Source organism: Alosa sapidissima, chromosome 10, assembly GCF_018492685.1.
Source record: "Alosa sapidissima isolate fAloSap1 chromosome 10, fAloSap1.pri, whole genome shotgun sequence".
NCBI lineage: Eukaryota > Metazoa > Chordata > Actinopteri > Clupeiformes > Clupeidae > Alosa > Alosa sapidissima.
The window spans coordinates 28,159,777-28,303,955 of record NC_055966.1 but is presented as its reverse complement, the minus strand read 5'-3'; the positions used below and the strand labels follow the sequence as shown (position 1 = coordinate 28,303,955).

Here is a 144,179-nt window from a genome sequence, read left to right as displayed (position 1 = left end):
GCTATTTTGTTGCTCTGATTGCCCCCCCCCCCCCCCTACATTCTGACTAGAATTGAGTATGGCTACGTAAGGCTAACTGCCCTCACCAGGAGAGGAGGGGGAAAGTGTATGTTACCGTGGATTACCAGAGTCACACGATCACACAGACAAACACAGTCAGGGCAGGATGTTCTTGTAATAGTTTTTAGACAGAATCATAACACTGATCTACAATGCTTTTGTCAGTCATTCATCAATGTGCAAATACTCATAATTGACCTTGTGCAAGAGCTCACAACATGTTATATACCTGCAAGCTACCGGCAAATAATAAATGCGAAGAATGACTAAGATTACAGACAAGTGAACCTGACTTTGCAGACTTTGCAAGAGAGTACATTCAGAATGAATATTGGGTGGTCTGGGGGTGGGGAACTGACTGCAGGGCTCACTATGACTAACTGTAAAACTATGTCTGCAGCAGGCTCAGATGAAATGCTTTACATTACACACAGACTTAAAATGTGTGCATTGTTGTGAATATGTACAAAACATCTATATCGAATTCATAATTCAATTGTTAATAAAATGTTTTCCCCATGACACTGGCCTGTGTTATATAAATATCATTATGCAGTTCCAGTAACATTTTGTAGTTTTAAATGTAATTAAAATAGATATATGCATTTCTACTTATCATCTCACCACTGAAAGGACAGAACACATTGACCTGGGATAAAAGGGTTCTTGAAGTTACTTCCTCAGTATTGTGCAATCTAATATCTCTACGTCTTTTTCTCCATTTCTGTGGTAAAACACAGAGGATATCTCTCTTCTTTTGAAGTCACCAGCATTTGATGAGGAAACCACAAACAGCACCTACAGGATACACCAGCCCAAAACCATTCTTTGGATCAAACTACCAGATACTTCAGGATTTCTCACCTCCTACACTTTCAGATTACTAGAGAAAATGTCCTTTGGTAATACCTACTGTCAGAAGCTTTAGAACTTTACCATGCTTTTCATTGCTTTGCTGCTGAGCTCTGGTTCGTTTCAAATCTAGACTTTAACAGATGATTTCTGTTAACTATATTTCTATTTAGTTTTGATGTTATTTTATCTTCTTTATTAATCTTTTATTACACAGTGTTATAAATAACTATTCCAATGGCAGTGAAAGAGGAATATGGGGATTGATACGTAAAAACTGTATATGACTTTAGAGCAATAATTTGGGTATTTTACTCAACATGCCTTGCCTCCTTAGTCCAAGTATCCTCTGAAGAATGTGTGCACATGTATGTGCAGTCTGTACAATATGCGCATAACCTGGAAAAATCCAAACTCATTCACCAAGTGAATAGAGTTTGGTGACTCATGATTGGCCAAGAATTCCTGCTTTGCATCTCGATGGGCACTAACTTTGAGTGTGTGTGTGTGTTGTGTGTGTGTGTGTGTGTGTGTGTGTGTGTGTGTGTGTGTGTGTGTGTGTGTGTGTGTGTGTGTGTGGACATGCATATGTGTATGTGTGTTTGTGTATGTGTGTGTGTCTGTGTGTGTGTGGGGGGGCAAGGGGCCGTGTGTGTGTGTTCTCGCCCATGTCATATTGCAGTGGAGCGCTCGTCCACACTGGTGTTGCGGGTAACGGAGTAGACGGAGCCACTGGCCGTGCTGAGGTAGGCCTTGAGAGAGCTGCACCTGAGGCAGGGGCTCTTGCTGAGCAGTCGGAGCAGGTGCCGCCTGAACTTCTCGCCCACAAACACGTAGAGCAAGGGGTTCAGGCAGCAGTGGGTGTAGGCCATCACCTCGGTGATCTGGAGACTCAGGAGCAGGGCGTTGCTGGACTCGCAGTTGCAAAAGTAGCCCATGACGTGCAGCCCCCAGAAGAAGTTTGTGACGTTGTAGGGCGTCCAGCAAAACAGGAAGGCCACCATCACCACCATGACGAGGCGTACCGCCTGGCGCTTGGCTGAGCGGCTGTGCAGGAGCGTCAGCAGGATTCGGCTGTAGCAGAAGATCAGCATGGTCAGTGGGATCACAAAGCCCAGGACGTTCATCTTGAAGATGGCCCCGGCGCGCAGGCCACCTTTGTCCTCGTAGTCTCGGCCGCAGACATTTTTGGCCGTCGCGTTGCTATTGGATAATTTCACTGCCAGCACTTCTGGGAACGATGAAAAGATGGCGGTGATCCAGACGACGATGCTGGCGAGGATCCCGTAAGAGCGCGTGCGGACCCGCATGGCGTAGATGGCGTGTACGACCGCCAGGTACCGGTCCACACCCATGAGGGCGATGAAGTAGATGCCGCTGTAGTAGCCCACGTAATACACACTGAGCACCAGCTTGCACATGGCATCGCCGAACACCCACTCGTCTCGGGCCTGGTGCGCCAGGAAGGGCAGTGAGCTGACCAGCAGGAGGTCGGCCAGCGCCAGGTTGAGGAGGCACACGTCTGTCATGCTCCGCAGGCGCACCCCCATACTAATGACCCACACCACCAGGCCGTTTCCCAGCAGCCCCAACACAAAGTATATGGAGTAGAGCGCAGGAAGGAAGCTGGCAGAGTGACGGGTGTAATTGCATACCCCACTGTTGGCCATTTCTTCCGTATCAAGTTCGTATCCATAGTCTGTGTTTGAGATTGTTTGAGCAGAACTGAAGGGAAACAGGAATACAATCAGCACACTTGTCAACAACTAAAACAAACAAAACTTCTGAAAGGAACTATGTGTAGTTTCTTTTAGTTTAAAAATATTTAGTTAAAAAATAACCTAGAAAGAGTAACAGAATGTAAAGAATCAACCATTTTAATGTAATGTCAAAAACACCTATATGCTCTGTGTGCTGTCCAGATATCCAGTGAAATTAGTATGCAAACCATCTAGCACCAGGCCAGCGTTCTTATTATACCACCTTGCACCATGTGATGTGCTGTGTTGAATACAGTGCAAGTCAATGGATGAGGGCTGTGTGGCTTCGTTCAAGACAACTCGAATCCTAAAGAATTCCACTATTCCACACTTCTTTAAAGTAACACAATGTAGGAATTCCCCCTTTTTGTCATTTTCCACGTGCTGAGTATTGATTTACTGTAGTAACGGGGTGGCCAATTCACTGACGAAAAGGGCCATGCCCTTACCCACAAAAACAACATTACATATATGCAATAACAGTCAATCTGGGTATGCATCAGCAATTTCAGAGAAACCAGTCTCCATATTATCAATTAGTATAGCATTACAATGAGTTTGAATGAATTTATCTTAAATTATTATTAAGTAAAAAAACGTGTTGCTTTAAAACCACATAATTTTCAGTGTCCCGCTGGCGGGACGGTTACCCCCCTCCCCCACCTCCCCCCAACATTCTAAATCAATTGTATGCACCATATTGCTATGTAGCATAGTAATGTTATACACCATTTCAAAGCTTTGACTCTTGGGAATCCAAAAATGACAACTTTTTTCATGTACAATCTCTATAGTGCTTTACATTCTCAGATTAATCTTATTATGTCTCAATTAAATTTGATCCAAAATCCCCCCCCCCCCCCCCCCGCTTTTGGTGCTACCCTGACTTCTAGCTGCAGCACAATAAGTAGATGCAACATATTGGGTATTGAAATATTCACAAGAATCCATAGAAATGGAATTTTCATGTTGTGTTATCCAATATTAGTTCTACAGATGTATAGTCTATCTTATACACACTCATTGAACCAACAAAGTAAATGCAAAAATAGAGACTTTTTTGTCATTATTCCATATTGTGTGTAGTCAGTCTATATCAGAACAACTGACATACAATCTAAATAGTTCACAAGAAACCTCAAAGTGTTACCTTTCATTTGAGACCAGAATTATGCTTCTACGCAAAGGGGTTCATGTGCAGTAAGCATTTGATTGTCAGTATGCATTTTGGATAACAAAAAGTCCTATGGGGAGTTTCCATAGGCATTTTACAAAACGCATGAGCATACCTTGGCAAATAATAGTCTAAAGCACTCATATTTTTTCATTCTATATTGATCTACTTTTGCACACAACTTCACAAGACCTGGTGCTAGGGCTCAGTTGTGTTTCTAATTGATATTAAGTGACCTAGAGGGTCACACTGAAATGTGGTCAGTCCAGAGATGCTTGTAATCCGGCAGAAAGAAAAAACGATATTCTAGCCTCTGTAACTCTTTCTGAGTACATCACACATTTATTTTGATTTCCTATGAAAACTAGAGGTTCTCAGCTTTCTATAGAGGTCCAACATTTGATGGTAGGCCCCAGAAGAGGTGGGAACAATGCCCTTGTAAATAGGCACAGTGCAATTTCAGGCAAAAACTTTAGATTTTAAGATTAAGAGTTTCTTCAGTATGACATTTCTACACAAACACATGGCCCTTGCTGTAGCCAGGTAAAATCCCAACAAGATGTACTTTGTATCCATTTATCTCTTCAAATGTTCAAATAGGAAATACCCAAATGACTGATGCATTAATATTTTCATTGAGCAGGATTCAGTATTTGGGGAAAGTGTGTAATTGGCTAATCCACATTTTCAAGACTAGAACTGCAGAGCACACAGAGACAAAACATGTGTTGACCTTTAAACATCTGCTGAGATTTTTAAGAGATCACCTGAGAAGACGTGTTGATCACTCAAATGATTACAGATAAGCTGTACATTAAAGCTCTATGTATACTGTACAGCTGTTTGAGGATAGTAAGTGGTCGATGCAACTGGTCTTACCTGTATGTGCGAGTGGAGAAAGCACTGGCTGTGCTAGTCAGCAGACTTTGAAGCCCATCATGAGTGGAGAAAGCACTGGCTGTGCTATTCAGCAGACTTTGAAGCCCATCATGAGTGGAGAAAGCACTGGCTGTGCTATTCAGCAGACTTTGAAGCCCATCATGAGTGGAGAAAGCACTGGCTGTGCTATTCAGCAGACTTTGAAGCCCATCATGAGTGGAGAAAGCACTGGCTGTGCTATTCAGCAGACTTTGAAGCCCATCATGAGTGGAGAAAGCACTGGCTGTGCTAGTCAGCAGACTTTGAAGCCCATCATGAGTGGAGAAAGCACTGGCTGTGCTAGTCAGCAGACTTTGAAGCCCATCATGAGTGGAGAAAGCACTGGCTGTGCTAGTCAGCAGACTTTGAAGCCCATCATGAGTGGCACTGCTTGTGTCATTCATTATTACTCAAATACATGCAGTACCTGCAGTAATGCAATACAACAATATAACAACAGATCTGCAGTAATGCAATACAACAATATAACCATTATAACCAAAAGATAGTCAGTCAACGTGATAAAGAGTTAAAAGTGCACTCTGGGGTCAACCTGAGGATCTGACTAAAGAAAATTTGTTACATTGCTAAAAAAAAACACTTCCTTGAATATAGCATGTAGAATATCTCGATGCTGAATAAACAAATGTGCATGGAGTTGAATTATACTTACACTCTAGTCGTACTTGAGTTCTGTAGCGGACATTTACACAGTATGGGTAGAGGGTTTTGGTGGTTTATGTTGCTGTGAACAGGAAATATACTGGGCTAAGCAGAGGATGTGGGTGTAGAGAGGGCTAGGGGCTTGGCCTAATTAACTTATTGTTTCACACTCCTGTTTGAGGGTTTAATGAAAGATGAACTGTAAAGCATACAAATCTACATATCAAATCTAATAAATGGTTAAGACTTTATCATTGCATCACACAAATCACATCACACAAGATATGATACTGCATCACACAAATCACATCACGCAAGATATGATACTGTCATATCTTGCTATGATACATATCATAGCAAAGCCAGTCACCATAATGAAATTGCTTATTGATGCAAGTCGCGTCTTTCCTGTTAACTTAACAAGAAAAACCGTGGAGCTTATCATGGACCAAAATCATCACACACATTGCAACCAAGCTATAAAGCTTACAAATGATGGATCTCATTATCCAGACTTCGATGGTCCATGGTTTCCACATGGCAGGAGTTGTTTTTTTTAAACTTATCATTTTTATCATAGGTCAGTATGTCAAGTAATGGTTAATGCAGTAGGTTCATAGATCAAAACCCACCCTGGAAACACATTTGCTGTCTTTAGTAAGAGGGCTTAATTGATCATAACAAAATGTACAGACTGTAAAGTTTGCTCGGCCCCAAAATGCCCCACACAAGAATGACAGGACATGCACCAGGGCAATAGACATGCAAATGCTTGTAGTAGTAGAATTTGACTTGTCCTAATGGGGCTATTTGTGTTGCAGCAATAACACACACACACACACACACACACACACACACACACACACACAATCCAGTTAAGTACAATAAATACATTGTATAAAGAGTTTAAAATACAAATGCAAAAGAGTGTTTGTATCTGGATGAGTACTGTCAGACAGAATGGAGTCTGCCTTTTTAGCACCTGTGTCTTATTGTATACAGTTAAGACACACTTTTCAGTTAAACACCAGTGACTCAGCTACCTTGATGACCTTTGTTATCACATTTTTCTGTTTCACATTGGTTGAAGCATGCAAACAGATAAGAGAAAAGCTAAGGATTAATTCTATATGTATAAAGCATCTGCACAGACACCTACCTGTATCCACATTAAAGGAGAATTCTGGCGATTTTTCACATACATCTCTGCTTCTCGACTTCACCTGTCGGTACGGAAAAAAAATGAACACGGGGGCTCATGAACATGCCCCCAGAGTATAGCACTGTAGCTGTCTGGTACAGTAGCTCCAGCTGTTGGCTGCAGCAACTTGAGCTCGGAAGAAACGATTGTTTTTTTGTTTTTTTTCGTATTGGCAGTATTCAGTGACCTCAATTAGACATTTGATCAGGGGCTTACTCTGATGGAGTGCCAGCCAGCTAGCTAGAAAAATTGCAGGACTAGGCACTGTTCGATTAGATAATAAAAAAATCAATGGAACACAGAAGTTCTCTTCATTGTCATGTATCGGCACTATTAAACTTGGCCAGACACTTCTGACCTCTCTTATATTAGGCCTAGTGTTCCCATTAAAGCTCAGCTTGCTGTTAATCATAGTCCCCAGATACTTACAGTATATTACTCAACCAGTCCTATTTCCTGACCATTTATATTTGTTTTGACCATAGATTGTGTATAGTTCTATATATACAGTCTATGGTTTTGACAGGATGTAGCATACACTTCACTTCCCAATGTACTGCATTAACATGGTTGGCTGCATTGGATTAGTTCTGCATTTGCTTTTAGTGCTCGTCTTCTCATGCCTCAGTTCAAGATCTTGTCATGACAACATACACTGCACATATTTAATTTATACTACTCTAAACCACCTTCTGTAAATCAACTCTATACTACTGTCTCTGCACTATATTTCTTGATCTGTCTATGCACCACCTGCCTATACTTTGTATATCACATTGCACTTTTCTGCTTTTTTTGCACTTCTGGTTAGACGCAAAGTGTATTTCGTTGTCTTTGTACTTGTACTCTGCACAAGCACAATGACAATAAAGTTGAATCTAATCTAATCTAATAACCAACCCCTGCGACAGTTTCTTTGATTAATTCTATTAATATATATATATATATATATATATATATATATATATATATATAGTAAAGTGTCTACACACAATGCAATCTCAGTCTAGTTTTAGCTGTAGTTCCCTAAAGCTGTAATTAGCAACCAAATGCAATCAGGACTCAGGACCAGTGCACCCCTCTCTATGACAACTTCATCTGTTTCATTGGATTTTCTGTAGCCTATTTTATGATTTGTCTGGATTCTGATAGCTGTCTGAGAGTAAAGTCTGTTTTCTTGTTCTTCTGTAGACCTACTGCGCATGTATTGGGCTACTTTCTGGAATTCCGTCTTCTCCTTTAATGTAGCTTGCCTCCCTCTGGACTGAACATAGCATATGGCTGGACATAGGGGCTAATGTGACCACAACACCAAAGTTAACAACAGTAACCTCTCCTTGTGTGTGTATGTTGGCCATATTATTGATCAGATGCCTTTAGAAATGTTGTTACATTCTTATATCAACATTTGAACTATTTATACATTTTTGGCTTGTTCAGTCACTGTGCTGCTATATAGAAATTAGTGGTGAAGTAAAACCAAACCCAAAGTGATCTACCTTTCCTCATCATTCCTCATCTTACCTCAAAAAACAAATCAAATTTGGGATTTACAGCAATGATACAATAATGAGACATAAATGCATCACATTTGTCCTTTACATGTTGCTGTGAGTGCAATCATTGCATTTCATTTTGCATTTTGCAGACTTGCTGCAGATATGGCTGAGCAAAAAAGACAAAAAAAAACAAAAAAAACAACAGGAAACAGTGCAGAGCTCACAGCTAATGCCTCGCTTCACGACATTGGTGACTGTAACCCTCAAGCCTGGCTGTGGTTAATGCAAAGGTGGTAGTTCAGGTGACTGCTCTGCGACTGCTGTCAGAGGCTAGCGGGGCCATGAGAACAAGTTGAAAGAGGCTGACGACTCCTGCTGCTTTGCCAAAGGTTTGCTGGTATTGGAGAATAACAGACAATTATATTGATAGATGAAGGGCCAATCTTGGAGCATCGTGTTGATTGGCTGACAATGTTTATAGCTCAGTCCGAGGCATTTATTTCCCATTCACAGAGGTAGGGCTGACCAGGGATAAATGCCCTGATAGGCTATTTAAACAGCCTCAAGGATAGTGAAGTGCAATTGGATGCACAATTAAAACGAATGTGTTGAAAACAACACAACTTGCATTGTTTTTAACACATCTCTGTGTCCAGATGGGGACAACACAAGTTTGTGTTGTTATAGTATTTAGTAAGGCCAGCTTTCGTGCTTGTGTCACAACTTCAGAACGGCTTGACGCACATGCTTCAAATTTGGTGTGAACATTTGTATGGACTCAATGATGAAGTCAAATGTCAAGGTCAAACCCACCTTGAGTTAGCCTAGAAATCTAGACGCAGCCTAGCGGCGGCAAATTAATTTGCTCAGCCTGTACGTCTAGTACCAAACCATAGGGATTTCTATTGGCTGACGCCGTGGATGTCATCCAATCACAGCGCTCTATTTTGTTAGAGAGTCTTAAGGCGGGCTTAACAGGATTACGACAGTCCTGCGACGGTGAACAACAAGGAAGGTGGCTATGGCGAATGAAGAGCGGTTGTTTGAATCGGCGTTGGCGTCAACTTTGGAGGAGTTGGATTTGTGCTTTTCTTTGAAAGTTGAGCAACACAATGCACTTAAGTCATTCCTTTCGAAGAAGGATGTTTTTGCTGTTTTGCCGACCGGATACGGATATGGTCGTAGCGCTGGCCTATTGCATGCCTAGGCAGTTTGAAAGACAATTCTCTACCCGCCCCTTGGATTAAGCGAGGTGAATGGTTCGATTCCAGACTATACATTTCAATGATATAGGATGGCCCGCCAGGCTAACCTTGAGTGTGATATCTCAAGAATGCCTGACACAAGGTTTTTTGGTAAGAGGGTTTGTACTCAAAGATTAAGTGATTCAATGTTTTTTTTTTCAGGAATCTCCCCACCAACATTAAGGCAGCAGATTTCCATCCATTCCTCTGGCATTACATTTCTAGTTTCCTTTTTTATTTGTTACACAAAATGTGTTGAAAATAAAATAACACAACTTATGTTGTTTGTTGAACACATCTCTGTGTCCAGATAGGGACAACACATTCGTTTTAAGGCCATAATCGTAACACATAACTTACTTTGACCCCCGTAATCCCGTAATATACCCCCCCCCCCCATATAAATTGTTAGGCTACAGTACCACTCACTGTTGTGCAAACCATCACTTGTTACAAACTGGAAAATGGCATGCTAAATGGTTAAAAATCTGTGAAGAAACTTAATTACTGAGAATTGCCAGGAAAACACTGGCTTGACTTACACAAAAATTCTGTCTTGAGTCATCTCTTACTATATGTGAAAGTTGTACCAACTGATGAACAGATTGGTCATTCTGAGAAATTATGCAATTCCTTCTCTCTCTGTTCTTCTTCTCCTGTAGCATTTCATATGTGCTCTTTTTAAGTTGAACTAGGGTAGTACTTGACTAGGCTACTAGCTATATTTCAAAGTATTGTAGAATTCATTCTATACAAGGCCATATCATGTTCTATTTGATGTGAAAAATATTCAAACCAATACAATGGCACCCTAGATTAAAGATTCTCTCCGCTCTAGAATCTTTGCCCTAGACTAAGCTATTTCAGCTATAAGTCCGTTTTTGGTCCTTTACTCACCCCATGCCACCGTCTATCTCTGCCCAGTTGGCATCATCATGAAAAACAGTATTATTACACATTATTGTTTGAAAGAAAACATATTAACATATCACTCCATGTGTCCGTGCATTTGTACAATGAAATGGCAGGAACTGATTTCACCTGCCATGCACATGTAGTCCCCCCAATGTTGATTTAATGGCTACAGCCTTGTCTCTTCACACTATGGTTCTATTTCTGAACAGTATACAGTACAGGTGCTATGTGGAGTTTTTCAGTTTAAAAAATAAGCATTTGTCACAGGGTCTGCACAGATTGGCCAGGCCTCTTAACATCACACACATATTTCTATATTTAAACATCTCGGCACCACAGGCGGGATGTATGTTCCACTAGTCAGCATTGCGCCACTGTTACACTCAACAAATGTGTTGAAAACAACACAACTTGCGTTGTTTTTAACACATCTCTGTGTCCAAATAGGGACGACACAGCAAAGAGCATAGTTCCTAGCTGCCACAATGTGTAAATGTTTTCTACCATAATATTGTTACCTAAAGCTAACCCATGATATAACATTGTTGGCTTGTCGAAAAACGAGGAAAACTTTGATTCTTACACCTGCACCTTCCTCTTTTTTAGTGATTCTGTGCCAGATATGTTACTATTTCGATTTTAAATATAGGCTAATATGGGCTAGTGCGAGTAGCACTTCAACCACATCCCACCACAGACAGGTTTGATCATGACACCACCAGTATAAAGGAAACGGGCTGAGTGCAGAGCAGTGACCTAGTTGAGGTAGTCACACATCTTACGGATCTGTCAACAGCATTCAAACACTCCTCTGTGCCACTCCATACTGCATCATCCTCACGTCACAGACACACTTTACCAAACTATTGATCTGATCTGATCAGATGTTTGGTATTGGAGAATAACAGCCAGGCACAAATACATCCTGTAAGGTGTCCCGATATACGGCATTAAATAACTTGGTGGAGAAAACTCCACTCTGTTTTGCATCAGGGAGGCCTTTGCCTCCATCTCCTCCATTGTTTCCACGTATCAGGACACCTCGGCGGATGCTATCCCTTACATTCTGTAAAATCCTCATGTCAAATCCTTTAAGTGGTTTTAATACTGTCCTGTAGTAAGAATGAGCAATGAACACCGCTATTAGGTACTCAAGATCATGGGGTCAAAAATCATGATCATATGGGGTCCATATCTAATGGTCTCCCTCGGTATCATATCAGTATCATTTTACAATTTTACTCTTGTAGCACTTGACACACCTGACAATTCAAGGTCCTACTTTTTATTTTATTTTTCAATGTTTTGTTCTAAAATGGGTTTACACCCCATGTTGTCCTTGCAAAGGGGTGATAAAGTTGACAATTTTGGCTCCCTCAATTGATTTTTCTTTTAATTTTTTCCAACTTCAGACATGTCCAGAGGGGATTGTAAAAGAGAAAAGTTGGATCTAACACTTTCAACTTGGGAGCTGAATACTGTATAGGGAATTGCCCAAGGGATATCACTGGACACCCTCCATATTCTTATTGAGTAACCCCTAGACAACAAGAAACAGCAAAGAAAAAAACTTTAACCGACAAAACCAAGTTCACAAGATTCTGGTCTTAGGTTCCAGGACTATGATAATCATGTCATGTTATAGGTATTATATTTAACTGAGTGATGAAAATGTTGCTTATTTGAGAAAAAATGACAGATTTGTCTTAAGTATTTGAAATACTCTAAATACAATCCCTTCAAAGTATTTTGTTACAAACTACATTTGATTTTTTCCAATCCTGCAAAATACAAATTGCAAAATACGCTAAAGTAATTAAATACGTATTTCAAATATATCTAATTAAAATTCAATTAAATTAAATTCAATTCAACTTTATTTCGCCATGTATACAGAGATACTAGGAATTGGATTTGGTCTTCTCCATGCAGGCAACACAAAGTGCAACAGAAAGACAAAAATAAAGAAAAAAAAACACAATACAAGGACAGACAGGACCATTATGAACGATAAATTAATAGGAATGTAAATAGTGCTGTGTTAAATAAAAATAAAGTGCAATGAAGTCCAAGTTTAAGAGTTATTTAGGAGGGCTGTTGCCTGGGGGAAAAACTGTGGCGGTGGCGTGATGTTTGGGGCAGAAAATCCCTGTACCGCTTTCCAGAGGGGAGAAGATTAAACAGACTATTGGCAGGGTGAGAGGGGTCGGCCACAATCTTCACAGGTCTGTTAATGGACCTGGAGCTGTAAAGGTCCATGATGGGGGGCAGGGGCCAGCCGATGATGCGCTCTGCTGCCCGGACGACTCTTTGTAGCCTGGCATTTGCACTGGCTGACGCAGAGGCAAACCAGACCGTGAGGGAGGATGTTAGCACACTCTCAATGACCGCTCTGTAGAACTGTACCAAGATGGGGGGACTGACCTGTAGTCCTTTCAGGTGGCGGAGGAAAAACAGATCCTGCTGGCCTTTCTTCACTAGTTGGGAGATGTTATTGTCCCATTTGAGTGTGTTAGTGATGGTTGTGCCAATGAACTTTAAGTCCTCTACCACAGTAACGGATGAGTTGTTAATGACCAGAGGAGGATGAGTCGGGGGCTTTTTGCGGAAGTCCACTATCATCTCCACTGTTTTGTTGATGTTAAGCTCCAGGTTACTGACTGCACACCAGAACTCCAGGAGACTGACCTCTCTGCGGTAGGCTGACTCGTCGTTGTTGGAGATGAGGCCTATCATGGTGGTGTCGTCCGCATATTTGATGGTTTTGACAGAAGGGTCTCCAGAGGTGCAGTCATTAGTGTACAGGGAGAAGAGCAGGGGGGACAGCACACAGCCCTGGGAGGCACCGGTGTTAACTGTGCGGGGCTGTGAGAGATGTGGGCCCAGCCTGACATACTGTACTGAGTCCTGTTGGTGAGGAAGTCTGTAATCCATGAGCAGAGGAGGGGGTGAATGTTCAGATGGGTCAGTTTGCTGTGGAGGAGGTCGGGATGATGGTGTTAAAGGCAGAGCTGTAATCCACAAACAGCTGCACATGTCTGCTTGTTGCAATGGTAAACATATGTGCTGTGGTCTGCTCCAAGGGAAGGATGTTGCACAAATTGCACAGTGTAATGGAAACCTCCCCTACTCAAATGCAAAGAGTTCTCAGTTGAAGCAGATACTTTCTAATGAGGAGACACAGCACACACACAAAAATCCTCCATAGAAATGCATGGGTTTAGTTTTGCAGTTGTCTACACATATCCCACCCCTTCCGCAGCAAAATGTCCACATGTGAATACATTGAGCCAATCTTGTGGTGTGTTGTGAAGACATCGTGCCAATAATGTGTTGTGATCTCACCACTGGAGCAAGATTGTTGTCGTGAAGCCTTGCGCATGCGCATTTCTTCCGAAATAGATGCCCGATAAGTGCCCAAATAGTGTTGCAATATGACCGCCGAGTGGAGGGACTTGCCTAAAAGGACTTTGGTTGAAGTCTCCTTGAAATGAAATAAGGACAGCTGCAGCAATTTACTGTGACACCCCTCCCCACCAGGAGAGAAAGCTTGTCCTGAGTCTGCTTGTCTGCCTATCCGTCTGTCTGTCGATCAATAAATGTGTACCTTTTGTGAACTTTCCTGCCAACAGACCTAGTCTAATGATCAGAGTGTGTACACAAAATATGGACCCACATGTGTGCATCAGACATCTCCACTGGCTTAAATCATTTCACAGTTTCTAAAAACGGTACAAGAGAGAATATTTTTACTTATTACTATTTTTTTTTATTTATTAGTTTATTTGTCAGGAACAATGCAGTGCACATTATTACATACATAATGATCACAGTCAAAGCCATAACAATATGTGTGATCCATATAAGGTTTCTAGCCAATTGGCTAATTTGCAACCCCTTTGATACTTGGGTGTATCAAAGCCTACTATGCTGTGGGAATCATCCAGAGAGATATGTGAAGAGTTCAGATGCAAAACCCTCTAAATCCGTCTGACCACTTTTCCTTTAAATGAGCATTTAAATTCAGGCTCCTATAGGTTTTTGCCTATAAATCGATATTTCAGACCAGGAAGAGTCAAGTCAAGTCAAGTCGGCTTTTATTGTCAATTTCTTTACATGCACTGGTCATACAAAGAATTGAAATTTCGTTTCTTACTCTCCCATGCAGACATAGACATGCTTTAAATACAGACATAGACATACTATGGACATAGCCATAGACAATAAACATTAAATTAAAGTGCAAGACTGAAATATAGAACATGTATGTATCAAAATAGAAATATAGGACATATATATATATATATAAAAAAATAGAGGTAGTTGTGTTGTATATTTCTATAGTCTTAACAGTTACATGAAGTTTAAACTTGTGCTTGTGTGACCTGTATATTTACATTGATATGCAGTATGTAGTAATTCAAGTATATCAGGCTTGATGTGAAGCAGCAACACGTTTGGCTGCGCAGTCACAGTGCAGTTCCACATGGCGGTGTTGGGGGGGGGGGGGGGGGGGGGTTTGGTAGACAGGATCCTAGTTTCCTAGGTTCCTGGTTGGCTGGTGGGTGGGGGGGGCTGTCAGTGATGGGAGAGTGGGTAGAGTGTTCAGCATCCTGATTGCTTGGTGGATGAAGCTACTTGCCAGTCTGGTGGTGCGGGAGCGGAGGCTCCTGTACCGCTTTCCAGAGGGCAGGAGGCTGAACAGTTCGTGTGCAGGGTGGGTTGTATCCTTGACAATCATTAGTGCTTTGCGGGTGAGGCGGGTGGTGTAAATGTCCTGCAGGGAGGGGAGTGGTGCTCCAATGATCCTCTTAGCTGTGTTAACGGTGCGCTGGAGGGTCTTCAAGAGAGTGGTATTTAGTGGGTTTAGAAGTTAAATTATTTGATTAGCGTATACTATGTGTGGAGCGCATCCCCTCACCATCTTTATCTCATTTTTGACATAGGTGGCATTTAGAGGCTTTTGCATCTGAACCCTTCATGTGTTAACCACTTGAATGATTACAGATGAGGAGTACATGTATATTAAAGCTCTGCTATATAGCCTTTTTATCACAAGCGCATATTGAGCAGTTTTTGAACCCCACCATCAGTTACACTGCTTTTGGTATTCATCCAATACATAGGCCTGCATCAATACAATGCATGAGATCACATACACATGGCCAGTGTGGTAAAGAAATGCCAGAGTAAATACAAAAGGAGTTGAATGTGGTCCACCTCACATCTTACTGGTGCGTAAATTAACACATGTTCATAAAGCTCATCATTACTATATGCTTGGTTGTGCTTTCTGTCATGTAGTGGATATGGTGTGTGCAAAGCTAGCTTCCTGTGAGATGACGGAGGAAGCTCATGGTTGTGGTGATGAGGTAGCGAAGAGGTGGGGGGATGGGTGGCTGGGTGAGGTAGTGAAGAGAGGGGTGGCTGGGTGGAGGGTGGACTTTGTCAGTCTTTGTCAATATGATGCAAAGGTTTCTGGAGATGTGCCCTGTCCTCATTTTTCTGATGTGAAACAACAGTATTTTCTCACTTTGTAGCCTTTGTGAAAGTTTCCAGCACACACCACTCTCAAAAACAACGTGTTGTTTGTCATCTTTCATGGCTGTAGCCTGCTTGGTGGATTGGGTGGATCTGTTTTGCATATGATCTTTTCTCCAAAGAAGCCAAATGAAAGTAAATGTAGACTTTCACATGGCGTGGGGACAACCCCTATGGCCCTGTCTTTGTAGATCTCAACGTTTTCCTTTTGAGTCTACTCATTCCTGAGAGTGAACACCATTGTTACAGTCCCCTTCATAACTGCTAACAACATGTACTGTAGTTACTACTGATTGCAATAACCAGCTTGGTGGATAGGATGGGTCTGTTTTGGATGAACCTAAATGAACCTGTTGCCCAACAAAGCTTAATGAAAAAGCTAATGTTGAAATTTGGACATTCAAGTAGTGTTCTTGTCTCTGTTCACTCTTCAAAGTGAACCTGCTATGTTCATAGGTTTAAAGTGGTATACATAACTGCTATGTTCATAGGTTTAAAGTGGTATACATAACTGCTATGTTCATAGGTTTAAAGTACTATACATAACTGCTGACAGCTGCTAAAAGTGTGGTTACTACCAAGGTAGCAGCACTCTGGTTACATGTGTCACTACTTCCTCTAACCTAATAAAAACACACACATACTGTACACACACTCACACACACACACACACATACACACACAAAATATCACTAAGACTACTTTACTTACGAAGTACAGCAGCAATAAAGCAATAAAACAGTAAAGCAGTTGTTTTGATTAAGTACCTTCACATAGTAGACTTTCTATGTTGTGGCCTAATGGTTGACGACCCATTTTAGGTGTTTCATATTTACCATGTTGTCAGATGCAATATCACATTTTCCTTTAAAATTGTTTTCTTTGCCAATGCATCAAAACACAGTGAATCATTCCCAGAATGAACTGAAATTTAGCTAAATAATATCTTTCCATCGCTTTGCCAGAATGACATCAATATGGTTGGTTTAGGTCTTTAGAGTTTTCAAGAACTAAGAACCACATTTTTCCTCTTCCTGTACTCTGCATGTAGGCTATGTCTTTCCTCTTGTGTACGTGACAGCTAACAGACGTTCATGCACACAAAAATCCTCCATAGAAATGCATGGGTTTAGTTTTGCAATTGTCTACACATATCCCACCCCTTCCGCAGCAAAATGTCCACATGTGAATACATTGAGCCAATCTTGTGGTGTGTTGTGAAGACATCGTGCCAATCATGTGTTGTGATCTCACCACTGGAGCAAGATTGGTGTCGTGAAGCCTTGCGCATGCGCATTTCTTCCAAAATAGATGCCCGATAAGTGCCCAAAAAGTGTCTCCTTGAAATGAAATAAGGACAGCTGCAGCAATTTACTGTGACACCCCTCCCCACCAGGAGAGAAAGCTTGTCCTGAGTCTGCTTGTCTGCCTATCCGTCTGTCTGTCGATCAATCAATGTGTACCTTTTGTGAACTTTCCTGCCAACAGACCTAGTCTAATGATCAGAGTGTGTACACAAAATATGGATGTGCATGTTGTTGCACTTTTTATTCATCTGTTCTCCATAACAATCTTGCATGGAGTCTTTGAGTAAGTAGGTCAGGGTCCACAGCCCACTAGTGGTCAATAAAGGCATTGCTGTTGGTCCTTGACCATGTATTTATAATGTAGGTTTCCTGTGGGAATCACTGTCATTTTTTCAACAGTGGTCCTCAGGTTGCTTCTTTTGTCCAGTGGTGGTCACTGGATCATATTCAGTTGAAAATCCTCTAGATTTTAAATTGCTTTAGATTAACACGTGTGGCAAATGCACAATGAGAAGCTGTATTTGGAACAGATCACGTCACAGGTCAACACAGCATCCTTATTTGAGAGCTAAAACATAACCACAAAAGCAGTTTACCCAGTATATTATATTCTGATTTATTATATACATAGCATATACATTATCTGATAAAACATTCTCAAATATATAAAAAGAACAATACAGAAAATCCTATTACAATTATACACATACAGTACACACACTCACTCACTCACTCACTTATATACAGTATATTTCATAATCAATAGTCCTTTTCTACGTTTTCCAAGCGTGCTGAAGACACAGCTGTGTTTGAGGTGTCGTTGTCTGAAGGTTTCGAGTAAGTGTTTGTGACAGTGTAGGCCAGAGGGCACAGTTTCACACAGAGAGGATGCCTGGCGAACGCCAGGGCGAAGCCTTTCTTGAACTTCTCCCCTACGAAGGCGTAGATGACGGGGTTGACGCAGCAGTGGGTGAGCGCCACGATCTCCGTCACCTCCACCGCCACCGTCAGGTGCTGGGACATCTGGCACCAGCTCCACAGGTCCAGGTCGAGATGCAGCGTCTGCAGGAGCACGGCCACGTAGTAGGGCACCCAGAAGACGGTGAACGCGCAGACGATGGCGAAGATGAGGCGCACGGCGCGGCTCTTCTTGGAGCTACGCTGCTGCCGCACCACCACGAGAATCCTCACGTAGCAGAAGGTGAGGGTGGGCAGGCAGACGCCGAGGCACACGGAGATCTCCGTGAAGTTGTGCACCAGTTTCCACGTCTTGGTGGGGTAATGCACGAGGCACTCCCCATCGCCGTCGCTGATGGTGAAGAGGGCCTTGACCAGGGCCAGTGCGGCGGCCGCCACCCAGACCGCGGCGCTGACCAGGACGCTGTAGCGCAGCTTGCGCACGGCGGAGGACGCCACGGCGTGCACGATGGCGAGGTAGCGGTCGAGGCTCATGAGCGTGACGAAGAGCAGGCCGCTGGTGAAGCCCAGCTGGTACATGCCGGCTGTGACCTTGCAGAGGGCGGCGTTCATCAAGTCCGAGCCCACGCCCGCGCGGGTCCAGAGGGGCAGGAGCAGGGCGAGCAGGAGGTCAGCCAGCGCCAGGTTGAGCAGGCACACGTCGGCCATGGTCCGAACGCGGTGCAACGCCAAGACCCACAACACCAGCCCGTTGCCCAGCAGGCCTACCACGCACACTACCCACAGCAGCACCGGGCGGAAGGCCGTCCCCAGCGAGTCAGCTGTGTCCAGGAAGCAGGGTGTGGAGTAGTCATAGTCGTACTCTGTGGTGGTGGTTGGAAGCACCATGGTACTGCAACAGCGAGGGACAAAGATATGGGTAGAATGCTTAGGCAGGTGATGCAACATCCTGAATGTCTCAAAAGCTGCCATTTCTATGTTGAGTGCTTTTGCACACCTCCTTGGGACAAGTGCGTCGGAGAAGGCCCACAGCGTCTTCACATTTACAACGTTTCGGTCAGATGACCATCATCAGGCTTTTTTTTTTTTGCCTGATGATGGTCATCTGACCGAAACGTTGCAAATTAAAAGCTACAATTGCAAATGAAGACAGTGTGCGGGAGCTTTCTACTTATTTAGTTTGGTAAATCTGGTAAATACATTGTTTTTTATAATTATTGTTATTTCTCATAGTATAGTTATTTCTCATAGTTTTGTAGACTCATAGTAAAATAAACAAACAAACAAACAAAATCATACAAAACATATAATTTCGCATTGACAACAAAAATGACACCCATACGCCCATCCGGTTATGGAGCTGAAGTGTGAAGTAAACTAAACTTAATTTCTATCACGACTCAAGTGATAGTGAGACCTTAATTTTCCACATCTCATGCCTTCCTCCACACTTAACTCATTGCTCTCTACTACTGTACAACAGAATGTATTGCCCTCTATATTACTGTGATAAAAGAAAGAAGTGTCTCTCCAGAAAAGAAAGAAACATCCTCCTTTTCAAAGGGAGAGTGGGGCGTTGGTAGATACTTTAACAGGTGATGGTGCAATACATCAATAAAAAGATTATATAGCCAAGTCCCTTGTTAAGTTCCTTGACTTGTCGCCTCCAATCATTTAGATTTATTCTATTCTATTTCTGTGTTACTACTGTTTACATACTCTTTATGTGACAACAGCATTAACATCACTCTCACTCTCACTCTCGTCAACCACATCCCACCACAGACCGACCCTCAAGGACTTGCCACACTTTTACATTCCACAGCACACCCTCTCTCTCACACATCCTTCACCCAATCACTGTACTGTGGTTTTGATAAGACCACCACTGCTGAGAAGACAGGCCAGACACAGAGCACATGGATTGTAACTCCTTCAGACTAGTTGTGGGAGGCCACTGATCGGTCAAGAAAATTCAATCACTACTCTCCCTCTGCCCTTCCAACTCTGCATATTACTTTGTATATTCAACATCACCTGACATTATTCCAGACATTTGATCCGATCTGACGTTTGAGAAGGACTCACCTCATATTGTCTCTGGTTACCTGGCAGGTCTGAAGACTCCCTACTGATGAAGAGCCAGTGACTAGTGAGTTCCGTTCCTTGTCTGCAACAAAGCCATGCACATTTCCTGTAAGAAGTCCATTCTCTCAGTCTTGCTCTATCTTACCCATCGTACATCAGAAGGTTGGGGTTTTCCTGTGCACAAACTCGCTTGTTGTGAGGCACGGCAGTGACACTGGTGTGTAATGCCTTATGGCACAGTCCCATCTCTCATTCAGGCATCTGAGTCACACACACACACACACACACACACTGCTGCTCTGACAAAACTTTGACCTTCTTTATGTTGGCTTTATTCAGACTTGTACCCCCCACACAGATACTATCCAGTAACCACCTACAGTGGCTAACAGTTAGCACTGCCGAAGGGGATTTCACCACAAAAAAGTGCAGATGTCACTGACCAAAACAGCACTGTTCCAAATTTAGCACGTCAAAAGCTGTAGTGGTCTGGACAGAAACCCCAAATATCAGTGTAGATTTCAGAGAAGATGTGATCTTGTGAGCCTACAGCAAATCTGCCCCATGATCAGAGTCGAAACCACTCCACAGTCATCTTGATATCTGTGGTGATTTGATACTTGATAGACAGCAGAGGTTTGAGGCTTAGAGAAAAATTTAAGACAACTGTTTTTTTGGCCAAATGTTAAATTCATTCTGCTTTGCTTTTGTAAGCACTACTTACTACTTACAAAAACGCAGTATACTGACTGTAAGTGGTGATCAGTGGTTAACACATACAGTTTGGAAGATGAGAAACTAGAGTAACATGTGGCTTAAGCTCTTGGGTTTTACAGCAGGTTTTAATGTCACTGACTGTGGTATTTCAATTTCAGAAACGTTATAGTTTCTCACCTTTATCGCTTGTTTTGGCAAATACTTACTGGAAAAATGAGACAGGAATTTTCCCATGGCAGTTTTTCTGACAGCAAAAATGCATAGCAGGGGAGTTGGGTCCTTTTATATTTGTGAATTTCAAACATGATTTACCATCTGTCTTGGTCTTATCAAATTGATCACATTGTGTCATAGATGGGAAAAGGGACTGCAATCCAAATTAATTGTTCTCTTCCATACTATGCCATCACTGAAATATTAAAGGTCACTTGTGTTGTCACACTTGGAGTAACAGTCCAGTTATTTGGTCAAGTGTTGCTGGAAAACATCTTAAAAATAAATTCCCTATGAATCAGCTGTGATTTTATTTACATAACTGCTCATGATGAATGAATCAAAATGATCTGAGGATCTGATAAGTTTGTTTTTGAGTGTCACATTCTGAAGCTGTGGTATACTCACTGTTGCTTGTGTATGCTTCCTGCAAATTCTGTCTGATTCAAGTGTGATGATAATCTGATCATGTCAGAACTAGTCTATATGACCGAACACCATGTACTGTACCTGACTTTCTCCCTCACACTTCATGTGAATCGTCTGTGATATGTGTATGGGGAACACTTTGTTGTGAGCAAACAATGCTGATACAGTGTTATTTCTATGTAAATTTATAAATAATACAATAAAGCATAATACACAAGTTCACCATATATCAGTCCTCAGAGAGGATGATCTGGACCCAGACCCTGGATGTGGAATGTGGTTTCACATTCTTTAATGTAACATTACCAGATAGGGCTCAGGCGTGAACACCCCAGGATACAGGCATACTGTACATTCCATCAAGTATCAACATATCACACTTTCACACATTTCACACACACATTTCACACTTTCAGATTAAGCTTGTTTTTCTGTTTTTCTGTTTTTCACTGCAAAAACAATGAAAACTTTTCACACTCATGTTGGTTTTTCCAGTGTGACTCAGAAGGTTTGGAGTGACACGACAGAGTTTCTCTGTCCAGAATCCACCCCCTGCACCCCCCCCCCCCCCCTCCCCACACACACACACAGACACACACACTCTCTGTGTGACCTTTGACTCATCTGCCTTCCAGCCAGTCCATTTCACACATTAACCACCGGGGGCAGACACCAGAGTTTGAATTACACTACAATCGGGTGTGTGTATGTGTGTGTGTGTGTGTGTGTGTGTGTGTGTGTGTGTGTGTGTGTGTGTGTGTAAGATACAACAAGAATTCTGTTTGCATGTGTGCATCTAGATACAACATTCTATCCCACCGGTCACTATTGTGACCGTTAACATGTTTACTCATTCTGTAAACACACCAAAGACATTTGAATAATTACAAAGAGCATGTGTACACAAATCTTTATGGTTATTTTAACATACTTTAATAGCCTTTTATTTTGGAGCTTTGAGGCAGCCATCCTTTTCTCAAGGTGGGGTGCAACCAGGAAGTAAACAGCTCTGGTCATATTACCATTTACTCAAAACATTTGACACTGCACACATTTTATTGAAACACTCGTATTTCAATATTTACTCTTTATATTTCAATACTCGTATTTCAATTTCAATATATATATATATTAACTTAGGTAATCCACACATATATAAAATAATATATATATATATATATATATATATACACACAAAAGTAGAGTTATGAGTAAAAAAGTGGAATGGCACAGGGGAAAAGTATTGAACACGCTGAGAAAAAGCAGTACACAAAGGCAAGGAATGGCAAGGAACAAACTGGAACCTATAAGTAGTTAGAGAAATTATCCCTCCTATCTGTGCAAATTGATATAAGCTGGGTTAGTACATACTGGTGAGCTATAAAAAGGTTTTTTGTTACCAAGGTGTCACACAAGAAACATTTCATGATGGGTAAAAGCAAAGAGCTCTCCCAAGACCTTTGCAACCTTATTGTTGCAAAACATATCAGTGGAACTGGTTACAGATGCACTTCAAAACTTCAGCAAGCAGTATTGGAGCAATTATCTGCAAGTGGAAGGAACATCACTGCATCATCAACTGTCCATGCACAGGATCTCCTTGCAAGATTTCTGACCAGGAAGTCAGAAGGATAGTCAGAAGAGTAGCCCAAGAGCCAAGGACCACTCGGAGGTGGTGGTATCATGGTGTGGGCTGTTTTTCATCTCATGGTACTGGCAGACTTCATACAGTTGAAGGAATGATGAATGGAGTCATTTTGTTCCGGGAGAATCTTTACATCCACCAGGATGATGAGGATGAAACATCGATAGACCTTCCAGCAGGACAATGATCCAAACCATTCAGCAAAGGAAACTCTCAATTGGTTTCAGAGAAAGGAAATCAAGGCCCATGACTTCAATTCAATTGAACAGTTTTGGAAGTTAACTAAAGATCAGAATTCACATGGAATCTTCAATATTAAAGGACTATCTGTTTAAAAGAATGGGCCAAAATCACACCAGAATACTGTGACTGATTAGTTTCGTCATACAGGAAATGCCTTAAAGCTGTCATTACGAATAAAGGCTTTTACACAAAGTATTTAAGACATTTCAGTAGGCGTGTTCAATACTTTTTTCCTGTGTCATTCCACTTTATTAAACATAACTCTTCCTATGGACTTTAATGTTTGGATTTTTTATATGGGTGGATTATCAGAGTTAATACTAATGTCTGATGAAAATAGCCTCATTGGAAGTATACTTACTGAAAAAAATGTTGACGTGTTCAATACTTATTTTCCCCGCTGTATATATATATATATATATATATATTTATTTTGGTTAGTGTGTGTGTGTGTGTACTGTATGTGTATGCGTGTGTTTGTTTGTGTATGTGTGTGTGCGTGTGTTTGTTTGTGGGAGCATGAACTGTGAACTTGTGAACTTGTGTGTGTGTATGTATGTGTATGTGTATGTGTATATTTGTGTGTGTGTGTGTGTGTGTGTGTGTGTGTGTGTGTGTGTGTGTGTGTATGTGTATGTGTACAGTATGTGTATGTGTATGTGTATGCTGCTAAAGTTGACTAAAAACCGGTAGAAAATGTGTTGGTAATTTATTGTAATCTCACAATGAAAACAATTAGGAAAAATCCACCCTTAAGGGGAAGCAAATTTACAGTTTTTCTCAGTCGCTTTGGTGCTTTTCTCACATTACTATTAACATTTGCACAGCAGTTAGTGCATTTCTCAAAACAATTAGTGCAAACTGCAAAACCTAGTGGATAACCTGCAAAAGCACGTCACTTGCTCAAAATGGATAGTCAGTGAAACTGCCAGTGTCATCAAAATGAGAAGTCTTGACACCATCATTTATGAATAAGATAGTCAAATGGCTGTCATGTTTTTTTTTTTCATTACGACAGTTCATGCTCTCAGTGTTTTCCCATGCAAAAAAAGGTCAGAACACTACCTGGAAATGCTCAAGACAGCACTATACAGTACTTGTACAGCCATTTGAAAACTTCAGTAAAGTTACAAATTGCTGTAGTTAGGGGAGTAAGTGAGTACAAGACACTGAATATGTACGTTTCACAGTTTTACTGTATATGCTCTTTGCAATTCTACAGCATTGTGACAGAATTTGATAACTAGTTCACCATTTTTTTTATTTTTCAAACAATGAAATGAAGACTATTAGTTTTATTGGGAACGACTATTCAGCATCCATAAGTATAGTTCATTTTGACTGACATGAGAAAGCAACTGATACATGTTCAAAAGCATTTGCAATTTGTTCAGAGGAAGGAGAAATAGCTACTATGATGTGCACAAATGACTAAATGTTGTGGAGCTTGAACTAATAGTTAAAAAGGAGAATCTCATAAATAAATAAATAAATATTTTTAACATCACTCACAATTATTGGCACCCCTGTTTGTAATACCTTCTTAAGCCTCCCTTTGCCAATAAAAATAGCTTGTAATATTCTCCTATGACACCCCATAAAATTGGAGAATAAAATGCCGGGGATTTTTTCGTCTTTACGAACACACTTGTGCATTCTTCTCCTTGACTCACCCCACTGTTTTCCTATGGAGTTTAGATCAGGGGACTGAGATGGCAATGGCCGAAGCTTGATTTTGTGTTCAGCAAACCATATTTGTTTTGATCTGGACATTTGTTTTGGTTCATTGACCTGATGAATGATCCAATCATGACCAACTTTTAGTGTCTTGGCAGAGATTGACAGATGTCCTTGTTCAGATGTTCAGGTTTCTCTTGGTGTTCATGATACCATGCACCTTAATTAGGTTGCCAAGGCCTTTGGGAATAAAAAAGCCCCACAATAGCACAGCCCCTCCACTATAATTCTCATTGGGCATGGAGTTCTTTTCAGTATAGCCATTCTTCTATGTACGCCAAACACACCTAAAGTGTTTCTAGCCAAAGAGCACAATTTTCACTTCATCTGACAATAGACCACACTTCCAGACAAAGTCACTGTACCATTCCGTAACTCCTGCTGTTTACATTGATAATTAAGACTGGACAGGCTTTTTACCTGGCATGCCCTCTAAATAATCTATTAGCAGTGAGGCCACTTTTGAGGACTTGGTGACCCCAAGATAATACCTTTGTCTGTAACTCTCCAACAGTGGTTCTTATGGAATTTTCTGCCTATCTTACCATCCTCCATACTGTACGTGGGGGCAAGATAACCATGGGTCTTTGTCCAAGCATGTTTGTCACATTTCCAGATGATTAGAACCTTTTATTACACGGCTCTTCACAAGGCAAGTAGAACTCTCCATTGACTTGAATGGGATTTCCCAAAGTTGTAGCGGTCATTATTTCCGAGGAAAGGACCTCTGAAAAAAATGATGACCGCTGTCAATGGCAACGGAGTTTGTGCTTCTAATTCAGGTATTTCATATCACTACGCAAGGACTGGAACTTCATTCAAAAGTGAAAGCAGACGGTTGATCAGCTGTGTTCTAAAGAATATTTGATTCAAGTTCAGCGTGTGTTGTTGCGAACTATTTGTTTCAGCAAATGCCACGATGAACGGTAACAAATAGGTTAGGCTATGTAGGCTAAAGTCATATCATGGGGTATGTGTGTGTATTTGTTTGTGGTTGTGTATGTGTGTGTGTGTGTGTGTATGTGTGTGTGTGTGTGTGCACGCGCGCATGTATGTGTGTGTGAGGTGTGAGGTGTGAAGGACAGATGATACCACAGGGGTAGAGAGGAGGGACTGAGAGCTCTGCAGCTGTAGCTAGGCTGCTCTGTGGTTCAAACACACACACACACACACAGTCCCTCTTCCTAGAAAGACACGGATGTGCATTTCACCTCCAGCCTACCCCTCACTTCCCCTCACAACTTTCTAATAGCTCACTTCCCCAAACAGCCAATCAGCTCATTTCTCATCTGAAGCGCTCAGCAGCACTCACACTGATCATCACTTTATGTCACACATGGTTTTTATTTATTGAAAATATATAAAACAATACATTGATGTGTTTAATATAGAAACACTCTGTTATTGGAACCAATATTTACTATGACTTGAAAATAGGTTGGGAACCTGTGGGTGAATAGTTGCTTTGGCTTTATTCTATCTCATCACTATGTATTTACATCACCAGTTGCAGTCACCAACACTCATGCACTTATCATGGGGCCGCTGTGGCGCTGGCCTGTTATAATAAAGGCAAAATACACACAAAAATATACAATAAAATAAGATCATAAAATAAAATCCCTTCATGAGCTTCTGATTTTGTTCATCTCTGATCATCTCTATAATATACATGTCCAGTTACCAGATGACTAAAGAATGCCAGATTGGCACCTGACTGCGGCTGGATTGGTCCCAGACAAACCCCCTAGCAGGGTATAGAATCACATTCATTTTTAGAGCCACCGCAACTATTTCTGATTCTTCTAAAGGGGTGAAAATCAAATAGCATTTCAAACACAGCATTTGAGGTCTATTTACATGTATTAATTTAGGACACTTCTGTCCAAAGCGACATACATATGTCAATTATATTACATATGTGACCAAATCTGACAAAATAAGTCATAAGTTGCATATTCTAATTTTGAGATACAGGCCGATTACTTAAAAAAACATTGAAAATATTGATTTTTCTTTTTAGTTTCATTGTTAAGACAAGTTACAAAAATGTTAAATCAAGTGGGCAAATCATTCCTGTACCTGCCTGTAACCTGTAACTTCAAATGTGATTCTCTTAGTTTTTCAATTGGAAAAAGATGGTGGGATGCCAGCCTGACAACTGATACATTTCCACGATTTTATACTGTGTGTCCATACGTATGTGTATAATATGGAATGCTGTCTCTTCTTAGTTCCTCATTAGGGTACTGAGAAGTGCATTTTCTAAGTACCAATGCAAATAGTGACATGAACTGCTCTGGCCTCAGCTGTGGAGTAGGGGTCCTGTGATCCCCAGCTTCTATGTGTCCACACATTAAAGGGACACCAGGCAACGTTTTCGTGTTAATTAATCATCTTTGTAAGTCGGTATATGGTTAAATGACTCATTACGGGGCGAATGAAGGCTCTCTCGCCCGCCCCTACTGCCTGTAGGAAGAATATCCCGCTTGCAAGTTCGGTGTATCCTACCCGCCGACCGAAGCAGGATCAGTTTACAGCACAGAGGCAGGCTAACGAAATGCTAGAGATTGTTGCAAACGTGTGTATAATGGCAGAGCCGGCGAAGAAGCAGCGAAAACCCTTGACAGAAGACGCAAAGAAAAGGAAAAGAGCTTCAGACCGAGCGAGGGGGAGTTTCGTAGAGAAAAGGCATCAGGCTTGCCTGGTGTCCCTTTAACACAAATGACCTTTCCTATTATGTTCAGGTCAAATCTGAACATAGGACTCGCATGGGAACTGAATGAGTAATGTAGAGGTTCCTGCTAAAGCATGCTGTACAATGCATCATTGGCAAAGATTTTGACCTAGTCACTACTGGTTCTACAAAGCAGTGGCATTAACATGGACTCTATGTATCAAGCTATCTTGAAGTGTAACCAATTTAAAAGTCAGGAGGGAATATGTGTCAAACACATTACCAGCATTAGAAAGCTATTATTGATGAGGCATGATGAGATCTCCCAGTCAGACTGCTCAGTGGGTTTATTTGATCCAGGAGAAAGGCCTCTCTTACATGCTGCATGGAATTCTCATTCTGTGGTCCTAGATAGCTGCTGTTTGAGTCATCATGACTGTTGTTTGCGAATGATTTGTTGTTAGTCATTGTGAAAACTTGCCACACAACTCTAGGATACAATAAATTCATCACTGTATCATACATGCTAAGTGAAACTTTAGTTACTGGAAGTCTACTAATCTATTTGAACTTTTAGTTTTACTCATCAAAGGGCTGCTAGACATGGTAGAAAGGCAGTGTCTTTTTGAAACCCTGTGTGGGTGTACCAGGGTGGTTCATATCAGTTTGGTGCTGGTAATCTCTGATGACCGTGAGTAGACAGAGCTCCGGCGTTCAGAGAACTCCCTAGAAATGGAGGACAGAGGCAGCCACTGGCTAAGCATCTTGACCACCAGCCGGCAGAACTTCTCCCCGGCGAAGGCGTAAATGATGGGGTTGAGACAGCAGTGGGTATAGGCAATAGTCTCCGTCCACTTCATGGCCAAATCGAGGCGGTGCATCTGGTGGCAGTCCAGGAAGTAGCCATGCTGCTTCAACATGTGCAGGAAGATGACCACGTGGTAAGGGGTCCAGAAGAGGAAGAAGGTGATGAGGATGGCCAAGATGAGCTTGATGGCCTTGTGCTTTCGATGCGTCTTCAAGTTGATGAGGGTGGGGATGATCCTCGCGTAGCAGAACACCATGATGGAGAGTGGCACGACCAAACCTAAGACGTTCATCTCTAGGAACTCAAAAGACCGCCACGCAGAGCCCGCGGACATCTCCAAGGCGCACGTGTGTGCTTCCCCGGTCCCGTTGACGTCCACAAAGATGACGTTTGGCAGGGAGGCCACCAGGCTCAAGGCCCACACCGCTCCGATCAGGACCATGCCGACACGCAGCGTGCGCCACACAGTGATGGACGGAGAGTGGACGATCAGCAGGTAGCGGTCCAGCGTCATGACGACCATAAAGCCAGTGCTGGCATAGAAACCCAGCGTATAGAGGAAGGTGACCAGGCGGCACACGGTGTCATCCCAGGGCCAGTGGCCGAGGGCGGCGTAGCGGGCCCAGAACGGCAGTGAGAAGACGAACAGCAGGTCGGACAGCGCCAGGTTCAGCAGGCAGATGTCCGTCAGGTTGCACTTACGGCGGAACCACAGCAGGACGCACACCACCAGTCCGTTGCCCAGTAACCCCACCACGAAGACAAGGCTGTAGAGCGTGGGCAAGAAGACTTGGCTGAAGTCCTTCAAGCTATTAGTTGGGCATGGTCCAGAGTCTGCTTCTGTTTCCAATTCAGCGTAGTAGCCACTGTAGTCCAGGGTGCTTGTGTTTTCTGTAGTATCATCTGTTTTAAGAATATACACAAACACACACATGCAGACACACACACACACATACACACACACACACACACACACTCTCATAAGCCCTCATAAGTCTCCTCTTCTCTAACCCTTCTTCAGTAATATAATCTCACTTTGTCACCAACAAATGAAAAAGTACCTAAAAATAAAAAACTACACAAATTAATTTTGTTGAAGGTGTTTTTCTTTAAATACAGTATAATGTCCTAAATGGATGTTTTAAGTCAATTCAAGGAAGTGGGTCTCTTGCACTCTAGCCCATTGGTGCTCACGGAGCAGGACCTCAGAATCAATCACAACTTTCGGGCCACTTTAGAAGACTGAACCCAGAAAAAGGACTGGAGCACACAATTAGTTACACCGAGCTTTCACTGGTGCTGGTGACTAACGTTTTAACGCGATAGCGCCTTCATCAAATATTGGTTGAAACAGCAAAACAATTTAATAGTGTAAACAACATGTGCAGAGGTTAGGGGGCAGCTCAACTAAAACAGTCACAGCAATACTGAAAGTGGCCTGTCTAATGCTGACAAGGTCTTGTACAAAGAGAGAAGAGAGAGAGAGAGAGAGAGAGAGAGAGAGAGAGAGAGGGAGTCTCTATTACAGACAGTGAGAAAGAGAGGGAGTCTGTATTATGGAGAGATAGAGAATGGAAGTGAGAGAGAGAGAGAGAGAGAGAGAGAGAGAGAGAGACTGTGGGAGGGTCAAACACAGTCAGAAGTGAATGTGACATGTAGGTTAAAAAAAGCTAACCTCAAATTGTGTAAACTAATTCTGCCCTCTGCTGTTGAAAGTGGAGACTACAGGCTGTTTCTGAACATTTTCAACAAGACACCAGTGCAGAGGCAAATATTGCTTCACCAGTCATAAGGTAACAAAGTCATCAATGAAATACTGTGGCTCTAAATGTGTGTTTATATGAACAGGAGGGAATGTGACAGAGAGAGAGAGAGAGAGAGTGAGAGAGTGAATGAGAGAGAGAGAGAGTGAATGAGAGAGAGAGAGAGTGAATGAGAGAGAGGCCACATAAAAGAGCACTAGATACTACGACAGGGTCATGCTAACACACTGCCACATCTGAGTATGGCCAAGTGGCTGTCTAATGATTTTTTTAAGGCAAACAATTTCACACCAGCTGATAAAGATGGCCGCCACATTTTTACGCTACCCCTTTTGATGTCAGACATGAAGCCTAGTTAATATACATTCCTTGTCTTTCTGTCTAAAGTTGAATGCACATTAGTTGAATATTTTGCATTCATATTACATTCATATTCACATTAAAAATCACACTGAAAAAATCTGACATTAAATGTTGCACTTACTGCTCAAGTATATTTCTGAGTCATTAAAGTCCATTGTCCTGACTTTGTCCTTTGTCCTGGAGGTGAATGGAATCCTGTGGTGTGAATAAGTGAGTGTCTGTATACTGTGTGTGTGTGTGAGAGAGAGTGTATGTGTGTGTTGTCCTTGGTCCTTTTAGTGACTCTCACACCAGCTTCTGTGGCAGAATTGTTCTCAGATCCTGTTTTTGTGCGGAGGGTAGGCTCCCCCGCCTCTCTCTAACACGCCGATGCGTGCCTGCAGGCAAGATGAAACAAATCTTATCTCCACAATCTAAACCTGATGTCAAATGATGTCAAAGGACGCCTTCAGACTTCTCTAGTGACCTTATTAGAGGAAAAAGAACCCTAAGCCTATAAGAAAGACAGAAACTTGCTTTTTTGTTGTATTATTATTATTATTATTATTATTATTATTATTTTGTATTCCCTGTTTAAATATAATTACTCTATTGGGTGTTCCTTGCTATATTAGAGATATCTCATTACAAGAGATAATTCTGGATGCAATGGATAACTTCTGAAAAAGCATGGCAAAGCATGGCAAATCTCAAGTCTCAAATGTGCTCGTGCATTATGCCAATATGTGACTGCTACTTGTGGTCAAGCTATAAATAGATAATACACTTGCATGCTGCTATCTTACAAACGTTTTCTTGAGAAACAGATGGGGCATGTATTCAGGTCAAAGAGCGTGCACTCAGTGTACAGGTATGTAGATAATCTGTGCACATGTGCACTCTCACATTGAATGCAAATACATGTACTATAATTCTGGCAACTTATTTACTAACCATAGGTTTACACCTGTGAGGTCAAAAGCCCTTTCCTCGTTTCGAGTTACTGTGAATGGCATTGAGTAAAGACAGCTGTCTGTTTATGGTAACTATAGCAACATCAAATCTAGACAACAAATAAAAAGAAAAGAGAGGCTGATTTACACTCTTAAAACGAATGTGTCACCCTATCTGGACACAGAGATGTGTTAAAAACAACGCAAGTTGTGTTATTTTCAACACATTTTGTGTAACAAATAAAAAAGAAAACAACACAAACTGGTGTTGTCCCCATCTGGATATGTGTCAAAACAATGCAAGTTGTGTTATTTTCAACACGTTCGTTTTAAGACTGTAGTCATTATCATTTTTAACATTTACATGCTTCTCAGGAGAAGCTTTTATTTTGCTCCAGGACTTAACATGTCAGTGAAGCACACTTACATTTTCAATACACCAGTTTTCATTTAAAATTCCGAATAGCACATTAGATACATTTCGTGTCAACTTCTTAAACATGGTAAAACCAGCAGCAGGATTCTAAGATTAAAATCCCGGTTTGGGGTTAACAGATTATATATATTAACATCTTTACACTCTTAACGAATGTGTTGTCCCTATCTGAACACAGAGATGTGTTAAACAACAACGCAAGTTGTGTTATTTCAACATTTGTGTAACAAAAAAAAGGAAACAACACAAACTGTGTTGTCCCTATATGGACACAGTGATGTGTTAAAAACAACAAGTTGTGTTGTTTTCAACACATTCGTTTTAAGAGTGTAGTTAGTTCTAGGTATTTCACATTTCCTACAGCAGGCCTATTTAACTAGCGACCCGTGGGCCAGATCCGGCCTGCTTAAATTTTTCTGTTGCCCACAATCTGCCCTCAAATCTGGCTGCCATGTGTATGCTATAATAAACACAACTGACACATCTCACTCCCTCACACCACAGTTTTCTCACACTAACTTTTCATCTTGACTTTATTCCCAAAATGAATTTGTGACTGAAATGAAGCTGATGAGATCTGTGCTTTAACACAAATGCAAGGGGGATTTAAAACATGCTGGCAGTGACGCTAAAGTGGAGGTCAATCTGCCTCTACCTTTTTATTGTCAACCACTGTATTGGTCGTAATAATCTTCAATCAATGGGCAATGAAAGTTTTCAGCGCACACTCATTCTCCATTTACGAGAAGACATTAAACTCTTGAATTTCCCCTGGGGATCAATAAAGTATCTATCTATCTACATTTCCCTGATAGGAGTCATTTTAGCCATATCATACTTTGAGTGGCCTACAAAGACCTAGTATTTTTCCTATCTGGCCCACTTGATGCAGAAGTTGAATAGTCCTGTCCTAAAGCATGACACACGGCCTGTTCTACTCACATTCTGATGCTTCAGTCTCCATGCTACTCTCCTCATCATGTGCGGCAGACTGCTGAAATAGCTCAGGTTTGGTATTTTTGAGAGATATGTTTTTGGGATGAACCAGTAAAACATTTTTTCTTTTTCTAACGGTCCTTTTCTGCTCCGCTGACTGATTCCTCTTACTTTCATATCTCATAACGAACTGCTAATGGTAGTTTGAGTTTGATAAAAAAGTAATGAAAGTGTTGCCATTTCAATTGCCTGGCCATACCTGCCTATTTTACTAATAGTGAAACATGACTCAGATCACAACAACAACCATACTAAACCCTGAAGTGAATTTCTAAGAAATGTTGAATTTAGCCTTTCCCCTTCTTTAGGTACAATACAGTGATGGGGAAATCGTGGCAAGATCACATCTTCAGCATAGAGCTGCACGATTATCAGGATTATTCACTGATTTTAATGAAAAAAATCTGCTGTCGGTCACTTGGGAAAACCCCAAATTCTCTCTCTTCTTTTCCTACCCTCTTTTTAAAGGCCCTAATCTCGGTCAGCCTCTTTATCTCTCTCTCTCTGGTTTTGGCTGTTGAATTTTTAAATATAATTTGAATTTAATTATATCTTTCTACCTCTGCCTCCTCTCTGCCCTGCACTCACTTTGATTTATCTGTCTATTTTTGTGTTTCATTTGGTCTCTGTTTATGTGCCTTCGGTTTCGGTTTAGTTAGCTTGTGTTTTAATATCAGTTGATAGTGTTCATCTAATTGTAAGTCTGATTTGCCAGGCAAGTCCTGAATTTACCAGCACAGAATCCTTCCGCAAATCCTGTGGCCTCTTAGTGTATGATGTGCTGATGTCTACAACTGAGGGCCTTGAGCGGAAGATTAGCCAGTACCTCCGCAGGTAGCTGGGGCTCCCCTGGAGTCTAAGCAGCATTGCACTGTATGGACGCAAGAACAAACTCATACTCCTGTTCAGCGGTGTGAAGGAGGCGTTCATGGTCACACGTGCTAGGGAGGTACTGCAGTACAGAGAGTCCAGGGATCCCAAGGTAGCTCACTCTGGGATTGTCGTGACAACGGAGAGGAAGGAAAAAATGCCCAGACGACTTCGGCGGTGAGGTGAGGGCAGATATGGAGGACGATTGGGCCACCAGACCAGTGGGGATGAGACAGGAGGGAGCTTGGATGAGTTGGGACCAGGCAATGGGCTGTACAATATAATTTACCGACTTATTTTGGTTGACCTAGAGAGACAGCTCAGGTTCCCAGGGTCCATCACAATGACCACACTGAGACCAGATATGGTCCTCCTGTCAATAACAACAAGACAGGTGGTCATTCTGGAGCTCCCAGTACCCTGGGAGCAGTGTTTCCACTTGAAAAAATTGGTGCCGTTTAAAGTGGCCGGCAGAGGTTTAGTTTTCCGGACATTTTGATGATATGCCGGTAAAATATCCTATTATCGCTTCTTAATTAGTCAAGTTGAGGAGAACTGGAGACAGGCTATGGCTATGTAGCTTAAAGAATGACATAATCAGGCCATATAGAATGCAACATGTGCATTAGCCTAACTTACAGTAAACATGCTTGACTAGTGTCAACTTAAAGATCTAGCCTATCTATGTTGTTTTCATGGACAGCAAAAATCCACTTTGTTCATTGTTTTAAATACATTGTTTGTTGCTGCTACCCAGTGGTTCAACAGTTTTACTTGCTCAGATGCGCACACACATTGAATGAGTGCTCACACCACTACTCTCTAATGCTATGCCTCTTTATTTGATAACACTAAATTAAGAAATATTTTCTATTCTGGAAAATGTTTAGTTTCTTTTTCTTTCAGTCCGCGGTTACATGATACCATTAAATTGTGCCGCAAATTATCCATCCAAATGATCATAGACAGAGAAAGCATGCTCTGGGAACAGAACACAGTTGCGTGTCCAGTGTAGCCATGGGTCTGTCTACGCGGAAAATGACAAGTGTCTTGGTGCGGCCGCACCCCCCGCACCTCCACTTCCAACGTTACTGATTCCGACTGATACCCCCAACATTTCGGCTTCGGCTTTTTCTCTGGTGGTGGTGGAGGCGTTAACGATTTACAATCATCCATCGCGTCTGGCCTCTGAAAAAAGCTTTTAAGTCTAGTCTGCCTGGGCCTGGCCATGTTTGAACTGTCTCACTCATTCGTTCGTTGTTTATAACATTTTAAGCGTGCGCTTTATGCAGCATGCTTGTTTAATAACTTTGAAACAGTAGAGCCTGTTCCTTTAAAACATAGCCAAAGCACAAAGTATTCTTGCTTTAGTATAGGCCTACATTTTAGGCTTATTCTCAAGTTGTCACAAAAACAACAAGAAGTAGCCTTGGCTCACTAGGCTAAAGTTGTTACAGGGTGGTGGCCGTACAGAAACAGATAATGTGCTATTAATATAGGTTGTGTTTACACAAACAGACAAAGGTACCAATCAAGTTCAAGACATAGCTTCTGGTTTCTTTTTGCTTTAAATACAGAGTAGCTGCACACTCTGATCTCTTTATATAGGCTCAGCACCAAAACAACAACAACAACACGTTACATTTATATAGCACTTTTCTCAACACTCAAAGCGCTTCACATGGAAAGGGGGACCTCACTAACACCAGCAATGTGTAGCACCCACCTGGGTGGGAATGAGCCAATTACAGTGGGGGGATTATTAGGGGTCCCAGATTGAATGAGCCAGGTTGGAAATTTAGCCAGGACACCGGGGAATCCCCTAATCTTTGCAATAAGTGCCATGGGATCTTTAATGACCACAGTGAGTCAGGACCTCGGTTTAACGCTATATTTGGGTGTGGATTCCTCCACACTTTTTTTCACCTAACACCTAACAGGCCTCCATGAAGAGGTTCTAGCCCTCTGAGATGATACTTAGGAAGTATAATAAGCCTGGGGCCCCACGTGATACAGCCTTGATATGTGGACATCTGATCTTACCGGAAAAGTGTGAGGCCATCTCTTCACTAGACTATAAACTCTCACCATTGCAGAACCTCGGCCTGCGTTCTCTTAACTTCCATGGAAGTAACAGGCAGATTCTCCGACTTTGTGACTTGCTGGGGTTGAAGATAGCCATGAGAGGCTGGAGGGGCTGGTACAACTGAAGCACTCATTTTCAGATGTTTGTTGACAGCGATGACAGAGAACAGGAAATGGGTATGCCGACTTCAAGACAAAAAAGAAAGTTTGTCAGTGCACTAGTGCATAGAGCCTTTATGCCCTCCGTCACCTTGTGGGAATGTAACCTGCAGCCCCATATGGTGCAGCATCACAGGCCAAGCACAATGGCAAATCTACTGTAGGTTGTGTGAATACCTTCTCTGCTGTTACATGAGCTCAGGCTTTTGTCCATTTCCATGATTTTCACTTGCAGTTAGCTATTCAAGGGGTGAAGTACTGTAGCTACACTCTTTACAGTAAATTCAAATCCCTCACTCTGGCCTTGCTGCACCTTGCTGTCTTACTGTAGTTCCATGGTCCAGCTCGACGTCCCTCTCGCAAGCTCCAGCTCATGGATGAGCGTCTGCTTTGTCGGCCTTCCATCAACACTAAGAGGTCTGGACTCACACTGAGGACTCTTTTCTTCTGTGATTCCTCATTGGTGAAAAGATTTAGCTTTTCATGAATGAACGCTTTCTGATCTAGCAATCTTCAAAAAGCATTTAAAGAGAAACTATGCAGTTTTGGCAATTTATTCGCTGTTTTCTCACTTTTCTGTTTCTCTGCAGAGCTCCCCCTACAGCCTACAGCAGTATATTTACGACAGGAGATTCACAAATGCAAATTCCACATACAAAGTCAAGCATATTTATTTTCAAATCTCGAAAATATATTTACAAAGATACGTTTATTTATATAAATTTGTTTATTTATTTGTATGTCACATTTTTATATTTGTATTTGGATATTTATACATGTATGTATATGTATATATATCCTTTTATATATATTTAAATCATTTTGAGACAATCCTCACTCCATATGTTGTAGCCGGTGCCTGGCGTGTATGTGTATAAATGCAGTATAGCAATTTGTTACACTTGTCACTTCCTGACACTGAGGGCGTCGGCCCGCCGGCCCAACGTTGCAAGGGTGGTTTTTCCACTCACAAGCGCTAGGGGGAAGCGAGATGGCCACCATTCAACCCAAAAAAGTCATATAACCATTCCAATGACTCCGAAGCTGTTAAGTTAACGCATCTGCAATTGAACATATCTACAGCCTATGACAACATGGTAACTAGAATTTAATCGGTCTAGCTGAAGAGCTGGTGTCTGTTAATGTTCGTGGAAAAAGGCTGATTCATGTCCCTTGCATTTCGCAACTGCGAGGTCCATGGCAAGCGCCCCACAGAAATGTTTAATTTTGCAAGTGAGATGTCCACGCTGTCCCCTCTGCGACGCGTTCGCCCCCCAGTTTCAGAGCTATTCTAAATGCAAAATTGCACAGAGGGCCGTGACTGTAGTTAACAAACTAGATCCTAATAGAAAACTGTTAGCTTTCCTGGCTAAATGGTACAGCGGGGAAAATAAATAACCATTTTTTCAGTAAGTATACTTCCAGTGAGGCTATTTGCATTACATTTTCTCCAGACATTAGTATTAACTTAGGTTATCCACAGATATTAAAAAATTCAAACACTAATGTCCATAAGTAGAGTTATGAGTAAAAAAGTGGAATGGCACAGTGATATCTGTCAGTTCAGTTTTATATATTTCAGGGTTGTTTGCTTTGAGTAGAATATAGGCTACAAACAGTTATTTCTTTAAGTGTTTTTGCATTGAAATTATTTTTGTTTTGCTCTGGATAGAAAATGAGTAGGCTAGAAGGTTAATTATTATTAAGTCAATACAGAGCCCTGGAGGAGTCATCACAAGATTTTTTTTCTGCGCACATTTCACCAAATTGTGCACTTTTTTACTCAATTATGATCTCATTTTACCAGATTGTGCATAGAATGTATATTATGCCCTCATTTTAGTAAATAGTGCTCATTTTGACACAATTTAGTAAATGGGCCCACAATTTAGTAAAATGATGCACTATTTAGTAAAAAAAAAAAATTATATACATCTTGCAATACACACACACACACACAAGGCCTATATCAGGGCTCTTCAATTGGCGCCCGTCCTGCGAGGTCATTTGTACTGGCCCTTTAAAAAAAAAAAAGTAAGCTCTAGCAAGCACATGAGCTGTTCTCCACTCTTGCATCTCTCGCTCGCTTTAATCCTGCATCCACTGCACCTCAGCCCATTGCACAAGTTAGACTTCATCTACAAATCTTAGTTTAGTTTCAACCTAAATTGGCACTACGTTGGAGTTTATGAATTAGGCCTACTAATATTTAACAGGTTGCACCACACAAATAGTTTCTGTCAACAATATCGCAAAAAAACCACGGGCACAATTTCTGCAAAACTTGGTGGAAAAGTGGAGCAGATCCGACTCAAAGGGGAATTTCAAAGTATTTCTATATAGTAACCTAGCTATTTTTTTTGCAACGATAGCGAAAGAAAAACTTGGAGTCTCTCTGTGTCCATTTAGTGAATAATGAATTTGTGCGTAGCCTGCTATTGTTGTTGTCCTTTATTTCTTCACGTCTTACAACATAATGCAATAATAGTCTAGTGAAGTCAGAAATGAGCCTGTCTAAAGGCCTCTTGAAATCATGTGGCATGTCACATTAACAGCCCTTTCGTGACAGTTCTCTATGTTTTCCTCATGTGGTTTAGGCTACTCAAACACACGGCAGCAGCCTTTTTTTGCAGGAGATGTTGGTCTCGCTGTTCTTTAGTTCTTACACTAAAGCCTTTCGCTTTTGAGCCCCGCTCTCATATCTTCTTTCCAACTTTTTCTCAAGGTGTCCAACGGAACTGTAGCCAAGGCCGAATGACGTATATTTTTAAAACCTAATTTGACCGTGAACTCCGCATATTTACCCAATCAGCGCTTTACTTTAGATATTTATTTTGGGCCAATGAGGTTCAAGTTTTATTCTCTTATGCAAATTTAAATGAATTATTTTTTTTATGGCCAATGGAGGGCCCCCTGGCAGGCTGGCACACATGGGGCCCCTAGGCTGCATTCATATCTAGCCTATGCATTGATCCACGCCTGCGCGTCTATGTGTGTGTGTGTGTGTGTGCATGCTTGTAGAAATGTAATAAGAACTTTGTGCAGTTTTGAACATGTCAGCCAAAGATAAATGCACATGTCAGCCAAAGATAAATGCCATTACAACTCATTTTCAACTAGGTGGTGCTATACCACAAGTGAGCGCTTATGCAATGGGTTGAGATGGCCCCTTGAGATAAACATACAAAAGGATCAAAACAAAAATCAATGGTTCCTTGTTATCCTTGTGGGGCTACATGCCCACCAAGTTTTGTGTAGCCTACTAAAGAAAAATAATCCAAAAAACTGACTAAACCTATACAGCCTATATGACACGCCACTTTGCCAGCGTAATAATAATATCATTAGGTCAGGAGGAGTCTATTGACCCCTTTACATTCACGTCACAGGAAAATCCAGGTGCATATCGGGGTCAGAAAGATTGACTGAAACTTCAAGGAAACATCAAGAAAAATGCCTATTTGTACTACTTTTTCATGTGTATATACACTGCTGGGATGTCAACCAGAAGGCCGTATGGCGGGCCAACCTAGGCTCTGGATGTTTACAAACATTGAAAGGGTCTATACTAAGCCATTGACCCATGTCACCTTGCAGTTGCAAAAAAAGGTACTTATGGTCAACAGCGCCCCTGTGTGGAGATGTTGGGAACGTTCATGAGCGAGCCATGTGAGTGGGTATTTTACGATTTTGAGAATAGCTCAAAGTTGTAAATTCGAGCTTTCTGCTGAACTGATATTAAGGAAAAGTGTTGCCATTCTGCACTTATCCTAATTTTTGCAAAATGTTGTGGAAATGGCAATGCAGATGGTGATCCCTTGCTGTGGTTAACAATAATAAGCGATTTGGCACAGGAGTCAGTCCAGAAATAGACCTAGTTTGGATGTGTCACCCCTTCTTTGACCATACCAACTGACAAGATTGTGGCTACTGTATGACCTCCTGCTGAAAGGAGACGGGTTTGTACATAGGATAGGCCAATCAGGTGACACACAGCTGTATCTCCATCACAAAGCACGCTGGGAGTGGCAGGTTTGAATATTAAAATAAGAAAGTGATGAACTTTATTCAAACAAATAAACAATGTAACACTGTGTTTTCTAGAGGCAAGTAGCAGACAAATCAACATAATGATAGTCCGCAAAACGAAAAAAAAAGATGAAGCCATAAAAATAGTTATCATGGCTAAGAAACTAACGTGGTTCTTGTGAGTTATCAGAGTGTAAACAAATGGTCATTCCTAAATGCTGTAGATGCTAATTGAAACTTTAGTGTTTAATCGCATCCTCCACGGTTAGTTGAGTCGGTTGCTATCGTAGCCGGCCCGCCAAGCCCTTATGGAGCCCTAAGCAGAATAATGATTGGGGCCCCTCCTACCCTTCTCCACCAATGACACAGAATGTTGTCAAAATACTTCATCATTCACACCATATTTAAGCTAATATATAATTTTAATTCATATTCATTGAGTACATACATTTTTATACTTTATGGTATTTTTAAAATATGATCTGCATGATTAATTGTAGCTCAAAATATTTTGTAATACGGATATTTCGTATTGATTTTAAGTATATTTTTTGGCCTTTTTGCCTTTTAGTCCAGTCATTTTAAGCCAAAATGGGGGTCAAGGTTGAACAAATTGCTGTTTGCCCATGTTAACAAACAATTTCAAAAAACTTATAATACATTTTTTGTTTATCTTGATGTAAGTAATCAACTCAGTAATTTTCATGGTGATATGTGAAGGTTAATTTTTTTCCCCTATTTGCGTGAGAAAAATACTGTATACAGTAGGCGCATGAATAGGGTATATTTAGGTCTTTTTCTAAACTTTCCCCTATTGGGATTGTTCGGGGCTTTTTTCCCTTACTCAGGACATATTGAGGATACAAAATCAGTTAAGTTTGCTTGTGTTGCAATTTGTTCAACCCTTTCTCCTAAAATGACTGGACTATTTATTCATATAGGACAGTGAAGAGTGAGACAGGAAGTAAGTGAGAGAGAGATGGGGTGGGACCGGGGATATGACCGCAGGTCGGATTCGAACCTGGGTCCCCGTGGGCCCGTATATGGTATGAGCGCTGTAGCCTGTTGTGCCACAGCGCCCCCCTCATATTGATTTTTAAACTATTACACTTACTTTTAATATCATCATTATATTGCATTGGTGGTGTGAAAGTCAAAATCGGTGCCTTTTTTCTTTTAGGACATTAGAGTAACTGTCTCTGTGAGGACCTCACTGTCTGTGTTATTTACAGTAGGCTACTGGTGGAAATGAGTTGTGCATAGGTGTGAGAGAAAATGGAATTGAACATTATGTCCAATACTTTAATATGTTGGTTTAATGTGCAGCATTGGGCCCAATATTCAGTATGTGGTTTAATGTTCTGCATTTCTCACTAGTGGGTCACTTTGAAACTAAAAAGTATGATTCTACGTCTGCATCATGACCCTGTGTGATATCTGTACTGTTCTTTTAAACATGATAATGTAAGGCACCAGAGTGGATATCACTTGCTGTTGTCTATTCTGCGTTAACAGTCATTTTCGTCATTGATTAAGGTAGACTGAATGTCTCCTGGCGTTGCCACAGTCACTGTATGATTATCTATTTCTTACTGTCGGGTACTTAAACCCTGGATGATTCTGTGTCAAGTCAGAGACGCATATTCTGGAGTACGCTGTGCTACGGGTGTGCCTCTCTCCTGTATACAGCCTAATAAACCTTGCATCTTGATTTGTACTTTTTCGTGACTGGATCTCATATTTCACTTTGGTATATAATATTTTTACCAACAGGTGAAACAGTCAATCTCACTGACTCTGGCTGACTTGACACAAGGGTAGGCGAGGGGGCCTTGATTAATTTGCGGGGCCCTACGCAACAAAGTGCGCGTATAGGGCGGTCTGGCTCTGTGTGCAAGGACTTTAGTTTTGAAAAAGTGTGATCTGTGCGCTTCAACAGGGTATCTGCAAATGTTAAAGTGCAAATTTAAAGACTTTTAAGACCTATTCAAGACATCTAAATGGAAAAATTAAGACTATACCACGGCAAAAAGATAAATACGACAACCTAAAACTGTTTTATGCAATAGTTATTTTATTAACTTTAACACCCACCCCATTTTGGATGTCTACTGTACAGAAGTTACCAAATATATTTTTTGGGGCAAAGAAAAATAATTGTGTGTGAATCACCTTCACAGCTATAAATGCCCAACTTTAGGGGTCTGCACTGCTTGCTTTTGAAGCTCTCTGTACAAATCTGGTTGTGCTACTGGCTGAGGCTGACTGTTCTGTGCCTGTAGCCTAGGCTACTTGCCAAAAACATGTGTACTGGACTGGATTCCCTTCAATATTTTTTCAAAGGTAGACTAAGCTATTCAAATATTTCAATAGGCCTTAGGCATTAGGCTACTTTACATTTTGCATGCGATTAGTTGTATTGTAAAACCATTGCTTTTTAAAAAACAATGTATGGGAAAAGTGAAATCCCCCACGTTGATAGTAAAATTCTAGCGCTGCTCTCGCTGGAAACGCCATTCATGAGCCCATCTCCGTGCCTACTTTAGTCATGACTCGAGCCTTACTTACCAGCCAATAAAAATAAACAACGAAAAAAAAAAGGAGCCATAATAGCCAATCAGAAAATAGCACCTCTGTAGCTGGGTAAGATTGAACGCAACAACCAATGAAAATCGTTCACATGATTCTTTCGAGTGTTTCGTTGTAGCCTACAGTGGAAACTGCAGGAGCTCATCACATCACTTTGAGCGCAGAGTAAGTCGTCCCCTGTTTTAATGTTACAACAAATTCATAACTTCTTTGACAGAAAAAATTACAAGTTGATTGCTGTTAGATTTTCAATGCTTAGCGTCATTGTAGCCTAAATTTAGCAACAGTTTACCAGCTTGTGCTCTCTCCCTCAAAACACACTCAGACCATGCATATAGGCTGCATGCACACATGCGGAGAATTAATAATGATTTACTTATACTGTAGAGAGAGTCCTGTAAAAGTAGCCTATACTGTTTGTGAAGCTGTCTTACTGTAAAGCTAAACATAGCCTTCTGATAAACTATTCAGAGATGGACATCAGAAAATTCTTCCTGAACAGAGGGAGAGGAACAGTGAGGAGAGATGAGGAGGACGAGGGAGGTATGATAATTGCATTCATTAACGGTAACATTAACATGTATGTCGGTAGCCAGTGCTGTAATTTGATCTATGGTTTAATGGCAAACTTAAATAAGTCTGCTGCATTTGCAAATGTAGCCTATAATAATCTGCACAGAATAGGCTACTGATTCTGTGCAGATTATTATAGGCTACATTTGGAAATGATCACCAAAAGTCAGTATGAAGGCTTTAGTAGGCTATTTAAGCTACAAAGAACTGCAGTATTGCCAGGATGACTATAGGACCCTTACCTGGGAGGGAAGCATATCTCAATTTTGACTAAAAATAAGCTTCCCTTGTGTTAGTAGGAAAGCCTAAATTCATGCAGTGAGTATAGGCCTACTTATGCCTATGTGTTTGAATGTTGCTGGATAGTGGCTGCTACAACAATTGAGGGAGAGAGTGCTGGTCCTAGAGTATGACAGTGACAATAATGGCAATAGGCTAGCCATTTATTTCATATTGCGCGCACATTTTTTTTTTTTTTTTTATGTATTGGGAGTTGGGGGCCTGTGCCCCAGCAAAGCTCTAGATCTAGAATCGCCCCTGATCAGGGTAGCCTATTCACTTCCCTGTTGGTAGGCCAGCAACACACGCTGGAGAGATGCAAACAGATTAACTTAACGTGCCTATATTTCCTCATCCTGATTGCGGAGAACCTTTTTCTGTCGGCCCGTGGTTCCTTCATAAATTGCGTAGCAAATTATCGACGAGTGACAGAAGCACCGGGCATAATTTGACCAGCAGTGTCCGCGTCCATAATTCGTGAAACGCTATGCTGCCTGCGTCCCAGCAAAGATTCTAGAAGCTGCTCAACTCCAAACAGGAGGACAAATGAGCGTCTGCCTTGAGGCTGCTCCGGATGCTGGACAGGGCGTTTAAAATCCGGACGTATGGCCAGCCTACTCAATTCACTCTACCACTCGCGTATGCTACCTGCGTGTATCTCAGGCCACGGCTACACGAACACTACAGGCATACTTTTTCTTACCGTTTTCACACCTTTAACACCAGTGAAAAACATCTTCACTCTGCAACCACTTCCTCCAGTAACCTAGTTCTTGATGTAGATGGATTAATGCAGATGCACCCGCACAGAACAAAATGCTTAATTCCCCCAATGTACTTCAGGTCAAAGGTCCAAATCCTATGCATGATCCTGAGGCAGATAAAGAAGACGAAGCTGAAAGCCTCGTGGGCCTGCAGAGCCCTGCAATAGCCCACTCCAAACTATTGCGAGGGAACGCAAAAACTATTGTGAGGGAACGCAAAAGTATCGCCGTGGGAACGCAAAAGTATTGCGAGGGAACGCAAAAGTGCGGTCTAAAAATATTGCCCACCTTGTCCCCAGGGGGGCTCCGTACAAAGATATCGCAAAAGTTTTTTTTTTTCAAAGTCAAATTTTCACTTCACCATGTACCTTCCAGAATGAATAACTCATTACCCTTATATGACTGTTAAATGTAACTGGTATCGTCACAAATGTTATTTTGTGCCCTATAAACTAGCATATTTCATGACCTTGTGTCATGTAAGGTCGTTGCAAAATCTAGAGGAAGGTGTGAGGTGGTCAGTGGGGTACAGTTGAGACACACATTGTATTGATAGTGTTATACTTGAACATTCCATTTGTATTGTTCGCCATATCTGTTCCTGTGTCACATATTTTGTTCATGATGTATTCCTTTTAACCAACTCTAATTTAAATGAATGAATTTGAACTACAAACACTTTGCAATTGATATGTTTTTATTCATTCAATTTTGCAACTAACGGTTAGTTAACTATACATCATTAAAAATGGGTGTCTCAACAGGCTACTGTCTCAACTGTACTGCCAATGTGTGCTTGTTTTACCAATATTTAACAATATCGGTAAAACAATAACGTGGCTCTACAGTCACTTGTGTCCGTAGCAAGACACCTGCTAGGTTTGAAATCAGTTGGACAAATCAGTTTGAGGGATATGCAATTAACACAGACAGACAGAGCCAAAAGGAGAAATCCGGCGAGTTTTCACAGAGCTCCCAGGCAGCTACAGTGCTACTCTGGGGGCATGTACATGTACAGAGTGTACACTACAAATTTTACAGTGTTAAAACAACTCTGTAAGAGTCAATTTTAACACTAGATCAGTGTTTATTTTGTCCCAATCTTGTCAGTGTTAATGTAACACTCTATCGAGTGTAAATAATCCAACTCGGATAGTGTTGGAACACCTCTGTATCAAGTTAAAATGAACACTTAGAGGTGTTAACTTCCTGTTACACTAGAGTTGAGAGTTAAATTTCAAATCTGTTTTAGTGTTTATTTTACACTAATTTGTGTTGGAACCCCTCTATATATAGTTAACAATTAACACCAGGAGGTGTTAACTTCCTATTACACTAGAGTTCAAATTCAAATCGGCTTATGAGTTATTTTTACACTAATTAGTGTCATTATTTGCTACTGAATAGTTTTGTACAATACTGATTAATACAACACAATTTAATGAAAATAATGGTTATTTAGTTATGAAAGTTATTTAGCTAAAAAAGACCATGCACTGAACTCTTGCAGAGATTTTATTGCAAAATCTAATACCAGTACAAAATATTACATAGCACAGGTGGCAATGGGGGACCAAGTAAATGTTTTCATCAGAATTGTAAAACAATTGCTTGTCAAAAGCTTTGTGGTGAAATAAATCATCAATGCTTACAATATGAAACGATCCAAGTCTCTCTTCTATACCAAATGCGCTGAAATGGTCATGAAACCCCAAAGTCACAACTTCACAAAGAACAAGATAAGCACAGTTATCTTTACTTTTTATCTTTAGTTATATGTGCGTTTTTGCAAACAAAACTAGTAACCTGGCCCTAAGTTCCCTCACTCTTGGCTTTTCTCTGACCATACCAACATCGATGTTGTACACAGCTGTTTGTATGAAAGTGTAAAAACCATCAAGTGCCTCACTATATGACGTTCCAAAAACAAAGTGTGTTTTGAACAGCTCGTCAAATGCTGCTACTGACGTCTGTGCTCTGCATGGAATTGCCTTGCTATCCACGATGATGTAGAACTTCTGTATTTTGTTCTTCTGTTCGCCAGTGCAGAGCAGAAAGGGCTGAGACGGTTCGAGACTGGTCAAGAAGATTTGAATGCTTGCACCAACCTGTAAAACCAACAAAAAAAGGAACACATTATGCATTAAGATATTCTAACTCCATATTTGCACTCAATTATCTGTAGTTTTGCTCAATCGTGTTTATTTTTTCTCAATCCATTTTCTCCACACTATATTTACATATTACAGACAAATTTCTCCCTATGCTAGGGTTTGTGTTCAAATTAACACATAGATAGGTTAGGTCCATGTGTATTACAGAATAATACACATAATGAGTTCGTGGAAAAGACATGTAGCCAACCAGTGCATTGCAATACAAGTCAAATACAAGTTTTGTTATTGACAGATTGTGACATAATGCCAATAAATTACCTAGTTTTACAAGTTCTGCAACCCTTAGTTGTTCTGAACAGGCAGCCTATTTGCTTAGGAAGAACTGTTAACAACTACCTACAGATACCTCACCAAGTAGTCCTCTGCTTGGAGGGCACTGATTTTCACAGACTTCCTATGACCCAGCACAGTGAAGCAATGTCACGGTCCCATCCTAAGCAGTTTAGTGTTGACAAAGTAAGTAGTGTTACAAGTATGAAACAGGAAGTAAAGACTGATAATAACATTTTCAAATGAGCTCAACCTACCACCATCATTTCCTTGTGCAGAGTTAAGGAGCTCCTCAACATGTAGAGTTGGTACTAGCCCCTTAGCATCTTCAGTGATATGTGGTCTGAAAAACGTTGGCCATCTGGCTAAGGACTTCCCTGATGCCTCCTCTCCAAAAAGCATCAGCAAGTCCTGCTCAATCTAATATTAAAACAATAGAATGTTAATACATGGTGCTCGGCCCTTCTACACATAGAGTTAAAAACCCACACTTTTACGGAACTAAGCATTAAAATGATGTACTTGATGACATTCTCCCATTTCTTAAGTAATGTACAATATTACCATGAAAGCACAAACATTTATAACATTACAGTGCAAATTGGGCATGGCTGAGCACATCTTAACATGAACCTTAATTTTTAATTAATAAATTAGCATGATTATATTTCACAATTAAATGTAAACTCACAAGGCCAGGTATGTCAAGAAATCTTGGGAAGGTGTCCAGAACATCTACTGACTTGTCAGGATCACAGACAAGTTTCTGTCTGTGTTCAAAAGTGGCCTTCATTTTCTCCATAACCAGTGCTTCATCGGAATAATGATTCATCAAGGATATTGCCTCTTCGCACTCTTGGTCAGTCAACTGTTGTACGGTAGAAGCTGAGTCTCTTGCAGCCTTTGGACCACCATTGCATTGTTCAACTGCTACCCGAGACCTTGAGCTATCAGATAGGCTTCGTTGTACAGTCTTAAAGCGACGGTTCGGAGTAGTTTCACCCTAGGGTCCTTTGCACCATAACCCCGAGCCAAACACCCTCCCAGAACCTGTTTTCCCTTGGTCGAACCCTGGTCGAGTAGCGCTGTCAGAAACGAATGAGTTTCTGCAGTCGTAATGGTACCAACTTTTATCTCGTAAATTACCCCACTAATAATGCCCTGAATGCTACGAAACTTCTACAGTAGTACAACTATGTTCTTTACTCATAAAACGAGGCATTGGAAAGTTTGTAAGCATGGTTCCATGCTATGCTTGTGGGGCTACATGCCCACCAAGTTTCGTGCACCCTGGTCTTTCAGTGTCCCGGGAATCCTTGACGGAAAATTGCGCATGCGAAAAAAAATAAAAAAATAAATCTGACTAAACCTATATGACCGCCGCTTCGCTGCACGGCGGTCACAATAATGTATGCCTGAGGTGGGCAAATATGGTTTTTTGGAGGGTGATCATGTTTTTAATGCTGTGGGTAAATTGAAAAGAAGTTTACTTTTGATGATTTGTTTTTCATTATTTATAATTGCCCTTATGTCTTGACTTGACATTGTACAAAGCTATAGCTATTGACCTCTAGATGACATTTTACAAACTAACGGAATGTGAGAGAGTGATCACTCAATTCAGGTTAAATGAAATGCACATAATGTTATACTAACTAATACACAGCATACAAAGCCACGTTACAGAAGTCTGCTTACTTGTTTGGGCAGTTTTCATTCATATTTTGTACCCAACATTCATATCCTGAGGTACTGCACTGACCATCACAACCCAACAGGGGGCACTACATACCACCTCTCACGGTACTTTGTTGCCCTACGCTGGTGATCTATTACACTTGTCACTTATAAAATGCACAATGTACGTAGTAATAAGAAAAATACATTTTCTACTAGTTTTAAAAATAATGTGCAAGTAACTTGAAATGTAAAGTGGAATGACAAGTATAGGCCTTTATAGTATAGGCTTCCCATGTAAGCTAAACACCACCCCCTATTTTCCCAGTGTCCTTTGGTATGCAAAGTAACATCATAGTTAACAACAATTTTCATTGACATGTCATTGGCGAAATTGAACATTAGGCCTACTAGAGATTAGATTTGGTGATGGCCTTGTAGTCTGACTGGCTCATATTCAGTGAGGTGAAGTTTCATGCAAGAATTGAGGCTGTCATCATTTAAGGGCAATTCCACGCCAAACTGTCATATCCATAATGCCAACTAAGTACAGTTTTGCGCGGAATTGCCCTTAAACGTGAGCGCAGGTTTGTCTTTATATTTTTCATATGTGAGGAAGATTTCTCATGCAAGTGGAACCGAGCAGGGTTAGCACAGCAATACTAACTCGTTGCAGTGTGCGATATATAACAGGCAGTTCATTTTGAGTTTTCAGAATCAGTCTTTGGATGGAAACTTTCCCATTTTAGCCCACTTGTGCTCGCTCGCAAGCTATGCTCACAGATGTTTTCTTTTTGACTTTTTTGTTATCTAGCCTACAGCAAGCGCACACATCAACAATAGCAATTAAACTGTTCTCGTTGACTGAAATGGAGGCATATCGGTGATTTTGTTTGATATTGACATGGCAATGAACCACAAATGTAACAATATTGTGCAAGCTACGGTTATGGAGTCAAGTGAGGTTGAAAGTTATATTAAATTACTCAGATAGACCTACATATTTGCCACCAACCCATTTCGCCCGAGAGCCCCAGCCATGCAGTAAAAGAGCCACTGGTGGCTTGCGAGCCCCAGGTTCCCGACCCATGGTCTAGGGTGACCATTCGTACAGCTTGATGGACTTTTACAGCTTGATGGACTTATGGGCCCCCAGTTCTCAAATTATGAAACACGGATGTGCAAATGTGTTTCGCACCAACTGCGCTGCAACGATTGGAGCAAAAGTGTCGAGTGCATGACTCCTGAAAGTTGTGACTCACAGGATAGGATTTGTGTACCTGTAAAAAGGATTTGTGAACCCGTAGCCCCTATTTTGTGTTAACAAGATATAAAAAAAATATGTACAACTTCAACTTTACTGTTACACATTTATGACTTTAGTGTGCACATGCAAAATCTGCAGTTAAATGTGCTCGACTTTTGCACCCAATATACCTTCATAGATCTAGCCTGGGAAATCCAGTCCTGATAATCTCGAAAGATTAAGGGTCTGGCAAAGAACAATGTAATGGCCCAACTCGAGGGGCGGTAACAAGCATGCATTTAAAAATCTCACTGCATGCAATTGGAACACTAGACCATGTTTACTCTGAATGATTTCGGACTTCGACGCAATCTGATAACACTACGACCAATGTGTACCGTCCTCCAACATTGCAGCACTGTCTTCATCAGTTTAGCTGGTTCCCCGGAATGTTGGGGTGAAAGTAATGTGCATCATTGCTCTTTGCCAGAGTGTCTCGCAGAGACAATTCCATTGTGCTCTCGTGAGAACTCTGGATTTCCAGGGTACTCTTGATCTGGGTCATGGCACCAATGCCTTGTGCTGATCTGCACGGCTCAGCCCTGCACCCGCCCGGACTCGAACCCACAAACAGCAGCACCTTGGATTTGGGAGTCAAGTGTGCTAACAATCGAGCTAAAAGCCTGGTCTTCTGGCTCTCTTACTAGTACAACTCTTGAGGTGTTGGGAAGGAAGTTCACACAGCATACACACTACACAGATATGTACCAGCTAGCTACAGGTACTCAACTGGAATAGGCCTATGAGCAGACATTTTGGAGTGTCCTCATTTTGGCTAATTTGTCCTCGCTTTATAGATAACTTGTCCTCCTTTTCAGAGGCTGGTTGGTGGTCACCCTAGTTCACATGTAGCCTTATACAGTACTTCCCCTTTTAAACACAAATTATGATTATCAACTGGTCTTGTATTTCTGCACAGAACCACTCACATGAAGTGGAAAAAAATAGGCATCCATTTTAATCTCTAGCTGGGTCGCAGTTGGGTGTGCTAAAAGGCAATAACCCCTTACATTTGACTTCTGGCAAGTTTTGTGCAAATAAATGACAGATTGAGATTTATAATATAACCATCAACACATTTAAGGCATCTTGCTGTGAAAAAAATATGCCAATTACAAAGCATGATTATCGCATATAGTGTGACCCGTGTTATTTAAATGAGGGGCCCCGTTTAGATATCAGGGTGAATAATATAACCTGTTATATGATTGAGGGGCCCTATTAAGACATATCACATAACATAACCTATGACTATGTATGACTGAGGGGCTCTATTCCGATATCAGGGCTGAACATAGTAGTGACTTCACACAGAGGTTTGGGCCCCTGGGCCTGGGTCCATTAGGCCTGTTCAGTAATCCATCCCTGCTCATAAGTTTGCCTGTTTAGAACTTTTGAACCGTATTGGAATTCCTGGTGTGTGATATTCCATATGTAGTCTTATTCGAGTTTTAATAGCCTAAATGTTTGGGATAAAAAAGCTGATTTAGAGTTTTACAAAATACAAAAATACAGTAGTTTATTTTGATACATTTAAAAAGAGGGTATTTGGTATTTTATTTCAAAATAAGCCACGTCCTGATGTATCGTTGCCCATCCCTGTATGTATTGAAACACATAAACAAAATGTAATCAAGTAATCTTCGACAATGTAACGATAAGTCTAATGACAAGTATGAATGAAAAGGTATGATAAGGGATTAGATTCCAAAAATAATTCTGTGGAAATGCATTTCCACAGAATTATTTTTGGAATCTGATCTCTTATCATACCTTTTCATTCGTACTTGTCATTAGACTTATAAATAAACTACCAGTGCTTTTTCAAAGTTCTCAATGTCTCGTTTTAAATGTCAGGGCCCTCGGAAGTCTACCAATGAAGTGTTGAGCTACTTTGAGCCTCGTAAATGGTGTAAAACAGTGATTTATTTGCATGGCTAGCCCCGATGCCCGAGGCACCCCCAATGAAAACCTGTTGGTAGCATCAGCTAACTAGCGCCAGATTTCGGAGTGCAGGAGACGAGCCGAGATGAGCTACTGTATGAGACAAAAGTTCACACTCGGTATAATGTTTCACTTTAGTTCAATATCACACCGAACTTCTCCTTTAAGCAATATGTAGCTTAATACAGTTAGGGCTGTATTTTGGGCTCCAGCGCATGGCGTAAAGCTCGCTATTCACCGGCGCAAAGCTTAATTCGGTATTTTGCACGTTTATTTTTTAAACATTGCGACCAGGGGTGTGGCAATTAACAACCTAGGGAGGGGCCTGGCGCGTAAAAATCGCTATCATACACCACCTAAACCTGGTCAGAAGTCAATGGCAAGTTGTTCATATGCTATTTTAAGAGCACATGTCAACAGTCATATTGGCAGGTGCACGCACCATCCCTCTATCATTCATGAACGCACACCAGCGCACGTCCATGCAAAGCATTACAAATTGCACGATTACAATGGGAAACATAATTAGAATAAAGATATTACGAAATACTGTACATCTAATGATGGGTAGTTATTCACCATCATTTGCAAATTGGTAATGACGGTTAAAAGTGATTAGGGGAGAGGCGAGAGACACGTATGGAGCACAGCTGAAGACGCACCGTCACGAGATATAAGCAACTCCTCTGCAGGATAAATGTTGTTTTATTCAGTCATTTGAGCAATATTAGGGTAAGTGTTGCTTTTTCCAGCCTATGTTTTCGATGACCCATTGTCAGTCAATAGTGAAAGTAACTGGATATAACTGTCTTCGTTGACTGACACCTTGGTGAAGTTAGTTTCACTTTGCCAATGAGTTCAAATAATAGACGAGTGCAAATGCGTGAAGGCTATGCTAGGTTTTAGTAATGCATGGTTTAAGAATGACTATTTCATACGGTCTCGCAAGCAGCCTCCTTCAAATGCGCCGTTGAATGCCAAAATACCGATGCATTTATTTGACATATCGCGCTTTGCGCCATTAAAGGGAATGCCAGATGTCATTCTCATTGGTTTAAAATGATTTTACGCCCCAAACACACCCATATAACTGATTAAAAAACCTAGGAACACCTTGTTGCGCCATGCGCTCCACTTTTGATAACGAAACCCCTCCCAATGTGAACTGAACATCCTACTAAATTTGAATAGACTTTTGATGAGTGACGATGCACTTTAGAATGTCATGATAGGGCCCTGAATCATTCACAGATAAAAGTAGGTAGCTAGTCAAACAACATTAGGAAATAATTATAATTATTTTGGTAATTATAAAAAAGTGTGCAAAGATTTTGATGAATTTTTCAGACATTTTGTTGGTGATCCAAAACACCATCTGGACCTTGTGAAATCAGTGACCCTACAACTTTGCAGGAGATTCTTTTTAGTAATTTCCCGTGCTGCACTGCATCCTACTGGACATGACCAAAGCATGCAAACCTCAAAAACACAATACTACGTTGTATGGTTTGTTTCTTGTTTCAGTTAGTGGTCTAAAAACCATGGATTCGCTCTACCTCAGGAACTGGAGAAGGGTTGAGTCAACCATAAAGCATTGGGCGAAGAGAACTCAATGGAGTCAGAGTCCACTCACGATGATGAGGACATCAGCTACACTGATGCGGCTAGTGGCAGTGATGACGAGGGATGTGACAGAGAGGCTGTGTGGCTTGAATCTGAAAACGAAACAGAGGCAACATCGGAAAGTGATCTGGGGAGTGACTTGGCAGATTGGCCATTGGCTAACAAACGTACCCATAAGTCAGTAAATGAGCTGTTGCACATCCTACAAAGACATGGGCATGAAGATTTGGCAAGGGACTCGAGGACCCTTCTGTCAACTCCAAAAGTAGCGAGCTTGCAGGAGCGATGTAATCGCCGCTATATTTACTATGGATTAGTAGAGAGAGGCACACAAAGAGCACTTCAACAGTCTCCTATATAGACCGAATTTCCTTGTGCATAAATGTGGATGGTGTGCCAATTTTCAAGTCAAGTGGGACTCAGTTCTGGCCCATCCTGGCAAAAGCAAAGGAATCAGAGCCATTCATAGTCACACTTTACAGTGGCAAATCCAAGCCTGAGCCTATACAAGAGTACTTAAAAGTCTTGGTGGAAGACATCAATAATCTCTCAACAAGTTGCGTTCAATATAATGGGGCAATTGTGAAAATTACGGTGAAAGCCTTCTATCTGTGATGGCCCAGCAAGGGCTTTTCTGAAAAACATCATCTATCATACAGGCTATAATAGCTGTGAGAGGTGTGAGGAGCTGGGTGAATAGAAAGGAAGAGTGGTGTTCAACTCAAAAGAGAAATTCCCTAGTAGGACAGATGAAAAGTTCTGCCAGGTAGCCTACAAAGGACACCAAAATGGAGAGACCCCACTGTTAAGAGCAGGAGTACCATGTGTGACGTCATTCGTCCTCGATTATATGCACCTTGTGTGCCTTGGTGTTGTGAGGCGAATTCTGCATTTTCTCTGCCTCGTGACCAACCCCCAGAAACTATCTACCAGGCAGAGATCTGAATTGTCTACAAGACTTGTAGGGCTAAGAAATGAAATGGCAAGTGAGGTGGCAAGGAAGCCCAGGGCAGTCGCCGAGTTGGATCGATGGAAGGCGACAGAGTTCCGCCAGTTCCTTCTGTACACAGGACCTGTGGTCCTTGATGGACTGGTTGATGTGTACGATCATCGTGTACGATCATTTTCTCTGTCTGACAGTGGGAATGTCCATCTTGCTTACCACCAATGCCAACAGGAGGAACACTCTAGTCCAATATGCAGCTGACCTGCTGACCTTTTTTGTTAACAGTTGTCAAGATATCTACTGTATGGAGACAGATTCACAGTCTACAATTTGCATTTCAGTTGCTCTTTGAATGAGATTTCTGCCTTTCCATTTGAGAATTTCATGCAAACCATCAAGAAAAGGGTCCAAACAAGTCATGATCCGCTGACGCAGGTGGCAAAGTGACTGGCAGAGAGGCAGGAACAGGGGGCAAAATCAAAACAGACCAAAGAAAGACTTACCGGTTCAGTGAGGCCCAAGGATGCCTGCTTCGTCCTAGGGAATAAAAGTGTGGCCATCAGATATATTCCCGAAAAGCACACGTCAAACCTTCTAAACCCTATTCCATTTCTGCATAACTGAACAACTTTGTTGTTGAGGTACAGTGTTTCCCACAGAAAATTAGTTAGTCAAGGTGGAGGTGTGTGCAGGGTTCTGGGGGGATGTTAGTCTGCATCGCTAAGAATATCCTGTTGCGCCACTATTTTATATTGTGTTCAGTATAAGTCTGTTGCATAATAACTTTACTTTTATTTGTTTCAGATTATGGCGTTTGCGAGGGCTGTGTGGCAGGAGGGTGATAAAGTTTTTGAAGGGGTGCTGCCAAAAAATTGGATTGACGAACAAAGGAAAGTCATCAGATGGCCAAAAAAGGGACGGGCGTTGGCCTGGAAAAACAAGACGAATCCAGCTGGATACTGGCTGGACTTTCCCCTCATAAAAATGTTATTTACTTCAGGTATGTGATGCTTAAGGCGAGACACGCCAGGTGAAAACATCTATTTTTTTATGACCTGGTCAAATTTGAGATTTTGGGCTAGTTTACATCCATGTATCTTTCACACTGCTATAAAGAAAATGTCCAAATAACACATGTTGGTTGGTTTACATGACTGCAACTTATGACTTTTTTACAGAAAGTGAAAAAGAGTGCATTGAGTTTAACTATACATCGTCAGCACAGACAGATTCAGAAGACCCTCCAGAACTGGGGAAAAGGGCAGTAAAAAGAAAGCAATTTTCTGATTGTATTGAAGGCAAGCATACTTACAGCTGTATGTAATCCATCACATTCCAAATGTTGATACATTTGTATTCCTGGAATGTCAATTAACTTTGGTTGTAATTCATTAGAACCAGAACTATCAGATGAAGAACCCAGAGCCCAAAAAAGTGAGTCTGTGCACCTTTCTTACATTTCTTTGTTTTTGCACATCGCCAGGGTTGTTTATTGTAAAAAGTCTTAAATATGTCTTTGCCAAACAAATATTGTTTGCGACACTTTCTCTGTCTCTATGTAGCCAAAAGCACAGGACTGCTCAGCAAGCCACCAAAGATGACTAATGGTAAGTCAAGTGGACTAGTTAAGAATGTCAAAAGAAATCCAAATCAGTTAGCAGGGAGAGAGTTCAACATGTTTTGGCATAATCATTTATATTTGTTACAGAGACACCCAGTGTAAGAAACCAGTCTGAGGCTGCAGACCTCTTTGGGTGATACCCCCACTCTAGATTCACCATATAGTAAGTTTGCCTAAATGGACTAAAACAAGAAATGTATGGATGAATGACTCAATTCAACATAAATAATTCAGTGGAAATGCATGGATTCCAGTTTCTTCCAGTAGCAGCAACTGGAATCCATGCATTTCCACTGAATTATTTTTGGAATCTGATCCCTTATCATAGCTGTTCATTCTTACTCGTTGCTCGACTTATCGTGACTAAATTCAAGATGGCTGCAAACGCTAAACTTCGTGAAGATACTGTCTGTATAAATCGTCTTGTAAGTAAACTACCAGTGCTTTTTCTGAAGTACTGAGAAGTTCTCAATGTCTCGTTTTAAATGTCAGGGCCCTCGGAAGTCTACCAATGAAGTGTGGAGATACATTGAGCCTCGTAAATGGGTGTAAAACAGTGATTTATTTGCATGGCTAGCCCGATGCCGAAGCACCACTATTGAAAAAGCTGTTGGTAGCATCGGCTAACTAGCGCCAGATTTTGGAGTGCAGGGGACAAGCCGAGATGGTCTATGAGACATACGTTCACACTCATGTTTCAATACACTTTAGGTCAATATCACACCGGAATTCAGGAACCACGATCAGTGAGGAACAGGAGTTACCTCCACTTACTTTTCTCATTTCAGGGTCTCCGACCATAATGCGCGATGGCTGCGTTTTGATGGGTGCAATGTGAGGCTAGTGCAAGGCGGCGGGGCTTGGATTTAAACATGGAAACAATTTAGACATAGATTGCTTTCAGGAGCTTCTGGGAAATGGAGTTGCCTTAATTTATTTAGACAGTGAATAAACTAATGAAACAGAAGTATCGTCATGTAATCCATTGATTTCAACAATGTAACTGTATTCTAAATACCAACTATTTAAATTGTAACTGTAACGGAATACAGTTACTCATAATTTGTAGCCTATTCTGAATACGGTACATGTATTCCGTTACTCCCCAACACTGTCTATGAACCTACTGCATTGACCATTACTTGACATACTGATCTATGATAAATGATGAGTTTAAAAAAACAAACAAAAAAAATGTTATGTCCTGCCATGTGGAAACCACGGACCATCGAAGTCTGGACAATGAGATCCATCATTTGTAAGCTTTGTAGCTTGGTTGCAGTGTGTGATGTTGATTTTGGTCCATGATAAGCTCCACGGTTTTTCTTGTTAAGTTAACAGGAAAGACGCGATTTGCAGAAATAAGCAATTTCATTGTGGTGATGTCATGTTGACATCAAGTTGCTTGCTGGCTTTGCTATGATATGTAATGATAAAGTCTTAACCATTGTTTAGATTTGATATGTAGATTTGTATGCTTTACAGTTCATTGCATTAGATCTTTCATTAAACGCTCAAACAGGACTGTGGAACATTCAGTTAATTAGGCCAAGCCCTCTCTACCCTCTCTATACCCACATCCTTAGCCCATCAACCACCAAAACCCTCTTACCCATACAGTGTTATGTCCGCTACAGAACTCTACAGCAAGTACGACTAGAGTGTAAGTATAATTCAACTCCATGCACATTTGTTTATTTATTCAGCATTGAAATATTCTACATTTGTTATATTCACAAGGAAGTGTTTTTTTTTAGCAATGTAACAAAGTTTCTTTAGTCAGATCCTTAGGTTGACCCCAGAGTGCACTTTTAACCCTTTATCACGTTGACTTTCTTTTGGTTATAATGGTTATATTGTTGTATTGCATTACTGCAGGTCTATGTATTCGAGTAATAATGAATTACATAAGCAGTGCCACTCATGATGGGCTTCAAAGTCTGCTGACTAGCACAGCCAGTGCTTTCTCCACTCACACATACAGGTAAGACCAGTGGCATCGACCACTTACTATCCTCAAACAGCTGTATACAGTACATCTGATTTGAGTGATCAACGCATGTCTTATAAGGTGATCTCTTAAATATCTCAACAGATATTTAAAGGTCAACACATTCTTCTTTCAGCAGTGCATGTTTGCCTCTGTCTGTTCTGCAGTTCTAGCCTTGAAAATGTGGATTAGTCAATTACACACTTTTATACTTTCCTCAATCATTACATGAAAATAAATGAAACTAGAATGTAATACCAGAGGAATTACAATAGTGGATGGAAAGCTGCTGGCTTAATGTTGGTGGGGAAATTCCTGGAAAAAACAACAACATTAAATCACTTAATCTTTGAGTTCATACAAACCCTCGTACCAAAAGACCTTGTGTGTCAAGGCGTTCTTGAGATGTAATACTCAAGGTGTTTTTGACTTTGACATTTGACCTTTGACCTCCAACATCAATTTACTTCATCTTTGAATCCATACAAATACTCATACCAAATTTCAGGCATGTATGTCAAGGCATTCTTGAGATATCACACTCAGAGTGTTCATTGACTTGACCTTTGACCTCCAACATCAACTCACTTCATCTTTGAGTCCATACAAACACTTGTACCAAATTTGAAGCATATGCGTCAAACCGTTCTGGAGATATAATGCGCAAAGCATGAGATATGGCTGTGACTTTTCTGTGATTTTGACACACGGGAAACACTTAAACAGAAGGAGCACCAGATTGTATGTTCTAATTTGCCCGGGAACTAGTCCAGGCAAAGTGAGGTCTGACCCAAAACTAATTGCAACAGAATTTATTTTCACATTTTTATATTTCAATTGATGATCTAAACACCATAGTAAAAGTCCATGAAAATCCAGTTGGTGGAAATATGTTAAAATGAGGGTTGTTTTATGCATTATCCTTCAGCAAATACTGACAAAACTGTAATTAGAATGTTGTAGAATAAGCATTCTAAAGAATATCTGACCCCATCTAACTTAACATGGAATTTTAGAATATTGCATTGTTGAGGAACATTCTTTTATTTTCAAAGAGTTAGTACATTTCTCAGGCTTATTTCAGACTGGTTTGTTGCCAACTGGAAATGGTTGTTGAGTCTTTAAATAGAGCCAGTGTGTTTTTGCATGTAAGTGTTCCACAATGTTAAAGTTGTACAAACACATAGTTTTAACTTAAAAGCATTATTAAGCCTAGGAAAGTGTTTTTGGTGGTCTGATTTAGAGGTCACTGAATCATATACAGTATATCACAAGTATCAGTCCATCATTTTCCAAGACTTATAGTAATTGACCTCTTGCCCGGGGGTTGACTGAGAGACTGTCTGTCCAATCAGAGGGGCCTGTATGATGCCTCTTTACTTTGCACAATTTTGGCTAAAACAGTAATCAGACAGCACAGCATGTTTATGTAAGTGAATGAATGAAGGAAAATTGTAAAGTTAAAGATGGACATGATAATGTCCAAATTCGACAGAAAGGTGCAGATAACTGCAACTAGCCTCCAAAGAGGTGACTATTGTTGTGACGTCTGGCAAAAGGTGCTTGCTATACTAATAAATATAGTTTAAGATTAATAATTAAAATGCATGCCTATGCATGGGTCATGGTTTTACCAAAATCATAGAACAGCCAAAACTATACATATTCTAAAAGCATATGCCCTGTACATGAAATATAGCATTAATCAACGTATGTCCCATCTTCCTCCATACCATGCATAATACATACTCCTCTATTCTGTATAGGTGAATCAAGTGAACAGCTGATACATTTTGGCCTGCACTATTAAGAGAAACAAATTAAACATCATAAACTATATATTTTCTAAAAGCATATAACCTCTAGAAGTGATGTTACACCAATTAGGACATGTCCCATCTTCCTCCATGCAATGCACAATACATTGCCCTCTATTCTGTATAGGCGAATCTAGTGTAAAGTGGACACATTTTAGCCTATACTGTCTATGGAAAACAGATTAAATACTCTAAACTATATATTTTCTGAAAGCATATAACCTCTAGAAGTGATGTGACACCAATTAGGACATGTCCCATCTTCCTCCATGCAATGCACAATACATTGCCCTCTATTCTGTATAGGCGAATCTAGTGTAAAGCGGATACATTTTAGCCTATACTGTCTATGGAAAACAGATTAAATACCCTAAACTATATATTTTCTGAAAGCATATTACTTGTAGATGAGATATAACACCAATTAAGACATGTCTCATCTTCCTCCATGCCATGCACAACACATTGCCCTCTATTCTGCATTGGCGAATATAGTGTACAGTGGATACATTTTGGCATGTACAGTCAAGGGAAAACAAATGAAACACCCTAAACTATATATTTTCTGAAAGCATATACCCTCTAGATGAGACATTACACAATTCAAGACATTTCCCATCTTTCTCCATGCCATGCACAATACATTGCCCTCTATTCTGCAAAGGTGAATCTAGTGTAAAGTGGATACATTTTGGCCATGTCCAGGGAAAACAGATTCATTTTCTAAAAGCATATGCCCTCTAGATGAGATATAATACCAGTTAAGTATTATCTTCCCCCATGCCTTGGACATGGTACATATTCCTGTTTTGCATTTACTCTGTATTAAAACACATTGATTTTAATATATCGCTGAAAAAGGTAGAGCATTCCAAAATGTTCAATGTTAACATTTAAAATCATATTATTATTTCATTTGACCATCATTTGTCCTCAGATTCACCCCTGTGGGCTGAATAGTAATTGAGATATAGGGCTATATTTGTCTAATACGCATGGTCACTATCAAATAGCTTAGGGGTTTGTCCAGTCCACATTGGGGGTGGTTTTGTTTTCAAAAGTCCGGCACCTGGCGCAAAATGGTGGATCTATATGTTTCTTAATTAGTCATGGGTGTGTTTTGGGCGTAACATCCTTTAAACCAATGAGAGTGATACTGTCATTCTCTTTAACAGCAAGCAGTGCGACTTCAAAAAGCGCATCGGTATTTTGATAGTCAGCGGCGCAGTTGAAGGAATCAGTTTGCACCCGAGACCGTATGGAACAGGTATTCCACTAAACCATGCTTTACTAAAACCAAGCAGAGTATAGCCTATAAACGCATCTGCACTCGTGTATTATTTGAACTCATTGGCAAAGTGAAACTAACTTCTCCGTGGTGTCATAGTCAACGACAAAACAGTTATACACAGTTAATTACTTTCACTATTGACTGACAATAGGTTACCATTGACAAAATAGCCTGAAAAAGGCAACACTTACCCCAATAGTGTTTAAATGACTAAATAAGAAACCTAAGGACATTTATCCTGCAGAGGAGTTGCTTACATCTCGTGACAGTGCGTCTTCAGCTGTGCTCCATATGTGCCTCTCGCCTATTCACTTTTAATTGTCATTAACAATTTGAAAATGATGGTGAATAACTTTATGTTCCCCATTGTAATCGTGTAATTTATAATGTTTTTATGGATGTGAGCTGGTGCACGTTCCTGTGGACGAGAAAAGCAGGGTGTAATTGTGCACCCGCCCATCACTGTTGATAATGCACTCTTAAAATAACATATAAACAACTCGCCATGGATTTCTGACCAGGTATTTCTTGGTCAGTGGCGTAATGCGTTTTAGGTAGTGTAAAACCTTAGGCCACGGCTGCCCCCAAATGACCCATTTCTTAAGGTCAGATTTTACTAGATTTTAGTATGTTATTTAGCATGTCTAACAGTACCAGAATCCATAAAAAAACCTTTTGTATCAATTTTTTTTATGTTGAACCCTATATTGACCCGCCTAAAGTTACTCAACTTGCACTGGATCATCTTCCTGAATCTCAATATTATCACAAGTGTGGGCAAAAGTCAGCACCAGTCAGAGGCTACATTCATTGTTTTGCACTTTTACGATGTCATCACATCACCAAAAGTATTGGTTTTACCAAAAATATTTGTCAATATTTTAAACTACAAAAATACATACCTATAAAGTATTTTGATACAAAATACGAAGTCATTTTATTCAACCCAGTCAAATACAAATTACGAATATACAATATATTTTGTATTTGAAATATGGAATACATGTACAATAAATACTGCTCATCCCTGTAGGCATTACTTGTTCTGAGATACCATGTTTGGTTCAGGAGATATAATGAAGAATATAGGCGTAATTCAGTTATAATGGAACATTTAATAGTTGCCACGGCGATCATTAGGGTTTTTTGATAATGGTTTCATATCTGAAAATGTTCAGGGCTCCAAACTGTACAAGTTCACCAAGTTTCATGCTTATATGAAAGAATTTGATCTAATTTTCACATATCCCCTGTACTATGAAAGTTCAATAAAACTGCCACAGGTGCAGCTTTTCGCCATTGACCTATGCACAAATAATTCCAATTTTGACAATGTTCCACCACTTGGATTTTCATGGACTTTTGGTATGTGATATGGGAAGGTTTCATGAACTGAATACAACAAAAATCATTTCTGTTGCAATTAGTTTTGGGTTGGGTGATTTTTTCTCACAGATTGCCTGGACTAAACTTCTCTGGGAGCTTAACGAGCGCAGCAGGCTTTAGGCCATTATGACATCACAGCCATACAAGTCAAATGAGCTTTTTGACATTTTTAATCCCCTATTTCTCAAAAAGTATAAACTTTTAAGAAAATCTGAAAAAATACATCTCTTTTCCAACTCCAGACCGACACAATGGTTATTTCAACATGTCTGTACGTTAAGTGGTTAGAGTCGCATTCATTCTTGAAAAGGTAAAAAGAAAAGGTTATAAGAAGAAGAAGCCAGGAGATTTCAAGATAGTGAATTCCATCCACTATAATTAAAATAATGAATCCTGCTCAATGAACTAAATATTTTAAACTAAAAGAAACTGCACATAGTTCCTTTCAGAAGTTTTGTTTGTTTTCGTTGTTGACAAGTGTGCTTATTGTATTCCTGTTCCCCTCAGGTCTGCTCTAAAAATCTCCACCACAGTGGAATACGAGGATTACACAATAGATGACGAAGACACTGGGGTATGCAATTACACCCGTCACTCTGCCAGCTTCCTTCCTGCGCTCTACTCCATATACTTTGTGTTGGGGGTGCTGGGAAACGGCCTGGTGGTGTGGGTTATTAGTATGGGGGTGCGCCTGCGGAGCATGACAGACGTGTGCCTCCTCAACCTGGCGCTGGCCGACCTCCTGCTGGTCAGCTCACTGCCCTTCCTGGCGCACCAGGCCCGAGACGCGCACGCGCTCTTACGGGATCCTCGCCAGCATCGTCGTCTGGATCACCGCCATCTTTTCATCGTTCCCAGAAGTGCTGGCAGTGAAATTATCCAATAGCAACGCGACGGCCAAAAATGTCTGCGGCCGAGACTACGAGGACAAAGGTGGCCTGCGCGCCGGGGCCATCTTCAAGATGAACGTCCTGGGCTTTGTGATCCCACTGACCATGCTGATCTTCTGCTACAGCCGAATCCTGCTGACGCTCCTGCTCAGCAAGAGCCCCTGCCTCAGGTGCAGCTCCCTCAAGGCCTACCTCAGCACGGCCAGTGGCTCCGTCTACTCCGTTACCCGCAACACCAGTGTGGACGAGCGCTCCACTGCAATATGACATTTCGTGGAATTCCGTTCATGAGGGGATCATACAATATATTAATATATGTGTACATTTAGTGACTGTACATTACGCATGCACACACACACACACTCATGAAAACACGCAAACAGTAGCAGAACAGGCGAGTACAATGCAGGCGACCAAAGTTCGATTCTTGATTGAAGCGTGAATGCATTCTGCTGATAACATTCTTTTTCGTGCAAAAGGCACATTAGGAGAACGTAGCAAAAATTCAATAAAAAAAAAATGTCAAGTCAATGTAAAATGGAAGCAGGAGCAGGGAGAGTTTATAAAGCCTGGAGCAAAACCACCAACTGGAATGGATCGAAGGGCAACGAGCACAGTCGCAGAATGTGAAAAACTTTGTGGTCTCAACACTGCAACGAAATTTCCTGCTATGGGGAGGAGTGACATGAAGGACTGCATCAACAAGATAAACGAATTCCTCCACACAACACACAGATCTTCCCAGGGATTCAACGTGCTGTAAATGTAGACAGTAGAATGTTCATTATTTCAATAAACACGTTTTCTCTGAAGCACTTTCCCTCAGGCATGAAAACTCCTCACCTTTCGGCGAAATTCGCCGTTTTGAATCCAAAATAGGGGACTTACGTGGTTCGTGCAGATCCAATGAGAAAATATTGTAGGGGGGGGTATGGGGTTACAACTGAGTTTACAAATCACGCGCAGACTCGAACACATCTTGATGCGTTGTAACACAAGAGCCCAATTAAAAAAACTTGTCTGATCCAGCAACGATTATGTGAATGCAGGCCCTATGCATTTAGCCTATTTAAACAGCGGAAGCTAAATTTTGCCGCGGATGCAACGCGAACAGAATGCTTGCGCTGGAATAGCCTCCCTGTTTGTGTAACTACAGATGTGTCTGAAATGTCAGCTGGAATGTGAGCCCGGCGAGGAGAGATGCTTATTGATGTCACAGGTGGGCTAGTTGAAACGTTCAACTTCTGTCAGAAAAAAGACGTTGAGATTGGTGTAGCAACGTAGCATAGGCTGTTGTTAAATTTAGCGATATTGAACAGAAATATAGACATAACAAGTTCATTTGATGAAGAATATGTGCAGTTTGAGCCATCTAGATCGAAAAGGTCAAGCAAATAGGCATACTTTTTCCGTATAGCAAAGGCTAATGTGAATAACTAAATAGTTGATTTAAATGCTCCTAAACTGGGCTGGTGCGTTTTGTCGAGTTCAGAGACAAAAACAGTGTTTGACATGGTAATGCCATCTTTTAAGAAACGCTCAGTGGCCTGACACACTATCACAATGCCACAATCTGTAAGTAGCCTAGCTGCAGGTTAAAACATTTCAAACCAATTTTACAAATTAAAGCCTAGTCTACCCTACCCAAGTTTATTTATTGGTTTGGTCCAACAAATATTCAGACTTATTCTAATAGTTCTAAGTGTCCTTTAGGCCTATGAAATGTCTGATAACTTCAGGCACAAAGAAATAAAGAAAGAAAGAAAGAAAACTCATGTAGATTACTGAGGAGGATAGGAGGGCCAGGCTGAAGCATGTTGCCAAACAGCGCAAGTGGGCCCCTTCACACTTAGGCCCAAGCCAAAAAGAAGAAATAATAAGTATTTTTGTGTAAAAATTAGTCATTTTGTAGTTTGTTTTCTTCATAAATCTCTGGTTTTAGGCAACTTCATACTTCATACTCCATGGAAGCTATGCACTATTGGCAACAATGTCACTCGCGCCTGTTTTGCTATCAAACGGCCATTTCCCACTTCGCGCGCCCTTCTCACCTTTTTCACCCCTGACCCGTTTTCATGCCTGTTCCCTACTTTGTCTTTCTATAAGCATATTAAGGAGATTGGGATAGAAAACTGGATTCAAGTACGTAAACTGATTGTTTACTCTACAGTAGGCTATGTTCTCCCTCTCAGGCTGTACAGTACTGTAGGCCTATTGAAAGCAGGCTACTGAGCTTAATACAGTAGACACATTAGCGCTTCCAGCCTAATGACTTTCACACTTGATTTGAATGATTTACAGTAGACACATTACCACTCCACGTGTAGACTGTGCAGAATACAATGTCTGAATGGTGTTCAATGATTTGCCAATATAATAGTCTTCTGCTGGGTTGCATGTAGCCTACATGTTTTCAGCCTTTATTGGTTAAATGTCCATTTTTATTACGAAAATATTTCTAAAGCTTCAAAAAGTCAGTGTCTAAAACTCAATGTCATTCAGACTCAACCCTCTTGTTGCTTGCTTGGTGCTTTGATATCTTTTTCGTTGTCGAATAGAACGTCGGGCAACGTCTACTGATTTCCACTGAATTATTTTTGGAATCTGATCCCTTATCATACCTGTTCATTCGTACTCTTCGCTTGACTTATCGTGACTAAATTCAAGATGGCGCCGAACGGTAAACTTCCTGAAGGTACTGTCTGTATAAATCAAGGGGGCAGGCGAACGTTCGGAGAGCGTAGACACTATGGCGGATCTGAGGCTAAATAGTAGACCAGTTCACCTAGCCATCCCCATTGAAGCCCATTCAATTTTGGCGCCACTTTGACATCAAATAACGCTACCGCTGAAGCGTTTTAAGCCTTTATATTAACTTTTTCTATTTCCGGAGTAATACAACATTGTGTGATTGGCGTCATAACCTCGTAACTGACTTACAGACTGAGTAAACTTTTTTCCGAAATCAATGCTAAAGTGATGTAATAAGCATACAGCCAGAGCGGGTGAAAGCGTCGCACAGGAGCAAAATAACCGTATTCTCTGGATAAGAACGAAAGCATCGGAGCACAACATTTCAGCGAAGTTGACAGATTGACAGTAGCCTAGGCTATGAATGTGGCGAGTGCTGTTTATATTAAATCACATTTATCTACGAACAACTAGGACATTTAGAACAGTAATGTAGACATGGTGGTAACGAAGTAAGTGGCTACATACCCAATCTCTTGATGCAGCTATCACAAGAGTTACACAAGTCAGACTACGTGCCTACGTTACATTTACGTCCCCTGAGCCTGCGCAGAAAGCCTCGTCGACCAACAGGAAACAGTTGAAATTTGCTTCACCCACCTCGTTTGACGTCTATGTGATGACTCTGTCCATATCTTTTACTGTCTATGGTATAAATCGTATTGTAAATAAACTACCAGTGCTCCAGTGCTTTTTCAAAGTCTACCAATGAAGTGTGGAGCTACTTTGATCCTCGTAAATGGTGTAAAACAGTGATTTATTTGCATGGCTAGGCCGATGCCCAAGGCACCCCCTTTTGAAAACCTGTTAGTAGCATCGGCTAACTAGCGCCAGATTTCGGAGTGCAGGGGACAAGCCGAGATGAGCTATGAGACAAAAGTTCACACTCGGTATCATGTTTCAACACACTTTAGGTCAATATCACACCAAACTTTTCACTTTCGTCGTAGAGGGGGCAGGGAAGGACGGTGATGAGAGCTGTTTACGTAATTAAGTGACAGCTTAGTAAATTCCCCGCAATATGGCAAAGCACAGCGTTCGCACTAAAAGATATCGGAACTCCCCCTATTACCGTCGGTCCTGTATTTCCACCGTCTTGCGCGTATGTGTCACTTAATATCCATTTCTATACAAACCAGGACGGCAGACTCCTAAAGAAACACAAGCACCCACACCATAGGTGTATCTAAATTAGCTATGTACCAAAAATGACATTTTACCGTGACTCGAAGAGCTGTAAACAGTGTTGTAAGGCTGCGTGTACACAACCGCTTGGAGCTCCAGTGGAATTTTAATTTCATGACGAGAATTCTCGGTCTAACCGTTCATGTGCCATTAAAACGCCGTAAATAGGTGACCCATCAGGCCAGCACTATAACTCCGAGCGTGGTAAACAAAATCGGATATTTCAGGCAGTAAATGCTCCTGTTAAGAACCAAAACAGATTTTGTTCAAATCTACACATATGGCTACTGAAAAATGTAAGGTTCATTTAGCAAATGTTATTTTGAAGTGTTAAAAAACATCGTTGTTTTAGAATTTCTGAACAAAAGTGGTGATAATTGGGGGTGTTACGATATCATACCTGTATTGCAGCATGTAGGCTAATGTTAGCAGCATTATAATGACATTCTAATGTCTGAAAGGCTAATGATTAGCCTATCGGCTACCTGAAACATTTTTAAACTAGCATTTACGGTGTTCTATTTGATGGTGTATTGGCCCTGACTAAGTTTGTGTGATATATAAACCACAATCCTTGTTGATAGAAGTACCAATGTTCGTCTAGAAAGTTTTTATTCACATTAAGATTTTCGCCATTGGCAGTAAAAGACTCCACCATCTTGGTCAGGGATTTTCGCTGAGAATTTTACGCACTTTCAACCAATCAGAGGCATCACTGTGGGATTGTTCAGGATTATGGGTAATGAAGTACTTATCCAAGACATCGTGAATAAAAGACATTTATCTCAAAACAAGGTTGGTGCCCCTTGAATTTTAGCCCTCTATATGAGCATATACAATCGCTTAGTACAGCCGTAGCTGGTTTTAAGTCTACCATGTATGGTTACGTTTTTATGCTTATACCCCAATTGTCAATGGAGAAATTGTATTGAATTTTTACTTCCGGAATCGGCTGTGGGCGGGACTGTGATGCTCTATAAGTAATAGCGAGAAGGCGAAGCTCAGAGCCATAGAGAGAAAGAGTTGCGACACTCCCATTGGACTCCGTTGTACGCTTTTTGCCGCCTACTTCCGGGGTATGCAGCCTCGCGTAGTTCCAGCTGAGTACTGTGTATCTGATGCTAGTAGAAATAAGGTTTGTTTAATTACACCCTTGAAAGGGCGGTTGGATTGCATGTAGGAATACAAATTATTCCACACAAAAAAGTATCATAAGCCATAATGAGCTTTAAAATGTTTATTACTCAGACAGTAGTGTGACTAATTTGTTCCCCAAACACTGCAGCTGGAGGCGATGACTGCTTGAGCTGGCTGGTGTTGGCGAAGGATGGTGATGGCGGCTGCTGCTGCTGGCGGCTGGTGTATGCAAGAGAAAGTATTTTCTAGGCAGTCCTGAGTGAACTGGCTTGTTAGAACATATTTGTGCCCCTGTCTCAACAGATCTTGCTGGACCACCAGTATCGTTGTTGTGGCCATCACAGGTTTCAGTAGAGCCCCCCCCCCAAAAAAAAGAAATGGTTAGGATCAGGCTTGGAATTTCACCATTTTAGGGGCAAGGCCACTTGGCCTTCAGTTGGGCATATTTGGAGGGGGTACAAAGGCCACATGTCAGGGCACCAAGGCCAAAGTTAACTATACAGTAGTAGCATATAAAAATTATCAAAGTTGTATTTAGCCTATTCACTGCAGTAGACCTGTATCACTGTATAAAACATTACAAAAACATTAAACATGACATATTACATAGAACTGTAAATCATCTGATCATCTAACAATTACAGATATCTAGGCTATATAACATTTATTTTATATTTGGCCTGCTATGAAATCATGTATTTAACAATTTAAGCACAGCTCAGCTTTAAGAAACTCAAATAGCCTAGATGCATGCTTAGCATGTGATCATTAAGGCTACTTTCACAAACTCTTAGCAGCTGTCCTCTGATTTACCAATATCTAGGCGATATTTGTAACATCTGTTTTGTATTTGGCCCGTTATGAAATCATGTGGAACAATTTAAACACATTGTAAAACTTAAACCCCAAATCTGGAGACATCCATGCATGTCGAAATTTACTGCAAATTCAAAACTGGATTACTGGAACAGCTAACTGTACAGGGGACTGTTTCACACCTTTGTGTTCGGTAAGGTCTGCTGTTTATTCTGATATATGGTTTGTCATGTGTTAAAAGAAGGGTTCGTGAAGTATTCCAGCGAGATGAATGGGTAGGGAGATCATGGACGCAAAACCTTCAGTAGAATGTATGATTAAATTGAATTATATTATTTACTTTTCTCGCGAACCGTTCAACACAGCAATTATCGGCTAACATCGTTTAAAAGCTGAGAAAAAGCTTTCATGTGATACTTGTGATGTCTGTGTGATGAGTAGGCTACTTCGCGAGTAGTTCAACTGAGAAGAATGGGTGAATTTGGACGTACTTTCTTTCTTGCGCTGTCACTTTCCACTGCGTAAAAGACTAAATTAATTTGCGCTGTGAATGCTAAAATTATTTTGACAGGCCACAGGCTAAATAAAATCGCTATTAGTAGGACGCAAAGCAGAACATTGAAAGAAGGGGGCACCAAGGCCACCGTGGCCTGTAAACCTCTGATTTTCAAAGGGGCATCACGGCCAATGCAAGGGGCTACGAAGGCCATGGCCCTTGTGGCCGCCGTGAAATTCCTACCCTGGTTAGGATACCTGTTCTTAATGCCTGTTTACACATTTGTTGTTTTTGTTCACACATACTGTACGTATGTTTGTTGATATTATTCATGCTTGTTCCTTGTTCATGCTTGTTCCCATTTTTTTTTTGTTCCACACTGTTCATTTTTATCTTATGCCAGGTACCTTTATTATGAATGTTGTCCTTCCTTTCAGCCCTGATGCACTCTGAAGCCTGATGTATGTGGAGGATTTTTTTTAAATGTATTAATCACTTATAATATTCCTCCCTGTACCTTCACTTTGTTCTTGTTTTTCCAGTTAGATACACACATTTACACACACACACATCTTATTGTCTCACTCAGTATTTTTTATTAAACAATATTTGATTCATTCATCCAAGCTTAATGAGTTGTTATTCTTTAATATATTTGATTCTTTGTGCATGGCTTAGTATTAAAATTATCATGGTTGTGTGGTCAACTCCTGCCTCATCAGAAGAAGTGGGTGTAAATGCTGAATGGACTGTTCTTTCTCAAAAAAGCAAAAAGGTACAACGTCCAATGGGAGTGTCGCCTGTCACTGTTCTCTATCACTCTCTCTGCAGCTAACCTTACTCTTACTCTGTGCATTAACCCAGAGCCGTAGAGAAAAATCTTAATAGCTCTTACCTATAGACCCAAACCTATAAGCATAATGCTTTTGATAATATGTGAATGGCTCAGTCCCGGCGTCATGGGGGGGCTTTGGGGGGCCAGGCCCGTCCTGGAAGTCATCTGTGCCCGCCCTGGACGAGCTTGGCTGCACCAACCAACCCCAATCCCATAGATTGATTTTGAACACGTATTAAATGTAGGCCTATATTATACGTTTGTCAATGTAGCAAGTAGCAAATAAAACTTGTAAAATCTGTATTATTCCGTAGCTAATCAATCAGGAACATTAGGTAAGCCCGTCACCTAAATGGAGAGGTTACATGGCGCAGTCTACTTCACTTCTGCACTAACCCCTGTCATCCGATGACAAATATGGCTTATCGGCTCGCAGGTAGGCTATATCTCGTAGTTAGTAGAAGTAGGCCTAGTAGTTTCTGGGTTTGTTTGATAGTGTTAACCTTTACTGTTTTTTCTTCTGACCTAGTCGGAGAACAGGGAGCTTTACCACTCCAGGGCCGAAGTTATCCGTAACTTCGGGGCTAACTCCCTAACACTCTTATCTGAAAGTGGTTAGCAAATTAACGAGGATTTTGGTTTTATCTGCGGATTTATTTTGAATATGACTAGCTCCAGTCTCAATAGCACGTCTACTTTTTCCACACGCATCTCAGTTCTAACACACATCCCCTCTCGCTTTCTCTCTCTCCATCCCTGCGCACGGGGAGCTGCACCATTTTACAACAATTGCATCTACATTTTTATGACAATGTTTTGTCAAGTGTAAGCTTAAACTACCGTGATCAATTTAAGTTCCCGTGCCCCCCCTGGAAAGGTGTAATGCCCGTCCATGAATTTGTGTCTGCCGCCGGGTCTGGAATGGCTTAATCTTAAAATGATATTCTTAGTCTTAACATGATCATGTTTCACGTTGTGGTCTGGCTGTGACCACTTATCAGAAGTGAGCTAGCTGCTAGGCGAATGCTGAATGGACCACGGCAGACCTAACGCTACCACGAAGGTAAGCTAATGGCTGAATCGGAATTAATAAGCAAAATCACGGTAATCAATAATACAGCCCAGTTGCGATAAAATGAAAATCATGAGACATCTGTCATCACATGAATGATATAGAAAAGAAAACTTAAGTTAGAGCCGTTCTAGCCTGTACTTCTGTCCATGCGAACATGAACATAAGCTTTTCCCTCCAAAAATGTAAAACGTATCTAAGTAATATACAGCTTTTCGTTGTCACCCTGCCTCTCAAAATGCAAAACTGACATTAACAAATATGTAATCATGCAATAACAGCTGAAAAAGTAGTAGGGTGTATGTTTATATATATATTTACCGTTATACAACGCAATCGCTGCTGTCTGTCCCATAGAAGAACATGACAGCCAGCGTATGTTTTGGAACTATAGCGGTTTACACGAACCACGTGACTGCCCTGGCGGTGATATCAAAGAGTGTCGCAACTCTTTCTCTCTATGGCTCTGGCGAAGCTGATCTTTGTATGGATATGCTATCCTCGTTAGCCGTTACCTAAGTAGTGCTATATAAGCAAAGTGACAGAGGGCTAACACTTCTGTAGCTATTTTCAATCATACTAATTACAATATATTACGTTATTACAATAATTACAATATTTACACAGTTAACCCAACTTCTCTAATTGCAAAAGCTTTCAATCATACTAATTACAATATATTATATTATTACAGTGGTTCTCAAACTTTTTCTTTCATTCCCCACTTTGATCAAGGGGGCATTTTCGAGCCCCACCTGTCCCTCATCGCTCTAAGAAAGTGGTAGGTCAAGCTTAAAATTGTCAAATTTATTGAAATAATGACAAGTTCTAAATATATCCTCTTCAGCAGAGTTAAAATCAGCTGGTGTTGCAGATATAATAATAAATAAATACATAATGTGCCATTGTAAATTAAAAACACATATTTCTGTTTTCCAGCAACATATTAGGAAGCATAGGCCAATATTTTACAGCATTGTACAATATATTCAATGAAATACCAATATGCTGCATTAAATGGATCCATAATCCAGTCATACTGAGCACTGCTGGTTGGGAAATATTTTTTAAATAAACTTTGCAGGGATGTGATGTAGGCCTACTGTTTAATACATGGGATCACAAGAGTGGCTCCCGAATCAGACGTTTCAGCGATTTCACTCAGATTCTCAAAGGCATAATACTGTCGCGATCGAGGCGCCTGTCCCATACCTCAAGTTTTTTGGTGAATGCAGTAATCTTATCTGCTAGGTGAGGTAGGTGCTTGTCTTTGCCCTGTAACTGGAGATTTAACTTATTGAGCTTTCCAAATATATCGCTAAGATAGGCCAGCTTCGTCAAGAACCTAGGTTGTGGAGGCAGGACATCATATTTCGCGGAGCTTTTCACTGCTGCCAGCACTCCCGTCTTTCCCAGGATGTATTTATGGAACTCTGCATAATTTTATTTATTTCGCTGCGAACCAGGATGAATGAGCACCTGTTTCTCACATCGGTCCAGGCACCTTTCATAATTGAAAAGACTCATTCTGAGTATGCATTACTTACGGGGATGCTCAAAATGCAAGAAAGTAGCTTTGCATACTGTGGGAAGCCAGACCTGCTCCTGAGTGCTTGGGCCCAAAGCTCACCTACAGAGTGGTTGTTTATCTCCAGATTAGGCAAGACCTCTTGTAGAACACAGTTCTTGTTGTATAGCTCATCCAAGTCAAGCTCATCCTCCATCTGAAGGGCGGATACAGATGCGGTTAATTGCCGGTAGCTGATTTCTTTTTTTTTCTTTGAAATTGAAACACTGGATGTTGAACCCAGTTTCTGAGAAGTTAAACCACTTCTCAAGGTATATCTCCACAGTTTCATAGAAAGTATTGAATTCCCTCTTGAGCCTGTCAACACTGACATTATCTGAGGAGAGGAGGATACGGTTAACTTTTGTTCTGAAAAAAACATCATTGTTGCGCTGCTGGAGTTTGGTTCGGAGGCCGTTCATCAGAGCATACACTTCAACTGAGGTGAGACTGTCACTCTCAAGACTCAGCACGGCACAATTGAAAATCTTTAAAGTGTTTTGCAAGAAGAAGAGAGTGACCTCCAACTCACTGCATTGGTCTTCCTCTCCATACTCGTTACCCCGGAGCGCACTCCTCCTGTCCCAGCGACAAGAAGTAGCTTCGCACAGCTGGCCAGGTGTTGACAAGTCTGTCAATTGCAGGGAGCAGGCTCAACCAGCATGTCGGGACGTGGCGCAACAGTGCATGGTACTCCACGTCAGCAAATTGCAAACATTTCTTTGAGGGTGGCAACTCTCTTGGCAGAACAGCTGAAATGGTTGAATGTTTTTATAACAACATTCTCCACATCTATTTGCAGTACATTGCTGGCACGTTTTACTGCATTGTGTATTATGTGAGCTGGGCAGTTTGCGGGCAGGATCTTGCTGTTTTGTTTTTTTTAGATTTTGGTAAATGGAGTGTCTTCTTCCATAATTCACTGCCGCATTGTCAGCCGAGTAGGCCATTATGGAAGCTGAGTTTGTGTTCTTTTAATTTATTCAAAAAGGTGTCAGTGATCGCATCTGCGCTCTCGGCTGCCTGTTCCAAGAAATCAAGAACTCTGGTCTGGATGCCCTGCTCTGGAGTCCAGAATCTCACAGAGATTGGGAATGTTTTCACATTGCCTTTATTCGAGGCATCTGTTGCAATGGAAAAAAGAATATGTCTTTTGACTCGAGGCTCTTGGAGAAGTCAGATGCTAGGGGTGCCAGAACGTTTGTGACCAGTGCTTCAGCTTTTGTGTGACCGCAGCTGAGTTTAGCTATAGCTGAATCTGAATACAGCTTTGGTATCAACTTCATCGCACAGTCAAGCGATCTATATGATTGTTGGTGGGCCACACAGTGAAACACAGAGGTCAGCTCTGCAGCAGCAACTTTATTGTACATGGAATCATCCTGCTTCTTAAAGAAGGACGAGACTAACGTGTTGGTCTTTACTGTCGCGGTGTTGGCAGTGTAGCTTGCTGCTAGCATGTAGTCTAACATCTGCCTCCCCTCCATGAGAAACACCAAACTCTCTTATACACACTTTGCAGAATGCTTTCATCGTCGCTTAAGGCTTTGTCAATCCACGGCAGAGGCGATTGCTCTAAGACTACAGGGGAAGCTCAGCCTCCTTCTAGCCTACTATTCCAACTAGAACATGCTGAAAACATGTTCATCTTCATGGCTAGTTTGTTCAGCAATAAGGTTTTGCCGGTCATTTATCGTGATTTCGCACCCGTAATACATTGCTGTGACGACACAATCCATCAAAAAACCATGCAAAAAAACCATAGACGCTCGGCTTCACTGGACTTTCAATGGCACTACAAAGTGGGCTGATCTCAGTGCAGAAAAGCTACACATTTATTGGACAAGCGCCACAAAATCGTCATTTCCAGGGAAGCCCGGCGTCTCTGGGAGTGAATGGGACAGTGGGATGGCCCGGATGCCGAGCTTCTGTATGATGATTGGAGGAACCGTCATAGAGGCTGGACTCTTTTTGATTGACAGCATATGCGTTAACGTTAGTGTTAGCAGGTGAAGTCGAGAGACAAAGCAAGTTGCAGCTCAAATTCTCATAATTTGGGAGCAATACAGTCGGTTTCTATTTGTCTTTGTAAATAGCATACTGTAAATAAAACCGTAATGTGGAATTACAGAGTTTGTGACTTGCTTTTGTTCCAGTTGTGTATTTAGGCTAAATTAGGTAGCGCGCTATATAACGGTGTAGGCTACATTATGCCATGTCTGCCATGCCAACTCTATAGCCTACTGTTTGGGATACTTTTTGCCCTCAAAGAACAATATAGCACCTTAATAATATTAATTTAATAATTTACCATTTTTATCAGAGCTTCCTCTGTTCCAAAGAGCAGCAATCGCCACTGATCCACGGGTACCTCCCCACCCACTCCTCCCGGTACCTGCATAGACGCTTTTGTTTTTTAGCGGCGTGTTGGGGTTCCGGTACATCAGCCATGTCAAGGAATGAATGAAAATTAGCTAAAATCAGTGCATATTCGCGCCTAATTATAGAACGTCAAAAAAGAAACAAAGTAGACGGGGCTGCATCCAGACACTTCGCTGCCATCATTGAGTCAACTGCTGCATGCAGTCGACTCAACCTCTCTAAGGACATTTTTTAATGTTTATCAGAAAATAACTACTCAGTATTCTGATTGAGTATAATTTTCGGGACAATTAGGGCCGGATTCGGGATAAACGCTTAGATTTCGGGACTGTCCCGAATTGCTCAGGACGTCTGGTCACCCTACCTGCTATCCTCCGATACAATCGCCATGTTGTCCGCTAGTTCACTACAGGCTTCGCACGTTTTTCCTTGGGGGAGAAGAACGTTGTGTAGTCGTAGGCTACTGGAGGCGGGGTTAATTACCATATCCATTTTGACATTTAAGTCCAACATTTATGTAAGGGATAATGTATAGAACGCCGGTCATTATTGGGAAAATAAGTCCCGACAGGGTGAACCGGACCCGCAGCGGAGGGGTGTTGTTCCGCCCTGAAGGGACTTATTTTCCCAATAATGACCGGCGTTCTATACATTATCCCGCTTATTACACGGCTACTTGCCAAAATGAAATAATGAACTCCCCACGATATGACTTTAGCCTACATAGCCTAGCCTATTTGTTACCGTTCATCGTGGCATTTGCTGAGAAACAAATAGTTAGCAACAACACATGCTGAACTTGAATCAAACATTCTTAAGAACACAGGTGATCAACCGTCTGCGTTCACTTTTGAATGAAGTTCCAGTCCTTGCGTAGTGATATGAAAGACGTATCAGAAGCACAAAAACGGTTGCCATTGACAGCGGTAATTACATGAAAATACTTTACCGTAGAACTTTGGGAAATCCCATTCAAGCCAATGGAGCGTTCTACTTGCCTTGTGAAGAGCCGTGTAATAAATTTATATATAAATGTCAAAGTTGGAATATATATATATATATATATACAGTTAAGAACAAAATTATTCATACCCCTGGCAAATATTGATGTAATGTTGATTTTCTCTTGACCAATATGTTTGTTCTGACCGAAAATGACACTGCCACATGCCAAAAGGTTGTAAGACAATGTGGTAGAAACATGGAATCAAAAAAATAATTGTTTTTAGCTTTTTTTTAGCATTTTTTATGAAAAACTAAATTATTCATACCCTTTTTCAATAATCAATGAAAACATCTTTATTTGCATTAACAACTCTCAAAATGGTTCTTATAATATCTACCAAGCCTCTCCATATCTCTACAATGATTCTAGACCACACCTTTTTAACAGCAATCCGGGTTTTCAGTCAGGAACGATTATTCCATCGATTATGCCATCACTCTGGCCTTGTGCTCACTTTTTTGACGGATTGAGGTCTGGACTCTGGCTCTGCCACTCTAAAATTGGTAACACTTTACTTGACAGTATCGACATAAGAGTGACATGACACTGTCAGGAACATATGACACTGTCATGACACATGAACCCTAACCCTAAACCTAACCCTAACTTGTTATGACAAAAAACGAATGTCAATTAATAACAGAAGCATTATGTCATAAACGTTTATGACTTGTTTATGACACATTCATGACAGTGTCATGTCACTCTTATGTCGATACTGTCAAGTAAAGTGTAACCCTAAATTGTTGATATTGTTCTGTTAACCATTTCTTGCCTTGTTTGGCTGTATGTTTTGGATCATTGTGTGGTTTAATGGTCCAATGATGCAGATCCATTGGGACAGGTCTCTTGGCACACTGGCTGATCTTTTCCACCAAAAATCTCAATGTAGCCTCTTGTTTTAGTGTTACTGTTTACTTTGAGAAGTTCACCAGGTTCCATTGTCTGAAAAACACCCTTGATATTTATATTTAGCATTTATATTTAACATTTATATTTCAATTTAACATTTATATTTAACATTTCACTTCATATTTTTCCCTTGTACAAAATCGTATCTTACATGTTTTGATGCTAAATGTGCTAAAACTGTGCTGGATAAAACAAAATACCTTATTTTACAAACGGTACCCCATATTACTTAGCCTGCTGCCATCCATCTAGCTAAAAGCCACCTCCGTCATATGCTACAATGTTGCTGTTCTGAATGTCTGTATTTTACAGCTCGGATGCAACGTGACAGTTCATTTAAACCAAGGGGTTCACGCTGTCCCACTGGCAAACAGGAAGTGGTGGAACTGCTCCCCTATTTCAGGTAGTGGGGTACGGTTGGCTACCATTGTTACCAAAAATAATTCCAGGGAAATGCATGGATTCCAGTTGCTTCCAGTAGCAGCAACTGGAATCCATGCATTTCCACTGAATTAGACTTTGACAACATTATTTCTGCAAAAACCAAAAGTATTTGTGACATTTGTCAGATAATCAACCAGAACGAGAAGCTGCAAGGACCAGTAGCCTCTATGCTGCAGCATAAAAATCAGAAAAAGATTTGAGTTTGATTAATCACAATTAATGTCTTCCTCATAGCTTTGCGTGATGGATAGGCTGGATGTAAATTAAATACTTTAAATATTGTGCCTGCTTTTCCATATTGACATGGACCATTGTGTCTGCTTTTCCATATTGTCATGGACTATTGTGTCTGATTTTCCATATTGACGACTATTGTGGACCTTGTTCAAATTCACCACTTGTTATTACTTCTTTTAGTGCACAAGAAACATACCTGTCAATGGTGTCATTGGAATCATCTGCTGGTTTCTGTGTAGAAACTATATTTAAAGTTAATAAGATGCTATTAATAATAGTCCATGTCAATATGGAAAAGCTGGCAAAAAGGAGGAGAGAGAAAAAAACAACCAAGAGCTCCAAGATGTGGAAAGAGAGAAGAGACTGATTTCCTTCGGCTAAGTTCTGTCGAGATTTGGAGTATGTTTCTTTATTAACTTATTGATCTTTATTGATTGACCTTGTGATGGCCCTTATAGTGCATATTAGCAATTATATACATAAACAACACTATCTTACACTTTACATTCAATAACTTTGTATCCTTTTATTGATTCTTTATATATATATTTTAATATATTTAACTTTTGATGTGTTTTCTGTTATTTTTCCCAGATTTCACCCAGAATACGGTGTCTGTTAGCCTGACGAGCCAGACCCACATTAAAATGTAGGGTCTGGGCACTCACCGTTCGCAGTGCTCAGTCCGAGGGGCGGGATAATCGGTTGTCTTTTTAAATTCCCTCTGCACGCAATAGGACAGCGCTATGAGTCCCATGCGTTTTCCCATCAGCGGAGCTAGTGGGCTAGTTCAAACTTTTGCCAACTTAAAAAAAGCTTAACTCGTGTCACACTGTTCGCCAACAGCAACATCCATCTTCTTTGTTTTCAAGTAGCAGGGAATTCAAACGTTGCAACTCTGCCATCAATCATTATGTTAAGCCCGCCTAACGACTCTATACATGATTTGATTGGCCTGATATAAGTTTAATTTTTTCGAGCTCACAAGCCAACGGAGAGTTGCTAGACTAGCCCTGGAAGCAAATGTAATTTGCTGCCGCTAGGGTGCATCTAGATTTTTTGGCTAGGTGTCTGTGTCTCTGTCTGAAACCTCAGCAGTCATGTAGAGCAGTGTTTTTCAACCTTTTTTGTGCCACGACACACTTTTGACACTTAAAATGTCCCACAGCATACTACCATCCTGTGTGAAGAAAAAATAAACATACCATAGCCTAAAATTTCAAATAATCCACAGATATGGCCTTATTATGGCTTCTATGCAAGACCTGCTCAATAAAACAAGCGCCCTCTGTTTCATTTGTAGGTGACTATATCTAATTTAATTGTTGTTATGAACTGGATATGTGATGATTCTGTGAATACTGGATATGGGGCCCCCGTTGTAAAATGCCTGCATACCACAAATAGTGCAATCACACAATCAATGAGAGCATGTGGTTATAAATTCTTTGATGCAACAGTTGCTTTTCTGGACCAGTGAGTGACATTTGGGTAATTTTCTGCGGCACACCTGATGATCTCTCACGGCACACTAGTGTGCCCCGGCACAGTGGTTGAAAAACACTGATGTAGAGGATGTCACCACTGTGTTATTATACACATGAAATGACAGGCTCCAAGAGGTTTCAGAGTGTAGTTTGCATAGCTTGTGATGTATTTGAGAAAACAAATGTCAAACCAAAACCAGTCAGGATTGCCACTGGTGTGAATGATCAAGGGGGAGGGCCCCCAAATCAAATTCTGCTTAGGACCCCATTAGGGCTTGAGCAAACAAAAATGATAATGACGGTCCCCATGAGGAGGTGTCATGCAAAAAAAATCCTGAGCCTACTGAGCCAGTTACCCATGTCACCCTACGCTTGCAGCTTTCATTATAGTGAACAGCGCCCTCGTGTGGAGACGCTGGGAAGCAGACAGTAAGACAGTATTTGGCGTCACAACATTTGCAAGATTACAGAACATAGCGATATGTGAAATGCGAAATGTACCCCGGGCTGCAGCTTGCAGATTGGGGCTTTTCTTCAGTCCTGAAATAGGCCTAGTTCAGACGTGTCACCCTCTCTTTGACGAGACCAACTGACAAGATCATGGCTATGACCTGCTACTGAAAGGAGGCGGGTTTGTACGTAGGATAGCCCAATCAGGCAACGCGCAGCTGTAGCTCCATCGCAAAGCGCGCTGGGAGCGGCACAGTTAGGTTTGAAAAGAATGAAGTGATGAACTGTATTCAAACAAATAAACAATGTAACGCTGCGTTTTCTAGAGGCAAGGAGCAGGTAAATCAATATAGGCTACTGCTAAAGTCTGGAAAACGAAAAAAGAGATGAAACCATAAGTAGTTGTCGTGGGTAAGTTAGAAACGTGGTTCTTGCAATCACAGTGTAAATGTAATGTTACTTACTACATGCTGTATATTCCCAGATGGATGTGTAAGTCCAACGCGTGTTAGATAAACTTGTCTTCCGTGGTTAGTTGAGTCGGTTGCTATAGTTCCAAAACTCGCCAGTTTGGCTGTATTCCCGGAGAGTGCACTGACGCACTAGACAAGCCTGTTGCTGACGGCGGGAGAATGGCTAGAGGAGAACGGATCAAACCCATATGCTTCAAATAATTACAACTTTATTGTTGCATTTTACGCATCTTTTAAAACATTTGTGTGCTTTTCATCTAAACTAGCTGAAGTGTCTCGTAATTGTTTCGTAAGTATTTCCGTCTGCGTCCATTCGCGAAATTCTATTTCCAACACCCATAAGCTGAGCAGCAGTGATATCTGTGCAGTTGACAAGTTGAGTCCAGAGCTGTCACATCAGTGCCAAACGGAGTTTAAGTTGCAACCTTGTTTACTGTGGGCTCAAACCAATTTCTTATTTTATCTTATTCTATCTAATTTTTAATTACACATGTTTCTTTGTTAAGACATCACCCATGGGATTAAATCACACATCAGTGTCCTTGGCTGGACGAAGGGAAAACACAGGCGACATTTAATTGAGATACAACCAGGACCATCAGCAAGATATGGACAGCAATTCTTATTCTAAACCGCCAATAGGGTAAGTTTAAATCTCCCGTGTCTTTTGGTCCAGAGTTTGTCTCAATAGGGCGAAATGCTTTAATGAATGATCCTTGTATTGATCACCTGTGCATAAAAACTGAAGCGCCTCTGCGACTGAAAAGTGCGTGTTTTCAGCGGTAAAAAAACCCCCGAAATCATCTCAACATTTGTGTTCTTACAGGATAGTATATGACAAGCGATAAAATCAAGTCATTTTTAGAGGTCACCCACTTAGTTAACACTGTGTAGCTATTTGTTTGTGTTATTGTGAGGTCATGCCTGCAGTATTTCAATTTTGTATGAGAACAGCAATAGAGTGCAGAAATAGACAGAGTAGGCTACTGTATCTTAGATATGGAATTACATATATATTATGAATAGAAATCTGGATTCTCATAAGATTAGTTATTTCTATGCACAGTTTAAATTTGAAATGCTTAGACCTACTGTACATAGACCTACATTCCATATTGATGTTGGCCTGTAACATAGCACTTGAATTGTTAGGGGTGTTGACTGTGGAAAGGTCCGCACTCTCTGGGTGATTCTGTCGGACTATTGTGCTGAGGTGGGGTAAACGTGTGACTGTTGTTGAAGTCCTTTTGGTCAGAAAATGGAACTGCAATCTGCCACAGGTGAAGTGGAGCCACTCGACTGTGCGTTAGGCAGGCAGAGAGATAATCGGTCTGTTTTTAATATAAGGGAGGTGCTTGGACAGATATGCAGTATACGTTAGTGAGGAAGGGACTGTTTTTTGTTAAGTAGGTCAGGTGTGGGAAGCTCTCTGGTGTTGCTGCTGTTGTTTTTATCATTTATCCTTACTAAACACCCTGGCAAATCTGCTCAGTGGAAGGCTTAAGGCTGTTGTGTGTTTAACTGACAAATTAATTGGAAAGGTAAAAGTGAACAGTGAACAGTAGTGATTCCAACAGTGAAACTATTATTGAGTGCATAGTCAGGTACCACCTGTAATGGCTTCATGGACCAACAGTGGGCCAGGTGAACACTGGTGGAAAATCCTGGTGACCCCTCCTATTAAAGTGCCCCTTTTACAAGTCCGCAGTCTTAGTTAAGTTGATAGGTAATAGTTGCGTTTTTTTCTTGGTATTTGTGCTGTAGTTTCTCTGTATTTATCTACATATATTATTAACCAATAACATGCTATAATTCATCTGTAATAAACTTGTTTCTAAGTATTCACATGTACTGTAGTTTCTCATTTATGCACTTACCTTCCTGTTACCTGTAGTAGTTACCCAATAATATACCATCATTTACCATGATTAGGTAATGAGGAGACTGTAAATGGAAAGGTTAGCAAAACCCCTGGTCTGTTTGGACAGGCGTTAAGGGCAGAGCCTTGTACTGGTCCAAGGTTGAAGTTAGCGTTTCAGTAAGGGAAGTACACAAAGCATTCTGCATCAACACCTCACCTCCTCATACAGGGCAGCTTCACCTACAGGGCAGATATTGGGGATGAGCTCCTCGTACAGGGCAGATATTGGGGTAGCTGGACACCAGTTGTCGCTGACATGCCTGGACCCTGCTCTTAGCAGTGAATTTAGCTGGTGTTATCTATCAGCTTGTCCTGTCTGCTCTCACAGCAATTATTGTTTTCTGGAATCATGTCTGTCTGTTGTTGTACTACAACAACTACTTTAATCTGTAATCTGTAACATATAGTCATTAATCTCGTGGATTTGTATGCACCTTGTTCAGCTGGCCAAATGGATGTACAGCTGTTGCTGTTTCAGCAGACTGTTCTGTGTAATCTGGAATTATCTGGTAGGACCTGGGTGTGTCCTTTGTAAACGCTTCAGCCTTTAGCCACAAGTCTGTTTGTGTCAGCTGACCTAATGACAGCCCAGAGGTTCACATTGAAGCCAGGTTATTTAAAGGCCCCCGGGTCTGACGGAGCATGCTCCGTGCACCCCCCCCCCCTCCCTCTCTCTCTCTGCATTGCTATCCCATAGAGTCTCTGTTGTGTAAGCCATTATTCAGCTGCTGTTATCTTATTTTTGCCTCAGACTGAAACCACGGTGGGATAACAAAGCTTAATGTTGTCATTCAAAGAACAGGTTAAGATATGTAATCTGTGTTATTAAAGTCTGTGTTATTGGAAGAATAGTTTAGTTATGGACAAATGAGTCACTGGAGAAGTTTGTGGTCAAAAGCAAAGATTCTAGAACAGAGCTCTAGAATCTTTGGTCAAAAGATTCCTGTGCGGCACTTAACCGCTGACAACAACTCAAGAGTGAAGAACAAAGAACAGAATGAACAGAGATGGAAGTCTTCAGCAGTGTCCAGAATCCAGTTCTGTGAGGAACTGTAGCAACTAGAACCTCCATGAATTTCACACAGGACCCTGGTTTCTATTTCACAAGAACCTTCTCCATGACCATGTACTGTAGCAGCCTGTCTCCGTGGACACTTACCTGGAGGGCGAGGTAGTCCCATGATAACATGCGTCTCGGTGGACACACTAAAGCCTGCTGGATGAATTTACGAGTGCCTTTATATGCAGACTGTAAATATGGAGGAGGTTCATATTGTTAAGGACAAGGAGATTTACATTGTTGAATTACATCTCTCACCTACACACACACGCACACACATACACACACACATTGCGTGTGTGTGTAGGTGAGAGACACCAATGTGTGTGTGTGTGTGTGTGTGACTGGGAGTGGTTAATGGGAGTCTGAAATGGACCATCTCATTAGCTCTGGCTTGTTTCTTTAGACACCCTAGACAAGTGATGTACAGTAAGTGTGTGTGTGTGAGAGAGAGAGAGAATGTGTGTGTGTGTGTGTGTGTGTGTGGGGTGTAATTAAAAAGTACCCAGCTCCATGCCTCCCTGCTCTGTCATCTGTATGCTGCACAAAGCCCCATTGGGACGCCTCAGGCCATAATGACAGGAGATGGTGGATTTGTAGGCCAGTGGTTCTGGGTTTGAACATCAGGGAGGACACAGCGCTCATTCAGGTCCAAACCCACATCAGATGTATGTCCTGGGAAGGAAAGATGCTGTGTGTGTGTATTATGCAACTAGCTGTGTTAGAGCTCTCAAAAAAGGCCCTTAACTTGTACACACAATTGAGTCACATCGCCATAGCGAAAGACACACACACACACACACATACACACACACACACAATGCTTCTTACACACTTGACACCCTGAAGTGATCTGATGGTGACACCTCCATCTGTAACCCTAGAGCTTATTCACAGAGGCACGCACACAAACACACACACACACACACACACATAGGAGAGGTACACTCACTGTTGAGTGTCACTGACACTCTTGTGCTCTCTGTAGGCCTGGGATAGGGCCCTACATAACTAACATCTCACACCTGAGGGACCATGTGCTTAGAACAAGCCAATAGTCACAGCAGAACATCTCACACCTGAGGGAACACATGCTTAGAACAAGCCAATAGTCATAGCAGAACATGTGTGCATAGTTTACACACAACACAACAGAGGAATTTTCTATCTCTGCTTTAAACACAAGTTAGATTTGTCTGTGCTTGTCTTCAGCAATCAATGCTGAACGTCATGGACCGGATGAAATTCTCTCACTTTGTGGAAATAAACCCCATTGAAGAAATTGGAGAAACTGTGGTAATTTATGGAGCATTTCATAGCGTATTTATGTCTGTGTTCAGTCAAACTGTGTCTGAATAGCCATGGATCTTAGAGGAGTTATGATGACTGGTGGGCACAAGGGGTTGGAAATGTTTTCCAGGTGTGGAAACTGTGGCACGGGTATGAAGACTGGTTTGAAAAGAGAGAGGGAGAGGCTCTGTTTGAGAGGGGAGAGAGTTCACATCACAGCTCTGCAGAGGCTTCTGAGGGAGGTACTGGAAGGGCTTGATGTTAAACTCAGAAACTCCCATACACACATACACACACATACAGACAGACACACACACACACTCTCTCTCTGAACTGAACTGTGTGTGTGTGTGTATGGAGGATACTCCAGATGTGTGCGTACTTTTTGGTGTGTGCTAAGTTTATTGCGGTTGTGTTCTGTGTGTGAGTTGGTGCCATTTGTGTGTGTATGTGGGGGTGCCACCTCTCTTGTCTCTCTTTCTTGTTCTCTCTCTCTCTATCTCTTTCAATGTGTGTGTGGGTTTCTTTCTCCTCGGTGGTGCACAGTATAGCATCAGGCTCTTCCTGAGGTTATTTTCAGTGTGGTAACGGCTGAGTGTGCACATGTGTGGCATCTGGAGGAGGAAGGGGAGGAAGCCACGCTGGCCTGCCCAGGAAGGGAAGACCGGGTGGGGCAGCCACGCCAACCTCGGGCCCCTGAGCTCAGCAAAGCCACACTCAGAAATGGATCAGGTGTGTGTGACTTTGACGAGGTTCTCTGGAGAAGGAAGAATGCCCATCATGCCTTAAGACAGCTACAAAGAATCAACGCACACACACACACACACACACACACACACACACACACACAGATTCCTTGCTTTAAAGTTCTATAGATAATAGCTGGAAGTGTTAGGTTTATGTGGTGTTCTAAACGGAGGTTCGGGAGGAGCATGATGAAATGTATCACACCTTCAGCGTAGGTCTCTTATTGGCTAATTTGTTTCCAGCCTCCCTGTTCAAGCTGCGGCATATGGCTTGATCTCCCTTTCAACCCACCACCTCCCCTGATACCACCTATCTCCCTTGGTTAGCAATAGAACAGGGGTGCAGGTACTGTATGGATCCTGCTTGACTCCTGCCTGTGCAGTACACTCCTGCACAATCCCTGCAAAACACTTCATGACCTTGGCTAGAGACCTTGCCAAACACGCTTTTGCTTGCTTCTCTTTTTCGCAAATCTTGAACATGAACTAGTGAAAGATATTCATTTTATGACTTAAAATAATTGTTATTATATTTCGGCATGAAGGTGAGAGTGTTGCTCTGTTTGTCCCTGCCAGGATTCCGTACTGCTGGCTCTCCTAATGTCCTGACTCAATATAAAACTCACTGTTACCCATAGGATTGTGACAAGGGCAGTCCGTAGCTGGAGAAGTTTAATTGTTATCTGTTATTATAGCCTAAGTGGCTATGTTTAGAATATGACATTACTTAAAAGCTCAGTCATGGAAATAGGACAGAGCACATTCCTTGTGGTCAGTGAGGTATCTTCTGTTGTTGAGTTTCACCCACACATGTAATGAATTGGTGTAAAACAAATTGTATTGTCATACATACATATTGTCATTACTTTCTCAGTGTTTTTGCCAAGTGGATTACCACCCAGAATGGCAGTACATTTTGCGAATTTGGAAATGCAGACTTATTCCTGGAAATTATTTTTTATTTATTAAAGTTTCTTATTATTTACTAAAGCCTTATTTCAAAGGACAACATTTCACACTTCATATATTATACTTATAGGCTAATTGTAGACTTTCAACTTTGAGTTGGTCTGAAAAGTGTGTACCGGTAATCAAAAATGTCCTATTGTGTTGGTTCAGTCCAAATGTAGACCTGCTTGTGCGTGTGTGTGTGTGTGTGATGAGTTATGTGCGTCTGCAGCTGTGGTGACTTCTATCTCCTGGTTGGCCTGGCGGCCATATGAATGTGTGTCATCTCCCGTCTATTTTGGGGAAACGGCTATCAGATCACGTTGCCTGAATTGCTCGTGGGCGTTGGGATTTCTGGGAGAGGGCGTGTCGCTGCTCTGCTCTTATCGACGCCCCCGGGACAAGACAAATGGAGACTCGTTTTAAGATCAATATCAGCAGACTTTTAAATGTTGTTTTTACAGGCCGAATATATCAGGGTGGGGAGTCAGTTATGGATGAAATGACATAGTTTATATTGTCGTTTCTAAGGTCCATTTCTGTCTCTAAATATAGGGCTTTCATCCAGGAAGGCCTCCATTAGAATAGACTGTTTACCACAGTGTGGAGGCCTAGCCTGCACACACCCCACTACAATATTTTTGGATCTCCAGTAGAGATGTTTGGAAATTTAACATCACAGTTACAGTGACTAAAATGAACATGGTTATTGGTATCATTGCTGTACAGTTAAAATGTGCTGAACATGTTCCTTAGCCTATACATGTGCTGAACATGTTCCTTAGGCTATAAATGTGCTGAACATGTTCCTTAGCCTATACATGTGCTGAACATGTTCCTTAGGCTATAAATGTGCTGAACATGTTCCTTAGCCTATACATGTGCTGAACATGTTCCTTAGCCTATAAATGTCCCCATCTCCATTGCACAGTAGCAACAAAACTCAACAGTCAACAGAATAGCATTGATATAGCATAGTGTCTTGTTATAAAAGTAGTTAGGCTAATTTAAGAACAACCCGGTGCATAGACTACGTGAGTGTTGGAGGGAGAGAGAGAGACAATGCAGATAAATAACTAGAACCTGGAAGAGGGAAGCTGACGACTGAGGCAATGAAGCAGACTTATGCAGAGTTTGATCTGCTGGTAATTTAATAAAGTTACAGCTCCTCTGACTGAAGTTGTGTGTCTTGCGTCTGCTTGTTGCTTACAATCTGCATTTGAAGTGAAGGGGATTAACGCTAGCCCCCTTCAAGTTCCTGTGTAGAACTTCACTTCGGTTCCTGTGTTCCTGTGTGGAACTTCATTTTGGTTCTGGAGCTATACTGACACACCGGCACATAAGTATAAATGCTAAACAGTGTAACTTATGCCACTTATAGGTTACGTAGATTGGTGTGAGGGTACTAGGCAGCGCAATTCTTGCTATGTGTTTGTTTTTGCAGTTATTGGTGAAATAGGTTAAGCATGGTGGTGGAACATGAAAGGATAGCAGCAGCACTCCCATGCTAGGGGAACTGGAGGCTTGCTGGTAGTCAAGGTAACTTCAAACCAGCTTTCCCCAGAATAACATGAACTAATTTACCTGTTGAATTCAGTTTTCTCCTTCCTATGTCCGTGCCCTCCATGTAACTACACAACCCCATCTTCCACTGAAATGATCAACCACAGAGTTATAAAAGTCATTAAAAATTCTAGGCATCAGGAATTTTACCACTATTTATCCCTAACTGGTAATGTTTGAAGATATTTTTTTATATATATATATATTTCCTTCTCTCGCTGTGTGTGTGTGTGTGTGTGTGTGTGTGCGCGCACGTCTGTGTGTGTGTGTGTGTATTTTATATGCAGGCAGGGCAGGTGTGTGCTGGTTGATAATTATAAAGGTGTTACTGGAGCGTTCACCTGGGGGCTGTTGTGGGAATACGGAAACAAGCTAATTGTTATTTGCTGATGTTTCTCTCTTCACCTCCTGTGGGGCTGCGTTCACACACGCACACACACACACGCACACACATACACGCACACACATATCCAACCACACGCATATCTAGACACACTCAGCCACACATGCACGTGCATAGAGGACAAATGCTCACCAACACGCGCGTGGATGTGCTTTTCCCCCCCTGCTGGTGTCCCCTCTCTGGGTGGCGCACCTGGTAATTGGTCCCAGCATGCTGTTCCCTTCCAGTCGTCCTGCAAGTCTGCCCCCTCCAGAGAGTTTGGGGACAGGCCTGTTGTTCAGCCCAGCAGCTGTGGGATAGAGAGAGACAGGGAGAGGGGTGGAGAGAGACAGGGAGAGGGGTGGAGAGAGACAGGGAGAGGGATAGAGAGAGACAGGGAGAGGGATAGAGAGAGACAGGGAGAGGGATAGAGAGAGACAGGGAGAGGGATAGAGAGAGACAGGGAGGGGGGTGGAGAGAGACAGGGAGAGGGATAGAGAGAGACAGGGAGAGGGGTGGAGAGAGACAGGGAGAGGGATAGAGAGAGACAGGGAGAGGGATAGAGAGAGACAGGGAGGGGGGTGGAGAGAGACAGGGAGAGGGATAGAGAGAGACAGGGAGGGGGGTGGAGAGAGACAGGGAGAGGGATAGAGAGAGACAGGGAGGGGGGTGGAGAGAGACAGGGAGGGGGGTGGAGAGAGACAGGGAGAGGGATAGAGAGAGACAGGGAGGGGGGTGGAGAGAGACAGGGAGAGGGATAGAGAGAGACAGGGAGGGGGGTGGAGAGAGACAGGGAGAGGGATAGAGAGAGACAGGGAGGGGGGTGGAGAGAGACAGGGAGAGGGATAGAGAGAGACAGGGAGAGGGGTGGAGAGAGACAGGGAGAGGGATAGAGAGAGACAGGGAGAGGGATAGAGAGAGACAGGGAGAGGGATAGAGAGAGACAGGGAGAGGGGTGGAGAGAGACAGGGAGAGGGATAGAGAGAGACAGGGAGAGGGATAGCGAGAGACAGGGAGAGGGATAGAGAGAGACAGGGAGAGGGATAGAGAGAGACAGGGAGAGGGATAGAGAGAGACAGGGAGAGGGGTGGAGAGAGAACAAGAAAGCAGGGAAGCAGAGGAAGAATAAAAAGAATAATGTGTGATGCCATGGGCATGCTTCTGTGTGTGTGTGTGTGTGTGTACTTGAAACTGAGTGCAGTAAATGTCTGTTATTGGTCTGTATGACGCAGCAGCTGACCATTAAGTGTGTGTGTGTGTGTGTGTGTGTGTGTGTGTGCGTGCAATGCTTGTGCTTTGTGTTTTGTACTTTTTTATTGTGTGTGTGTGTGCAATGCATGTACTTTGTGTTTTGTACTTTTTTATTGTGTGTGTGTGTGTGTGTGTGTGCAATGCATGTGCTTTGTGTTTTGTACTTTTTTATTTGTGTGTGTGTGTGTGTGTGTGTGTGAAAGGACTGAAGTTCAGTGTCTGGACAGAGAGTGCCAGAGTCCAGTGTGTTCCAGTGTGTGGGTGTGATGGAAGCGCTCTGCCCTGAAAGGCTCTGCAGTGCCACACCCTCTGCCCACGCTGCCACACACAGCTCTCTCTCTGTATCTGTGTGTGTGTGTGTGAGGGTCTATCCCAGTTCTCTCATTGGCACCCTGTTGACCCCTGTGGTCCCTGGTTCACAGATAGTGGACGGCAACACTGTACTGATACACGCTACTCAGTTTATGACTGCTGTTTAAACCAATTAGTTGATGAATTGCACTCAGCACAGTAAGTGTTTACAAAGCAGTATACACAACAGTGTGCACAGCATAGGCTACGGTTGCTGTCTGTCATGCTCGTAGTTCTGTCCAACACAGATTTGTGTTATTAATCCATGTCTTAGTCTTATTGTGATTCCCTGTAGGTGTGTAACAGCGGAGCTGGACTGAGGAAATGGCCTAAAAATAGTCCGATGGGGCTATTTCTAGTGCACTTAGGTAGGAGACCCGCCCATGGGAGGAGATAGAAACAGTTTATCTGGCCCTTACTGGGCGTGTGTGAGGATCACTGATAGTGCTGAGCCTGATGTTTATATGAGGGGAAACTAAAATGATGCAACTTGTGAGGATAGCCACTGTGTGTGTGTGTGTGTGTGTGTGTGTGTTAGTGCCTGTATCTGTGTGTGTGTGTGTGTGTGTGTGTGTGTGTGTGTGTGTGTGTGTGTGTGTGTGTGTTGTGTGTGTGTTAGTGCCTGTATCTGTGTGTGTGTGTGTGTGTGTGTGTGTGTGTGTGTGTGTGTGTGTGTGTGTGTTGTGTGTGTGTTAGTGCCTGTATCTGTGTGTGTGTGTGTGTGTGTGTGTGTGTGTGTGTGTGGTGTGTGTGTGTTAGTGCCTGTATCTGTGTGTGTGTGTGTGTGTGTGTGTTTAAGATAGATAGATAGATACTTCCCAAGGGGAAATTCAAGTTTCTGTGTGTGTATGCCCAAGGGTTTGTGAATGCCAGTGTAGTTGTGACAGAGCCTTGCTCTCTCACTCCTCTGAAACTGGAGAGCAGAGTCCGGTCCTGTTGCCGTGTCACCATAGTAACGACAAACACATGCAGGCATAGAGTCAAATGTCACACTACTCACCCCCACCTCACTGCTTCTGCTCCTGTTCCCTGTTGGGGTAGCCTGTGTCTGTCAGACTAAGCCCTTCTGTGTGTGTGTGTGTGTGTGTGTGTCTCAGCTGGAGTTCCTTGCTGATGTTACCGGGCGTCTGTCTGCATGATCCCTTTGTGTGTGCTTGTGTGTTTGCATTTGTACAGTATGTGTGTCTGTGTCTGTGTGTGTGTTAATGTGACCTGGAGTGTGTGTACTCTATGTGTGTGTGTGTGTGTACAGTCTTTCTTCAGAAGCGCACAGCTGCAGAATGGGTGTGGGTAAATATAGGTTGGCGTGGCAACGTTTGGAATGAGGGTGAGACTGGCATGATGCAGGGGGTCAGGGGTGGTATGGGGAGGGGGAGACAGTCTGCCTCTACAGGAATGTGTGTGTGTGTGTGTGCGTTTGTCTGTGTGTGTGCGTGTGCGCATGTGTGTGTGTGTGTGTGTGCGTCTCTCTGTGTGTATGTTTGTTCAGAGTGTCTGTGTGTGTATGTTTTTGAGAGTGTGTGTGCATGTGTGTGTGTGTGTATATCTGTATGTGATTATATGAATATGTGTGTACGTGTTAATTAGTCATAACTGTAGTATTTAGACTGATGTATAGTGTTTAATTGACACACATGAGGGCTGGGCTTCCTCCTGGTTAGCTGAGTTGGTACTGACTGTCCTAATGAAAGGCTTCTGTTCTGAGCTGAGTATTCCCCAGCTAGCCCCCACCCAGTCCAGTCCAGGCTGCTCTTACTCCTGCCAGAGAGGCCGGGCCAGCTGCATGACGCTGGTTTATGTATGTGTGCATGTGTCTGTGGAGCTGTATAGGGTCTGTATCTATGTGTGTGCTTGTGTACGTGTGTGTGTGTGTGTGTTTGTGTGTGTGCTTGTGTACATGTGTGTCTCTGTGTATGTGTGTGTGGATCTTTGTGTGTTTGGCCAGACTTGCTCTTGCTCTTATTCTTGTGGAGAGACTCAGGGCACTGCTGGGACAGGTCTTGTGTGTGTGTGTGTGTGTGTGTGTGTGTGTGTGTGTGTGTGTGTGTGTGTGTGTGTGTGTGCGTGTCCGTGTGTGTGTGTGTGTGCGAACTCTCAAGCCAGACTCATTCTTATTCCTGAGGAGAGACTCAGAGATCCTGGGGCAGGTTTGTGTTGCTTTTGTGTGTGTGTGTTTGTGTTTTTGATGGGACACTAGGTCTGATTCAGCCCTGTGTTGAGCTCTCATAAAGGTGCCTTTGTTCTCGTCAGGATCCTGCGTTTGACCCATTCCCGCGCTCATTCTATCCTGCGCTGGGAGGTCTTCCAAATCAACACACACAGCACACACCTAACACACACTCATACAAAACATTCAAAACACACACTATACAGTATATTACCTAACACATATCAGAACACACACATGTATCGACAGATACACATGCACACACACACATTAATTCACACTCACACAGACACATATGCAGTATACTGTATGTAGTCACTCTCACACACCGTTTCAGCATGGAGGTAGTGGCAGGATGCCTCCACACTGCACACATTCCCTTATGGATCAACAGTTTTCTGGTTGCCATAGCTATACAGCTCTGCAGTCTATGGTCAAGCATTGTATTTCCTCCAGTCCCCCAGAACAGCTGGCACGTGCTCCTATTTGAACTGTTAAACAGAACTGGGGTGAGCTGAAGGAGAAAATAATTTCTCGCCCTGAGCAACTTCAGCTGATGGAGAAAAGAAGTTCGCGCACTGAGCAACTTCAGCTGATGGAGAAAAGAAGTTCTCGCCCTGAGCAACTCCTTCTGTGTGGGACGAAAGGCCAGACATTCAAATGTGGCGTTGCAGATAAAAACATGTGCTGATAAAGTTAACAGTTACTGTTAGGCACACACCTCCACGTGCGTTGACTGGAGTTATAGCTCAGATACAGGCCAACCAGGAGGAACATTTTCTGTGTCAGAAACACAGCTGGGTGAGGTCTTTGGCTCTCTTTTGCTCCACAGGAATGGGATCTGATCTGGGGTCCATGAGAATGTGTTTCATCGCCTGTCTTTTCTGGAGGAAACTGGACTGTCCAGTTCAGCCATAGTGAGGGGGCGACTGACTGACTGAGTTTTGGTCTCCTTTGTGTTTGTGCACTGGGCTCAGTGTGTGTGTCATCATCGGTCCTCCCATGGCCTCTCAGCAGTAGCAGGGGATTAGCATCTGAGCGCTTCTCTATGCATCAGCAGAGGTGTAGTGGACTGGCCAGTGGAGTGTGACTTAAGTGACCTGAGAGGCAAGAGATGAATGTTTTCGGGGATAGATTTTCAAGAGTGTGTGTTGGAGTGGTGCGGCAACCCTCCATTTGGGATCTGGCAAGGAGGATCCATTCCAGACGGGTTTATTTTCTGTGCTTTGGCCAGTGCCCCGTTTAGATAGATTACTCCTAGTCAGTGGTCTCTGAGTACCATAACAATAGAGATCCTCCCCTTCACATTCATATCCCCACACCAGGACATTTGGCATGGGGTCATTTGCATATGAATGGCCATAAATCCAGACTGCTCTGGGACAACATAAAGGCCCATTATGCCTATGGCGAGGTAGTGAGTCTCTTAAAAATAACTGTCATTAGTTTGCACTCACTGCCATACACTTTTAACTTTGTCTGTGGATAAAATTATACTTGTCCATGAGTGCAGGCGTCCGAATGTAAACACTGCTCTAACACATACACACACACACACACCACACACACACACACACACACACACACACAGACACACACACATTTGTACACTGCTCAATCGGTCAGTCTGGGGCAGTAGGAGACCTTTGGCCCTTAACTGGGCTGAAGGTGTCTTGCTGTAATGTGGTATATAGGGAACATTTTTTCTACTTTACTGCACTCACAGTTTGTTCATTGTAACTGTAGAGCAACTGTTTACCCAACAAGCGTTGATGCTAATTGTGCATAATAGCCTATACATTGTGAGGGAATGTAAAGCCATGCATTGTGTGGCATTGTGTCCTGAAAGGCTCTGGTGTTTTGGTGCAGTTAGCTTACAGAGTCCTGGGAGAGAGAGAAGTGGGTCAGATCAGACGCCCTGGGACTCCTCTGTGTGTGTGTGTGTGTGTGTGTGTGTGTGTGTGTGTTTCTGTTTCTGTGTCGGTGTGTGTGTTTGTGTGTGTGTGTGTGTTTACAGTATGTTTTTCTGTGTGTGTGTGTGTTTATGTTTCTGTGTGTGTGTGTGTGTGTGTGTGTGTGTGTGTGTGTGTGTGTGTGTGTGTGTGTGTGTTTACAGTATGTTTTTCTGTGTGTGTGTGTGTTTACTGTATGTTTCTCTGTGTGTGTGTGTGTGTTTACAGTATATTTTTCTGTGTGTGTGTGTGTGTGTGTGTGTGTGTGTGTGTGTGTGTGTGTGTGTGTGTGTGTTTGTGTGTTCCTTTGGCACACCTCTTATCACCATTTTTTCTGCAGGACACACATTGAGGGACACACAAGGACTTGCTGGTCTTCAGTGGAAGTTTACTTTAGCACTCGTTACTGTGGGAAAGATAGCTGTTTTGCGCTTTGTGTCTAACAACGCCCCTTTGCTGTTCTCAAATCACTGGAACCCGCGCTCTCTCTGTGCTTATTGCTTAATTATACCACTGTGTGGTTGAACGTCCTATTGTGATATGTTCTTTAGCTTTAGATATTTCTGTACAAATGGTGTTCTTCTGATACCAAAAATGATAACCCTCTCGTTCCTGAAGTGCAGACATTTGAAGACATCAAGTTGGATGGAAGGGCTACTGTAAATAGAAATAATTATACATGATCAAAATCATGTGTTTACCCAGGTCAGGTCAGACAGGGCCTCACATCTGACCCTGAGTACTGTGGACAGCACGCAGTGTTCAACACTTTAACAGAAGCGGCATTTGGAGTGGATCCTCTGCACAGTCCAGGGCAGGGGTCCAGACAGGGTGTCAATTCAGACCCTCAGCATGAGTAGGAGCACATGGTGCTGCAAAACTGCTCTCATCTAGGCCTCTGCCAAAACAAGTCACCTTCTCATCTGTAAGAGGAGTCACCTCCTCATCTGTGCCATTGCCAAAACAAGTCACCTCCTCATCTGTAAAAGGAGTCACCTCCTCATCTGCACCACTGCCCAAAGGAGTCACCTCCTCAGTTCACCTCCTCTGCCGTGCACTTAGATCACTCTGTGTGTGAAGTGATCCTCCTCTCCCTCCCCAGAGGCTTAATGCCGTCAGGCGTTCAGGCGTTTGGAGGAGCTGAGGCGATGGCTTTGTCTGTGAGGGCCCGGCTCTTCCCCTGAGGCCTGGACGTGTTGAGTTATGAAATGAAGGAAACTGAAAGTGGCTACAGTGCCAGTCAAAAGCGGAGGGGAAGGAGGAGAGGAGGGGAGGCTGAGAGCCGGGTCGGCTCCATTAGTAGTCCAGTCGCACCGCAGGTTGGGCCTTTAGCATTGCCAGCTCTGAAACTGAGAGCTTTCTGCTCCCGCGGGAGAGCTGGAGGTCTGCTGAAGGGCTCTTTGTGTTTGAGGAGTGTGTATGTCTCATGGCTGAGGTGTGTGTGTTGGAGAGTGTGTGTATCCATGAGGGTTTTTGAGTGTGTGTGGGATGAGAGGTAGTGGCAATGTGTGTGTGTGTGTGTGTATGCACTTCAGCCCGTGAACGTGTGTTACATGTATGTGTTTGTGTAAGCACACAAGTGTTTGTGCGTTTGTGTGTGTGTGTGTGTGTGTGTGTGTTTATGTTTGTGTATGTCTCTCTGTGTGTGTGTGTGTGTAAGTGTATGTCTGTGTGTGTGTGTGTGTGACCTGAGAGTTGTTTTGTGACCCCTTTGTGGGAAACAAGAGGACTGCTCCCTCTCCCCCCTCCCTCACCTGACCAGATTCTTACTGATTATCTTTCCCTCATGAAAACTTGGCCCGCTCCTATTGACAAAGCATTGCCCAACGATAAAGCCCTGCACCAAACACCCCAGACCGCACTAATGATTGACAGGGTAAGGCCGAGGTCTAAATCCCGTGGCACGTTCACCAGCTCTCTGAGTCAGCATTAGGAACCTCTACCTCTCTCAGATCAGACATGCTCCTACGGTCCTCCAGCTCCTAGGAGAACCACTGACACGGGCCTCAAGCGTTCCAGACGAGACCCGACCCAGGGGCAGGCCTCTGCTGTGAGTTAGATGGCTTTATCTTGTGCTAATATTTCCTTAGTGAAACGGAAAGCAGGTGTGTATTAAAAATGTGATCAATCAGTGGAGCGTTAGCTCAGTGTTAGCCTGTGCTTGCTGGACACACCTAGATCCTGTGAGAGTGTAGAGACTGACAAATATTGACAAATGGGAAACATATCGTATTCAGCTGTCGAATATCACTGATAGAATGGCTTGTTATTCTTCTCTGATTTTACATTTTTACTCAATACTATCTGTTGTTTATTGATTAATGAAGATTGTACCTGCCACAGGATTGACAGCAATGTTTCTTGATAATTTGCAGAGGAAAATATTGGATTTATGGTTTTGGTATCTCCTCACAATATACAATATGCCTGGACAGTCAGAATGTCTCACCTTGTTTTTCTACAGAAAACTGATTTAACAGACCTTATAATAGGAATCTAACGATGCACAGTGAATCGGTTAAAAATCAGTACAAATGTGTGAACCGATTACAACCGATTGAAATAACCAAATAGATCACGATGCAATTTTTTTTAACATAATAGGGTCTAATCTGCTTTTGATTTCACTTGTTTGACATCAGACGTCACACGTGATAAAACACAGACATCCCGATGATTTGGTCAGATTGGTCAAAAGATTTTTCTAATCACGAGAAAATCGTATTGTGAACTTAAAATCGTGAATCATACTGAATCGTGAGTTGAGTGTATCAGTACATCCCTACTTATATAACCAATTAAACCGATGGGTATTTAAAGACAGACAGCACCAAATGAATCAGAACATTGGAGTATAATGTAGGGCTGAACGATTTAGGGAAAATATCTAATTGCGACCTTTCTGACAGATGTTGCAATTTGGTTTGTGATATCAATTGTGAAAGTCAAGCTTCAGTTCAATATTCACGAATACATTCCTTGACTTTGAAGTACCGGTAGTAGTTTGTTTATCTTGTATTATTGGGCAAAATCAGCGCTACTTCTGCTAGCCGTTCTTTGCATTCAACACACTGTTGCCTGTAATGTTTTTTTAAGTTGCTGCTTGTTCATTGTGTTACCATGACGTAGCAACTGCTTGACAATAGGTTTTACATGTTTACTTGTTTACACATCTCTTCTGGTAAAAGGGAAAAATGTTTCACAAATAATCATAATCCCAAACTGTATGATGAATTGCAGCCTTCCTGATTTGCTAATGGCAATTTTTAAAGGAACCGTATGTAAGAAATTAATTTCAATTAATCATAAAATGGCCCTGATATGTCACTAGACATTAAGAAATCATGTTCATTTCAAATACTTATATCACTGACAACAGTAGTCCGGCCAGGATATTGTCATTTTTAAAGTGAAGTTGCAGCCCTCAACTGATGTTGATGTTGTGTTTTGGCCTGATGCGCCACCCTCCACTTATCTACTAATCACAAAGTCAGTAGTGTTTCGGCATCCGGGTTGGCAACCTCAAGTCAGGGGGGAGGGGTAGGGGATACACCTCTCTACTCTATTGTTCCTCGTTGGTGGAACACACTGCCAGTTCCTACAAGGGCAGGGACATCCCTCTCCATTTTCAAAAAACTCCTGAAGACCCAGCTCTTTAGAGAACATCTCCTCTCATAGCAACACTTACAACAAGTCTTGCTGATCCTAGCACTCACCAGCCGTCTTAAACTGACAAGTAACTGTTAAAAACAGCACTCACTGATGCACTTATTCTTACTGTACTCTAATGCTTTTTAAATTGTCCTAAAATTGTTGAGAATTGCTCAACTTAAACTGTTTACCATGTTGTAAGTCGCTTTGGCTAAAAATGCGTCAGCCAAATGTAATGTCATGTAATGTAATGTAATGTAATGTAATGTACAGTAATTTGAAAGTGATTGCAGTACCAGTTTTGGCCACAATCTTACATATGGTTCCTTTAAATTTAAATATTCAAAAGATTTTGCTAAAAAAAAAATCGATCAGTTTTTGGAAAAGTGTTGGAAAGAAGAAGTATTTATTGTGAAACTACAGAACGTTAAATAAGTGGTTTCCTGAGATGTTGATCTGTAGGGATCTTTATGAGAGGTGTGGAATGCTCCATGGTGTTTTTAATGATGTGACAGTACATTGATTAGACCAGCCCTCTGCCAGCAACGTTGATAACAACAACAGCACCAATGCTCCTGTCTACACCCAACAACAGACAGATAGTAGACTGCTAACTGCCTGTATGGCTGTGTTACGTAATACTGGTTGATGCGTTTAGCTTTATCTTTAAGAGGGTCACCTGAGCCTGACTCCATGGGCTAAATGAGCCATGCTATGGTCCCACGGTTACATCACCATACACTCAGATAGCCATGTGTGAGTGAGTGACTGGTCATGCCTGAAGTGTGTGAGTTTGTGTGTGCGTGTGTGACGGTTCATTGCGGACGCACGAGTGTGTGTCTGTGTGTGCATGTGTGACTGTTCTTGCTTGATGCATGTGTCTGCGTGTGTGTGTGTGTGTGTGTGTGTGTGTGGTTGCTCAAACCTGACGCGTGTGTGTGTTTGTTACAGCCGTAAGATGAAGAACCCGGCCCCCCCTCCCCCAGGCCCCCCTCAGCCCACTCCCCGCCGCCTGCCGCGAAACATCGTGCCCGACGGTGGCGTGGCTGTGAGCACGGACATCAAGGAGAACGTCCTGCAGCCCCACGTGGAGCTCCAGCTCAGCCTGCCCAGCGGCGCCCACACCACCAGCACCTTCGATGGCAGGTGGGTGACCGCTCATGCTCACACACACACTCACTCACACACTCACTCACACACACATTCACACTCACACCATACATTTATACTCACACACACCACCAGACTCAAAGCTACAATTCTCCAATAATAATAACTTGAATCGGCCTTTGCAAGTGTATCACTTTGGGTAAAAGCATCTGCTAAATGCTTTCTATAAACTCAAGCCAGTCAAGTGATCTTGTTGCTTTGACAGAGTTTTAAGTTATATCATTGTGTAATGTCAAGTGTATTACATTACACATAAAATAGACTGGCTTAAGTTGAGTCAACAAATCCTTTTGACAGAGTGAGTGTCACACTGACATTCCAATCACAAGATTAATTCAAATACAGTATATACCATTGAATATTTGAACTACAGTAATGTAGTCATTTCTATGGTTTTATCATTCATACTTGCCAGCATCTGTTCAGCAGCACCCACACTGCCTGCACCTTTGATGGCAGGTGGGTGATCGGCCACCCCACTATCACCCACAAGGACCAGCCACAGAACTTAGCAACAATCAACACTCAGTTTCTTTGGAGGTCGCTGAATATCAATTAGCATGTCAGTTTATATTCAGTCACAACTTAGTCACTGAAAGTCTTGAATAAAATACATGTGTACATTGATTACAAACACGTGAGTGTTCTAACTTCTCAGTGGTTTGTTCTTGGTCTTGGTGTTGGATAAACAAGGTTTCCACTTCCTGCTTTCTACTTTCCATTCTCCTTCGAAGTCATATTTATTTGTGGCGTGCATGTCGCACGGGCTAAGCTGCCAAATGCCAGTGGGACCTTAGAGCAGTGGCGTATGCTGAGCTGGGTTACTGTACGCGGGGGAGAAAGTCCCCTACCGTCAGTGATCTTGTGAGGCGAGACAGGCAGCCCTTCTGGGCCAGCATTCTCATGAATGACACTGAGATGAAACCAGGTCACCACCACAGACCAGACTATTACATTACATTACTAGTCATTTTGCAGATGCTCTTATCCAGAGCGGCTTACAGTGATATCCAGTCCCCCAGGAGCAGCTTCAGTTAGAGGTTACTTGCTCGGGAGTGCAGTGGTGGTGGTTCCTGTGATGGCTCTCCAGATCCCTCACCACTAGACCACCACTACCACTGTATTTGCATGACATTCACTGAAATTAAGTGAAATGTTCCTCTCTTAAACTCCCTTCGATTTCTTTAAATGACCTGTAGTATTAGGCAGACTGAGACACTGGTTTTAATGTGGTATGTTTGTTATGTGCCTGATATTTAGAGTCAATAATATTTGACAGAGTCAGGGTAAAGGGAGTGGTGTTGCTTGACTCATAAAGAAGTTATTTTGGGTCTCTGGGTCGGTCTGTGTGTGAGTAAGAGAGAGACTGCTGAAGTGAACAAATATGCAACATGGTGGACTGTGTTTTCATAATTGCATGTGAGAACAGTTTACACCATCACAGCTTTGTGTAATATGTTTAAGAATTCATTTATGCAATTAATTACAATTGCATCACTTTGTTTGGACTTTAGGAATGCTTTTACAGTTACATAATATACATGTCTGTCAACTGTAATGTGTGTAGACGTGTGCAAGTCCAAACCTTTCAGAGTGAAAAAAAAAACTTGAAAAGTTATGGAAAATAAACATAGCAACCTGCAGTACTGGAATATCCTTGCAAATGGATGGAATAAAAAACACTTATGTGTCATAGAAACAAACGCCATGGCAACAGCAGGTCTCTGTCTTGGAAAGGAGAATTATATTTGTCTACTGTTCAGATGTCGAGCAAATGACAGGGATGACTTTCTGTTGGCAGATCTCTGAGAGCTCCCAGAGCCCTGCCTAGTGTCATGGGAATCAGAAAGAACTTGTCATTGTCTGACTCAGACCTACAGGAACCTTTAGATGGGAACCATGAACCGCCACTGGTTTCCATAACAATGGCTTTTCTCGTTTAACATACTGTGTTTGGGCTAGCCACCGCATTTTACTGTACATGCAGGAGTATACGTGACGTTCTGCATTCTGTGTGGCTTTCCGTCTCTGTCCCAGACAGTGTGGTGCTATTGTTGTGCTTTTATAGACCGTGAAATCGCAGTCGTCCTCTCAGTTTGGTGAACTGGCCCATATTCTGGAAACCCTGAACCAATATTCTGGAAAACAACTCCCATCATGCCATGTTCAGACTCTTTCTGAAACCACTGACATGACAGGAAATGGCTCAGCAAAAAACACACACACTTTAGTTTTCCATAGGGCAAAGATTTAGTGTGTTTTAGTTGCAGTTGGCTAGATTTTTTTTTTATCTAATACTCATTCATTTGAACATATCTATGTGAAGTTTTGCATTCTTATATCCAGTTTAGAGAGTAGAGTATAGAGAGTTTAAAACCACCAAAAACATTTTTGTATCAGAGCTTATCTTATGACATCACATGAGTGTGTGTACAACTAAAGTGAGGTGAATCTGCTCCTCCTCTCACGTCTCCCAAAACTGAGCGGCCATCTAGACATCAGGTCACATGACACCACCAGGTCATGTGACCTAATCACTTGCCGACCTATCAGGTTTGAAGAGGTAACCCTATCCCACCTTGAAACCTCTCTCTCTTTCTCTCGCTCTCTCTTTCTCTCGCTCTGTTTTGCCTTCCCTTTCTTCTGTCATTCTCTTTGCAGGAAAGCTCTTATGGACCTGCTTGTGGAGGTGTGTGGTCAGTACCACCTGAACCCGGCCTACCACACCCTGGAGCTGCTGTCATCAGAGGGACAGCCTGTGGCCTTCAAGCCTAATGCCTTCCTGGGCTCTCTGGATGTAGCCTGTGCCCTCATTAAGGAGCGTGTGGTGGATGAGAAGCTAGTACGGAAGCCTGTGCCCAGAGTGCCAGAGGTGAGCTCCAGAGCCATGCTAATTAGCATTGTAGCACAACCTATTCAATAAGGCTACTTAGCATGGTAGCACAGCCTATTCAACAAGACTACTTAGCATGGTAGCACATTCAAGTGAAATGTATTGGCTGTACGGTATGTTAGCAGACTGTATTCAAATTGTGTTTACATTGTTCTTTACATTGTCATGTTGCAAAGTGCATCATGCTCAGATTCTGGATGAGAAAAAAAAAACTGAAAATAAATGTAGTCTAAGTAGCGATTGTAATTATTTTTGTCATTTGTATTCTAACCTGTTGACAAACAATTTTTGTCATTTGTATTTTAACCTGTTGACAAAATGAAATTCTCATTCAGAATGTGCAGCTGCATTCCCTCAATGCAGGGTTCACCAAGTGCACGTGTAGTTCCCTTCATGTAGAGTAGTGTAGATATTCTGACACTGACTTAACAGAGTGATGTATATCTGTCAGCAGCACCAGTTTGCCTTTACAATACTTGTGCAGTACTTGTACTTGTACTTGTACTTGTACGTTTACAATAATGTGTAGTTGTGTACTGACAGTTGTTTACTGTCAAGTTTCTTACATTAGAAAATCTCATAATCGCATGATCTCATATCTTTAATGAGAGCCAAGATCATTTGATCACACTCTGATTTGATCACTCTGACTGCACTGTATGTACAAGACAGTATTATACTGCTTGTGGTGTTGTTGGAGTGAAGGAATTGTTTTGCAACAGGTTTATGTAATTGGAGTATATTAATTGTACTGGAATTGTACGTGTTATCAACTGTACGATGTTATGTTATCTAGTCTTTATTACGTAATGTATGTTCAAACGTGCAGTCATAAATTCACAGACACACAAACGAACAAGCATGGCCACAGGCACAAATACACATACACACACATACACACACACACACACACTAAAACACACACACACACAGGATTTTGTTGTAAAGTGCCTTGTCTTCCGTTGCGTTTGCCCTTTGGCTGCAGAGGAGGCGTTTAAAAGGGTCCAAAAGAGCCGGTGCTGAGGTACAAGCTGTCCTGTCTGCTCTCACTCTTGCGGGTTTCCCTTACTCCCTTTCTTCCTTTCACTTAGGATCATCACCCCTTCCCCTTCTCTCTCTCTCTCTTTTTCTCTCTCTCTCCCTCTCTCTCTTTTTCTCTAGTGCTCTCTCTCTCTCCCTCTCTCTCTCTCTCTCTCTCTTTTTGTCTCTTTTTCTCTAGTGCTCTCTCTCTCTCCCTCTCTCTCTCTCTCTCTCTCTTTCTCTCTTTTTCTCTAGTGCTCTCTCTCTCCCTCTCTCTCTTTTTCTCTAGTGCTCTCTCTCTCTCTCTCTCTCTCTTTTTCTCTAGTGCTCTCTCTCTCCCTCTCTCTCTTTTTCTCTAGTGCTCTCTCTCTCTCTCTCTCTCTCTTTTTGTCTCTTTTTCTCTAGTGCTCTCTCTCGCTCTCTTTTTCTCTAACGCTCTCTCTTTCTCTCACTCTTTCTAACCCTCTCTCTCTCACCTCCCCACGTCGGTGTGTGAATTTTTCATGATGTCGCTACCTTTAGTTACCATGTATTATTCCTGCTCTTTCTGGCTGATCATCTCTCTCTCTCTCTCTCTCTCTCTCTCTCTCTTTCTCTGGCTGAACATCTCTCACTCTCTCTTCTTTCTCTCAGTCTCTCTCTCTCTTATCTCTCTGGATTGGAGTTAGGATGGGATGAAGAGTGAGAGAGATTAGTTATCTCCTCATTGCAGTGAGGTGAAGGATCATGCCGATCACTCTGCATCCCATCCAGGATTTATTGATCCAATAAACCGTCTTGGCTGCTCTTCAGTCTGAGGCAGCCATATTTACATACAACTCTAATGTGTGTGCTTGAGTGAGCCATGTCTGAATATAACTCATATAAATAGGTAAATAGATCTTGGCTTGTGACTGTTTGAAAATGTAGTAATATTTAATATATTGTTGATTTACAATAATCGATTTAGCCATCAGGAACAGGAAGTACTCCAAATATGTTATGCCTGTTTTTTTAGGGTTCTGTTTGGGAAGCAGTAGGTAATTTCATGTCATGTGAATTATATTAGTTTGGATAGTGAATGCTATGCATGTGTTAGTCCTTAGTTAGTGTGTGTGTGTGTGTGTGTGTGTGTTTGTAATTGTGTTTGTAGGGTGGTGTGGTGCAACTCAGTGAGAGAATGAAGTTTTCCACCCAGCTCTCAGACAAAATGGCCCTCCCTTATAGTTTTATGTTATTGGTTCTCACTGGTGAAAAAGGTCATCCACTCCACTGTGAGTTTAATGATGAACTTCCAGCTGAACGTGCTCTTAGCACTGCATAACCTTCCAACCTGTCACACACATCTGTGAATATTTTACAGTGTGGACATTTTATACTCTGGTGCTGGGTGCTGTTGTGTTGTGTGTTGTGTAATCATGTACAGGAGGAGTATATTAGAGGAGAAATCCGGTTTTCACATAGATCTCCATTTCTCGAGTTCACCAAGTACTGTTGGTACGAAAAAAAAATATATATGTGAAAAATAACAGATGCAAGGCTGGTGTCTTTCCTAAACCCCTAAGCACCAAGGTGTCAGAAATACCTAATCTCAATGCTTACCTTTTAATCCTTGCAGTGCCTTGTTCATAAGGGCCTGGATTGCTTTGGGATTCAATGTCTCCAGATAGCTTATATGTGGCTGTGTGAGGCAAGTTGGATCATTTCTGTGTCCTTCATAGTGAGCATGCTTCTGGACTTATTTTGATGGTGTAACTCTGAAGGTTAAATAGATGGCGTTTCCCAATATAGCTGTGCACTTTGTGCATACTTTCTGTCTGTCTTTCAGCCTTCTTGAGTCCAGGCTCGCTAATGCTCTCTAAATGTCATCAAATGCAGACACAGAACACAGAGTATCTACATGCACAGGGCAGAGTCCTGCACGGGTCCAATTTTTTAAATCCGTACCCACCCGTACCCGTCATGTTTAAAACCGCATCCGACCCGTTTTCCGACACCAGAGCTAATTAAAATCCGTACCCGACCCGACCCGCATTAAATAAAACTGACACGCGACCCGTATCTGAGTCTACCACCCGAGTTAAACAGACACGTTTAAGGAACTAATTACACAACCATTAACACTGCAGATCCAACTTCAGCTGAAGTTGACAGGCCTATCCTACATGATGAAAAGTAGCCTATGCTACCACAATACAACGCTCGAGTGATAACTTTTTACCACTCTTCAAGCAGATGCGGCTACAAGGCTATCGCCACGCAAATGCCTAATTTAGGATTCAAACACCGCCTTGCACACACATCACTAAACTTATTAACAGCAGTAGTAGGCTAGCCTACATTAAATGAAGGAATGATTCGGTCATAGCCTACACCGGATTATGCATTAGCCTACAGTATGAAACTTTATGGAAATAGGCATAAGACGTGTGACACTATCCCGTTTATTTGAGTGCAAGATTGAATGGGAAAAAATGTGGCCTACCTTTTCCCACGCACAGGAGAAATCTCGTTCGCTTGCAGGGATGTCAATAGATCTCACAATCTAAGCAATATTGGGACATAAACGAGCATGCTCTCTCCACCATGACAACATGTCAAAAGAGTCATCTTTAGGTGTTCTTTAATCAATGTAAGCAGCCACTTTGTTCTGAAAGACTGCAGGCAGATCCCGCGCATGTGATTTTTAAAGGTGAAAGTATAGGCGTAAGGAGTTTTGGGAAGGCACGTACAAAACATGCATTTCAAATGCTTTTATCCACTTGAATTGCAGGCATATTATTTAGGATGTGTTACTATGTAGAAAATATTGTTACGTATGCACGTGATGTTTATGAAAGGCCAATTCCAATTTAGACCCGTGTCCCTATGTGTCCGACCCGACCCACACCCACATCCGACACAGTAGAATATTTTTCAGGACTCTGGCACAGGGGACACACATACACAATTGTCGACAACAGTTCTCCAGAAACATGCCATTTTTGTAGGTCTAGAAGCATTTCAGCTTTTTTCTCTGACTTGTTCTCTGAGTGCCAGGTTTTGATGAGAGGCCATGTGCCCCTCTGTCTCTCCTCTCTGCGTAGTGAATGGTTTGAGTCTCTGTCTTGATCAGAGGGTGACCCAGTTGCATTTGGCCCTCCTACCCTAGGCCCAATCTCTTGTAGGTCCTCTCCAGAATCAGGATCCTGTGACAAACTCATGACTTCTTTTCCCTGTGTGTGTGTGTGTGTGTGTGTGTGTGTGTGTGTGTGTGTGTGTGTGTGTGTGTGTGTGTGTGTGTGTGTTGTCCATATGTGTGTGTATGTGTGTGTGTTTGTATGTGTTTGTGTGCGTTTATGTGCATTTGTGTGTTTGTCTGTGTGTGTGTGTGTGTGTGTGTTTGCATGTGTGTGTGTGTGTGTGTGTGTGTGTGTATGTGTGTGCCCACATGTGTGTGTGTGCGCCCATCTTGCAGAAAAGCGTCCGTCTGGTGGTGAACTATCACCGCTCCCAGAAGACTGTGGTGCGAGTGAGCCCACTGGTCCCGCTGCACGCCCTGGTCCCGGTCATCTGCCAGAAGTGTGAGTTTGACCCGGCCCACGTGCTCCTGCTCCGCGACAGCGTCAGTCGCCACGAGCTCGACCTGGACAAGTCCCTCTGCGACCTGGAGATCCGCGAGCTCTACGCCTTTGACCAGAGCCTGGGTAAGCACTCACCTCCCCCACACACACACCTCCTTCTTTCTCTGTTCTCACACACATGACTGTGTAGGGTTGTCTCATAAAGCTACACACAGCTCTAATACAGAGTGTGTGTGTTCTTAAGTGAAGCTCGTAGAATTAGCCATGCATCTGGTGGAATATGAATTCAATTCACTTCAATACATTAAATTCAGTGTGCTTTATTGGGATGACTGTGCATTGTACAGTATTGCCAACGCGTTATTTAATTAATTGTAAAGTTAGAAACTCTTAAGACTCTTTAGTTTACTAAAGAATGTGCTTAAAAGTGTATTTACCTACAGGTGTTTGTACAAGAACAAGAATACTTGAATACTTTGGAACATTTTATTTGCGTGTGTGTTTTCTGTGATGCACTGCTATGTGGGTCTGTGTACTTAATAAAATACCTTTCCAGAGATGTTGGTATCAGTGTAAACAGAGTCTACATCAAAGGCACCATGCTTTGCCATGTGCCAAAATGTATTGAGTGAGTGTGGATAAAGGGTGGACAATGGACCAGCTCAATGTGTACCTTTTCAATGTGTACGCTGTCAGCCAGGGCAATATATCATCAGTTTTTGTGGAAGTTTTTTGTGGAACACATGATGTAGGCATATGACGTTTCTTGTTGTGTCATAGTGTGATGATAGTGATAGTATAATGATACTATAATGTTATGCAGCTATAGTATAGTAATATCATAATGGTATAGCTATTGATATCTCGGGATTTGTAACTCTTTTGAGCTACACACCTTATATTTGTCACTTGTTGTATCAGATGATCAGACTGACTCAATCCAGGGTAGAATTGGTCCAGAAATACTGGCTGGACATTGGAACATTTGCTGTGGAGGCCCTTACAGTGAGCACGAGCAGTGTGGGATGAGCATTTGTCATTGTACATAACCAGCTGCTTAGATAACAGTGAGCAGTTTGGGATGAGCATTTGTCATTGTACATAGCCAGCTGCTCAAATAACAGGCCTTATGTTTGGATTTTGTTTATTTGTCTTTGTAGGTTTTGAAAGGAGTCTTGTGACTTGTGTAGTTGTTTAGTTAACATTGGTTGATGGTTATCATAGTAAACTCCGAACCTTTGGGCTTCTCTGTAACATGTTCATGGAAATGTAATAGTTTTGATCATTCCACCTGAATGTGAATTATTCTGTGAATATCTTTATGTGTCATTTCTGTCAGAGACTGAAAACAGAATGGTTTTCATTTTGATTCGTTCTGAGCAAAAACATTTCTTTGTTCTTGTTCCAGTGTTCCAAGACCTCTCCTCTAAATGGTAACGGTTAGAACATTATAGAAGAACGGTTAATGTATATTATATAATAATGTTCCTTTAAAAATGGCATTGCCTTTACAAATTGATTTATGGCCAGTGGCACAATACTATAGGCTTTTTTTGCCCAACAGCCTTAAAGCTTAAATCAAAGCACATTAGATAGCAAGGCTAACTGTTAGCCTATATAATATTAGATCTTCAAAAATATCTCATAGCTTAACTTTAGGCACAGAAAATGTCCTTGCTATAAGCCCTGTAATAGCCTAACCTACAGTATGTGTGGTGCTACCAACTGCATGACAGGCATAGATACTGTATTCTCTTAGTGTCTCTGGTAGCCTATGTTATTTCACACAGTGTTTCAGTAATTTAGGGCTACATACTTGGAAAAGGCAGCAAGATAGTGTTGGATATGAAAATCCTTTTTATCAACTAGTAGGTCTAGCCTATTATACTATAAAATCATCCTATAAGGGGTCTGGGGAACACTGTGCGGGCAGGTGACTGATAGACTATAGACTAATATTTAATAGACTGATAGACTATAGACTAATATTTAAAGAAAGGTTAATCCGAACAATAAATACTGGGTTTTTTTGCCGGTTTTCGAAAATTGAAAATAGCGTTTTCACTCCAGAACAAGTGAAATTGATTTTGTTCCCGTTGTTGTTTTGGTTACGTTCATCCAAAAATTGTTTTCGTTTCCGGTTTTCGTTCTTTGAACCGTTTCTAATCCCTGATTTCTGTTGGGATAATCAGAGTAGAAGTGTAATAGAGTTGGTTAGTTAAAAAGGGTAGTTCCACCGGCCTTTTGAATTCCATTCTGGTGCTTCACGGGACTCTACTGCATCTTCATCTGAGTCCATGTTAGTCTTTGCTGCTGCAGCACAATAAAGAGTGTGTGTGTTATGAGACCGACTGCTTGTCTTTGTCCGGTTCCTCTGACTGTGTTGATTGGATGATGTGGTCCAGCCTACTCAGTGGTCTGTATGAGTCAAGCTCATCTCAGTCTCCCTCATCTGATTGTTTCCAGTTTTGCAGCCTAAAATGGCCTCCGCTCCTGCCCTTAACTACGCAGGTACCCTCCACTCTCCTCTGTTCTGTGTGTGTGTGTGTGTTTGTGTGTGTGTGTGAGTGTGTCTCATCACGCAGCCCTGTCAGTTTTGCCACAACCCTGCGGCAGACACGTCTTCAGAATAACTCTCCTCGTCTTCTCCCCTACTCTAACCACTGGGTGCTCTACGGTTTACTGATGCTTGTGTTGATTTTAAGAAAATACACATCCCTTGTTTTCATAATCCCTCTGTCTGTAACCCACCAATGTTTTTGTTTTGATAGTTGCAGTGATGTAGTGATTTAGGTGAACTATTCGTGTTCTAATTCACTAACAGGATCAATGGTGTGGATTGCAGTTGTAGGGCCCTATCTCGGCGATCTAAAACGCATGGTCACTGGTCCAGTCCACATTGGGGGTGGTTTTGTTATCAAACCTTATCAAACGTCAGGCGCCTGCCGCAAAAAGGCGGTTCTCATTCTCACTCACGGGTGTGTTTTGGGCATAACATCCTTTAAATCCTTTAAACCAATAAAAATGACACCTGTCATTCCCTTTAACATCAAACAGTGCATCGGTATTTTGATAGTCAGCGGCGGATTTGAAGGAATCTTCTTGCAAACGAGCCCGTATGGAACAGGTATTCCACTAAAGCATGCTTTACTAAAACCTAGCAGCGTATAGCCCACACGCATCTGCACTCATCTATTATTTGAACTCATTGGCAAAGTGAAACTAACTTCACCATGGTGTCATAGTAAAGGATAAAACAGTTATACACAGTTAATTACTTTCACTATTGACTGACAATGGGTTACCATCGAAAACATAGCCTGAAAAAAGCAACACTTACCCAATAATGTTCGAATGACTGAATAAAAAAAACCTAAGGATATTTACCCTGCAGAGGAGTTGCTGCTTACATCTTGTGACAGAACGTCTTCAACCGTGCTTCATATGCGGTTTTTGCTATAGACCAGGTTTTTCTTGGTCAATGGCGAAATGCTTTTTAGATAATCTTGTAAGATTTTTAGATAGGTTGTAATTGCTACACCCCTGAGCGCATTGTTCAATAAAAGAGATGCACATGGCGACAAATTCGAGTGTATGATAGGAATACGCTTTGCGTCGTGATAACAATATGCTTTGCACTGAGTTTTAGATCGCCAAGAAAAGGCCTATAGTTTGTTGGTGTGTGGAATGACTTTAACACTGTAGTGCCATCTGCTGGTAAGACTAGGCACAAGTATTTGATATTTATACAGATTATAAACTGAATAGGTGGTTGCAAATTATTCCTTCAGATGTTAGAGGGAGTCTAGTAATTCTTTATTAGGACCAGCTCAAACACATCACACCAGAAGAAAGCTGATGCCAGAACAGACATGGCCATCATGATAAGACAGTTCTGGGACAGCTCTGAACTTGCAGTTATCCAGCCGGTTCTCTTCTTCTGTCTGGTGTAGTGTTCTACACACAAGTGAATCTGCTGCATGTTGTGAGAGAGCAACGTCTTTTCTTATGTGGAATCCACTGTCTTGGTCTCCTTCCACTAAAAGTCAACAAGGATTAACTCAATGATAAGTCTATGTGGGATCATTTTCAACCATGACTAACTAACCTTTAAAAACCATGATTTCAACTAACAATAATATTGTTAACAACATCAATCATATTATTTTTGCTGGGTGGTCACCATGGTGATAACCCCTCCAGCTTCATATTCACTATGCTGATGCCTTTCTTGCTTAAAGTGTAACTCCGGAGTAAAAACAATCTAAGGTTTATTTATGGCAGTTAACAAATTCAAACTTTTGATTGAGAGCAAAATTACGTTAATTGATGGCGTTTTGAGCTAGGTCGTTTATTTGCATTATCACTGAATGGGCTTACATGTCGCTATTGTATACCACTAACAATGCTCAAAATATAATTACACTTTTGTGGTAGTGAGGTGAGGGTTTCTACAGACAACCTGAAGTATTGTAAACTTCGAAAGTGTACAGAGGTTATAACAAGACCTGTATCTGTAAGAAGAAAATTCCATGGCTTCTTGGTCTGGTATGGTGAAATCAGCGGGCGTGTCCAATCAAATCAGCGCTGCGCAGATCTGGCTAAACGTAAGGCATGTTTGTATTGAAAGATTCAGCCAGATCTGTGCAGCGCTGCAAGATCGAATGAAATCGAATCGAATAGAAATCGAATTATAAAATAGCGACGTGACACCTTGCCCTATTAGCATCACTGTAAGCCCATTCAGTGATGATGCAAATAAACGCCACCAATTAATGTAATTTTGGTCTCGATCAAAAGTTTGAATTTGTTAACTACTGTAAATAGACCCTAGGTTGTTTTTACTCTGGAGTTACACTTTAAAGTTCACCTCAACAATAACCTCCTCTCTTCCCAGAATCCACCTGCTCCACCCAGAGTGTCGGTGCTGTGGAGAAGAAAGGTCTTCTGGGATTCTTTAAGTTCAACCGCAGGAAATCAAAGGTGAGAGACAGCAGCCTCTACTTCTGCTCTTACATGACCACGTGCCCCTTCCTGGTTTACAGATTGACTTGAGAATGTTTCAACTGACTGAACATATGCCTAGACAAGCCTTGCCGTTAAATGCTTGTTATGATGGGTATATTGGGGTGGTGGTGGCCTAGTGGGTAGGGATCTAGCCTACCAGCAGCTACCGCTATAATACCCCGGAGCAAGGCACTTAAGCCCAAGCTGCCCCACCGGGACTGCCCCTGTAGTTAGTTCACTGTAAGTTGCACTGTATACGTGCATCAGCTAATGGTAGATAATGTGATGTTGGTGAGGAGCGTTTGTGTCTGGTTTGCATGCTAGCTGTGCGTTCCTGTTTCAGACTGACTCGCTCTCCTCCTCTGACATGGAGGAGGTTGATGGTGATGTTCATGTTGTTGAGAGTGCTGAGAATGACCATTATGTAAGTACTAACACCTGTCCTTTTAAGAGTCAAATTACTAACACAGTCAGCCAATCAGCATGACAAACTCTCCCACTGATTCACAAATCTCTCCTAATGAGTCCTGAAATATTTCCTGAAGTAAACTGATTACCACCAGGACAGGGCACAGCCTGTGATTTCGAGACTGAAGACTTTTGGGAGGACTTGATGGGAAGAGTGTTACTCTTTTCTCTTTTCTGACTGCTACAGTATCACTTCCTTTTTGAAATAGAGGAGATTTTCTTTCTGTACTTACAGAATCTTCCACAGAGGACTGATTAATTGGATTGTTTTACACAAGTCAGTCAGCCAATCACAGGTCGGGATGCAGTCAGTCAGCCAATCACAGGTCAGGATGCAGTCAGTCAGCCAATCACAGGTCAGGATGCAGTCAGTCAGCCAATCACAGGTCGGGATGCAGTCTTGGCTCATATGGTGCATGTAGGTCTATTTTTGTCTCACCACCTTGTGTTGACCATGATCAACAGGGCAGATCACAAGACCATGTTTTATTATGCACTGGTCAATCAGAAAAGTCAGGGCAAAACCACTTAATGAATCTGTCTGCCATTTAGAATAAGATTTCCTCATGCTTCTCTTATGCCTCTCATTCCTTATCATGTTCATTTCCCAATTAATCTAGTTGCGTATTTCCCGAGAAACCGAATCAATTTTTAAATAATCTTTCTTGTCCACCTCAATATACAGCTCTGGAAAAAAATAAGAGACCACTGCACATTTTTCTGATGTCATCATACAGTTGCTGAGTGACATTCGAATGAGTTGACGGTCATATTCAAAATTAAGAGACTACTACAGATTTGAATATGACCATCAAACTCATTCGTATGTCACTCAGCAATCGTAGGATGACATCAGAAAAATGTACAGTGGTCTGTTAATTTTTTCTAGATCTGTAAATTGTGTGCTGGTCATAAAAGAATAGGTGACCGAAGGTATGCACTTGTGCTTTCTTGGTACTGTAAAACGTTGTCCACTCATTGTAAGGTCAGAAGCAGACCTTCACTTGTACTGGGCATTCTAGTTTCCTTTTGTTTTCCTCCCCCAAAAGAGAGAGAGAGAGAGAAAGAGAGAGGGAGAGAGAGAGAGATAGAGAGAGGGAGGGAATGCAAGGGTAATGAGGGAGAGAGACAGACAGAAAAAAGACCTCTAGACACCAGAGATGGCTACACTACATGACCTTTATCAGTCACAGAGCAGCTCTTGTCCTGGTGAGAAATCCCTACCTCTCCTTTCCTCCCCCTCACCTGCTCCCAGGGGTCCGGCTCGATCAACTTCACTTGCACACTCTCCCCTCTCTCTCTCTCTCTCTCTCTCTCTCTCTCTCTCTCTCTCTCTCTCTCTCTCTCTCTCTGTCTGCCTCTCTCCCTTCATCTATCTTTCTCGCTCTCTTCCTGTCTTTCTCTCACTGTTTTCACTCTTCTTCTTGTGCATGTGTGTGAAATCCTCCTATATAATGCCCACAGGTCTGTGTGTGTGTGTGTGTGTGTGTGTGTGTGTGTGTGTGTGTGTGTGTGTGTGTGTTTCGGGCATCTGTACTGACATTTCTTTGGTACTGATCAGTCATCATATCTGTTCCAGATTCAGCTGTTGTTTGGGTTTCATGGCCTATTGTGTGCTGTGTGGACACCACATTCACACCATGGCGTATTTATTTAGATCATCACACAGATCTACACACCATTGGTTTTGCATGTGTGTCTATGTTTGTATTTATATGGGATTGTGTTTTATGGGATTGTGTCTGTATGTATGAGTTGTCTGTGTGAGAGAGGTGTGTGTGTGTGTGTGTGTGTGTGTGTGCGTGTGTGTGTGCGTCTGCGTGTGATTGAGTGATGTGTGTGAGTGAGTAAATGTGTTTTGCACAGTCCTCTCACCCTGTGTGGCTGTCAACTCTCAGGCCCTATCAGGTGTGAGCACCAGTTTGGAGGCACGGCCTAGCACTCTCGGCCAATCACAGTCAGTCATGAACATCAGCAAGATGTCCCCCAAAGTGGAGCTGAAGAAGAGACGTGCACCAGCCCCACCCCCCACCACACATCAAAGCTACGACAGCCTAGGGGTGAGCCACACACACACACACACACACACACACACACACACACACACACACACACACACACTAGGCTTGTGCAAAATTCCAGAATTTAATTGAAACTGGCTCTTAAATTCCAATTCAATTCTTGAATTTCACTTGCATTTCAATTGAGGTAGCAAACAGGAAGCAGAATTGCAATTCGAATTGTGCACAACCCTGACACACACACACACACACACACAAAACTACGTCAGCCTAAAGGTAAGCTGCACACACACAGACACACACACACACACACTCACATATACACTTGTGAGTTATGGAAGCTATACTATAGGGCCCACTCACCTCCCCAAACACATTTAATAACAGACCTAAAGAGACTGTCCAGTGATGGAATCCCCTCAGTTTTCCTGAAGCTGTGCTATACCAGTGCTGAGGTCACTAGTTCATGGACTGGGTAGTGCATTCAGTGTAATCTAATAGTTGTAAAAAATAGTGCTTTAAAGTGTACTCCCTGGCATGCTCGTCGTCCAGGACAGAAACTCTTTTGAGAGCAGGAGAAGCGTGAGTGTTGATTGTGTTTGTGGCCCTGGTGGCCTTGGTCTAACCCGTAACTCTCTGTCTCCCCCTGCTGGCCGTGTGCTGTCCTGCAGATGCATGCAGGCTGTCCCTCCACTAGCAGCCTGCTGAAGAAACGCAAGGCTCCCGCACCCCCTCCCACCCCGGCTTCCCATTCGCCCACCCCGACCCCGACCCCGACCCCTCCGATACGCAGTAGCCCTGACAATGTCCCCAAGGCTGCCCCTCCGGCCTCCTCTGCCCAGGCCACCACCACCGTTGCTGTGGCCGCCATCACCGCGGCTACGGTCGCGTTGCCCCCGGTGACGGCGGTGCGTCGCGCGGCCCGTCAGGACGACTCGGCGTCGGAGGTGAGCGGCGCCAGCGAGGAGTCGGAGCGCGCCGCCCTCTGCAGCTCCAGCAGCTCGCAGGCCGACTCGGTTCCCAGCAGCCACCTGGACGAGGTCGCCACCAGCAGCCAGGACGAAGAGTACGAGGAGGAGTATGAGGAGGTGGACGAGGAGGAGGAGGATCTGGAGGTGGACGAAATGGAGATGGAGCTGCAGGTGCTGCAGCAGCTGCAGCAGAGGTCACGGCAGCAGCTGTCCCAGCCGGTGGTGGTGGAGCGATTGCAGCACCGGCAGCAACCGGCGCAACTGCAGAGCCAGGGCCTCCGAGAGCACCAGGCCTCGGAGCCCAAACCGCAGACACAGACACCGAAGCCACAGACACCGCAGCCACAGTCGCCGCCGCCTGCACAAACGCAACCTCCTCAGCTGCCCCAGGGTCCAAAACAGCAGGAACAGCAGCAGTCGGAGGAACAGCTGCAGGACAGTGACCGCAGCACCACGAGCGCAGAAACCGGCTCCACCGTCAGCCTGAGGATGGACGAGTCCGAGAGCAACAGGCATAGCGCCATAGGTGAGCTCCTCTCCACAGTGGTCACAGGGTTGTCAGATGGTCAGAGTAAAGCCTTATTCGTCTCAGTTTTGTGTTGTGTGTCTGCACATGTTTTACAGCAAATGGAAAAAAAATACAACAAAACATTTCTGTGTACTGTGACACATGTTTAACAAATGTTTGCTTGCTTAAGCGCTGCTTGTTCTTTTGTTTGCTTAAAGTCAGCTGCTATATGTGTTTGATTTGTCCATTTCTTGATTATTTGTCCAAAATATTTGATTTCCCTATTGTGGACGCCAGGCCTTGTGCCGTATTGATTCTCTGATTTCTTTAACTGATCAAAAGTTTTCTTTGAATTACTTCCGGTCAAAATTCTGTGGACGGATAAAACAACAGTGGACTAGGATCAGTGGACTAGGATATCCTGTGTTCTATGTGATCTTTGGTGTGATTTTGTTATGTAATAATCAGCCAGACTGGCATCTCACAACATGGTCTTGAGCTCATATAGAAGGTATGCAGACATTCACTAAATTAGAAATATAGTAGTCTCACCAGCCTCAAACACACCAAATCAAAACAGGGTTGCCCCAGTCCGAGAAGAACAACAGAGTTGGGGCATGTGTGGGCATTACACTATATATGTAGGTCTCTCTGGAGTAGTCATCTCTTTCTCCTACCCACACGTGTGATGAAGCTCTCACCTCAGTGAAGCAGAAAGATCCAGCTCTCTACACGAACCAACACATTTCTGGGAAGGAATTCATGCAGTGACATGGCGTGCTCATTTCAGGAAGTGCTGACTGCTGTGCTATTCTAGTCTGGCATTTAAATATGTCCAGCTTCATCGATCATATATATATATATAGGAGAACTCCTGACAGGAGGAAGCCATTAGGTCTAAAGGCCAACGCCCACTGGCAGCGACACTCGCGTGTATGGATTTGGCGCTTAAGAGACAGGACAGTTTTTCTAAAAGTTGCTGTTGACATGCACCAGACGCCGTAAGTGTGCTTCGCTCTGTTAAAAGTGATGGAGTTCTAAACTCTGGCATCACTTGACACGCATCAGACGCCACCAGTAGGTGTTGGCCTTAAAGCCATCGGTTCTAATGCCCATCGGATCTAAAGCCCATTAGATCTAAAGCCACCGGATCTAAAGCCCATTGGATCTAAAGCCATTGGATCTAAAGCCCATTGGATCTAAAGCCATTGGATCTAAAGCCATTGGACCTAAGGCTATTGAATCATGGGTTTAGTATTTGGTTAAAGTTCAGGTTTAGGGTCGTAGTTAGTAATTTGTAATAAAGTACATGTTCATGAAGTAGCTAGTGACAGTAATTATGTAAATACATTGTAATAAGGATAATACCTCAGTTAGGTAAAAGCCTTTCTGCTACATGCTAGGCTAGCTCTCCCTCAGGTGAAAGCAAAAAACACTGGATGATGGTCAGTCAGGCTCTAAGCGGGTCCCTCTCCAGTTCTGAAAAGTGCTATATCCTAGAAGTAAAAAGTCATCCTTCCTTTCCTCCAAGGAAATCCTACTCTCCCGCAATCTGACCTCTCAGTCACCCTCTCTCCTCTCTGCCAGACGTGGGGCGACAGGTGCCAGTCAAGCCCCGACGGACATCGCTAGGAGACCAGACGTCACAGGCGGCCTCCGCCAGCCCAGCCCTCATAGACCGCAACTCCCACAATGCATCACCAGACAGCTTCACAGATATGCCACAACACTGTAGGTCCCACACTCGCATTGATTGATTTGAACCTGAACGAGGTTTCCATGACAACTACAAAGCTACAATCCAAACTGTAGAATTAAGGATAACGTAGCTGGAGGCTAGTTAAAGGTGCAGCAGTGATTTTAATTAATTGATTAATTTTGCCAAACAAATTGCTAATTGCGCCCATCCAGCTGTCAGTTTAGTGTATGTGCTACAAAAAGAAAAATTGGGATGTAAACATGGTGTACTGAGCCTTAAACAACAGCCATGTTCTGTGAAACCGAATGGGTGGACTGCATCACTGATCACTCATCAGTGAGCTGTGGGAGAGATGTGGCATTTATCTGCTAGATCTCTTTCAAGGAGACCTGCTATCAGAGTCTCGGTTTGTAGTGATCACGGTCAGATTTATAAATGGACAATCCTTGATTTTGAGTTTGGATTGTACACACATATGGGGACCTGTCCTCTTTCCCAATAACCGTCACCCGAAACCTTCTAAGACTCAATCATTTTGACTCTCCACTCCTCACGCTTGCTTACTGCTGTCCTTTTTCCCATCTCCTCCATCCGTCTCCACCTCCTCCACCCACACACTCACACTCCACCTCCCTCCTCCACCCACACACTTGCTCTCCACCCTCACACTCCACCTCCCTCCTCCACCCACACACTTGCTCTCCTTCACCTCCTCCACCCACACACTCACTCTCCTCCACCTCCTCCACCCACACACTTGCTCTCCTCCACCTCCTCCACCCACACACTCGCTCTCCTCCACCCACACACTCGCTCTCCTCTACCCACACACTCGCTCTCCTCCACCTCCTCTATTCACACACTCGCTCTCCTCCACCTCCTCCACCCACACACTCACTCTCCTCCACCTCCTCCACCCACACACTTGCTCTCCTCCACCTCCTCCACCCACACACTTGCTCTCCTCCACCCACACACTCGCTCTCCTCCACCTCCTCCACCCACACACTCGCTCTCCTCCACCTCCTCCACCCACACACTCGCTCTCCTCCATCCATCTCCATCCATCCGTCTCCACCTCCTCCCTACCTGTGCTGTGTCTGCCCATAGCGGGTCATCTCTGGCAGGAGTCTCCGCTAGAGAAGTTTCTTCCAGAGGCTGCTGCTGTTCGTTTATCTTTTGCATCATTTTCTGGACTAATCCAATCATTCTGTTTCTTTCTCTCCATCCCTGTGAAGAGGGATGCTACTCAATTCTTCAATTCTGCCTAACGCGTGTAATCAAATCAGTGGCATCAGATGGAAATGAAGTCTTTAACGTTTGTCTAATTGTGTCTAGTCTACTGCTATGTTCGTGTGCATGTCAGTATGTGCCCATGTGCTCATAGTAGGTTTGTGTGTCTTGGTGTCTATGGTTGTATGTCTGTCTGCTCATGGGATTTTGTCTAAATGAATCTGTGTGTGTAGATGCACTGTGTGTGCATCAGCTCATTTGTGCTTGTTTGAGTTTGTGCAGCAACCTTCTGCTGCTATTAACTAATTATATCAAATACATTACTCTACTGTACTCATAGTTATAGTATTCGGCAATGCATTAAATTAACAATAAATTAAGATTCAATTTGCATTGAACATTTAACCAGCCAAAAAATAGCTCCTGAAGTTTCGATACTAATAATATTGCTGCTTTTACCAGTAACTGCACTTCCAAACTATAGTTTAAAATGGCTTACGTCAGTGTGGCTCAATATGTGATCTTACAAAGAAGGACATCAACTTGTAGAACTAGGCCTTAACCCCACTATGACCCTGTTGAAAGCAACACCAAAGAGTTTTTTTGTACCTTAAAATAATGTTTCCAAAATCGTTTCAGTGGTTCATCAACTCGTAACAGGGTGAACGGCACTTCTGCATTCGCCTTGTGACAATCTATCGGCTATAACCGCACTATGCAAGCTTGCCAGATCGGGTAGCGTATCTGTAGTTCGATGAAATGAGACATAAGAAACTACAAATTTGACTTGCATCTGATGTCGCAATACATCATACTTTCATAAAATCATGCAACATACTCTACCTTGTTTGTGGACATCGTTATTTCCAAAGCCAGTGCTGGATAAACAAATAGCGTACGTGCGGCAGAGGAAAAGTGCTTTGGTGTTGCTTTAATGTATGTCGTTATAAGATAAGTTGTAGTGAAGACTTTCAGCCACTAGAGGGCATCTTTCTGTTCTTTAAGCAGAAGCATGAGAGTGCTTGAAAGTTCCCTCCCTTCTGTTCCTCTCTTTCTTATTTGTTTCTTTATTGTTCTCAATGCCTCTTAATGGTTTCTTGCTTTGCTCTCTCTCTTTCTCTTTCTTTCTCCCGCTCTCTCTTTCTCTCTAGCTGTCTCCCGCTCTATCTCTCTCTCGCTCTCTCTCTCTCTTGCTCTCTTCTGCTCTCTCTCGCACGCCATTATAATGCTCTCCATCTCTACCACTGACTCTTGCATTGTTATTCCTCCCTCTCTCTCTCTTTCTCTCTCTCTCTCTCTCTCTCCTTCATCTCTCCACATCCACCTCTCCCTCTCTCCTCTACAGTGTACTGCTGTGCCCCTGTCTCCTTGCGTTCGGGTCGCCGGTGAACAGGATAAAAAAAAAACAGACTCCTGTCCTCCTCTTCTTCTTCTTCTTTCTGCTCCCTCCATCCTGCTCCCTCCTCCTCTGCTCCTCTGCACCTGTCCGCCTTAGTGGCCTTCAGAAGCCACCTTCTCCTGCTGCTGCAACTCCAACTTCTCCAAGCTGTCATCTCAACTGACCTCCACCTTTGACCTTTTACCCTGTTTGTCCTTCTGGTTGTCATGTGAACATTTGACCTTGTTGACCCTGTGTCTCCTGGTTTTGATGTGAACATTTGTAAATGTCAGTCTTTACAGTGCCTTGGTCAGGTGTACTCTGCTCATGTGAAGCTGTATGTCCTAGGCAATACCTGGCAATATGGAGAGGAGTGTTATACAGAGCCTTCGGAAGTGTCTTTCTGAACAAATAAACTGCATAGTGGGATCACATCAGCAGAGGAATCTCTGTCTTAATGGTGATAAATGTTGGGTCGTTGGTTGGTGCAGGGAAGGTAACGTATGGTGATATAATTGTCAGGACAGGGGTTTCTTTTGTGTTTAAGTTTGTGAATGAGATAATTAACTGTCTTTGAGTTCAGACCTGTTCTCAGAGCTGCTTTTGAAGCACTCGAAAGTCACGCATGCAAAGTCCTTTGGCTTGGTAACTAAACATGTTTTCATGATGTTTACATGAATGTATAAATCACCTACAAAACATTAAGAAGGACAAAAATATGTTTCTTTTCCTGTTCTGTCCAGCAGTTAAGTCTGGAAGAGCAGTTTTATTTGCAAAGTAGTTTCATTTTACTGTGTTCAGTTCAATGTTTTCATATTATTAGTTCCTAAGGACATTTATTAGGTCTCTCACTTGCATGCGTGCGTTAGTGGTTTGCATTATTTGAGTCTGTCAGAATTGAGATACAGTATGTTCATCAGGGGGATTCTACTCTCCTATGACGTTGTTGTGGTGGAGCCTGTGTCACAGTATAACTGTAAACATGGACTGCAGGTGTCATTATGTCCCAATGTAGTCTTTTCCAGCACATAATGCATCAGTCAGGTAGAAGTCACCATGAGTCAGAAATCCTACCAAAGCCTGTATGTTGGGAGAATGTAGGTTTGTGATCCTATGCATGCGGATTGCCTACAAAAAATATGTTTTTAAAGTATTTTCACTCATTCTGTGTGGAGTAGTTTTTTAAATTGAATCTGGTTTTGGCCAATAAAGTTCAGTATCTTCGCACCTTGGCCCATAATGTTATCAGGATTGCTTGTTTTTCTCTCTGTATGGGGAGGGATGGGCTGCCTCAGGAGCTTATGTTGGGATGACAGTGTCACATAAGGTACCAGGAGATGCAGGAGACCAACAGAGATAGACTATATATTACACTAAGCCCTTATTCAGGAAACATTTTCAATGTTTTCACACTTATAGACACACTTAACAAAACAATGCAAAGTTCAAATAAATTCTCATGGAACATAGTCATGTGAGGGACAGATGATCACACTTGAAGTACCCACTAATAGTCCAGACGATGCACTTTGTGGTTCGGTGGTTTGAGTCTGAACACCTTGTGAATCCGTTATCAGTGCCGACTGGACTGAACTGGACTAAAGGTTTTGCATGCTTTTAGGAAGGTAGCTGCTTTTGGACCAACACTCCATAATATGTATAATGCAGTGCGGGGGGAATTTGTTTAGCTTTAGCTTTTACTCTGTGAGTGATATGTTTGCTTTTTATTTCTTTATAATTATGATTTGTGTAATATCTTACTTTCTTCTGTTACCTTTCCTTTCCACTCTGTCTTCATTTTTATCATTAACCACACACACACACACACACACACACACAGAGAGAGAGAAAGAGAGAGACAGACACACACACAATGAAAATACATATTTTGTAAAGTAAAAAGTAAAAACAAAAGTACCCAATTGCAATTAGTGCATGATCTATAATAATTGTCATGTTTGCTAATCCTTTAGTTCAGAAAGATAAGATGGGACTAATGAAATAGTTCTAGTGATGATGATAATGATGAACATGTGGATGGTAGTGCTAGTGGTGGCTGAGATGCTGGTGGTGGTGCTTGCTGATGGTGTTTGTCCCCTGTGCTGCTCCAGCGTGGCTGCACTCAGCTCGTCCAGCAGGGGGCGCTGAGGTTCCAGTGGACTCTGCGGAGACGGGCTCAGTAAGCAGTGGCAGTGGGAGCTTCGCTGATCAGGGCTACGCAGAGGAGTCGTGCCCCCTGAGCTCGCCCTCTGACCTCACGCCACCCCGCGCCCCGCGTGACCTCTCCAGCGACAGCGACGAGGGATGCGCCACCTGGAACTCCAGTACCAGGTGTGCCATGTTACGCTAACTAACAAGAACAGTGATAGTGTCACCACAAATCATCATAAACCAACAAGAACAGTGATAGTGTCACCACAAAACACCATGCACCAACCAGAACAGTGATAGTGTCACCACAAAACACCACAAACCAACAAGAACAGTGATAGTGTCACCACATAACACCACAAACCAACAAGAACAGTGATAGTGTCACCACAAAACACCGTACTCCAACAAGAACAGTGATGGTGTCACCACAAAACACCACAAACCAACAAGAACAGTGATAGTGTTACCACAAAAACATCATCCACCAAAAAAAAATCATACAGTACATTAACAGCATATCAGTAGTCCTTTGTAGTAAGTCTCCAATCTGCATCTGCAGATCTCCACATCTGATGTGAATGAAGTCAGTTCATTAATACTGTTTTAGATCACAGAGTGAACACTACATGCATGATCATTCTCGTGAGGCTGTATAGTGAATAGTGTAAAGACAGGGAGCAATAGTCCCGAGTCATGCACATGTAACTGACCTGTTTTTTTCCCTCTGTGAAACAGTCAAGACTTGTACCGGAAGGGTCAGTCAGGCAAAATAAAGGACAGCTATGAGGAGGACCCCAAGCTGATGGCTCAGCTGCAGCTGACACTGGCTGATCTTGATGCAGAACTTGCAGGTAAAGCTCTGGACCATAAAGGAACAAGTGATTACATATGGACAGTGTTCTCGTCACTTGACTGCTTCTTTTTCAGTTTACTTACAGACTTTTGATTTACTTATTTTTATATACAGTTTAATTTACCAATTATTGCAATTTGACGTTTTTTTTCCACAAATTAATAGTTCTAATGTAGGCTGCTTATGTGTTTTAATTTCTAATGTAATGTGTTTGTGCTTTACATTGTGGTCTGTTAGAAATGAACCAGAGCAGTGAGTGTCCCTCTGAAGCTGATGACTTGATCCCTGTGTCTGTTGTCGACTTGGTACCCGTGACAACCATCGGTGAGGTGTTGGACATACAGCCGTCCAACAGTCAGAACAAGAACAACAACGCCACCTTGTGGCCGGAACCTGCAGTGCAGCCACGTGTGTCAGTGGAGGTGAAGGGCTCCAGGAGCACACAGGAGGTCAAGCAGCCGGCCCCAGACTCAAAAGACAAGACGCTGAAATCTGAGCCACCTCTCCGTGAGAGTAAAGCAGTGGGCTCAGCAACAGGGACCAAGCCTCCTTCTGCCAAGAACAGCTCAGTGGTGGCTCCTGCGAAGGCTCAGCCTGTTGGTGGTAGCCAGAGCAATAGAGCGCCCCCTAGGGCTCTGGAGCGCAGCAAGATCACCCAGATGCCAGCCTCCCGTTTCGGCACCAAGACATTCACCATTGTCCCGACCAAAGTTGCCGTGCCTAGCAGCTCACAGACCCAGGGCTCGCTCACCCTCGGCGCCATCAAGATCGATGAGCGGGGCAACATGGTCAAGGGGCATGGTGTGCAACAGTGCGTGGGCACACCTGTGGCACAGGGTGAGAAGGAGGAAGCCGCCGCGCCTAGCAGCTCACAGAACCAGGGCCCGCTCACCCTCGGTGCCATCAAGATCGATGAGCGGGGCAACATGGTCAAGGGGCATGGTGTGCGACAGTGCGTGGGCACACCTGTGGCACAGGGTGAGAAGGAGGAAGCCGTGCCGCTGCGCGAGAAAGCCAAAACCTTCTGGACATCCACAGACAAGCAGGAAGCTCCGACTGCCACAAAAGCAACAACAAAAGCAACAACAACAACAACAACCAAAACAATAGTCATCCCTCCGCCGGCCCCAGGCGGGGCCACGAGTAAACCTGCCGACAAGCGTCAGGCAGAGACAGCGGCCAGGAGCACTGTCTCTGGGATAAACCATTCCTCCACAGCCAAGGGTGGCAGCCAGGCCTCCCAGGGTCCGGAGAGCAGGCCTCCCAGCTCAGAGCCCACGGGTCCAGCCCAGAGGGCCACGCCGAGCGTCCAGGACCCCAGAGACCTGTCCTTCCTGAAGCCCCAGAGGCGGACGTCCAGTCAGTACATGGCCACGGCCCTCAGCAATAAGCTCACCGTGCGGCCTGCGGCCAGAGTAGACGGCATTCAGGAGAAACTGGAGCCTGAGCCTCCAGCCCAGAAACCTCTTATAGAGGGACGAACGGCCACCACGGCCTCCTTTACCAGCGTTACAATTCAGGAATCCAGTGGCTCATCCCAGGTGGGGGTATGGAAGGAGAACGGTTCTGTTCCCAGCTGGACCGCTCTGAAAGGCCCGCAGGCCTACAAGAGTCATACCTTCAACAAGCAGACTTCAGTTGAGCCGCCACGTCTTCTTAAGGGAGGCGCAGGGACGGTATCTGATGTGAACTCAGGGGTGGTCAACAGCAAGGCAAAGCTAACCACCCATGAGGCTACTAACAGATCCAGCGCGACTCACAACTCATCAGTTGTGCCGGATCAGAACCCAGAGCCCTGGGCGGCCCCTGGAGTTCTGGCTGAGCCCAACCAGGTGAGCCCATTCGGGCCGGTGAAGAAGTTCCGGCCGGTGATCCAGAAGTCCGCGGAGAAGGATACGTCTCTGCACAGCTCGCTGATGCAGGCCATCCAGTCAGGAGACAACAAGGATCGCCTCAAGAGGGTAAGCACAGATAGGCACCTGCTGCACAGTTACCTGTGGAATACACCTACAGTTACAGTCGCCTTGCGATTTACTTTACACCTGCTGCACAGTTACCTGTGGAATACACCTACAGTTACAGTCGCCTTGCGATTTACTTTACACCTGCTGCACAGTTACCTGTGGAATACACCTACAGTTACAGTCGCCTTGCGATTTACTTTACACCTGCTGCACAGTTACCTGTGGAATACACCTGCAGTTACAGTCGCCTTGCGATTCACTTTACACCTGCGTTTGCTGCCGCTTGTCTGCAGTGCCAAATCAGAAAATGTTGGGAGTGGGACGTTTAGTAAAATGTGAATAAAAACACAATGTAATAATCTGCAAATGTAGCTGAACAAAAAGAACACAGACAAGATATCACATGTTGAAAATGACAAATTTGACTATTTCATGAAAAATATGTTAATTTTGAATTTGATACCAGCAAAAAAAAACGTAACAAAATGCAAACGTAACAAAATGCTGGGAAAGTTGTGATGATAAAGAAAACAAAAGGAAGAATGTTTCACAACTAATTAGGGTAACTGGCAACACGATTGGGTATGAAAAAGAGCATCCAAGAGAGGCAGGGTCTCTTAGAAGTAAAGATGTACAGGTATTCATCACTGTGTAAAGCTGTGTGGACAAATCATGAAACAATGTAATTTTAATGCCGCATGCCCATGAAATTGTGAAGTATTTGGGAAGTTCATCATGTACAGTACATAATATCATTAAAATATTCAGAGAATCCAGAGAAATCTTTGCAAACAAGGGATAGAGCTGATAAACTATATTGGATTGCCGTGGTCTTTTGGACCTCAGATGGCATTGCATTAAAACCAGACCTGTTTCTGTAAAGAAAATCATTGTATGGGCTCACGAAAACGTCTTAGTCATGGTCTATGAGCACAGTTTGATACTCAATTACAGAATTTAGTATAATTTATATAATTAAATATTAATATATTTATATATTTTGACTATGACTATCATATTCATGAAATGGTCAACATTTTACTTTTCAACATTTGATATGTTGTCTATCTAGTTTTTTTCTGCTAAATATGGGTATACAAGACTTGTATATTATCACATTCTTTTTTTATGTGCATTTTACACAACGTCCCAACTTTTTCTGATTTGGCGTTGTACAGTATGTAAAAGTGTATGGATTGACAATGTACATTTATTGTCATACATATGCACAAGTTAATTGCATCCATTTACATTTAAATTTACATTTACATTCTTGAATTTCCCCTGGGGATCAATAAAGTATCTATCTATCTATCTATCTATCTATCTATCTATCTATCTATCTATCTATCTATCTATCTATCTATCTTTAAAGGGGCATTGTGTTTGTTCAAAACACACAGAAAGAATTTAATTGGCAGCATCATTTAACGAAATAACCATTTTGACTTCATTGTCAAAAAAACGACTCAGCTCTCTGTCTCCCTGTTTGGATTGTACTTAAGAGTACTTAGTACCTCAATACTGAGTCAATGGAAGAGCATCATCACAAACTCAAATCCTACAGAATTGTACTCATAGCTCCTTTAATGTTCTGTGGTATAGTTGCATTTCTGTGGTGTAGCATGAAGTTGAGTTCACACACCTGTGTGTTCCTCTTGTCGAGCAGGTGAGCGAGGCGTCGGCTGGGAGTGGCCTGAAGAAGCCCGCCCTGGTGGAGGAGGAGAACACCCAGTCCGCCCTCCTCTCCGCCATCAGGGCCAACAACTCCAACCGACTCAAGAAGGTGCAGCCTCGACACTCACAACTACAGTACACTAGCCTACTCACAGCAACACATAACCTACACTAGCCCCACCACCACACATAACCTACACTAGCCCCACCACACATAACCTACATCACCACCACACATAACCTACATCACCACCACACATAACCTACATCACCACCACACATAACCTACATCACCACCACACATAACCTACATCACCACCATACATAACCTACATCACCACCACACATAACCTACACTAGCCCCACCACACATAACCTACACTAGCCCCACCACACATAACCTACACTAGCCCCACCACACATAACCTACATCACCACCACACATAACCTACACTAGCCCCACCACACATAACCTACACTAGCCCCACCACACATAACCTACACTAGCCCCATCACACATAACCTACATCACCACCACACATAACATACACTAGCCCCACCACACATAACCTACACTAGCCCCACCACACATAACCTACATCACCACCACACATAACCTACATCACCACCACACATAACCTACACTAGCCCCACCACACATAACCTACATCACCACCACACATAACCTACACTAGCCCCACCACTACACATAACCTACACTAGCCCCACCACCACACATAACCTACACTAGCCCCACCACACATAACCTACATGACCAACTATGAGTGAAAGAATAAGAGTAATAGTTTGTGGAAAAAATGTTTTTGTGGCTCTACAATGACATAAACACCACAATTATAATGGCTGATCTGATTGAAAATACAGTCTGACTTATCGCTGTCTGTAATATCTGACAAACCATCACCAGATGGCATATTTTTATTCAGAGAATAACATACTTCACAAATCCTCAAAAGACAGAAAACAAGCTTAGTTTGATTAGATGTGAAATTTGACTTGTTGTGACTGAGACTGGTGTCCGTGCCTCCTTAGAGGTCGAGTTGGTCTGACTGTCCTTGTGTCCACAGACAAGGTCAGGGGCAGCCAGGGAGCTCGACCGCTTCAGAGCTACAGAGTCAGCGAGTGGCTGTCAGAACCAGACCTCTACTCTTCAACACACCTCACTTCCGTCAGCTCCCGCACCTGTGCCCACAGCTACCCCCCCACCCCCTCCTCCGCCCACAGCTGCCCCCCCACCCCCTCCTCCGCCCACAGCTGCCCCCCCTCCCCCCCGGGTGGTGCTGCCGTCAGTGGGGAACCCAGAACAGACCCGAGAGGCTCTACTGGATGCCATTCGCTCTGGGGCTGGGGCCAAAGGTCTGAAGAGGGTGAGTGTCTATCTGCAGTCTGCATGACAATTACAGTATATAGCTCTTCCTCTTCTACAGTATATATGTATGCACTATATATACATAGATAATAAAACATTTCACTAGAGGAACCCTTTGTGGACAATAGGAGCTCCATAGCTGGACATCATTACAAAGCTAACTCTTGGATTTGGAGTGTGCTTGTAAAGTGTTATTAGCTAACTATCCAACACTAGTTTAGATACCGGTAGTTGTTATCGGGGATGGCAGCACATGTCTAATCAACATTCTATATAGACCCTTTCAAGAGAGTTCCATTATCTGTAATCTCATTATCTAGTACTGCTGGGCAAGCACACTTTGCACTAAGCAGTCTACTTCACTCCTGATATGGAAATGATATGGGAAATAATCTTCCATTATGATATAAAAATACAGTGGATATTTTAAAATTGTATACAAAAGATACTAGTGTGTTAGGTGAGAATGGGCTACAAAAAGGCTTCAAAAGTGTTTATTGGGTAACTAATCAATAGCAACGGTTGTGGTAAGCAGCAGGTGTTGTTACTTTGCCAACTCCTGTCCAGAGAGGTCTGATGCCATGCCTCTGCTCTAGGTGCCTGTGGCCACTAAAACCGTGCTGGTGAACGGGAGACTGGGGACCATGACCGCGTCCTGCTCACTCTCCCAGGGGCTTTAGACTGTGAGCCGTGGGAGTCTGGACACGCTGCAGGCACCAGACGGAGAGGAGGCCAGATGACAGATAGGCGCTGGTGCCCCCTGCCCTGATGTCCGTCTGTGTTTAGTTTTTATTTGTCATTATCTATTCCGAAATTTGCTGCTGCTATAGAGTGCCAAGAATCACCGCAATATCATTATTATATTCTTATCTACAGTCTTATTGTCATTATCATCATTCTTCTCATTTGCCAGGCTAAAATACTGAATGTTGTGTATGAGATTCTTGACTTTTGTCCATTATCTGCAAAGCAGTGAGTTTTTTTTTATGTTGTTGAAAATACACCAGTTGCATTTTATATTCTTAGTAAGATACGAGACAGTGTATGGCAACTCTGTTATTGTGATTGACCAACATTCTTAGAACACTGGATGCAACGTGGCATCAAACATTCCAGCACACACTAAGCCCGACAGTTTTCATAAATGACACAGACATTGAATTCTAGACGTTGCCCATGCGCAGGCAATACCGCTAAGACGTCTGGATACAACTGACCATTACAACTGATACAACTGACCATTACAGTCCTCAGCCTGAAATATAGTATAAGTATATATACTCTTTTGATCCCGTGAGGGAAATTTGGTCTTTGCATTTATCCCAATCCGTGAATTAGTGAAACACACAGTGAGGACACACTAATCCCGGCGCAGTGAGCTGCCTGCAACAACAGCAGCACTCGGGGAGCAGTGAGGGGTTAGGTGCCTTGCTCAAGGGCACTTCAGCCGTGCCTACTGGTCGGGGTTCAAACCGGCAACCCTTCGGTTACAAGTCCGAAGCGCTAACCAGTAGGCCACGGCTGCCCCCATATAGTGTTTGTCTAGCCATGTTTCCCCAACAAATGACCAGAGCACGTCCAGCATCAGAATGGATGCCTGATGAACCACGGTTGCAGTAAACCCGTAGTCGCAAACGTGTTCAAGCTGCTGTTGGTCAGATAGCAGAGCATCTGATTAGGTAGTACAGTACCTAATGCCTTAAGCAAACTGGCCTGTTATTTAATAACCTCATTTATATATTTGTTATTGTTTTGAATGAAATGAACCTCACAGATGTCCACACACACACACACACAAAAACACACACACATACTTGACAGTGCCTACACTAGAACGAAAGACACATTGGTGTCCTGAGCTTGCCATATGAATTAGTAGAAGTGCTATTCAAGGCTAATTTATGTGAAGGGACACCTGTCATTGGCAGGCCAGTTCTGTGGAGTGGAGAGAGATCTGTTGAATAAGCTCAGGTCCCTTGGTTAGGCATAAAAGGAGAGCAACATTAGCATTCATTCCATCCAACAGTGTGTGTGTGTGAGAGAGAGTTTGCAGGAGTGGGTGTTTTTAAAATATCAATATTACAAAAATTCCCTGACACACACAGTTTCTATAATCTATATTCCATATTCTACATATTTGGACCTGAGAAATTCATCTTCATATGTTGTTATTCATTAATTGTAACATACTAGCTTTCTTCACTAGAAACACTATTCATTTTTCTGAACACGTCAGTTGAGGTGGGTGTGCTTTTAAATTGAAGCCTGTTCTGTTTACCTGGCCAGGTGTGTACCCACCTTATATATTTGAACTGTTTTGTGGTGTGTGTGTGTTTGTGTATGTGTGTGTGTCTTTGTGTGTGTGTGTGTGTCCATCTGTTGAAAAGCCCCAGGTTGAAGTCTGGTGTTAGTGGTGTGACCTAACCATAATTCTCTGAGTTAAGTATAAGTAAAAAACAGCAAAACTTTCAGTAGAAAATGACTTAGTGTCACTCCCAGATAGCAGGTGAGCCAGGACCAGATGATATTCCAGAGGTCATTGCATTAGACAGGAAGAAGAGTAGTGCACTTTCACTATTTAATAGTAGGTGTCATTTGATGTTGCCTATTTGAACTTTAAAAACAGACTTTTATTAGTATGTACTGATATGCTAAATTTATAGATCACTACTTAAGAAGTGATTTTAATATATTTGTATTATTATTATGATGCATCATTTTTGTTTGTTTAAAATGAATTGAAAGCAGCCAATAATAGTGTTTTGTTCAGGCTAGTTTGTGTCTTTAAACTATAAAATGTGCATTGTGAGAACATGAGTAGAGCAGAACAGTCTCTTCAGGTTTGGCTTGCTGTTGATGCCAAGAAATCATATAGACAGAACTGGTCTTGAGAATATGTGCTGTTATCTTTCTGTCATTTTGTATGTAGTTTAGTTCTAGTGATAACCAGATTATTGTAAGGTGTTGTCGTGGGAACATTTACTGGCCTGTTGGTTGCAACATGAGATTAGAGATTATATGAGGTGTGTTGAGTTAAAGGCACACAGATTGACTCTATTTGGCCTCTGCACTCTATTTCACACAATAAACACTAACTTTATAGTGATTCTTTAAGTGATTTTGGTTCTGCTCTGTATATTGGGCTGTAATTAGAGAACTATTTATATACCGGTACATATCTGCTGACAATTTGTGCAACTGAACTCTGATTGAGTTTCTTCATGCCATGACCATATTTAATACGATGTAGAAAGGAGAGTGTGTGTGTGTGCTGCAGGAAGTGATGTGACACAGTGAGTGTGTATGTGTGTGTGTGTGTTACCTTGCAGTGGAATAACTGCGGCATGATTGGAGTAGGTCTGTGCTCATTGTGGATGGATCACATGAAGGAGTTTATATTTTTAAATGATTCTTTTTTGAGGATATGTTCATATTTTGTACTTCAAACCCTGATGGTAGCTTACTGCAAAGGATCACACAGATTTTTGGGTACTTGATTTGAATGATTTATCGCTGACTGCAAAGAATCAGATGGACTTTTGGTACTTGATTTTAGTGATATGAGACATTTTGAAAATTACATTCATTGTTAAAATATTGCTTTTGTATGTTAATCACGCTCAATGGTTTGGAGGCGTTTTTTGTTTCACAGTATGCTATAGTTTGTAAATCAATAAAATATTTTACAAACTCGAGACTTTTTGATCATTGCCTATAAAAAAAAGACCTTAAAAATGGTGTTTGTGCATATTGTTACCTTCAAGTTCTGATCCATTAATAAAAGAAACTCATGACTAGAAAGAGGCATCATTACACCTCGGATCTCGTCTCTTCATGGATAGGAGACGTATGTGATGTATGATCTCCTATCCACCATCATGTCTACTTGTCACACTTCTGTCTCTTGTCTTCATGCACCTCTCTGCTTAACAAAGTCTCTCTCCAATGCCTGTCTCTCTCCCTCTCTTTCTCTCTCTCTCTCCACCAAAGCTTCTGTCTTTCTGCTCACCAAAGTCTCTCTCAAACATCTGTCACATTAACTTCATCCAAATACATTTGTTTGTCATAAGCTCATGTTGTTGACTTCAGAATCCATCTGAGGGTCCACCCTGTGATTTGCTCATTGTGCAAGAATGACCCACACTAGTACTACCATGTATCAACACTAGAGGGCATACTACCGCTGTGGCCCCAAAACAAGAGAGATGTGCCAAGCCTGCTTATGATAACAGGATTCTCTCTTAAGCTGAGGTAATATAGAGGAGTTTGCATGTTTACCATGTGGGGAAAAGGATACAGTGCAGGATATAAACAAGAATTAGTAAAGAAGAAAGATGATAAAGCCCTTTTTATTTGTTTACACAAAATGACTACATATACAGTATTCATGGTATAGCCTACTCATTATTTACTCAGATGAACTTGATGGAGAATGCAAAACCATCAGAACAGAAATGACAATGTTAGAGCTACAGTACATATAGTAGAAGTCAGTGTGTTGACACCAAAGCATTTTGTTTGGCGCAGGAATCATGTCCTTTCCATCGCACTGCTGGGCCTGTTCTGGAGCACAGGGAGGAAAAGGAGCCTAGGGGAGACATGCTCAGAGAATAGAATACCCTTCATGGGGTTCTTTTTGTGGAGGATTAGCACTCTGCGTGCGTTGGGAGGGAGGGAGGGAGGGAATGGGGGTGAGAGGTTAGTGCATGAAGATGGGGTGGGAGTAACTATAAGTGTGTGTATGTGTGTGTGTGTGTGTCAGACAGGGGAGGTTAGTGCACTGGTTGGGGAGTGAAAATTTCATAAAGGCAGAGGACCGGGTGGTTTGGGAGTGTGTGGTGTGCACATGTATGTGTGTATTTGACTGTTTGTGTGTGTGTGTGTGTGTGTGCGTGTGTACATGACTGGAAGGGGAGGTGAGAGTATGCAGTGCAGGGGGTCGGAATCCCAGGAGTGATCTGTACTGACCACAGGCGAGAGCCTAGAACTCTGGAACTGCTGACATTAGCACCATCCACCCCACTCAAGCCCAGGCAGACATCTGCCAGCAGAGCAAATTAACACACTGCCACAACTGACCAGAGATATATTACACAGACGCACACACACACACACACACACACGTACACATTCCCTCTCTCACTCACACATAAGCACACACACACACACACACGTACACATTCCCTCTCTCACTCACACATAAGCGCACACACACACACACACGTACACATTCCCTCTCTCACTCACACATAAGCACACACACACACACACGTACACATTCCCTCTCTCACTCACACATAAGCACACACACACACACGTACACATTCCCTCTCTCACTCACTCATACTCACACAAACACACACATTCAAGTAACACAAATGGCTCACACTGGGACAGGACGAGTCAACACAGAGGGGAGACTGTGGAAGATGGACATGAGACAAATGAGAGGGGGAGACAGAGAGAACATGGGGAAGAGAGGGGGGGAGACAGAGAGAACATGGGGAAGAGAGAGGGAGACAGAGAGAACATGGGGAAGAGAGAGGGTAGCCGCATAAGACTGAAAATCACAGTCAGTCAAAATCAGAGAACTCTCTTGGGTATGTGTGTGAAGTAGTAGTACTGCTCTTATCCTCCCTGCATCTCCTCACTATCCTCCACTATCTTTTTCCTTTCGTCATCCCCCTCTCCTCCATAGCCAGCTCCTTACTTTTCTCCTGCCATTTTCTCCTCTTCTTTACCCTTCCTCACACTCGTGTCACTCGTGAGACGTAGCTCCGTACGGTGAACACACGCAAACTTCCCTTCAGATATCAGGAGGTGAGATCTTAGAGTGGTCAGCAGGAGCTGGCCTGTGTCCCTTAGCTGGGCCTAGCCATGCTACAACAACGGGCAGCTGTGGCCTACTGGTTAGCGCTTCGGACTTGTAACCGGAGGGTTGCCGGTTCGAACCCCGACCAGTAGGCACGGCTGAAGTGCCCTTGAGCAAGGCACCTAACCCCTCACTGCTCCCCGAGCGCCGCTGTTGTTGCAGGCAGCTCACTGCGCCGGGATTAGTGTGTGCTTCACCTCACAGTGTGTTCACTGTGTGCTGAGTGTGTTTCACTAATTCACGGATTGGGATAAATGCAGAGACCAAATTTCCCTCACAGGATCAAAAGAGTATTTATACTTATACTTATATACATAGAAGGTGTGTGTGTGTGTGTGTGCCATGATTACTGCTGGGCTACTCACCTGGTATTACATCTCCACCTCCATCCTGACAGTTATGGTAGAGATCACGCCGGAAATAATAACCAAAGCATGTTACTACACTGTAGACCAGACAATACAACTGTGCTGCCACTGAAATATTAACCAAAGCATATTACTACACTGTACACCATACCATACAACTGTGCTGCCACTGACATCTTCCATGCCTGAAGCTTCTATTGGAAAGTGACCTATTACAGCCCCTGCCCTATTTTCACTCTTTTAAGTGTATGTGTCACTTAATATTAATTTCTATACAAACCAAGACAGCGGATTCCTAAAGAAACGCAAGTACCCACCCCATAAGGGTATCTGACCTCTTCTGTGGTAGTTCTCCACTGATCTGAGCTAATGAGCTAATTACCTAGTTAAGTAGGGGTCTCGGGAGAATAAAAGTGAGCCTGAATGTGGTTTTCATTTCATCTTTACATTTTAATGTCCCTCATTGCACATTGATGGGCCGAGTGAGTGGGCGAGAACAGGGCACACACCTGCTGAGTACCAAGCTCCAACCACGGTAGACAAAATTGGGTATTTTAGGTATCTACACACTTTTCTCCACTGAAATATTATGTCAGGTTCATCAATCAAATATGATTTTGAAGTATTAAAAAACATCTTTGTTTTCGAATTTTCAAATGAAAGGAGTGGAAATTGGTCTTTTTACGATACCACTGGTAGAGGAGCGAGGGTTCACCTAGTCGCCCCTGATTTCCAGTTATACTTGCAGACTGATTGTCACTGCTTGGAGACAGGTGTAGGAGACTGCAGTAGTAGCTATTCTCTTATTATGCTCTCTCTCTCTTTCACACACACACACACACACACACACACACACACACACACACACACACACACACAGTGGCTGTCAGTCAGCTGCGGTGGCCGTTCCTCTGCTTCTGGTCGTCTGATTAAGACTTGCAGGAGAGATGCCTGGCAGTAATAACTCCAGCTGCTGACATGGGACTGATGGCATTCTAGCAGCTCAGTAATGTACTCTCAACACTTCAACACACACACACACACACACTCACACGTACACACACACTCTCTCACACACACACACACACACACACACACACACACACACACACACACACACAGACTGGAGAGTGAAGCAGAGCATGCATGTCATAAGTTTGTGTTGATCACTCTCCAGCACAGAGTCCATCTGGAAATGATTGCGTGTGTGAGCAACACCAAAAATGCCGACTCAGCGTCCACTTCAGCATCTCGTGCATGTGGAGCTGCTATTAGCTTTGGAGACCCCGGGGATTCTGTCTAAACTCAGCGTGGCAGTCATCACGGTAATTAATATCCCGTGCACCAATAAAAATGTCATTGTTCTGATGAGTGACTTAGGGAAGTGACATTCGTTTCATGTCATTTATTTGCTGTTCGTGATAATTAGGGTCTTACTGCATACCATCTCAATTCAGGCCTTGGCGGCTCACCCAAACCAACAGAGAAATTGAGAATTCAGGCCCAAATGACAGTCTCACTTTACAACACAGACATATGAGATGCTCAGGCATGAGAAGAATTTCTCCACGCAGTAGCAATGGCAACAGACCCACACGGCAGACTCTCAATGTGTTTGCCTGATATTCAGGAAGTTCTGACAAATTGGTATTTCTAACCTGCCGGAGACAAACACAAACACAAACACCTTATATTACAAAAACAAAACAAAACAAACCCCCAAAATATGCAACAGATAAACCAACGATGACATACAGTAAATCTGAATTGACAAATAGCAAAAAAAATGGCAAAAACTAAAATACAAAACTGGTAATTTCATAAAGGCATCACACAGATTCATACAGGCATCACACAGACATCTCATCAGTGCCCAGCACAGTAGCACTGCGAATAAATAAGAAACATGATACGAATACGGGATCATACAGGTTCAGTTCAACATCAAAACATCATAACAAAGGCACCATAGATTCAAACTGCCCCTTGATTGTTGTTGTATGGGGAAGTAATAGCACCATAGAAACTTAGTGAGATAACAATAAATCACCAGGGGGAGTAAGACTGAGAGATATTGACTCTGGCGCAGGTCAGGCCTCCACTTGGCCATCACACAGCAAATTTCCTGACCAGAGTTTACCGCAATCTAGAGGACCAATCAAGACATCCTATTCATCTATTCATAGGTGGTTTGTGCAGGTTGGTGTGTTGGATTTGATACTGTATTTGATGTCTTGGTTGACCACTTGTACACAGTGGTGTAGTGGGGATTTTTAAAGTGGGGGGACGCTATTTTAATGACGTCATTGCAAAAACTGTCACATTCGCATCTCCACATACATCGGTGCGTAGCCTAAGGCCAAGGCCAAATTGTTACCAGCTTTCGTGAACATGAAACCGAATAAAAAAAAAAAATAAATTAAATGGATTAGCTTCAAAATGTACCCTAATGTCTTCACCCAAACTACACTTTTCCACCAAAGTCTATGAATATGGTCTGTAGTTTTAATTGTGTTGTATCATACAATGAACAGACAAACTATAATATAGAGTAGCCTATGTAATCTAGCGTAGTCTAATCTCCTTGACGCATAACATGCCGCGGCATGGCTTCATTCATTGCCACACGTTAACGATGGCAATAACAATAGCACAAGCAGGATTCACTGTTTGACACGCATATTCAACACGTTGTGTGGGGACTGTAGTTTGATGGGGCGTCATATGAATGTCATTGCGAATGATTAAAATGCAGAGGTGCACAGTCAATAAAACAAAACAAAAAATAACATAACAGAAAGAACACTGGGTAGGCAAGTGCCAGTCATTTGAAAAGTTTTTGTTTGGATGAAAGTAGCTGCACCAATCGTAAGTTTTTCCTAAAGTTGTTCAGGTTCACCCAAGTTGGGTCATTATGGTTAAATAGCCTTATCACTTATATTGGTGCTCCCTCGATAAAAAATCCCTTGTATTACTCACACATGCTTATCGTGTCATTTTGATCACTGGATTAGCCTACCTGCTTTCTGCAAAACACAACCGAAGGGCCATGAAGATGCTTGCTAGATTCGGATACAGGCAGTTGCATAATCTATGGTTTTATAGCCACTTTCTAGCTACTTTCGGGTAACGCGGAACAAAGAGCTGTGTAGTTTTTAATGTCTTTACGCATGGTGGAGTACTACAGCATGACAGTCATTCTTGTAACGAATTTTAGGACAAAGAGGCCTAATTGGAGACGTTTGTGTGATGTGTAGTTACCACTGGTAACAACTTGTTATATTACTAAATGCTTATTAAAATGCTCAAAACAATGCTCCCAGAAGTGGGGGGACGGCGCTCCCCCGCGTCCAACGCCCACTACACCCTTGCTTGTACACAAATGTATTTTTCTTTATTTTGAGGTAAACACACACGAAAAATGCAAATCAAGTGTGAGTGTGGTCAACTTTCATATATAACAGTTGTAGGTCAGAACCCTTTGGACTCTGTGTGAGGGCCTTAGTCTCGGGGGCCTTAGGCTTGGGGGTCTGTAAAGTGTCTTTGTAACAACACTGATCCTGTAAAGCACCATAGAGATTAAAACTGGACCAGAGAGCTTGCCATATAAAGCACCATAGAGATTAACACTGGAAAGGAGAGCTTGCCATATAACTTTCTCCTTTCAAGTCTGGTGTGCATCCTTTTCACGCCAGCTCCTGCAGTCTCTGTCTGGACGTGGAGGGTTCAGTCCAGAAGTGTTTTGACCACTCAGTTCCTTCAAGTCTCTCTAAAGTCAGGCTACCTTCTAAAGACACCTGAAGTCTATGTCCCCATCTTATCGATCGTCTAATTTCAGTGCAGGGTTAACATCAGAGCGTTTAGTAGCACTCAGCCTCTGGTAGTCCTCCAGGCTAGTGCTCCATCCCCCAACTCTCTCCACTGTAAACACGCACATCTGTAGTCTCTGCTCTCTTGCGGTGGGGAGATCTGCTTCCTTCCGTTTTCTCCTGTGTCCTGCGTCCTGCCCATCACAGGTTGGGGTGAGAGCAGGACTGGCAGCATTGATGCCCGTAGAACTTGTGGTGGCACACACCGTGCTGGGGCACCAGGTAGCACCAGTTGAAATAGTCCTTGCACACCATCTCTGCAGTGGACGGGGACAGCGTCACATACAGACATGTTAATGGTGTCATGGAGTCTGGTTGCTGTTCAATAGTTGTTCTTAAAGGGATACTCCGGAGTAAACACAACCTGGGGTCTATTAACAGGTTCAAACATTAGTTTCCTTCTCTGTTCACTTTAAACGTTTGCAGTATTTGGTTTATCTGCAGGATAAGTGTAAGGCTATTTTGAACTTTGTCAGTGGTTTGAAAATAGCGATTTATTTTGACATGGCTGTATGCCCACTGCAACATGCTATAAACCATCTTGTTGCTAATGCAAATAAATGTCTAGCTCAAAACTCCCCTGATTAACATAATTTTACTCCCAAACGAAGGTTTGGACCCGTTATCAACCATAAATAAACCCCAGGTTGTTTTTACTCTGGAGTATCCCTTTAAGTACATGGCTCGGATTAAACTGAATGGATGTTACAGCAAAGTTCACCAGTTCTCATGTATAGATGATTATATAGGCATGTCTCTGTGTGTGTGTGTGTGTGTGTGTGTGTGTGTTTGTGTGTGTGAGTGAGTGAGTGAGTGTGTGTGTGTGTGTGTGTGTGTGTGTGTGTGTGTGTGTGTGTGTGTGTGAGAGAGAGTGTATGTGAGTGTGTGTGAGTGAGTGTGTGGTGTGTGTGTGTACCTTTTTTCTCTGGCCGGGGACAGTAATGGGCATTACAGGCTTGGGCCATGGGGGGTTTCAGGTGAGCAGAGCATCCTGACACAAGCCGGCCACTTAGGAGACACTGCACTGACCGAGACTGCACCCCTCCACCACAGGACACGGTGCACTGCAGACACACACACACACACACACACACACACACACACACACACACACACACAGACAGATGGAGAGTTCATTACTACACACATACACAACATTTTTCCACCATAGGTCACTGTGCACTGTACACAGAGGTCACACATTGCACACACACACACACACACACACACACACACAGAAATGTGTGCACAGCATATACAAAACATTACACCCCAAAACACAGTATGTTGCTATGGGAAACTCTAATCCATAACTTCATTATTTAATATGAGTTATGACATTGACACATCCCTCTGAAGACCACAGAGGGACAGAGAGAGAGAATGAGAGAAGGAGAGAGAGAGAGAGAGAGAGAGAGAGGGAGAGAGAGAGAAGAAAGAGAGAGGACACAGAGAGTGTGTGAGAGTGAGGTGGAGACAGAGAGACAGAGAAAGAGGGATTGAGAGAGAATGAGAGAGAGAAAGAGAGAGAGAGATTGAGAGAGAATGAGAGAGAGAGATTGAGAGAGAGAGAGAGAGAAGAAAGAGAGAGAGAGAGATTGAGAGAGAACGAGAGAGAGAAAGAGAGAGAAGAAAGAGAGAGAGAGAGATTGAGAGAGAACGAGAGAGAGAAAGAGAGAGAAGAAAGAGAGAGAGAGAGAATGAGAAAGAGAGAGAAGAAAGAGAGAGAGAGAGAGAGAGAGAGAGAGAGAGAGGGGGGGACAGACCTGTGACCAGGGGCCGGTGTACCAGCTGGGGCTGGCCTCCACTGGGCGTGGGCACTCAGGCTGGACGCATGCCCGCTGCAGCTCCAGCGAGGGTTGGGAGGCGTGTTGGCACCGCTTGGCCACCAGCTCCTGGTACTTCCCCACCGCGTCCTTCTCCGCACACTTCAGCTGTCGTTTCTGCACACCTACGCCACACGTCACCGAACACTGGAGCAGCAGGAGGAGGAGGAGGAGGAAGGGGGGGGGAGGAGGAGGAGGAGGAGGTGGAGGAGGAGGAGGGGGGAGAGGAGAAGGAGGAGGAGAAATAAAGAGGTGGAAAGGGGGGCAAAGCTCTGCTGTTCATCAGCTGGTAAACAAAAGGGTTTCATCAGGCTGCTGTTACATCTCTGTGCCTGTTGACCATCAAAGTGGACCAGAGACCTCTCCGCACTCTCACAAACAAACGGCAGCGTCGTCAAAGCCAACACTGGACATAGTTGGAGGGCCAGATGGGTCTCTCGCTGCTGCTCTCACTGGCTTCCTTCAGGTCCACTCTTCAGGTCGTTTGATGCTGGCAAGAAGCAGAGCTGTCTCTATAGTCTGATTAATGCATGCGTGTGATTAGCAAGCTTTCAGCACTAGGGATTCACTCCCTCTCCAAGCCACTCCAGAGCCATGCTTCAACCTGTTGCTTTTTAGGGTGAATCTGCAGATGTGGGGAGGAACTGTGTGTGTGTGTGTGTGTGTGTGTGTATTATGGCTGTGTTTGCAAGTGCTGTCTGTCACTTGTGTGAGCTCTACCTTGTATGAATGTGTGTGACCCAGCAGATGTATTGCATTTACATGTATTCATTTAGCACATTTTCTTTTATCCAAAGTGACTTACATATGTCATATATTACAAAAGATACATTTTCTCCGGAGCAACTTGAGGTTAAGTGCCTTGCTCAAGGGCAAAACAGTGAAATTGAACTCAAAACTTTTCAGGCTACCAGTGTTATAGTCAAGTCACTATGCATCGAGTCAAGTCCGAGTCGAGTCACTATTAAATGCAAAACTGTCAACCTTCGGGGCATTCATGTCTCCAGGCATTTGGCGCTGTTAAAGTTAACGTCTGTTATTGTAGGAACATGGCATGATGTGTGATGTATGACATGAAGCGGTAACACTCCATTGCACATATATTAATACTGATAATATTCTAATGACATATTACAATTATAGCCTAATGACATTACAAAAAAAGTACAGTCCTTGTCTCAATTTCCGAGTCTGCATGGTCTGAATGTACGAGTCAGAGTCCAAGTTCGAGTCATTCAGTGCTCAAGTTCTCTAAATTTAGCTCATGACTCGGACTCGAGACCGAGTCCTGGACTCGAGTACTACAACACTGCAGGCTACTGCATGCTAGCCCAGCTCCTTAACAATTACGCTACCACCACCCCAAGAAGACAGGCAACATCATTGTCATTCACACAGTGGTTCTGAGGGCAAAGCCTAAGCTATCTCTTTTTTTGTTGCACTGCTAGTCATTATGACAGCAGTTGGACCCGAACTAATGCCACCGAAGAGACTAGAGCCTTAATCCAGCATCTTAGACCACAGAGCCACACTATAGCTGTCTGTATGTCGGTATTGCTTTGTAAGTGTGCCTGTATGTTTTATAAATCAAATATGGTTGAGTCAGCGTATTTATATGATAGGGACGGTATGTGTGTATGTGTGGGATGTGTGTGTTTGTGTTTGTGTCTGTGAGTAGTTGTTACCTGTTGCCAAGTGGACAGGACCCACTGCCCCTTGGCCGGTCGTGGGCATCGCCTCAGCTGGCAAGACTCCTGACTGCTAGGTTTGAGGTGGGCATCACACGAGCGGTCAGGCAGTGCCCGTGTCCCTGTGCCAACACTGCTAAGGCACTCCACCAGACGCCGACGCAGTCCCTTACCACAGCGCCGCACACTGGAGCACTGTCAACACACACACACACACACACACACACACACACCGAGCATTTCTGGTTAGGTTTTCTGAGAGGTCCACACTAGCATTAAGTCATGTGGCTGAGACTGCAGACCTGCGTTCTTTATGTGTCTGAACCACACAGTAATAAGAACCCAGGAGGAAAATAACACACACACACACACACACACACACACACACACACACACACACACACACACACACACACATTACTTTTGTAAGTGGCCCAGAGGAAGTGTGTGTGTTTTATGGGAAGTATGAGGGTTGAGGCTCGGCAGTGACATAACAGTCAGGCTGAGGTGAGAACAGTTGTTAACAAGTCCACTGGTCCCAGTGTTTCTCTCCAGCAACGGCGCTTTCAACAGATGGTCCATAACATCACCTTTCTCTCCCTCTCACCCTCTCTTGCTCTACCTGCCCCCCCCCCCCCCCCCCCCACACACACACACACATACATTCACACCACAGATATTCTCCTGTTCCTCCTATCACCTGAGACCAGGTGAATCGAATTCCTGCCCCTCCTTACCTGAGACCAGGTGAATCTAACTCGGCCCTCCTTACCTGAGACCAGGTGAATCTAACTCGAGACCAGGTGAATCTAACTCGGCCCTCCTTACCTGAGACCAGGTGAATCTAACTTGGCCCTCCTTACCAAAGACCAGGGGAACCTAAACTCCTTACCTGAGACCAGGGGAACCTAAACTCTTTACCTGAGACCAGGTGAACCTAAACTCTTTACCTGAGACCAGGTGAACCTAAACTCTTTACCTGAGACCAGGTGAACCTGAACTCCTTACCTGAGACCAGGTGAACCTACACTCCTTACCTGAGACCAGGTGAACCTGAACTCCTTACCTGAGACCAGGGTCCAGTGCTCCACTGTGGGGGGCAGCTGGGGTTGTGGCAGCTCTGGATGCGCGGGGGGGTCGGCTGAGGGCAGCTGAGGTCCGGTATCTTCTCCACCTGTCCGGGGGCGCTCCTCTGCACACACTCCACCTCTCGGCTCTGCTCCGCCTCCCCACAGGTACGGCTGCACGCCCCCCATGACCCCACAGACCAGCTGCCATGGCAACAAAAGGTATGTCAATTATCAACAAAATACTGCACAAATCCATCACTGTGCACCAATACAATAATATGTAGCCTGCAAGATGATGATTTGTTTAACTCAACATATAAAGACACATGTAGTAATCCGATCATTACACCGGCATCGACATCATCCACCAGACAAACACATACGCACACACACACACACACACACACACACACACACACACACACACACAGACAGACACACACACACACACACACACACACACACACACACACACACACAGACACACACACACACACACACACTTATGACTAAACACACTCATGACTAAAGACATTCTCACTCCATTATTGCTGGACCTTGGGTCAATACACTTCAAGGGTTTCATTTCAGCAAAACAGCAGTGCAGCAAGTTGTTTACTTGTTAGGACATGTTGTAAACAACTTGAACCTGTGCTGACCATATCTTTCTAGCATCAGACCAAAGCCATGAGAGTGAGGCCCAATGTAGCCTGCTTTCGGGGTGGTAACAGCTATGGGGTCAAAGGTCATGCTATGTTTATGATTTGTTAAATGATGGCCTCAACAGCCCAAATTTAACTGTAAGCTCATACTTATAACCTCTTAGTTAACACACATCTACCTCAAAATATACACACTAGACAATGATTCCAGGGGGTTCCTACACACACACACACACACACACACACACACATGCACAGACAAGTTAATAAGTATCACGTTTGCTGCCAAGAGTGACAGGATGACCATATGATCATGGGACCTCTAAAGCTTCAGATTCTGTTTCTTAGCAGGCAGAGCATATGGTCTGGAATGGACCCCAAGGACCCCTCTTACAGCCACACCATCCATAACATCTCTCTCTCGTGTTTGCATAAACACACACACACACACATAAACACAGGTCTGTTGCATCACTTGAGAGGAATGCTGACGTGTGTGTATCTATGTGTGTGTATGTGTGTGTGAGTGTGTGTGTGTATGTGTGTGTGTGTGTGTCTGTGTGTTCAGAGCGGGGACCTGGCTCTGTTTATGATCTCTCTCAGTCTGGAGTCCCTCCATCTGTTCTCAGCTTGCCCTGTCTGTCTTCCACAGCACACCACCCAACACCCCCTCAATCAAAGTTAGAACTGGGCAAATCTGTGTGTGTGTGTGTGTGTGTGTGTGTGTGTGTGTGTGTGTGTGTGTGTGTGTGTGTACTGTATACATATGCAAATGTAAGTGTTTGTACATGTATGTGTGCATGTGTGTGTGTGTGTACACTTTATTTGTCTGCAAATGCAAGTGTGCCTGAACATACTCACATGTTTGTGGGTGCGTGTGCATTTTTGCGTGTCAGCGTTTCCGTGACAGCGGAGCTATTTCAGGTTGAATCGGGGGCTGAAGTGCCGGCTTGACCCAC

The 144,179-nt window shown here is 42.7% G+C and overlaps 6 protein-coding genes across 15 annotated transcripts in view; 2 read left to right on the top strand and 4 right to left on the bottom strand.

The window, feature by feature from the left end:
- Nucleotides 1-38: 38 nt before the first annotated feature.
- Nucleotides 39-5,477, bottom strand: cabz01093075.1 (C-C chemokine receptor type 8). Its single transcript, XM_042106947.1, has 4 exons — nucleotides 5,438-5,477; nucleotides 5,129-5,191; nucleotides 4,726-5,077; nucleotides 39-2,637 (listed from the first exon to the last, which is right to left on the bottom strand). The coding sequence occupies exons 2-4, from the start codon at nucleotides 5,166-5,168 to the stop codon at nucleotides 1,584-1,586; spliced, it is 1,446 nt and encodes a 481-aa protein (XP_041962881.1). The 5' UTR covers nucleotides 5,169-5,191; nucleotides 5,438-5,477; the 3' UTR covers nucleotides 39-1,583.
- A 12,259-nt stretch (nucleotides 5,478-17,736) lies between these two features.
- Nucleotides 17,737-20,349, bottom strand: si:cabz01093077.1 (C-C chemokine receptor type 2). Its single transcript, XM_042107137.1, has 2 exons — nucleotides 20,141-20,349; nucleotides 17,737-18,944 (listed from the first exon to the last, which is right to left on the bottom strand). Exons 1-2 carry the CDS (start codon nucleotides 20,143-20,145, stop codon nucleotides 17,894-17,896), a joined length of 1,056 nt encoding a protein of 351 aa, XP_041963071.1. The 5' UTR covers nucleotides 20,146-20,349; the 3' UTR covers nucleotides 17,737-17,893.
- Nucleotides 20,350-27,754: 7,405 nt separating this feature from the next.
- On the bottom strand, nucleotides 27,755-31,067 carry LOC121721153 (C-C chemokine receptor type 5-like). Its single transcript, XM_042107848.1, has 2 exons — nucleotides 30,857-31,067; nucleotides 27,755-29,512 (listed from the first exon to the last, which is right to left on the bottom strand). The coding sequence occupies exons 1-2, from the start codon at nucleotides 30,888-30,890 to the stop codon at nucleotides 28,458-28,460; spliced, it is 1,089 nt and encodes a 362-aa protein (XP_041963782.1). The 5' UTR covers nucleotides 30,891-31,067; the 3' UTR covers nucleotides 27,755-28,457.
- A 26,584-nt stretch (nucleotides 31,068-57,651) lies between these two features.
- On the top strand, nucleotides 57,652-63,652 carry LOC121720020. The gene is made up of 4 exons (XM_042105853.1): nucleotides 57,652-57,674; nucleotides 57,890-57,995; nucleotides 63,003-63,319; nucleotides 63,354-63,652. The coding sequence occupies exons 2-4, from the start codon at nucleotides 57,910-57,912 to the stop codon at nucleotides 63,650-63,652; spliced, it is 702 nt and encodes a 233-aa protein (XP_041961787.1). The 5' UTR covers nucleotides 57,652-57,674; nucleotides 57,890-57,909.
- Nucleotides 63,653-80,395: 16,743 nt separating this feature from the next.
- Nucleotides 80,396-129,246, top strand: cobl (cordon-bleu WH2 repeat protein). Of its 9 annotated transcripts, none has more exons than XM_042106831.1 (17): nucleotides 80,396-80,573; nucleotides 81,142-81,278; nucleotides 98,869-99,063; nucleotides 101,749-101,959; nucleotides 106,437-106,665; nucleotides 109,009-109,053; nucleotides 111,440-111,525; nucleotides 111,893-111,973; nucleotides 113,916-114,077; nucleotides 114,710-115,535; nucleotides 117,105-117,248; nucleotides 121,939-122,158; nucleotides 122,717-122,832; nucleotides 123,072-124,795; nucleotides 126,468-126,584; nucleotides 127,564-127,863; nucleotides 128,462-129,246. In XM_042106831.1, exons 2-17 carry the CDS (start codon nucleotides 81,244-81,246, stop codon nucleotides 128,543-128,545), a joined length of 4,575 nt encoding a protein of 1,524 aa, XP_041962765.1. In that variant the 5' UTR covers nucleotides 80,396-80,573; nucleotides 81,142-81,243; the 3' UTR covers nucleotides 128,546-129,246. The 9 variants fall into 9 exon arrangements, with proteins under 9 accessions (XP_041962765.1, XP_041962769.1, XP_041962770.1 ...); XM_042106833.1 differs by having other exon boundaries at nucleotides 80,411-80,501; XM_042106832.1 differs by lacking the exon at nucleotides 80,396-80,573 and adding an exon at nucleotides 80,704-80,924.
- Nucleotides 129,247-137,477: 8,231 nt separating this feature from the next.
- Nucleotides 137,478-144,179, bottom strand: part of LOC121720575 (A disintegrin and metalloproteinase with thrombospondin motifs 16) — a 56,126-nt gene continuing 49,424 nt past the window's right edge. For both annotated transcript variants that reach the window (XM_042106841.1, XM_042106842.1), the window contains 5 exons: nucleotides 142,555-142,759; nucleotides 141,486-141,683; nucleotides 139,741-139,947; nucleotides 138,891-139,038; nucleotides 137,478-138,231 (listed from right to left, as the gene is read on the bottom strand). In XM_042106841.1, coding sequence (XP_041962775.1) covers nucleotides 138,116-138,231; nucleotides 138,891-139,038; nucleotides 139,741-139,947; nucleotides 141,486-141,683; nucleotides 142,555-142,759 — 874 coding nt within the window. In that variant the 3' untranslated portion in view covers nucleotides 137,478-138,115. The remainder of the gene's footprint in view (nucleotides 138,232-138,890; nucleotides 139,039-139,740; nucleotides 139,948-141,485; nucleotides 141,684-142,554; nucleotides 142,760-144,179) is intronic.

Coding starts and splice junctions, on each gene's coding strand:
- LOC121720020 (XM_042105853.1), top strand. CDS start 57,910: ATGAATTACATAAGCAGTGCCACTCATGATGGGCTTCAAAGTCTGCTG. Junction 57,996..63,002: donor TTCTCCACTCACACATACAG/GTAAGACCAGTG, acceptor TGTTCCCCTCAG/GTCTGCTCTAAAAATCTCCA. Junction 63,320..63,353: donor GGATCCTCGCCAGCATCGTC/GTCTGGATCACC, acceptor CATCGTTCCCAG/AAGTGCTGGCAGTGAAATTA.
- cabz01093075.1 (XM_042106947.1), bottom strand. CDS start 5,168: ATGAATGACACAAGCAGTGCCACTCATGATGGGCTTCAAA. Junction 5,078..5,128: donor CACTCATGATGGGCTTCAAA/GTCTGCTGACTA, acceptor ATGGGCTTCAAA/GTCTGCTGACTAGCACAGCC. Junction 2,638..4,725: donor TTCTCCACTCGCACATACAG/GTAAGACCAGTT, acceptor GTTTCCCTTCAG/TTCTGCTCAAACAATCTCAA.
- cobl (XM_042106831.1), top strand. CDS start 81,244: ATGGACAGCAATTCTTATTCTAAACCGCCAATAGG. Junction 122,159..122,716: donor ACCTGGAACTCCAGTACCAG/GTGTGCCATGTT, acceptor TCTGTGAAACAG/TCAAGACTTGTACCGGAAGG. Junction 122,833..123,071: donor TCTTGATGCAGAACTTGCAG/GTAAAGCTCTGG, acceptor GTGGTCTGTTAG/AAATGAACCAGAGCAGTGAG.
- LOC121721153 (XM_042107848.1), bottom strand. CDS start 30,890: ATGGACTTTAATGACTCAGAAATATACTTGAGCA. Junction 29,513..30,856: donor CTCAGAAATATACTTGAGCA/GTAAGTGCAACA, acceptor TTCTTAAAACAG/ATGATACTACAGAAAACACA.